The sequence below is a fragment of the Dama dama genome, chromosome 1, assembly GCF_033118175.1.
Source record: "Dama dama isolate Ldn47 chromosome 1, ASM3311817v1, whole genome shotgun sequence".
Lineage (NCBI taxonomy): Eukaryota > Metazoa > Chordata > Mammalia > Artiodactyla > Cervidae > Dama > Dama dama.
Genome location: NC_083681.1, coordinates 84,054,245 through 84,175,000, shown reverse-complemented (window position 1 = coordinate 84,175,000; position 120,756 = coordinate 84,054,245). Strand labels below are relative to the sequence as shown.

The 120,756-nt window shown below is 60.3% G+C and overlaps 3 protein-coding genes across 3 annotated transcripts; 2 read left to right on the top strand and 1 right to left on the bottom strand.

The window, feature by feature from the left end:
* The first annotated feature begins 52,242 nt into the window (after positions 1-52,242).
* Positions 52,243-76,616, top strand: B3GAT1 (beta-1,3-glucuronyltransferase 1). Its single transcript, XM_061142723.1, has 7 exons — positions 52,243-52,300; positions 68,072-68,164; positions 68,274-68,420; positions 71,845-72,353; positions 72,754-73,050; positions 73,928-74,027; positions 74,978-76,616. The coding sequence occupies exons 2-6, from the start codon at positions 68,161-68,163 to the stop codon at positions 74,012-74,014; spliced, it is 1,044 nt and encodes a 347-aa protein (XP_060998706.1). The 5' UTR covers positions 52,243-52,300; positions 68,072-68,160; the 3' UTR covers positions 74,015-74,027; positions 74,978-76,616.
* Positions 64,092-68,095, top strand: LOC133041619 (basic salivary proline-rich protein 1-like). Its single transcript, XM_061122505.1, has 5 exons — positions 64,092-64,333; positions 64,840-64,980; positions 66,696-67,322; positions 67,604-67,838; positions 68,072-68,095. The coding sequence occupies exons 1-5, from the start codon at positions 64,092-64,094 to the stop codon at positions 68,093-68,095; spliced, it is 1,269 nt and encodes a 422-aa protein (XP_060978488.1).
* A 2,017-nt stretch (positions 76,617-78,633) lies between the features above and the next one.
* Positions 78,634-120,292, bottom strand: GLB1L2 (galactosidase beta 1 like 2). The gene is made up of 27 exons (XM_061122370.1): positions 120,190-120,292; positions 119,876-120,081; positions 115,828-115,830; positions 114,973-115,134; positions 109,868-110,009; positions 107,653-107,720; positions 107,512-107,570; positions 107,064-107,127; positions 106,777-106,901; positions 106,468-106,665; positions 102,587-102,655; positions 102,034-102,129; positions 99,333-99,441; positions 92,446-92,538; positions 91,007-91,088; positions 87,266-87,336; positions 85,296-85,380; positions 83,470-83,607; positions 82,954-83,034; positions 82,129-82,235; positions 81,343-81,483; positions 81,137-81,208; positions 80,879-80,957; positions 79,733-79,820; positions 79,461-79,572; positions 79,107-79,223; positions 78,634-78,983 (listed from the first exon to the last, which is right to left on the bottom strand). The coding sequence occupies exons 1-27, from the start codon at positions 120,290-120,292 to the stop codon at positions 78,897-78,899; spliced, it is 2,757 nt and encodes a 918-aa protein (XP_060978353.1). The 3' UTR covers positions 78,634-78,896.
* Between the last annotated feature and the right edge of the window lie 464 nt (positions 120,293-120,756).

Sequence of the window (120,756 nt, the reverse complement as noted above, 5' to 3'; positions counted from 1 at the left end):
CCCCAGCCCTGCCTTCCCACGGTTTCTCCGAGACCGAAACTGCCCGCTGCCTCCCTCGGGTCCCGTCAGAGCTGCAGGCCCCTGGCCGAGGGGGACGCTGTTCCGACAGGGTCAGAGTGACAGAAGCGTCCTGTTATTCTGGGTCTCAAGGATGACTATGCTGAGAAATGGACGGTGTGCCTCTCAGGATGCCCACCCGACCCCCCGCCCAGGTCCTCCCCCAGAAGGCCCTGGGAAGCCACTGGCAGGTGTCAGCAGGCCTGGCCCCGAGATGGCTGGATGGCCTCAGGCAGATCCACCGACTCTCTCCTCCCCTGGGGACCCTGAGGTGCCTCGTGTGTCTGTCTGCAGCTTGCGCTTGGCCTGTGTGTGTGGGCCTCGCACCCCGGGGGCTTGGGCCACAGGCTTCAGGGTCAAGCCCTGTGGCCCCGTACAGAGGGTCCCCCTCCCCTGCTCTGCCCGGTCGGGGCCCCCTGGAGGCAGTAGCTTCTCCGGCCGCCCCTCCTCCCTCCAGCAAACGTTAATTATACATGAAGCTGCTTCCAGCAGAAGGGTTATAATTAATTTATGTCGGGACCTTAATAGATTCCAACACAAACAGCTCCACTGCACCCAGCTGATCTCTGCGGCTGCAGGATCCCGAAATTCACCGTGCAGGCTGCCTCCCCCTGCCCGCCCTCCCGGAGCCAGGAGGACAGGGCACCCTCTCCCCAGCCAGGCTTCCCTCTATGGGCCTCAGCTCCCTCGCTTGTAAAGATGGAGCCGTGGGTGTTCACAGCATCTGTGAGGACTGAGTCAGGCAGACTTCGGTAGAACAGTCAGCTCAGCATCAGAACCTGCTGGGGACTTAAGGAACAAGCCCCAGCAGCCGCTCAGCCCCGATGCTCCTTTCCGTGTGCAGGGGCCTTGCCGGGGCCTCCTACCCACTGGACACCCTGTGGGTCAGGCCCCTGAGTCGCGGCAGAGTTGTCCTGCCAGTGGGCCCCTCTTCATCCTGTGGGTGGGCATGGAGGGCACATCCAGATGCTGCCGCACTGAGCCCCTCGGGGAGCAGGGGGAGGCCGCTCCCTCCAGGGTGGGGGCTTGCTGTCCCCCGAGGCCGCCAGGATCTGAGGAGGAAGGAACTCAAGATGAGGGAGAGACGCCCAGACCCCTCCCTGAGGCCCTCTCCCCCGATCTGCGCTTCCCCTCCCCGCTCCCCTCCTCCTGCTCCCCTTCCCTCCCCCATCTGCACTTCCCCTCCCCCCTGCTCCCCCTCCACTGTCTCCAGCTGAGTGATTCATTGGCCCCTGAGTCTCAGGAGGGTGCTGTCCTGCCGGGGGCCCAGGCTCTGAGATGGATGCTGCCCTGTCCTGACGCGCAGATAATGGACGTGCAAGGCCGCCTAGGGAAGCTGCCCTTATCTCACCTGCAGAGGTGCCCTCTTCATCATCTTGAAGAATGGGAGCTGTGACCACTCTTCGGAGCCTTCACTGGGCTGATGGATGGATCTCTGCTCTCGGCAAAGAGACTTTGCAGCAAGGGCCTCTCCGCTGGGCTCTGCCGACTCCCTGCGAGGAAGCGCGGGCCGTGGAGGCTGGAAGGAGGCTTGAAGGAGGCTTCTGCCCTTGAGGATAGGGCCATGGGCAGGTCGGGGCGGGGCGGGAGGCAGTCACAGAGCTCCAGGGCCAGACGGATGTGCGAGTCTACTGCTGCAAGCCTCCCTCCCAGGGAAGTACGAGCCAGGCCTCCGGCAGAGACTGGATGTCGGGCAGCAGCGCTCTGTAGGCCGGCAGCCTAGGGTGGGACCCTGGGCACAGAGCTGGTTCTAGACGGCACCCCCGCCAGGCCCCGCCCCGTCTCCCCCATGTGACCGTGCACGGGCCTGTGGCTCGGGGGAAACCAGGACCTGGAGGCCTGCTGTGCGGAGGGCAGGCTGCCAGGGACAGAGACCTGGGCGAGCCCAGGGCAGCCCTTCTCTGCTGGACTCAGGCAGTGCGGCCGGGGCCTGCCCTCGGGGAGCAGGGCCTGAGGCCGCCGCATGGACGGCGGACCGGGCCTGGCTGGTGACCTGGGGGTGGGAGGGCCCTGGGCAGCGTCTGAGGGCGCCCCTAGCCCGTGTGAAGTGAGGGAGGAGAGGGAGGCCCACCGGGCTGTCCCCCAGGGCCCGGGGGAGGGCTCACTGTCCTGAATCCCTGGGGACCCCCGACCCCGCCTCTGAAGCACCGGCTTGGATCCCTCCCAGCACAGACACGCCTCTTGCTGATGGTCACCCCGCTCCTGCAGCTTCACCCCGTTCCCTGAGAGGAGGGCAGGGCCTCCCCAGGGAGGCAGGCCCCCGAGCCCACACATGGGCTCCAGGTCCTCCCCCCGGAGCCAGTCTCTCCACTTCCAGCCTCCCAGCCCACAGACAAGCCTAGTGCAGTCATCCCTATGTCAGTCACAGAGAAATCGAGTCCTTTGGTTTTTTTTCCTGACTCGAGATAGAAGAGTGCACAGGTCACAAGAGCCCCAGGGCAGGGGGCCTAGCCTGCTCCCCGGAGGCCAGCACAGCCCCGCAGGGACCCCGGGGCCCAGCCTCCAGCCTGGGGGGGGGGGGGGCGGGGGGAGCAGGACCGCTGCTGTGGAGACGCTTCCCAGCAGTGCTGGGCGTCAGCCAGAGGTAACCTTGAAGGATTTCACGGGAGGGAGAATCCGAAAACAGGTGCAGGGACAGATCAGGATGCGAAGCCTGATCTTCACCCAGGTGGCAGGAGAGGATGGGAGGCCAGAAAAGATGCCGGCCCCCGGGGGAGGGGCATGGAGAGGGGAGGGACAGGGGTGGGGGAGGAGATGGAGGGGGAGGGGAGGGAGAGGGGGAGGACGAGGGGAGGGGCGGGGGGATGATGAAAGAGCAGGACGGGGGAGGGGGTGGGGGGAGGGGTGGGGGAGGGATTGGAGGGGGAGGGGCCGGGGGAGGGGCGGGGGAGTGAGGGGAGGGGCAAGGGCAGCAGTCCTGAGAGCGGCTGTCTGCCCTGCCCTGGATGGGGGAGGACTCTGAGGTCGGGTCACCCGTGGACACATCTGAAGTCTGAGATGGGAAAAGGATGCAGATGCAGTTGGAACGCACAGCTTTTTTGACTCCAGAATCCTCAACCCTTCTCCTACTCTCTGGTCCTGCTGAATCAGCCCAGAGATCCAGCTCCCAGTTGTGGGGGAGCCGGGCAAACAGGCAACCGTCTCCCACGCGGCTCACCTGGCCCTGGGTTCCCCGGGGTCTGTCCCCTCCAGCCCTCCAGGACAGAGCCTCTCACTCAGGACCAGAGATCTCTGGAACTCCAGTTTCAAGGGCCAGAAGCTTCAGCAGCAGGGTGGCCCTAAATTCTGGAAGCACAGGTCACAGACAGTTTTCTGCCATTTCATTAAACATATGATCTAGGTGAGGACTCAAATCGATGATATGGTAAGTGAAGGAGGCATAATCAGTTAAGCAGAAATAGATGTTTTCCTGGAATTCTCTTGCTTTTTTGATGATCCTACAGATGATGGCAATTTGATTTCTGGTTCCTCTGGCTTTCTAAATCCAGCTTGAACATCTGGAAGTTCTTGGTTCATGTACTGTTAATGCCTGTCTTGGAGAATTTTGAGCAATACTTTGTTAGTGTGAAAGATGAGTACAATTGTGTGGTAGTTTGAACATTCTTTGGCATTGCCTTTCTTTGGGATTAGAATGAAAACTGACCTTTTCCAGTCCTGTGGTCACTACTGACTTTTCCAAATTTGCTGACATATTGAGTGCAGCACTTTCACAGCATCATCTTTTAGGATTTGAGATAGCTCAATTGGAATTCCATCACTTCCACTAGCTTTATTAGTGATGCTTCCTAAGGCCCACTGTATTTCGCATTCCAGGATGTCTGGCTCTAGGTGAGTGATCACACCATCGTGATTATCTGGGTCGTGAAGATCTTTTTTTTACAGTTCTGTGTATTCTTGCCTCCTCTTCTTAATCTCTTCTGCTTCTGTTAGGTCCGTACCATTTCTGTCCTTTATTGTGCCCATCTTTGCATGAAATGTTCCTTTGGTATCTCCAATTTTATTGAAGAGATCTGTAGTCTTTCCCATTCTATTTTTTTCCTCTATTTTTTTTTAAATTGATCGCTGAGGAAGGTTTTCTTATGTCTCCCTGCTATTCTTTGGAACTCTGCATTCAAATGGGTATATCTTTCCTTTTCTCCTTTGCTTTTAGCTTCTCTTCTTCCCTTAGCTATTCGTAAGTCCTCCTCAGGCAACTATTTTGCCTTTTTGCATTTCTTTTTCTTGGAGATGGTCTTGATGACTGCCTCCTATGTCATCACAATGATGACATTGTGATGTCACTAACCTCTGTTCATAGTTCTTCAGGCACTCAGTCTATCAGATCTAATCCCTTGAATCTATTTCTCATTTCCACTGTATAATCATAAGGGATTTGATTTAGGTCATACCTGAATGGTGTAGTGGTTTTTGCTACTTTCTTCAATTTAAGCCTGAATTTGGCAATAAGGAGTTCATGATCTGAGCCACAGTCAGCTGCCAGTCTTGTTTTGGCTGTCTGTAATCACAATCACAGAAAACTAACCAAACTGATTACATGGACCACAGCCTTGTCCAACTCAATGAAACTAAGCCATGTCGTGTGGGGCCACCCAAGACGGACGGGTCATGGTGGAGAGTTCTGACAAAACGTGGTCCACTGGAGAAGGGAATGGCAAACCACTTCAGTATTCTTGCCTTGAGAACCCCATGAACAGTATGAAAAGGCAAAAAGATACGACACCAAAAGATGAACTCCGCAGGTAGTGGGTGCCCAATATGCTACTAGAGATCAGTGGAGAAATAGCTCCAGAAAGAACAGAGATGGAGCCAAAGCGAAAACAACACCCAGTTGTGAATGTGACTGGTGATGAGAACTGGGGGGCTCCCTGGGTCCAGCTCCCCAAGAGGGGGCTCCCTAAACCCAGCTCACTGAGGGCAGCTCCCTGCGTCCAGCTCACCAAGAGGGGGCTCCCTGAATCCAGCTCCCCAAGAGGGGGCTCCCTAAACCCAGCTCACTGAGGGCAGCTCCCTGCGTCCAGCTCACCAAGAGGGGGCTCCCTGAATCCAGCTCCCCAAGAGGGGGCTCCCTAAACCCAGCTCACTGAGGGCAGCTCCCTGCGTCCAGCTCACCAAGAGGGGGCTCCCTGAATCCAGCTCACTGAGGGCAGCTCCCTGCGTCCAGCTCACCAAGAGCGGGGCTCCCTGAGGGCAGCTCCCTGCGGGGGGCTCCCTGCGTCCAGCTCACTGGAGAAGAGGCGGACCCCAGCTCTGGGGCCCCCATCAGGCCTCAGGCACCTCCTTGTGGTCCCAGGGCTGAACCAAGTGCTGAGTCGAGGACGGGATCCGCTGCTGAGTGTCGGCCTGCGCTCAAGTGTCTGCAATAATTACCCTCCGAGTGCCAGGCTATTTCTGTCTCCGGCCAGAGGACGGTTGGGGGCAGAGTCCAGAAATAGCAGAAGCAGTTAGCAGCGAGCTTCTCAGGGCACAGTGGCTCTGTGAGGACCGGGGCCTGACCAGGCCGTCCTCAGCCCCGTCTCTGGGTCGGGGAGGCAGGGAGTCCCCTCCTGGACCTCACCTGGCTTTGCAGGGCCACCAGCTCTGGGGGGCCTCCTCCCTGAGTCCTCTAGGACCCAGCAGCCCCCGGTGGGCTGGGGGGCTCTCGCAGGGCACAGAAGCCATGACTCCGGGTGGGCTGGGGGTCTGGGGCCTGGAGGGCATGTCACGCCCTCACCTGCAGCCCCGCGGCTCCAGCAGCACAGCCCAGGGGCAAGGCCTGGAAAGCAGGTCTGCAGATGGGGTTAAGCCTGGCAGTTCACCCCGAAGCTCCGTGAGCTGGGCTGAGTCACAGCCCCTCTGAGAGTCCTTCTCCTCTGCTGTGCAGTCAGCGGCCTGAACGTCAGCATGAGTGGGCGGCCCTGCGGGAAAGGCCCAGACTGGCACAGCGGCCCGCGGGCTTGGAGCGGGTCCCCTGGCTGTGGCATCTGCAGGGACCTCAGATAGCAGGAGAGCCGCCCTGGAGACACGTCCGCCCACGAGGTTGTGCTCATGAGGGCCGGCCAGGTCTCCACCAGCAGAGACCTCCTCTGGCCCCTGCCCTTGTCCCGAGCCCGGGGCCTGTTGGCTGTTCCTGTAGGTTTGGGGCTAGCAGGCCCGAGGCGGAAGTCCACCATCAGCCCTCAGGCAGCAGCTCGGGCCGGGCAGAGGCAGGGAAGGAGACCACCAGAACCTTACCCTCTCTGCCCCCTCCCTGCCTACTCTGGCCTCGAAGAGCCTCCAGAGAAAGTCGGGATCAGTGCAGTGAGCCCATAGGAGCCCCAGGGGACTAAGTGATGGGGGGGTGAACTGGGGGGCTTCCTGGAGGCAGCGTGAGCCCACAGGAGCCAGAATGGACCCAGCAATGTGGGGGGGCGGGCTGTGAACCAGGGGGCTTCCTGCGGCAGGTGCTGCCAGCCAGCCAGCCCAGGGCCCCAGCTCCCACCACACTGTGTCCAATGCCCCTTGCTCCAAACCTAGCCCCCTTCTTGCTTCTGAGCCTGGAGGGTAAGTGTGTGCCAGCCTGCTCTGCCCCTGGTTCCCAGCTTTACCCACTCTTCCCTCCCCCAGGGGTGGAGTTCAGGGGCAGCAGTCAGGGGGGCTCTGCCAGGCACAGCTGTGGGCTCAGCCCAACCCCTGGTCTGTCCAAGCTCCGGTCTCCGTACAGAGGCGGGGTCCCCGGCTGTCACAGCCCCGGTCCATCTGATCTGGGGCTCCCGGGGCGCCTGGTCCCTCTTCCTAGCCCGTGCTGTGCTTTCCTCTCCGGTTTAGGGGAGGGGTGGGGGGCAAGGTGGGGATTAAAGGGGGTGCCGGGGGGCTGGCTGGCAGTTCGGAGCTGCAGAGGCTATGTGGGGACCACAGGGTTCCGGCCTGGGCCCCTCCCCACCCAGGCCCGGGGCGGGGGGCCCTCGGGCTCCCTCTGAAGGGAGAGACTGCCCCTGTCTGACCCTGAGCCTCCGGTCCCCGCGCCTCTGGGCACCAGGCTCCTGGGACGGAAGGGGAGCTGGCAGCCGTGACGGCAGGGCCGGGCCGCCTCCTTCAGCCGCGAGGCTGGTTCGCAGCCAGAAGCCAGGGGAGGTGCTGTGTGCTGGGCTGGCTTCTCCCCACGAGTGACAGCACAGGCTGGCTTCTCAGAGGCCCGAGCTCTGCCCCTCAGTCAGAGGGCAAGCGGCTGAGACCTTGACACGGAGGCTGGGGGCCGACACCTGCCCGCCCCTCCCCGAGGACCAGGCCAGGCGGGGGCTGCTGAGATCACCCGCGGGCACCGGCCGCTCTAGGCAGCCGGGCCCCAGAGCGCCAAGCCCGGGCGGGGGGCAGGTGCCCGAGACAGTCCTCTCGGCCCCCAGCGGGGAGCAGGCTTTCCTGGGAGCCCCCAGGAGACAGAACCGGAGCCAGCTCTCGGAGACTCAGGGAGACAGATACTGAGGCTTTGCGTTGAGTCAGTTGCTTGGTTGCTCAGCCGTGTCCGACTCTGCGATGCTATGGACTGCAGCTGCCAGGCTCCTCTGTGCATAGGATTCTCCAGGCAAAGATACTGGGGTGGGTAGCCATTCCCATCTTCCCCACCCAGGGACCGAACCCAGGTCTCCCGTGTTCCAGGCAGACTCTACCGTCTGAGCCAGCAGGAAGCTGTGCTCGCAGGAAGCAGTTCTCATGGAGGCCTTGAGAGGAGGCCTGTTCCCAGAATCTGCTCCCAAAGGAATGTGCGAGGCTCCTGCCACTCAGGAGTGCCCAGGCCCGAGGACCACAGACAGGTGGGTGCAAGGCCATGCTCACCCCTCCTCACACTCTCACACACGCACACAAGTGTGTTAAAGTGCTGACTTGCCCGCCTCTTCCCTACGAAGAGGGGAGGGGTCTCAACCCTTGAAATTCGACCAGATCCACACCACAAGCCTGGGTTTAGGACCATAGGTATTTCCAAGGACAGACGCTGAGGGAAGAAGGCTTCGCTCGTGGGAGAGGGAAAGGACTGGATGCCCGCAGAGTGGGGTGAGGCTGCGTGTTCTCAGCGGATCCCTTGGTGGTGTCCAGCAGACGCTGGAGAGTGAGCAGGGGGGCCCTGACTGCCGGGGGTCCCAGAGGAGGGGACCCAGGGACCACGGAGGTGTGGGCTGGGCTTCCAGGCCTGCGGGTCCCAGAGTCACAGCCAGGCCCCGGAGGCGGGGAGGCCGAGGCCCGCTGGGGCCCCCAGGAAGGCGTGGGCCCCTCCCTGGTCCTTCACGTGCTCGTTCACCGGTTCGTTTACAGGTGGGCACTCAGGCCCAGGCGCAGGTCGGGGGGTCTGCACAAAGCCGCAGGAGGCCGGGGTTTGCCCTGGGACACGGTCCTGCCTCCTGACTGCCCGCCCCAAGCTGGTGGGGGCCTGGCCCTGCCATGGGGGCTGAAGCCCCCTCCCTACGATAAGGACGTGGAGACCGTGAGCAGACCCCCGGGCCGCTCCAACAGCAGAGGAGCCCCAGGCCTCCCCCACCCCAGCAGGGCCCCCCCAGGGCGCCCAGGACCCCCGCCGAGGCCCCTCTGTTGGCCCTGCTGCAGCCCCCGGGGTCTCCCTCCAGGAAGGAGGTGCCCTGGGCAGTGGTGGGGGGCGTGGACAGCAGGTGTCCAAACTCCCCCCTTCATTTAATGCTCTGAATAAAACATTATTCACAGATTAACTGAGCAGTTTCAAGTGAACAACCATTTTCTTGTGCTTTAATGTTTCATGGGTACTTTTCTGAAGAGCAAGTGCATCGTTAATAATTGAGGGGAAGGAGACCTTGCTAATCTCACCGTGTTTCCATAAGGTCCTACACGCTCCTGCCCTTTTTGTCTAAAGCAACTTCAGTCTTCCCCAAAGTTGCTTCCTTTGAGGTGAGTCCTGGTGGGGCGGGCGGTGGGGACAGGGACCTCCTTGTCCAGGAAGAAGTCTGGGAGCTGGTCTTGGGGTTCAAGAACAGCTGGACGGTCGCGGGTCAGCCCCAGGGTTGGGGAGGTGCCTGGGGCAGCCAGAGCCAGTCCCAGACCCCGGGGCTGGCAGAGCTGTGGCTCGGGGACCAGCAGAGGATGGAGCCCTGTCCGAGGGGTGCGGAGGGCGGGGGCACTGTTCCCTGAGGGGCCCCCTCCCTGACCCCGGCTGACACACGTCCCCAGAGCGTCCCGTGCCAGCCCTCAGCCGAGGAGGGCAGTTAGCGCTCAGTTCGCCCTGAGGGTGCTAACAGGCCCCCTGCACATGGTCAGCCTCAGAGCCAATCACAGCCGCTTCTGCCATCAGCAGCGCGGCCAGGACCGCGCGGGCTCCGCTTGGCTTCGACACCTCGTCTCTGCTCCTGGGTCTGGACTCCCCGGACCTGCCGCTTTCCTCCCCGGCTCCAGGTGGGCTACAGAGGGTCTGCAGGGAGCCGAGCGCCAGCCGTGTTCTTGACCCGTGAATCGGGGCAGCAGCACTAGTGCTGCGGCCTGGGGGAGCCCAGCCTCACCGGCGGGGCCCTGGGGTGGAGCTGCTCGGGGCCCCAGGCCTGGAGGCTCGCTCCCGGGTGGCGTCCGGGGCTCTGAGCACAGGCCCAGGCAGTGGTGTGGGCCCGCCCCCGGAATCCGCCCTGCCGGCCGTGCCCTGCGTGAGGGTCTGCAATCAGGTCCCCCCAGGCCAGGCCGGCTTCCCCAGCGCGCTCAGCCATGGAGGCGGGTCCCCATGCGGCTGGGAGGGTGGCCTGCGGCCTTGTGCCTGCCCTAGACGCTGGCCCGCAATGCTGTGAACACAGCCCAGGTGACCGAGCCGCTCCCCAACCAAAGGGAGAGGGCGGGCGTGGCGCCTTCTTGGCCTTTTCCTCCTTGGCTGAGCCCACGTGTCCAGCAGACAGAGCTCCTGGATGCCGGTCCTGGGCCCTGGTTGAGGCTCTGCCCATACAGAGGGGGTGGCCAACCACGAATGGTGCTCACGGACGCGGCCTCCGAGCCGGACACGGGCAGCCCCACCACCTCGTCCTGCCCGCCCCTCCTGGGTGCCCCTGCCCTGCCCCGGCCACGGGTCGGAGCCTGGTCCCCCCTCGGCCTCTGCCCGCCCAGGCCATCTGCTGGGCGGCCTCACACATTCTTCCTCTTTCTCTTCCCAAAGCATCCACAAATAGCCGCGGATGACTTTCATGGGGTTAAATGACTGGAATCCTGATTTCCTCGTGGTGGAGTTGAGCCACTCCCCACGTTTCCTGTGCAAAGTAACACAGGCCACGGAAACCCCGGCCAGGGTTGCAGCTGCCGAACTCGGAGGTGCTCCCAGCGTCACCACGCCTGTGCCTGAGTGGCCCCCAGAGCCCACGGTCGGCCCCGGAAAGGCAGTGAGTCAATCCTGTGGGATCGTGTGGGCGGGAAGCAGGCCAGCCGGGCGGCTCCTGACATTTCAGGGGGCTCTCGACACTGGGGCGGGGGACACTCAGGCTTGTTAATCCCCAAGAAGCATGACTCGACGGGCAGCTGGTGGCCGTCTCGCCCAGCTCTCTGCATCTCCAGCTCATTGCCATTGACAGGGCTACAAGGTGCACGGTCCGCCAAGGCCAGGGGGCTCACAAATGGCCACGTGAACCTGAGGAGGGCACGGGGTCTCTCGGGAGGGCGCGGCACGCGGGCTTCTCTAGGTCTGCGTGACAGGCATGTGTACCTCGAGCCCTAGATACAGGCTCTGGAACGGGGCCTCTCTCTCAGATGTCTGGGAGTGCTTGGAATTTGGAGCCAGAAGACCCAGGTTCTACCCCAGGCTCTGATGCCCACCAGCTCTGTGACCTCACAAAACCCTCTCAACACCAGGGCTCAGTTCCCTCATCCGTGAAATGGGAACAATACCCTTCACAGGATTGTCTCAAGGGTCAAATGAGATGGTCTGTGTCATTAGCTAACTGATGGCTGGGGGCAAATTCCGTCTCATGCGTGACAGGCTCATGCTCGTGCTGACCAGCCCTTGTCCTGGGTGTCCCGAGGCTCAGGCCGGAGCTCCGAGGACGGAGGTGCGGCTGTCGCCAGTATCTCCCCGGCCCGGGTCAGATGCCGTCCACCTGCTGTTCCCGCGCCTTCCGCCCTGTCTCTGCCGGAATCCCTCCTCTCAGTTCTGAATCCTGGGAGCTGCCAGAACCCCGTAGCCCGTGTCCTGCTGGTTACAGGGCAGGCGTGGGGCAGGTGGACGCTCCTCATGAAGTGGCCACAAGCCAGCCGTGTCCTGGCTGCTGCTGGGCCCCGGTGCAGTCAGAGCATCAGAGTGACCATGTGGTCAGCCAGGCAGCCAGAGGCAGAGGAGGCCGGACCAGGTCACCTGCTCACACCCGGGCAACGGGCACACTTACCAGCAGGAGGTGGGGGTGGGGGGCTGGCTGAGTCTCGAAATAAAGTGCACGGCCCTCCGGAGACACAGGGTGGCCAGCCTGCAGCTGGAGACAGCCCTGCTGTCTGCATCCTGGGAGGGAGGCGTCAGTGTGGGACTGATTCCTCAGAGCCTGGCTGTCTGCTGACAGACAGCATGGTGAAGCAAGAGATAAATCATCACCCTTTGCGACCAAAGATGCTGTCGCCCTGCAGTTGCCCTCTGGCTGCAGGAAGAGGACCGGGATAGAGTCCCCTGAGTGTGAGGGGACCTGGTCAGCAGGCTCCAGTCCGGCTGGCTGAATCAGGGAAGCCAGCTGCACACCCACCAGCGCTTTACTGGGCTGGGGCGGGGTCAGTGTGGAGGGGGCCTGGGCTCACCTCTGTGCTCCCAGGCTGTGTGGCCGCGGGCAAGGTGCTGAGCCACTCTGAGCATCGAGCTCTTCGCCAGCGAATGAGCATAACAGTAACACCTGCTTCGTAAGAGTGTCGGCTCAAGAAATGACGTTCACGTCTGAATGCAAACTCCACCACATGAGCACCAGGCCCCAGCAGCTGCGATGACCAGGGCCCCAGCAAGCTCTTTGAGAGATCACACTTGCCTCATAAAAGCAGACTTACTAACCACCAAGCAAAATGTTACAGGATCTTTTTTGGATTTATGTTCTTTACTCCAAAACCGAATCCAGGCAGTTAACTAAATGCAGTTACTAGAAAATGACATTAATGCCAGATTTATAATTTAAAGAATTATTTAAAAGAGCATAAACATTTAAGAACATTTAGATACAAATCATACCAACTTTCATCCTCTGCCCCTTGGGGTGTTCTTCAGTCACTCAGTCGTGTCCAGCTCTTTGCGACCCCATGGACTGCAGCACGCCAGGCCTCCCTGTCCATCACCAACTCCTGGAGTTTACTCAAACTCATGTCCATCGAGTCAGTGATGCCATCCGACCAGCTCATCCTCTGCCTCCCTCTTCTCCTCCTTCCCTTCAGGGTGAGCTAATCAATTTCCTATTTGCAGGACCTGGCCCTCCTTCCGAGCCCATCTGGGGTCTCACACCTCCCCTTGAGTCCTGGCTGCAGGTGGGGCTCTGAACAGCAGCGCCATTGCTTCCTCAAAATGTGGCTCGTTTCCTCTGGTCAGATGGTGGCGGTTCCCCGTCCCTTCCTCTAGTTAGTCAGACGCTGTGGTGGTTCCCCGTCCCATCCTCTGGTCAGATGATGTGATGGTTCCCCGTCCCTTCATCTAGTTAGTCAGACGCTGTGATGGTTCCCCGTCCCATCCTCTGGTCAGATGATGTGATGGTTCCCCGTCCCTTCCTCTAGTTAGTCAGACGCTGTGGTGGCTCCCCGTCCCATCCTCTGGTCAGATGATGTGATGGTTCCCCGTCCCTTCCTCTAGTTAGTCAGACGCTGTGGTGGTTCCCCGTCCCATCCTCTGGTCAGATGATGTGATGGTTCCCCGTCCTTTCCTCTAGTTAGTCAGACGCTGTGGTGGTTCCCTGTCCCATGCTCTGGTCAGATGATGTGATGGTTCCCCGTCCCTTCCTCTAGTTAGTCAGACGCTGTGGTGATTCCCCGTCCCATCCTCTGGTCAGATGATGTGATGGTTCCGCGTCCCTTCCTCTAGTTAGTCAGACGCTGTGGTGGCTCCCCGTCCCATCCTCTGGTCAGATGATGTGATGGTTCCCCGTCCCTTCCTCTAGTTAGTCAGACGCTGTGGTGGTTCCCCGTCCCATCCTCTGGTCAGATGATGTGATGGTTCCTCGTCCCTTCCTCTAGTTAGTCAGACGCTGTGATGGTTCCCTGTCCCATGCTCTGGTCAGATGATGTGATGGTTCCCCGTCCCTTCCTCTAGTTAGTCAGACGCTGTGATGGTTCCCCGTCCCATCCTCTGGTCAGATGATGTGATGGTTCCGCGTCCCTTCCTCTAGTTAGTCAGACGCTGTGGTGGTTCCCCGTCCCATCCTCTCGTCAGATGATGTGATGGTTCCCCGTCCCTTCCTCTAGTTAGTCAGACGCTGTGGTGGTTCCCTGTCCCATGCTCTGGTCAGATGATGTTATGGTTCCCCGTCCCTTCCTCTAGTTAGTCAGACGCTGTGGTGGTTCCCCGTCCCATCCTCTGGTCAGATGATGTGATGGTTCCCCGTCCTTTCCTCTAGTTAGTCAGACACTGTGGTGGTTCCCCGTCCCTTCCTGTGGTCAGATGATGTGATGGTTCCCCATCCCTTCCTCTAGTTAGTCAGACACTGTGGTGGTTCCCTGTCCCATCCTCTCGTCAGATGATGTGATGGTTCCTCGTCCCTTCCTCTAGTTAGTCAGACGCTGTGGTGGTTCCCCGTCCCTTCCTGTGGTCAGATGATGTGATGGTTCCCCGTCCCTTCCTCTAGTTAGTCAGACGCTGTGGTGGTTCCCCGTCCCTTCCTGTGGTCAGATGATGTGATGGTTCCCCGTCCCTTCCTCTAGTTAGTCAGACACTGTGGTGGTTCCCCGTCCCATCCTCTGGTCAGATGATGTGATGGTTCCCCGTCCCTTCCTCTAGTTAGTCAGACGCTGTGATGGTTCCCCGTCCCATCCTCTGGTCAGATGATGTGATGGTTCCCCATCCCTTCCTCTAGTTAGTCAGACGCTGTGGTGGTTCCCCGTCCCATCCTCTGGTCAGATGACATGATGGTTCCCCGTCCCTTCCTCTAGTTAGTCAGACGCTGTGGTGGTTCCCCGTCCCATCCTCTGGTCAGATGATGTGATGGTTCCCCGTCCCTTCCTCTAGTTAGTCAGACACTGTGATGGTTCCCCGTCCCATCCTCTGGTCAGATGATGTGATGGTTCCCCGTCCCATCCTCTGGTCAGATGATGTGATGGTTCCCCGTCCCATCCTCTGGTCAGATGATGTGATGGTTCCGCGTCCCTTCCTCTAGTTAGTCAGACGCTGTGGTGGTTCCCCGTCCCATCCTGTGGTCAGATGATGTGATGGTTCCCCGTCCCTTCCTCTAGTTAGTCAGACGCTGTGGTGGTTCCCCGTCCCTTCCTGTGGTCAGATGATGTGATGGTTCCCCGTCCCATCCTCTGGTCAGACACTGTGGTGATTCCCCGTCCCATCCTGTGGTCAGATGATGTGATGGTTCCCCATCCTTTCCTCTAGTTAGTCAGACGCTGTGGTGGTTCCCCGTCCCTTCCTGTGGTCAGATGATGTGATGGTTCCCCGTCCCTTCCTCTAGTTAGTCAGACACTGTGGTGGTTCCCCGTCCCTTCCTGTGGTCAGATGATGTGATGGTTCCCCGTCCCTTCCTCTAGTTAGTCAGACGCTGTGGTGGTTCCCCGTCCCTTCCTGTGGTCAGATGATGTGATGGTTCCTCGTCCCTTCCTCTAGTTAGTCAGACGCTGTGGTGGTTCCCCGTCCCATCCTCTGGTCAGATGATGTGATGGTTCCCCGTCCCTTCCTCTAGTTAGTCAGACGCTGTGGTGATTCCCCGTCCCATCCTCTGGTCAGATGATGTGATGGTTCCCCGTCCCTTCCTCTAGTTAGTCAGACGCTGTGGTGGTTCCCCGTCCCATCCTGTGGTCAGATGATGTGATGGTTCCCCGTCCCTTCCTCTAGTTAGTCAGACGCTGTGGTGGTTCCCCGTCCCATCCTGTGGTCAGATGATGTGATGGTTCCCCGTCCCTTCCTCTAGTTAGTCAGACGCTGTGGTGGTTCCCCGTCCCATCCTCTGGTCAGATGATGTGATGGTTCCCCGTCCCTTCCTCTAGTTAGTCAGACGCTGTGGTGGTTCCCCGTCCCATCCTGTGGTCAGATGATGTGATGGTTCCCCATCCTTTCCTCTAGTTAGTCAGACGCTGTGGTGGTTCCCCGTCCCTTCTGTGGTCAGATGATGTGATGGTTCCCCGTCCCTTCCTCTAGTTAGTCAGACGCTGTGGTGGTTCCCCGTCCCATCCTCTGGTCAGATGATATGATGGTTCCTCGTCCCTTCCTCTAGTTAGTCAGACGCTGTGATGGTTCCCCGTCCCTTCCTGTGGTCAGATGATGTGATGGTTCCCCGTCCCTTCCTCTAGTTAGTCAGACGCTGTGGTGGTTCCCCGTCCCATCCTCTGGTCAGATGATGTGATGGTTCCCCGTCCCATCCTCTGGTCAGATGATGTGATGGTTCCCCATCCCTTCCTCTAGTTAGTCAGACACTGTGGTGGTTCCCCGTCCCATCCTCTGGTCAGATGATGTGATGGTTCCTCGTCCCTTCCTCTAGTTAGTCAGACGCTGTGGTGGTTCCCCGTCCCATCCTCTGGTCAGATGATGTGATGGTTCCCCATCCCTTCCTCTAGTTAGTCAGACGCTGTGGTGGTTCCCCGTCCCATCCTGTGGTCAGATGATGTGATGGTTCCCCATCCTTTCCTCTAGTTAGTCAGACGCTGTGGTGGTTCCCCGTCCCTTCTGTGGTCAGATGATGTGATGGTTCCCCGTCCCTTCCTCTAGTTAGTCAGACGCTGTGGTGGTTCCCCGTCCCATCCTCTGGTCAGATGATATGATGGTTCCTCGTCCCTTCCTCTAGTTAGTCAGACGCTGTGATGGTTCCCCGTCCCTTCCTGTGGTCAGATGATGTGATGGTTCCCCGTCCCTTCCTGTGGTCAGATGATGTGATGGTTCCCCGTCCCTTCCTCTAGTTAGTCAGACGCTGTGGTGGTTCCCCGTCCCATCCTCTGGTCAGATGATGTGATGGTTCCCCGTCCCATCCTCTGGTCAGATGATGTGATGGTTCCCCATCCCTTCCTCTAGTTAGTCAGACACTGTGGTGGTTCCCCGTCCCATCCTCTGGTCAGATGATGTGATGGTTCCTCGTCCCTTCCTCTAGTTAGTCAGACGCTGTGGTGGTTCCCCGTCCCATCCTCTGGTCAGATGATGTGATGGTTCCCCGTCCCTTCCTCTAGTTAGTCAGACGCTGTGGTGGTTCCCCGTCCCATCCTGTGGTCAGATGATGTGATGGTTCCCCGTCCCATCCTCTGGTCAGATGATGTGATGGTTCCCCATCCCTTCCTCTAGTTAGTCAGACACTGTGGTGGTTCCCCGTCCCATCCTCTGGTCAGATGATGTGATGGTTCCTCGTCCCTTCCTCTAGTTAGTCAGACGCTGTGGTGGTTCCCCGTCCCATCCTCTGGTCAGATGATGTGATGGTTCCCCGTCCCTTCCTCTAGTTAGTCAGACGCTGTGGTGGTTCCCCGTCCCATCCTCTGGTCAGATGATGTGATGGTTCCCCGTCCCTTCCTCTAGTTAGTCAGACGCTGTGGTGGTTCCCCATCCCATCCTCTGGTCAGATGATGTGATGGTTCCCCATCCCTTCCTCTAGTTAGTCAGATGCTGTGGTGGTTCCCCATCCCTTCCTCTGGTCAGATGGTGGCGGTTCCCTGTCCCTTCCTCTAGTTAGTCAGACGCTGTGTTGGTTCCCCGTCCCATCCTCTAGTTAGTCAGATACTGTGAAGGTTCCCCGTCCCTTTCTCTGGTCAGATGGTGATGGTTCCCCATCCCTTCCTGTGGTGAGATGGCGATGGTTCCCGTTCCCTTCCTCTGGTCAGATGGTGATGGTTCCCCATCCCTTCCTGTGGTCAGATGGTGGTGGTTCCCGGTCCCTTCCTCTGGTTAGTTAGATGCTGCAGTGCCTCCCAGCCCCTTCTCTCATCACTTGGAGCTTGCTTGCTCCTGGGTTCCCCTCTCAGGTGAGAGCAGTCTTCTCTCAGCCCTGTTCTGTCAGCCCTGGAATCTGAAACGGGGCCAGAATCTGCCAGTGAAAACACTCGCTCTGAAGCTCTGCCATCAGCTCCCTTCAGCTCTCAGGGGGTCCTTGTGGGCGCCCCCACTCAGGACTGTGCAGTCCAGACACGCAGGCTCAGCCCGTGATGGGAGTGGGTGCAGGGCCCCGTCTACAGTGGGCGGCGGTGGCCGGGGGGGCTGGGACCCCGTTGCTGGGCCTGCCCAGGTGTGGCTCTGGCTGCTCCCCAGGCAGGCGTGGGCCCCAGAGACGGGGCACAGGCAGGCCCCCCGGACCTCCGGGATGCGGGAGCCCCTCCCAGGGGCACCGCACCCCCCACCCACACACTGGGCCAGCACCTGAGCTCGTCTGGAGGAGACGGGAGACTGTGGGACACCCCCACAGCTGTGCCCCCCACGTCCACTCCTGGTGTGGGCAGACATGCCCAGAGCCCATCTTCTTGTACCTGTAGGTCAGAGTTTATGAACCTGCTTAATTCAGCTTTTAATTCTGTACACGTTCAAATGACTAGCAATTGATTTTCAAAATGGATGCTTCCTTCTTATTCAGAGAGAAGGAAACAGCTCAGGTCCCCAGAGCAGCGTGGGGGAAAGGAAGGGGCACCTTATGTCTCAGCCAGAGATCGGACATGTCCCCAAACTGGGGACTTCGGAGTCACTAGTCACCAGTTTGTGGCCAGTCACCAGTCCTGCAGCCTGTACTGTTTTCGGTCCATTTTAGCTCAACCTTCCTCCTCCCTTGGGGACCATCAGGGACCCCTCCCCAATAAAATGCACCCATGGGAGTCACTTCTTGACACTTGGGAAGGTCTCACGGAGGACAACCTAAATCTGTCTCACTCTGAAAGGTTATTATTCTTGCATTTCATCCCAATGGAGCGGGCCCAAACTGTTATTTGATACTGAAGACTGGAAAGTGTGGGCTAAACACTTATGTGAAGCCCCAGCAGTAAATTACAAAAGGAAAGAATTCCAGTGGCCATCAGTGCTGTGAGAGGCCTTTGTCTTAACTGAAGAACCTTTCTCAGAGCCCATCTGCCACCCCACCACCTCCCTCGGTTTCTAGGTGGGCGGGGAATAAGGAGAGCTTTGTGCAGAAAGGAAACTCGGGCGCAGAAACAACCTCGCGTGTTCTGCTACGGGGGATGTTAACAAAACTGCTCTTAGCGCAAAGCCCTCCTCTTAGACCAGCTTAAGGCTGCAAGAAGGAGCCTCACAAGTGTGAGGAGAAGCAGGCTTGTTTACGAGGGGTACGGAATGAGAAAAGTCAAGTCTAAACTAGGGAGCAGAAACCCCAGTAGTTAAGCTTTAAGCGAAGATGATGCTGGCCTGGGAGCTTAGGTGACAAAGACTTCTTGGAACGGGAGCTCCAAGGAGGTGTCCATAGAGGGGGGATGGAGGGGCCTGACTACCCAGAGGAGGACGGGGTGGACAGTGCAGGCTGGAGTCCCGGGAGAGTGGACCGCAGCGTGGCAAGGGCACCCCTTGTGCAGCCTTCATCCTGGGGCCTCGTAGTGCCCACCAGACAGAAGTGACCCAACACATGGGGGTAGTCCCGGGAGGCGACGGGCAGGTGCAGCCCTTCGCCCACAGCTCCCGGGGGCTCAGGCTCCCGGACCTCGGGCCCCTGGTTGGCGGTGGGGATGCCGCCTCCTGAGAAGGGGGCAGGGCCCTCTCAGGAACACCTGCTCCACCAGGGCCTCATCCCTTCCGCCCCCCCTCCCCCCACTCCCCCTCCTCCCTCCCTCCCCTCCCCCCACTCCCCTCCCACTCCCCCTCCTCCCTCCCTCCCCTCCCCCCACTCCCCCTCCTCCCTCCCTCCCCTCCCCCCACTCCCCCTCCTCCCTCCCTCCCTCCCCTCCCCCCACTCCCCTCCCACTCCCCCTCCTCCCTCCCTCCCCTCCCCCCCACTCCCCTCCCCCCTGCGCTCAGCTTTCTCCCCCAGACCGGATTCCAGGCCCAGGCTGGGAGCAGAGCCAGCGAGCACGTGGGCGGCATCAGCTGTCTTCCGGCATCTGCCTTCTCCCCCCTCCTCCTCTTCACTGCGTTCTTTCTCTTTCCTTCCCTGAGGTCCCCTCCTCAGTGCCCCCTCCCCCACCTCACAAAGCTTGCAGACCCCCTTCTGCAGCGCGCCTCTGGCTGAAACTCCACCGAGGTGGCACCAAACTGTGTCCCTGCGTGACCCAAGCCCACTCCAGTCTGCACCCCTCCGGGGAAGCGCTCACAGCACAGCTCCCCTCCAACTTCTGAACCCCGGCACTAGGACCAGCGGAGGTCACAGTGCCAGCCCCAAACTCCCTCCCGGCTCTGACCTCCTCGGGGACCATCAGGGTTCCACGGGCCCCCTCCCCACCTCCACACAGCCCCTGCCATGAGGACTGAGTTCCCTGGAGTGACGCCCGGCCTGGTTTTCAGGAGCTTCCTCTGCTGGACAGTTCCCGCCCCTCCTGCCCTTTTGTCACCTTAGGGACTTCCCGGTGGCTCAGCGGGGCCTGCAATGCCCCGCACGAGGTGCAGGCTTGATCCCTGGGTTAGAAGATTCCCTGGAGGAGGGCATGGTTCCCCACTCCAGTGTTCTGACCTGGAGATCCTGTGGACAGATGAGCCTGGCGGGCTACAGCCTGTGGGGTTGCCCAGTCGGACAGGACTGAGCACACAGCCCCTTAGACGTGCCGGGTCCCTGCACTTTTCTCTGAAAGGACAGGTCCGCAGTCGCCTGAAAAGCACGTCTCCCGGGTCCCTGGGGTCACAGGGGCCAGGTTACCTGACTCCCCCTGCAGTCTCTCACCTCCATCACTTATCACCTCTGGCCTCCTCACCAGGGAAGAACAAAGACCAAAAACGTGAATCCTGGAGATCTCTCCTCCCTGAAGTCTTCAAGGACGCAGGGTGTCGGGAGTGGGGAAACCCTGAGAAATCAACTAGTGCACAACCGACAGCTCACAGCCAAGGAGCTGAGGCCCAGACGGACCTGAGAACCCGGAGACCACCCGACATTGGCCAGAGCCAAGGACACGGCCCCCAGGCCACCCGGTGTGGGCCAGAGCCGAGCATACGGCCCCCAAGACCACCCGGCGTGGGCCAGAGCCGAGCACGCGGACCCCGAGACCACCCGGCGTGGGCCAGAGCCGAGCACACGGACCCCGAGACCACCCGGCGTGGGCCAGAGCCGAGCACACGGACCCCGAGACCACCCGGCGTGGGCCAGAGCCGAGGACATGGCGGGGCGTGGCTCCAGGACCCTCTCTGCACCGCCCGCCCCGGGGGCTGCCTGCCCCCTCCTCGCCGCCCAGGCAGGGCAGCTGAGAACCACAGAGTGTCTTCAGCCTCAGCGAGCAGAGCCGGTTCTGATGTGGGCAGGCTCGGGCTGGCCGTGACTCCAGTGTCCAGCCCTGGGCAGCTGTCCTGCTGGACGGCCCGTCCCAGCCCCACCTGATCCCGGCACTGACTGGGTGCCTGGGGTGGTACTGTGTGACGGTTCCGGGCCCCCGCCTCCTCCTCCATGAACCGACCTGGAGACTGGCCGTCACCCCCTACCCTGAAGCTGGGGTACCGCAGGCTCCCGGGAAGAAGGTCTCTTACAAAGAAAGAGCCTCAGCTCTACGTACTCAGAGCCACCCTGGACAGTGGGGACCGCTCTCCACCCTTGCCCCCAGCCCCTCCCATCAGGAAGGCCAGGCCCCTCCAGAGGGAGGCCCACTGTCCCCCACATGCGGCCCAGGGGCCAGCCTGCTGCTGCTGCCCTTTCTTTTTCTGGACGCCCTTCTCTGCCAGCACCGTGCTGACCGCCCAGGGCCCCAGAGCTGCCACTGGAGGAACCTCCCAGAGGGCAGGGGGACACACACCCTGACTCGTCTCCACCCTCCTGCTGCATGTGTTTCTGGGCCAAACGATAGCAAAGACGGCGGTCCCATCACCCCCTCCTCCAACCCCGCAGGCTTTACGCCAAGTCCAAAGCCAGTCAGGGACCTGGCTGGCTGGGGACAGACGCGCGCCCGGCCGCGTGCAGTGCAGGGTGCAGAGGGCAGGATCCAAGGTCAGTGGCTGAGCCAGGCCTGCAGGGGACTGGGCGCTGACCAGAGACGGTGAGAAGCCTGGTCCAAGGTGTCCCTCCCGGGAGGCTCAGAGCCAGCCCAAGGCCCCAGAGGCCCCTCTGAGAACACAGTCTCTGTCTCTGGGCAGTGGGGTGGTTGTGATGGTCGCTGCAGGGACAGCCTGGATCAGAGCTGGTTTTAGCCGAGTTAACTTCGGCAGCAGAGGCCTGAGACTGGGACGCCGGAATCCTGGCTTGCAGCTCACATCCCAGCCTCAGTCCCTGAAGCTGGGGTACTGTGGGGAGCCCCGGGCCAGATGAGGGGAAGGCCAGCGCCCACCCCCCAGGATTGCCTGGGGAGCAGAGCCTGTGGGGGGGAGCAGAGCCCACAGGGCGCTCCCCCAAGGCCCACACGACTCCCAGGTCCTCCTGTCCCACATCCAGGACCACAGCCTTCCATGCCCTCGGTGGGGAGACCCAGCCGACCCCAGTGCACGACTGGGGTTCCCAGTCGCCAGCTGCCTGCCGGCGTCCAGAGCTCAGCCCCTGCCCTGCCCTGTAAGACCCCAGAATTTCTCGGGCGCTTTACTCCGGCTTCCGTGAGAAGACCTCCCGGTCCCTGCAGCACGGGCATGGCCCCTCCTGACCTCCTGGCTCACCAGGCCACTTCAGCGTCAGTGCGTGGAGGCGCAGAGCTGAGGACAGCATCTGGGTGAGGGAGGGATACAGGGAGGAGGGGATGGGTAGGGTGATAGGGAAGAGGCCAGGCTGTCCTCTGTGACCTGTGACATGTAATCTTGTCCTGTGACCTATGACCTTGTCCTGTGAACTGTGACCTGTGACCTTGTGACCCGTGACCTTATTCCATAACCTTGTCTGGTGACCTGTGACCAGCCAGCCTGAAATTTCCTGATGTCATCGCTCCTTCAGGTCTGACCTTGAAAGTTCCCCTTAGACACAAATCAGTTTCCCAGAGGAGAAAACAGTAATGGCCCAGAGACCCTCCCACCAGACGTTGCTTTGTCCTCGAGCAGCCCCTCGAGGTGGGAGAACTTGCTGTCTCTTTCGCAGGAGAGCGCCTGCTGCTGGTGACGGGGACGAGGCCTGGGCCGCAGGGCCTTGGGGGGTGGTGGCTGACCCTGCTTCTTAACCTCGAAAGGGATATCCGCACGGTCCTCAGACCCTCACGGGCTTCACCCGGCTGCAGCCAGGCCCTGGCAAGAGCCAGCGGCTGACTGTAGCACGCGCCGCAGTTAGACGTGGGCTGGAGGCACAGAGCCCCGTCCGGGATGGGCCGCAGCTGGGGGCCTGGGCGGAGCGATGGGCATGAAGCCGGGGATGAAGACAAGGCCCCTCTCCCGGTGCTGTCTCCATGGTCCTGCAGGAGCGCTGGGCTGCAGCAAAGCCGGCCGGTGCCTGCCAACTGGGGGGAGGGGGGCGGTGTGCTGCCCCTGCACAGAAGCTAGATGGGCATTTCACAGAGCTGAGACCCCAGGAGCAGGGCCACCCCCAACACTGAGATTACAGATGGGGCTGTGCGGCAGCTCAGGCGGAAGAGACACCACGACCCAGCCTTCATCAGCCCTGTGGTGATAAGTCCTGGCAACGGTGCAGTCTGGGCCTCGCTGAGGTCAGATGGGGGCTTATCACCACGCTCACCACTAATTTACAAGCTTTCCTCAGATGGTAAAGCATCTGCCTGCAATGAGGGAGACGGGGTTCAATCCCTGGGTTGTAAAGATCCCCTGGAGAAGGAAATGGCAACCCACTCCAGTACTCTTGCCTGGAAAATCCCATGGACAGAGGAGGCTGGTGGGTTACAGTCCATGGGGTTGCAAAGAGTTGGACATGACTGAGCGACTTCACACACACAAACACACACACACACACACACACACACACACACACACACACTAATTATGAGCTAAAGTGATGGGTCAAGCTTCAGGGGCCAGTAAGTAAGACACACAAATATTCTGACTTAAATGCTATGCCCAGATGTGAAGGACATTGCTGCGGCAATTTTCTCACCAGAACGCTCAGGAGCAAAGACACCAGACGCCAGTCAGGGTGGAGGGAACCGAGTCTGCAGAGTTCAGCCTCCACCGGCCTGAGGCTGGGAAGCCCGGTTCTGGGCCCCACTGCCCACGTGCAGGGTCAGAGCCCTGCACCCAGCGGGACGCCTCTCCAGGGCCAGGTCCACGAGGCCAGGACCCTCCCAGGCTGCAGCCAAAGACGCAGAGTGGGGCCCAGGGAGCTTCCCGGAGGCCGGGGAGCAGCTTCCGCCATCCCTGCCCAGCAGAGTGGCCGCGTCGGCGGAGTGGTCATCGGCTCCTCCGCCCCTTTCCCAGATGGCGAGGGGATTGTTTTCCCTGTGGTTTTGTCTCCTTGTCTGTGCGGTGGAGCCTGAGGCGGCTGCAGTGACGAACAGGCTTCCTGTCCGTGGTTCTCCGGGCCCTTGGGAAGGGCTGGGCGGTGCTGGTCACACAGCGCTGACGGCCGGGTGGCAGAGATCGGGCGGGACCTGGGGGTTGAAGTGGCAGACACGGCAGCCGGCGTCGTGGGCATCCGGGTGCTCAGAGGCAGGGCCCTGCTGGGCTCGGATTACGGCCTGCCGGGGACACCGCGGCCAGCCCTGGGCAGCAGTCACGGCCCCGGAGGCCAGCAGGTTTCATGTGAAGCTTGTGTGGAGACGCCGGTCTTCTTCCGCTTGCCCCTGGGGCGGAGGGCAGTGTGAGCAAGTGTGCCCTCCCCAGCGTGAGCCGCAGAGCGAGTGTGAGCGAGGCCCGCCCCATGCAGGCCCTGGGCTCTATCCCGAGGGGCACATCTGCAGGTCGTCTGAGCTGCGGGTTACGCCAGCGAATCCTAACTGCTTCAACACATCGCTTGTTCTCTCAGTCTTCTCAGCATCTGTAAGGTGGGGACAAAAAGGAGACACAAAGGGGAGTTTTTCTGAGACTTTAAATGGGACCAGCTGAGCATCTTTTCATGTGTTTGTTAGCCATCTGTATGTCTTCTATATGACCCAGCAATCCCACTTCTGGGCATACACACTGAGGAAACCAGATCTGAAAGAGACACGTGCACCCCAATGTTCATTGCAGCACTGTTTATAATAGCCAGGACATGGAAGCAACCTAGATGCCCATCAGCAGATGAATGGGTATGGAAGCTGTGGTACATATACACCATGGAATATTACTCAGCCATTAAAAAGAATTCATTTGAATCAGTCCTAATGAGATGGATGAAACTGGAGCCCATTATACAGAGTGAAGTAAGCCAGAAAGATAAAGAACATTACAGCATACTAACACATATATATGGAATTTAGAGAGATGGTAACAATAACCCTATATGCAAAACAGAAAAAGAGACACAGAAATACAGAACAGACTGTTGGACTCTGTGGGAGAAGGTGAGGGTGGGATGTTTCGAAAGAACAGCATGCATATTATCTATGGTGAAACAGATCGCCAGCCCAGGTTGGCTGCATGAGACAAGTGCTCGGGCCTGGTGCACTGGGAAGACCCAGAGGAATCGGGTGGAGAGGGAGGTGGGAGGGGGGATCGGGATGGGGAATACGTGTAAATCCATGGCTGATTCATGTCAATGTATGACAAAACCCACTGAAATGTTGTGAAGTAATTAGCCTCCAACTAATAAAAAAAAAAGAAATAAAAATAAATAAATAAATAAATAAATGGGACCAGCTGTTTAAAAGGTGCAGCCCGATACTCAGCAGACGCCAGTTGCTGAGGTGACAGAAAGGGTCCCTGCGTCTCCGAGACGCCCACATCATTATCGTCCTGCGGTGTCGGTGACCGGCCGGAGCCACATTCCCACACGGCTGCTGAGCCGCCCGGCCCCCGAGTGCGTCTTACTCTCACTTACATTCTTAGCTCCTGGTATCGGCTAGAGAGACTCGAGGTCACAGCAGAGGATGGGACAAGAACCAGGCAGGTCTGCTGCTGCAGCAGGAGGAGCTTGGGGCAGGGCGGCCCTCCTGCAGAGGGTGGAGAGCCGGTGAGGGGCCCCGAGGCTGCAGCCCCAGCTCCGGGCTGGGCAGCTCAGGCGCAGCCCCAGGTTGAGCCAAACTCTCTTCCAATAAAGTCTCATTCAGGCAACAGGCTGGATCTGGCTGGGGGGCCACGGTTTTCTGGCCGCCGGCCTGGGGTGTGAGGAGCCATGGGGAGAGACGCACGATAGACCTCAGGTTCTTGCATCTTAAAATCCTCATCTTGAAAAGACATTCTTTGCAGACCAAATGTCCCACCAGCCTCCACTCACCACAGGCCTTCACTTCCTGCCCCAGGCCGCTGTCACTCTGCACAGGGGCTGGAGGACCATATCATGGTCAGATGGCGTTCCTGGGAGACGGAGCTTTGGGCTGCAGGTTGGCCAATATGGGGGGCAGGTGGGAGGGGGTAGGGGGAGGGAGCATCCCCCGGGGTCCCAGGGCAGGACAGGCGGGCTGGGGTCAGTCCTGAGCCCTCCAGGAGCCGGCGTCTCCAGCAGGCTTTTAACCTTGGCATGAAAAACGTGACTTGATGAGCACCAGAAACTGGCTCAACTCATTAGGTTTATTCCTAATAGAAAACTCAAGCTGGGTGCTCCAGCCGGCTGCAGAGAGGGCCCCGGTTCCAGATGTGAAAGAAAAGGCAGGGCTGTGTCCTGACGCTGATGGTTGTTTTCTTCTTCACTACCTCACAGCAGAAGTGAGTTTTAATCGTCTTCTCTTTTGTGGGGAAAACGTAGCTCTCCAGCCCCAAGAGTCTCATTCTTCTCTGGAGGAGGAAGCTGTTGTTCAGACGCTCAGTCGTGTCCGACTCTTGCGGCCCCACGGACTGCAGCACGCCCGACCTCCCTGTCCATCACCAACCCCCAGAGCTTGCTCAAACTCATGTCCATTAGTCGGTGATGCCATCCAACCATCTCATCCTCTCTCGTCCCCTTCTCCTCCTGCCCTCAATCTTTCCCAGCATCAGGGTCTTTTCAAATGAGTCAGCTTTTTGCATCAGGTGGCCAAACTATTGGAGCTTCAGCTTCAGCATCACCCTTCCAATGAACACCCAGGACTGATCTCCTTTAGGATGGACTGGTTGGATCTCCTTGCAGTCCAAGGGACTCTCAAGAGTCTTCTGCAACACCACAGTTCAGAAGCATCCATTCTTCGGTGCTCAGCCTGGGAACAGCACACTCGTAAGACTTTATCATCAGTAAGAACTGCATTGCAGGAGTGAGCAGGGCCGCTCACCACGTACACACGCATGACGGCTACAGGCTCGGCTCCTTTAAGAGGTCGCGCCAACGCTCCTTGGAGAGTTCCTTGCGGTCGGTGGAGTTTGGAGAGGCCGATCTTGTGAGACACAGCAGGTGAGCAAAGGGTAAACATCGCATCTGACCATACAGTCTGAGCAAACTTGTACAAGCCCACTTTTCGGAAGATGTATTTGTCCAGTAGCCCATTTAAGATCAATAAGGATGCTAGGGTGTTTATCGAAGGAGTAAAGCATTAATGATTTTGTGTTGGTTGAGGCGTTGGTTCTCTTTCTTGCCTACTGACATCAAGAACTCCCTCGTAAGGGAAGGGGCTGACCTCCTCATCAGAGACCTCCCCTCCCATCTCCAGAGAAGGAAAAGCAGAGAAGCAATCTTTGAAATCAGCTTACACATTTCCACAGGGCTTGTTCTGGTCGGGAGAGTGGGCCCTCCTGGGGGGCAGGGGCGATGATGGGACTCTGCCGGGAAACAGCAGTATGAGGTGGGACCCCCGCCCCCAGTGTGGGCCCTCCTGGGGGAAAAGGGCAGTGACGTGGGCTCTGCTGGGAAACAGCAGTATAGGGTGGGACCCCCGCCCCTGGGTTACACTGAGCTAAGGACAGGGCTGCGGCCCCCCGCCCCGGGCCTTCCGCTGGGCGTTACCACCCCGGCTCCTCGCCACACAGGCCCAGAGGCCCAGGGCTCCAGCCTCCAGACCTGCGTGTGGCCTGACCTAGCCAGGCACCCAGAGGACCATGCAGGCGGGCTTCCTGACCCAAGGGAACCAACCAGCATGGGGGCAGAGGACCAGGTGTGTGTGCTGACCTTCCCAAAGCAGGAGCCAGGGTTGGTCAGCTCTGCGTGATTGCAGACCCGCCTTGGGGTCCCAGGCCTCTGGTCCTGATCATTTCCTCTAGAGGGGTTCCGTCAGCCGAGCTTGTGACGATGCAGATGGCGCCCTGCAGAAAACCTGAACACCCTGGCCCTGAACTGGGAGAGGTGGGGTCAAAAGGGAACTTTTGAGACCATTTAGCCAAAGCACCAAATTGATAGCTTCCTTTTTGCAAATGTGACAGAGCAATATGATCAAAAATCATTGCACCCAAAGCTGGTCCTCTGAGACAACCTGGAGGGGTGGGATGGAAAGGGAGGCAGAAGGGGTTCAGGCTGGAAGGGACACAAGTGTGCCTATGGCTGATTCACATCGAGGCATGTCAAAACCATCGTGATATTGTAAAGTAATATCCAACTGCTGCTGCTGCTGCTAAGTCACTTCAGTCGTGTCCGACTCTGTGCGACCCCATAGACGGCAGCCCACCAGGCTCCGCTGTCCCTGGGATTCTCCAGGCAAGAACACTGGAGTGGGCTGCCATTGCCTTCTCCAGATCTCCAACTATAATACATGAATTAATTTCTTTTTAAATTGCCAAAATAAACCTCTCTCTCTGTGACCCCAGGCAAGAATATTGGAGTGGGCTGCCATTCCCTTCTCCAGGGGATTTTACCAACCCAGGGGTGGAACCTGGGTCTCCGGCATAGCAGGCACACACTTTACCATTTGAGCCACCAGCCTAAGCAGCTCTTAGAATAAAAATTATGGCATAAGAATGCATATTGGCAGACTTTTCTTTTTTAATACACACTACATAAAATAAGAATATAATGCAACCTTTAGTGTCTTAGATTCAGTGAAATATGCGTTAGGTGGGTGAACAGGATCTGGTCCCTTTAGGGAATTCCCACAGGACACAGTTGCACAAAGGTGTTTTCCCGCCTCTGATTGAGTTTGGGTTGGTTCCCCAATGTTTTCTTTGTGATGATTAATCTTTGTGTCAACTGTGGTGTTCATCGGTCAGTCAGATGCTAGTCTAGACACCGGGGGTGCTGTTGGGAAGATGTGATCAATGTTTACCATCAGTGGACCACAGAGAAGCAAGAGGTTACCGTCTGTGACGCGGGAGGGGCTGACCTAGTGAGCCGAGGCCTTCACAGAGGAAGGGTTGGGCTCTTGTCTGGGTTCCAACCTGACCTGCGGACTTGGGACTTACAGGCCCTGCAATCCCGCGAGCCGGTCCCTTAAAAGAAATCTCTCCCTCTTGGTTCTTCTTCCCTGGAGCGGGCAGATGAACTCAATCTTCTAACACGTGGTGGACAGACCTGAGCAGTGTGACCCCATGAAACAGGGGCGCATTAGAGGGCGGTGTGGAGGGACCATTTCTGCACCCACAGGCTCAGCGGCTTGTGCTGCAAACTCCGTGCCTCCCCCTGGGGCCCTAGGTTAGGCAGCCCCACAGCAGACCTGTGTCTCCCCGAGTCACCCCATTTCCATGCGTCTGGCCTGGGCTTCAGGCGGCAGACACCCACCCGGCTCACAGTGAGGGCCCAGTCACCCCCGGTCTGTGGCGCATGTGACCCGGGAGGCTGAGTCCCTGTCCTGGGAGGCAGGTGGGGCTTCCTCGGGCAGCCGGCCATCCCAGGGCACTCAGCGTCACCAGCGCCAGCGACCCGGCTATGCAGGGGCAGAGAGAATGCATATGTGAGCAGGATGATCCGTCACCGTCAACCATGTCTTATTGCCTTAATGACCAGCTGACGGTTCATTAGAATCCACGAGGTGGGCACCGGACACGGTGTGTCGAATGACAACCGCCGGAGAGCCGGGGGCAGCACCCGTGGGCTCCCATCCTCGACACCTGCCTGCTCACCCGCAGTGCATCCCCTGTTCAGCACTTCAGACGCCTCCGTCACGTCGAGGGCCCGGCCTCCGTGGCCACGTGCAGGACCCTGAGGGCCGAGGGAGGGGACACTGTCGGCTGGAGGCTGGAAGCCTGCCTCTCCCGGGGCCTCCGTGATGGAGGCGGAGGCAGAAAGACTTGACCTTCTGAGCCCAGCGGGGGCGGCTGCAGTGATGGGGTCAGGAAGCGGGAGATGCCCTCCGAGGACGCGGCTCCACACATTCCCTGCTCATCCCCGGGGCCCTGCGTCTGGCCAGGGAGGCGGCTGGTCCCCCACCCGGGTGCCCAGCGCCTGAGGGCTGAGGCTGCGGCCCCGCAGGCCTCCACCCCGGCCTTGCTCAGCAGCGCGGCTGAGCCCTGGGTGGTTTGGGGCCGAGCTGCAGCCCAGAGTCTCCTAGACCTGCCGCCTTCCGCTCTGCGTCCCCGAGTCCCGTGAGTAGCTCACAGGCGGGCATGGACACGGCCCCACCTTCTCAGATGTCTCTCCACGTCCAGTCGCGGCTCACACTGGTCACAGGCAAGGAGAGTCCAGGAGAGTCTGAGGACCCACCGCCCGGGCCCCGCGGGGCCTGGTCCCTCCCGTCCGCACGGGGCAGAGCACCTGGGAACTCGGTCCTCCTCTGCTCCCGACAGCGAGAGGCGGGGGCCCGGCCTCTCAGGCTCCTAGCCAGCTGGGTCTCCAGGGTTCCGTGCCCACCCCGGACCTCCCCAGTCCTCTAGACCAGCAACCTGCAAGGCGGGAGACAACGCACTCCAGGAACTCACGTGGAGCGGCCTCGCCTCAGCCTCACGAATCAGTCAGGCACTCAGGAGGAGGCCAGGATCGCGACGGATGTCCCCGAAGACAATAAACAGAGGCTCCCCAGCCACCAACACGTGCCTCTTGATCCACCTGCAGCACAGACAGGCTGGGCCCCGCCAGGCCCTGGGTCACAAGCCTGGGGGAGAAGGGTCTCCAGCTCTCTCTGGAGCGGGGAGACGGCCCTCGGGGCCGAGGGTGGCCCCTCGCTCTGCAGAGACCGCAGCGTGGCTGCACCACATGCCTTACCTGAGCTGGAGGGAAGGGGCGGAGGCCTTCTGTTCGCTCGGGGTCTCTGAGGCTGGTTGAAGAGGCAGCCATGGGGAAGCCAAAGTGCCGGGTGAGTCAGGGACGTGGTCCAGCCAGGCCGGGGGCTGCGGGTGAGCTTTGCTATGAGAGCAGAATAGCCCTCCGACCCATGCCCAGGGGGTCACTGAAGGCGGAAGCGCTTGTCTGCATGGGGCTCCCAGGAATATGCGGGGCTCTCGTGAGTCAGTGACGGTACAGGCCACCAGGTGCACGCCCAGCCTGGACAGTCACGTCCTGGAAACAGCACCCCTGTTCTTCAAGCTTCGGCCTGAAGGTTGCAGGCACATGAGGACCTAGGGCGTCTCCCACAGCAGATCAGAGAGCAGCTGCCACCTTGTGCAGAGCTGGGTCAGCCCACCCGAGGCCCCCGGCCGTTGCACGAATCTCGTCCCAGAAGCCAGCAGAGGAGAGCCCCAGTGGGCAGGCTGGCCCCACCAGAGGACAGGTGTTCAGCATCCATGCCCGGACCATGCCCTGCAGTGCCCCTGCCCACAGCCCCATTCCCTGCACCCCTCCTCATGTCCCCGCTCGTGGCGCCAAAACACCTCTCAGGCCCTGAGTCACTCCTTCAAATCAACAACGCTGACTTACACCCACTTTACAGATGAAGAAACTGAGGCCCGGAGGGGGTAAGTGTCTTGGTTGAGGTCACACAACGAGTAAGGGTCAGAGCTGGGCTCTAAACTCACGGAGGCCGACTCCAGAGCCCACCAAATTGTTTTTATTTCCCAGGGCCTGCATTCCTCTGGAAGGGCTGGCTCTTCCATTATCACCATGTGTGATAAAGCCCAGCATCAGCAGGGCTTTGACAGAAAGCAAGCCCTTGTAGCCCAGCCCAGCAAGTCAGAGCTGGTCCCGGCTGCGTCTCCGCTCAGCCCATCGCTGAGGGGTGTGTGTGCTTCCCCACCAGTTGGTTAATGCCTGCCACTGAAGCCTGTGCACCCCGCCCACCCCAGCACCTCCCTGGGACCCCCGGGTCCCCCACCCAGCAGCTGACAGGAGACTCACACCCCACGGCCTGCATTGCTAACCTGGCATGTGAGGCCTCTTGCGGAGGGTGGTGTCCAGGGGGAGTAGCTGCTTGTCCCTCCTGAGTGAACGGGCCGGACTCTGCGTGGGCCCAGAAGTGGCCTGAGGCGGGTCTGGCCCACGGCCTGCGGTTCAGCCATGGGAGAGGACGTGGCCCAGGGAGCTGGCTCCGCCTCGAGTCCCCGCTGTCCCCGGGAAGTCTCTCCCGTGGACGCTGCAAACGTGGGACCTTCAGGGCCGGTGACAACTTTGATGGGCTGCACTAAAAATTCTGTAAAGATGCTTAAGATTTAACAAGGCTGACTGCCTAACTGCTTCTTTTTATGTGTCTATAAAAGTGATATCATCAAAGCAGAGCCTCGGACGATCAATCTGCCTGTGGTCAGCGGGGAACCCAGGGCGGGACCACTGCCCGGCGGAGGTGTCGCCAGAGGGCTGGAGCCAAAGCTGGCCCATTGGAAGGATACGAGGCTGGGGGGGTGGGTGGGGGCCTGGGGTCACAGGTGACTCTGGGGGTTGAGCAGGGGAACAGAGTCCATGGGACCACAGGAGGGTTGCGAGGTGATGAGCTCGGTGTTGGACACCAAGCGCTGAGTGTGCAGGTGGCCTGGAGCCTCGGGAGAGAGGAGAGTGACCTCTGTCCTTGGTGGTCAGGGCCCGCATGGCTCCCGGGTACCCTAGAGCCTAAAACCGCAGGGGACGAGCCCCCTGTAGGAACGTGGGGAACAGACGTCACCGGGCAGGCCCCCCAAGACAAACAGGGAAGGAGCTTCAAGCTCCTGCCCCAGGCCCCCCAGGACGGCACTGCCCCCCAGAGCACTGCGGGGCCTCCACAGACTCCGCAGAGTGTTGGATGGCGAAGGCAGAGCGACCCTCGGGAGGTAGATCCAGCCTCCCTGAGTCCCTGTGCCGGGGCGGCAAGACCCGCCTGGGGGTGGGCGCAGGGCTGGCCCCATCCTGGGTGGGCAGCTTCCTCCCGGCCTGCAGGCCCTGGGTTCTGACCTTAAGGCCGGGCAGGGGTCCGCCTGTGAAGGGCTCTCTGCCTCTGTTTCTTTCCCACCCTTTCCTTACACCCACCGAGAGTCAGCACCCCTCCACTCACCACCGGGGGAGCAGGAGGGGTCCCCACAGCAAGACATGAAGCGGGGGTCACACACGGGGGCCCCTCTGCCCTGGGACAGCGGCGCAAAGCTCTCCCCGAGGGCCCGCTGCACTGGATCGTGAAGCTTGGGCGGGAGTGTGAGGACTCGGCAGGAAGGACACAGGTGTCGGGATCGCCCAGGAAACAGTGACTTTCTCGGGTGGAGCAGAGAGGCGGGCACACACCCAGCCCTCCCATCTTCCAGACGCTTCCCATCCGCCCATCAGCCACGACCCCCCAGAGCATGGCCTCCAGGGGCCGACCGTGGAGTCAGACGGTTCACGGTGGCGTGTCAGCTCACCAGTGTGTGCAAACGGCAACACAAGCCTCGAAGAAAGTGCAGACAGAGACTCGATCCCATTCATCTCTGGACGACCTGAGGGGCCACTGGAACCCCAAGGGCTGGCTCAGGCCAAGACGTTGGGCTCCTGGGGCTGCAGGGTCTGGACCTCCCAGCCCACATGCTTGGGGAAGCCCACCCCCAGCCGGCCCCCGACCCCCTGCCCCGGGCTCACAGCACAGGCGTGGGCCTGCCACCGAGGGCAGGCTGCGGTTTTCCATGCTTGCTGGGATCACAGGGGTGGCTCAGAATGGCGGGGTAGAATGGTCCCCACGCTGCCTCGCTTCCCCGGAACCTGGTCCAAGGCCGCCCAGCAGGGCAGCAGGGCCCGGACGTCACTGCATGCCTCCCAGCAGGACGGCCCCACCGGAGAGGGACGGTGGGGGCTCCACCACGCTGAAGGGACCCTTGGGGAAGTAGACGCCAGGAGCTCATGTGGGCTTTCCAGGCAGCCTCGCGCGGCCCCGAACCCAATGGAGGGGCCGGAACGAGCAGGGAGCTGGCCTGAGGGACCCAGAGATTGGCCTGGAACCCAGTGGAGGGGCCAGAATGAAGCAGGGGCTGGCCCAAGGGACCCAGAGATTTTGCACGGCCTTGGAAGAGGGGGAGGCCATGGAGCTCAGTCCCCCCGAGACAGCCTGCCCAGCCGGGTCCCTCCTGGGTCAAGGGCACAGAAACTCCCGAAACCTGGCTCGGAGTCAGCCTGGCCTGAGAAGGAGCAGGGCCAGCTCCACCGGGAGTCCCGGACTCCCCCGAGACACACGCGGATGTGGTCAGACCACATCCCTCCCGGCGGCAGTGTGGGAGAAGGAGCCGTGTGCCTCGCGGAGCCCACCCTGCCCTGTCCCCCCCCAAGGCAGCTCACCTCCTGGACAGATTGGGCCTCCCCTCCATCCCACTGCTGAATGCGCCCCCCCCCCCAGCCTGAGCCCTGCCCCAGGACCTTAAATAGCTGTCCCCCAGCAAGGCTCTCTGCCAGGACAGGGGGACCCAGGCCGTCACCTGAGCGCTTTCCCGAGAGCCAGGGCTGGCGGTCAGCAGCAGCCGGGGCCAGGACCGCCCTCAGCCAGGGCTGGCGGGCTCAGCGGCGATGGGCCCGGGGCCACCCTCACCTTTGCCCGCGACCAGGCCCACAGCCAAGGGCCCAGGACGCAGGCTAGGGGCCGTCTCCACAAACAGCATTTCCTTGGCTGTGACGCCTCAGGGACTTTAAAAATAAGTTGTCTGTGTCTCTCTTCTCTCTGAGAATCTTGGGATCAAAAGGACAGCTTCATTCTGGAGAAAAGACATGTGACGGGACCGTCAGGACAACCATAGTCTTGGCACACGGCCCTGAGTCTGGGAGCTCGTTTTGCTTTCCTTCTCTCCCCAAGATGTCTGGTGGAAGGGCTGCGAGCACAGCCTGCTCCACGCGCCGAGATGTTCGCAGGGTGGGACACCCGAGCCCCCAGCCCCGAGAGTGTCACACAAGCCGCCAGGGGGACCAGGCACAGAGCCCAGATGGTCTTCACAGGCAGCTCAGGTGTGTTCCACACTCCTGAGAAGATTCCCCGCTCCCGAGAACGGTTCCAGCCCCGGGAGCTCCTAGACTCTCGTCTCCACGGCAGAACACACACCTGGGCGAGCGGGAAGAAAACGGAAACACACCCAGGCTCGGCTCCCCCCAAAGGCCCCAGGCGTGACACATGACAGGAGCTGATGTCCCGCAGGGAGCTCATGAAAACACCCGTCCACGGAGGCGCTGGACGCCAGCCAGAGCCCTGACTCCCCAACACGGCCGGGCCCGCACCCGCCCCGTGCACAGGGGGCAGCCCCAGTGGGTCCTCCCGGCCAGACGAGACGTGGGCCAGGCCCCGCCTCTCCCCGACGGCTCTGTGTCCCTCGAACAGAGTGCTAGTGCTGGTGCCGTCCACACAGACGGCCGCTGGCTGTTTTCTGCTCCGTCAGCACCTGTTTCGGGTGCAGTGCTTCCTACTCAGCGCGGGGAGGCACTGCATGCAGCTAACCTACAACCTCAGGCGCATCGAACAGTCCTCAGACGTTCCCGGGCTGACTCAGCACTCATCACACCATCGCTCAGCTGGGCACCCGCGGAAATGCAGAGCTAAGTCAGACACACTTGCCGGCCTTGCTGGGGGTTCGTTCTGGTGAATGAGCATGCACTGTGACTCACGAAAAGCCAGAGCGGAAGCCCAGGGCAGGGGGCTGGTGAGCCGGGCCGGGGAGCGCCGCTGGGGCCCGGGGAGGGCACAGCAGCGACAGATACCAGGAAGAAGGACAGAAGGTGGCGGAGGCCAAACGCATGTTCCGACAGCAGATGCCACACAGGGCGGAGAAAAACGCCTGCTTGAGTCGGGGTGGTCAGGAAAGACCACTCGGCCTCACAGAGAAGAGAGGCTTCTCACAGGACCCTCGAAACAAGCTGGCTTCCCGGTGCGGCTGGAGAAAGGGGAGGGCACTCCCGCCAGAGGACAAGCCAGAGGCCGCGTGCTGGGACAGCTGGACGCAGAACAAGGCCACTCGGGCAACGGGCCGCTGTGGACACCAGGCCCTAGGGAGCGGCTGCCAGAGGAGACCCCCATCAGAGGGGCCTGGGCTGCAGGGCGCTGGGGGGCGTGACACGCGACCCCCGCCTCCCGCCAGGCCCCCACCCTGCTCCTGGCTTCCACCGAGTCTCACGCCTTGTGCGGACCCTCCTGCTCTTTATTCTGAGACAGGCCTTTCTGTCAAAAACAGCAGGGGAAAAAAAAAAAAAAGCAGGAAATACCTAGGTCTTCTGTGCACGGCTCGTCTGAAAACGAGAATCCCGAGCTTCCCTCGGGCTGGGGATGGGTCCCTCTGCTTTGCTGGAGGCTCTGGGCACTTTTGAACAGGCACACGCTTGGGAGCCCAGGAGTCCACCTCCAGCTGGGGGCCATTTGCTCATCTGGGAGGTGAAAACAATATCTCCTTTCCGTTCACTTGCATCTGATTTCCAGGCACAATTCACATATTTGATACAGCACCTTCTCAGTCATTAGTATTTCAAACTGCCCCTTGATGATCTTTGCCTCTTCTCCTATTGGGGTTTTAGTCACTTTTTAACCGGTGTTGGCATAATTCCTCTTTGGTTTTGGAAGCTGTGACTTTTCTGTTACTTTTGCCTTTTCATCATAGAATCCTTTTGAGGTACAGGATTTCCTAAGAATGTAATCAAATCCATAGTTATTTATTCCACACGCACTTCTATACCGAGGGTACCATTTTTCATTTAGAGGTAAACGCTGACTTAAAGTTTCTTCTCATATCAATATGGTCTGATATTTCCCATTAACATACATCATTTTTGGTCTGTGGTAAAAACTGAGATTCTAAACTACCTATTTTTCCCAGCAGTGCTTACTCCATTGCCCATGCCCTTCCACACGGAGGTCCCAAACCTCTGATATTAAAGAGGCCCCTCATCCGGGTGATCCCCCAGTCACTGACCCAGGCGAGAACGGCTCCTCGGGACCCAGCAGGAGGTGGAGACAGTCCTGGCGTGTCTGTGTGAGGATCAGACCAGCGGTGGGGTGAGGCCAGCTCGCGGGGAAGAAATGAGAGTGGGAGATGAGACTCACAGGAGCGTCTCCGGTCCCTCCAAGGCCAGTGTTGTTGGATCCTGCGTCCCAAGAGATCACAGGAAGGGTCTGCGAACATGGGGTGTCCAGTCACCCCCACTGTCTCCACGTGCTCTCCATCTGCTCCCCTCGCCCCCAGCTCAGCCAGCTGAGCCCACGGCCACAAATCCCAGCACACGCCATGGGGTCCCACACTCCCTCAGGCTGGGGCGTGAGGACAGGTTGGGGGGCCGCACGCTCCCCTCGGCTTCCTCCCTGCGGGGTCCAGGCTGCCCTCTGGGAGGTGGGACTCCCGTGACCTCAGACTCCTTGGAGGAGCTCTGACCCCTCCCAGTCCCAGCCCGCACCCAAGGGCAGGTGGATCTTATCCAGCCGGGCGGCAGGATGGCAGAGTCTGAGGCCTGCCCCATGGGAGCTCCCAGCCCCTCTGCAGCCCGCTCGGAGACGGGGACAGCGACCCAGCCAGAGGAGAAGGAGGCGAAGCTCAGCACAACGGTTGCAGACACGACAACAAATGAACAGCTGCTTTGAGCCACAACAAGGAGACCGATGTGACCTCTGAAAAAAGAAAAGTGCCATCTTGTGAGTGTGTGTGCATGTGTGTGTACGTGTGTATGTCAGCAGGGTGGTGCCTTCAGGCAGCTGCAGGTGTGACCACAGCACTGACCGTGTCCCAGGAACAACTTGCTGGAGGAGGACCACACCAGGCACACGCGCGCACACACACAGACACACACGTGCACACAGACACACAGACACACACAGAGACACACACACACAGACACACAGAGACACACACACGCATGCGCACACACACAGAGACACACACAAAGACACACAGAGACACACGCACAGAGACACACACAGACACACAGACACACACAGAGACACACAGAGACACACACATGCATGCACGCACACACACAGACACACACACACAGAGACACACAGACACACAGAGATACACACACACAGACACACACAGACACACACACGCGCACACACACAGAGACACAGACACACACAGAGACACAGACACACACAGAGACACACACATGTGCACACACATGCAGAGACACACACCCGTGCGTCCACACAGACAGACAGACACAGACACACACAGAGACACAGAGACACAGAGACACACAGACACACACACGCACACACACACACACAGAGACACACACACACAGAGACACACACCCGCGCGTTCACACAGACACAGACACACACAGAGACACAGAGACACACACACACACAGACACACACAGACACACGCGCGCGCACACACACACAGACACACACAGACACAGACACACACAGAGACACACACATGTGCACACACACAGAGACACACACAGACACACACAGACACACAGAGATACACACACACAGACACACACAGACACACACACGCGCACACACACACAGACACAGACACACACAGAAACACACACATGTGCACACACATGCAGAGACACATACCCGTGCGTCCACACAGACACACACACAGACACACAGACACAGACACACACAGAGACACACAGACACACAGACACACACACGCGCACACACACACACAGAGACACACACACGCAGAGACACACACCCGCGCGTTCACACAGACACAGACACACACAGAGACACAGAGACACACACACACAGACACACACAGACACACGTGCGCACACACACACACAGACACAGACACACACAGAGACACACACATGTGCACACACACAGAGACACACACAGACACACACAGAGACACACACACACAGAGATGCAGAAACACACAGAGACACACACACACAGAGACACAGAGACACACACACGCACACACACAGACACACACAGAGACACACAGACACACACAGACACACACACAGAGCCACACAGACGCACACAGACACACAGAGACACACATATTTGCGCACACACAGACACACAGACACACAGACACAGACACACACAGAGACACACAGACACACACAGACACACACACAGACACACAAAGACACACACGCGTGCACACAGACACACAGACACAGACACACACAGAGACACACACATGTGCACACACAGAGAGACACACACCTGCGCGTGCACACAGACACACAGAGACACAGACACACACGCGCGCGCACACACACAGACACACACACAGATACACACACACAGACATACATGCGTGCACATACACACACAGACACACAGACACACACAGAGACACACACATGGGCACACACACAGAGACACACACCTGCGCGTGCACACAGACACACACACAGAGACACAGAGACACACACATGCACGCACACACACACAGACACACACACACGCACACATACACACACACACAGACACACACACACGCACACATACACACACACACAGACACACACACACAGACACATAGAGACACACAGATACACGTGCGCACGTGCACACTCACAGACACACAGACACAGACAGACACACACACACAGAGACACACACAGAAACACACACGCACGCATGCACACACACACAGAGACACACCCACATGCACATGCACACACACAAACACACACACAGACAGACACACACATGCACACAGACACACATGCGCGCGTGTGCACACACACACACTCAGACACACAGATACACACACATGCACGCGTGCGTGCACACACACACAGACACAGACACACGTTCGCATGCACACACACAGACAAACACACACACACACACACACACACTCTACTGGTCCCGGGCTGCAGAGGAGATACGTGGACTCTGAGAGGCAAAGCCCTTGGTCAGAAACGTGTCCCTGAGTGTGTAGCAGGCAGACACCGGGCTGGGCAGCAGGAAGCAGCGATCCACAGTGAAGCTCCTGGGCCCTCCCAAGACCAGACTCACCGCGGGGAGTCCCGCACACAGACGTGGAGGAGGAACCCAGGGACGCCGGCTCTCAGAGCCTCCGTCAGCTGCTGCTGCACCCTCTGTGCAGAAACCCCCGGGTGAGAACCTCAGACGCTCGTCTTGCAGGTCAGCTGTGTGCGGGCCGGGCCCACTCTGCACAGGGGGCCTCTGCAGCCCTGGCCAAGGTGCAGGGGCCGCTCAGGCCCGCCTCGGAGGAGCCCGCCACCCCACCCGCCCCATCCCCATGCCCAGAGCAGAGAATGGGGCCCCACCAGGCTCGGGGGACTGGGTCCCAGACACAGGCTGGGGCGGACAGGCCAGCAGGGAGCAGAGCTCGTCCCCTCCACCCAGCGGAGGCCTCCGCCCGTGGTGGTCCTGAGTGCATCCACAATCACCCCACGCCCCAGGTGAGTGTCCCAGCGATGAGGACGTGATGTGGTGGCATTTCCAGGCCATGTGAGGTGTGCTTCCATCCGCTGACAGGACTGTTTCTCCTGGGTGGAGTCCAGGAGGCCTGGACTGAGGTGGGCCTGATGACCACTTCCTGGGGCCCGGGGGCCCACTCTCAGCACAGGGACAGCAGGGCTGTGTCCCCCTGGCTACCCAGCCCCAGGCGCTGGGACCCCAGACCCACCCCTGGAGTACCCAGCTCTGCCTCTGGGCTGCAGACGGCGGGTCCAGGCTGGTCAGCCATCCTTGTGTGTGTGCGTGCCGAGCTCTGCACGTCCTGTTCCGTCAGTGTCTCCGCGCATTTGGGAGGTGTCCATATCCTTGAGGTTTCCATGCACGCCCTGACGACGGGAACTGTCGGACAGAGCGAGGTGCCCAGGTTCTTTCCAGGCCGGCGTGGAGGGCGTCTCCATCTCCGGGCAAAGCCCGTTCTCTCTCCAGCCTGAGGGATGTGGGATGCGGTGGAGAGAAGACAAGCTCCCGCCCCCAGCATTACCCAGCCAGCGGGGAGGGGAGGGAAGTGTCGCCCGGGCCACCTAGGACTCAGCCAGCTTTCCCAAGCTCCAGATTCAAGCTTTCCGGCAAACCAAGGAAGCTTCCTGCTCCTTCTCGGTGTAGAGTGTCTCCGTCTGCTTTCTCCTCCTGGAGCTCCTCCTGTATACACACGAAGGCTCCAGGCTCTAGCCCCTGCACATCCTTCTTCCTTTCCCTCCTGATGCGGTCCTTCTGTGTTGTTTCTTCCCCGTTCAGGGGCCCTGATGTCTTCCTCGGGAGCTGCCGCCTGCCCTGAATCTTGCAACGTGGGACACGGGGCTTCTCTTCCGGAGGCCCCCGTGTTCCCTGCCTGCTCGGGCACCTAGCTATTCCCCCTTGGAGTTTCCACTTCCCCAAACCTACCTTGCGGGGCCTTTCAAGCTGTTGAGGTCCCTTGAGGGGCAGCAAACTCCCACAAGCCTGGGGGCGTGCCACTGGCCCCCTTGGCCAAAAGGCAGCCCCCACCCTGCCCCAGGGCCGTGAGCCCTCAGCTGCAGGCAGCCCCCTGCCCTTGCCCCGGGGCCATGAGCCCTCAGCAGAAAGGCAGCCCCCTCCCCTGCCCCGGGGCCAGGAGCCCTCAGCCACAGGCCTGGGCTGGGCGACCCCAGCCACCTCTGGAGCACCTCTGGGCCCAGGGAAACCGGCTGTAGCTAGCAGCCTCTTCAGATCCTTCGTGGAAAGTCTAACATTCACCTCAAACTTCATGACCAAAAGAGAACGCGTGGTTTTCCTGAGAAACCTGGTTCTCCCTGTCTTCTCCTGTCTCTCTGACCCACAGGCCTCCTTCCGCTCAGATCTCACACAGACCCTCTCCGCCCTTCCTGGTCAAGGGCTAGGAGGACTGGGCTTACCTGCTGTGAAGCTAATTCTCGTTCTAATTAGTCCATCTCCCAGATAGAATTAGAAACTGGGTGACGATTTAAAAAATACAATCTATTTAGTCCAACCACCATGTGCCAGCTCCACCTGATAATGGAGAATTCGCCCCTCAGGCTCTGAGCTGACAGGAGCCATTATCCACACCAAGGTTAGTCTGACAGGATGCGGGAGCTGGTGGGCAGGGGGCTGCCTTCAGCCCCGGAGGCACCCAGGCAGGGCTGGGAGGCAGGAAGGGCAGGGAGGCCAGGGCCCAGCATCTGCCCAGGGAGGAGTGCCTGGCCACAGCAGGACACTCGTCCCTGGGAGGTCAGACCACGAGACAGGGCCAGGTCAGGACTCCACTCCCCCGGGCCTCCAGTTCCTCATGCACAATTGGGGGCTGGCGAGACCAGCTCCTGGGGTTCACCTAGGAATAAACACACCCTAACATAAACCTCATTCATTCATTCACTTTTAATAAACATTTACAATATCTGATATTTGTCAGGCATGTATCATGTACCAAACATTGTGCCAGGTAAAAGAGATGATTTAATGAACAAGACACAGTATTCTCCTGTGGAATTCATGTGAAATTATACACCACTGGCCAAATGAATAGCAGAAGTGGTAATGATGATGGTGATGGTGGAGATGGTGGAGATGGTGGTGATGGTGGAGATGGTGGAGATGGTGGTGATGGTGGAGATGGTGGAGATGGTGGTGATGGTGGAGATGGTGGTGATGGTGGTGATGGTGGAGATGGTGGTGATGGTGGTGATGGTGGTGATTGTGGTGATGGTGGAGATGGTGGAGATGGTGGTGATGGTGGAGATGGTGGAGATGGTGGTGATGGTGGAGATGGTGGTGATGGTGGAGATGGTGGTGATGGTGGAGATGATGGAAATGGTGGTGATGGTGGAGATGGTGGAGATGGTGGTGATGGTGGAGATGGTGGTGATGGTGGAGATGGTGGTGATGGTGGTGATGGTGGTGATGGTGGAGATGGTGGAGATGGTGGTGATCGTGGAGATGGTGGAGATGGTGGTGATGGTGGTGATGGTGGAGATGGTGGAGATGGTGGTGATGGTGATGATGGTGGAGATGGTGGAGATGGTGGTGATGGTGGAGATGGTGGAGATGGTGGAGATGGTGGTGATGGTGGAGATGGTGGAGATGGTGCAGATGGTGGAGATGGTGGAGATGGTGAAGATGGTGGTGATGGTGGTGATGGTGGAGATGGTGGAGATGGTGGTGATGGTGGAGATGGTGGTGATCGTGGAGATGATGGTGATCGTGGTGATGGTGGAGATGGTGGTGATGGTGGTGATGGTGGAGATGGTGGAGATGGTGGAGATGGTGGTGATGGTGGAGATGGTGGTGATGGTGGAGATGGTGGTGATCGTGGAGATGGTGGTGATGGTGGAGATGGTGGTGATCGTGGAGATGGTGGTGATGGTGGAGATGGTGGAGATGGTGAAGATGGTGGTGATGGTGGTGATGGTGGAGATGGTGGTGATGGTGGAGATGGTGGTGATCGTGGAGATGGTAGAGATGGTGGTGATGGTGGTGATGGTGGAGATGGTGGAGATGGTGGAGATGGTGATGATGGTGGAGATGGTGGTGATGGTGGAGATGGTGGAGATGGTGGAGATGGTGGTGATGGTGGAGATGGTGGAGATGGTGGTGATGGTGGAGATGGTGGAGATGGTGGTGATGGTGGAGATGGTGGTGATGGTGGAGATGGTGGAGATGGTGGTGATGGTGGAGATGGTGGAGATGGTGGTGATGGTGGTGATCGTGGTGATGGTGGAGATGGTGGTGATGGTGGAGATGGTGCAGATGGTGGTGATGGTGGAGATGGTGGTGATGGTGGAGATGGTGGTGATGGTGGAGATGGTGGAGATGGTGCAGATGGTGGTGATGGTGGAGATGGTGGTGATGGTGGAGATGGTGGAGATGGTGGTGATGGTGGAGATGGTGGAGATGGTGGAGATGGTGGAGATGGTGGTGATGGTGGAGATGCTGGAGATGGTGGTGATGGTGGAGATGGTGGAGATGGTGGTGATGGTGGTGATGGTGGAGATGGTGGTGATGGTGGAGATGGTGGTGATGGTGGTGATGGTGGAGATGGTGGAGATGGTGGAGATGGTGGTGATGGTGGAGATGGTGGAGATGGTGGTGATGGTGGAGATGGTGGAGATGGTGGTGATGGTGGTGATGGTGGAGATGGTGGTGATGGTGGAGATGGTGGAGATGGTGGTGATGGTGGTGATGGTGGAGATGGTGGAGATGGTGGTGACGGTGTTGATGATGGAAATGGTGGAGATGGTGGAGATGGTGGTGATGGTGGAGATGAGGACAATGCAGATGGAGCAGGCAGTCACCCTGGAAGATGCTGCTGTCCAGTGCCTTTTCGATGTGCAATGAAAGATTGATCCTTGCATTGCTCATCTTGCCTACAAGCTAAGAGAGATTAAAATGCTTTAGTAGGAAACAAACAATATACATGTTTTATGAAATACATTTCTCTGCCTGTTAATTGTGGGATCTTCAATAGATGCAGAAAGATTCACTGCTAACCACTGGCATGAATGAATAGGGTTTCAGCCTTCTGTCTCAGGAGGCCTCCTGACCTCTGGCTCCTGGGGCCTGCTGCAGGGAGACCAGTGGTTATGCGATGTGGTCTTGGCAGCTTTCTTTCCTCTGTGCACCTCTGTGGGCCCAGGCGTAAAAGTAAAATGTCCACCTTTTACTGCTGAAGGCTTCTGAAGCCTGGTTTATCACAGGTGAGACTGATGAAATCCACAAGATGATAGCGGCTCACCAGGAAATAAGGAGAAATGTCCTGAGGAATGGTCATCCCAGCATCTCTAGTGGTCCTCCCAGAAGCCCTCTCATTGCCAGGACACATCCATCCTTCCCCTGAACTCTTAATCCACAGTGTAGGCATCCCAGTCCCTCTCAGAAAGTGCTGCTGCTGCTAAGCCGCATCAGTCGTGTCCGACTCTGTGACCCCATAGATGGCAGCCCACCAGGCTCCCCTACCCCTGGGATTCTCAAGGCAAGAACACTGGAGTGGGTTGCCATTTCCTTCTCCAATGCATGAAAGTGAAAAGTGAAGTCACTCAGTCATGTCCGACTCCTAGCAACCCCATGGACTGTAGCCTACGAGGCTCCTCCATCCATGGGATTTTCCAGGCAAGAGTACTGGAGTGGGGTGCCATTGCCTTCTCCGCAAAAAGTGCTACGAGCTCTTAAGGTGGTTTCATGTTGGGACCTGCTGGGCTTCACACACAGCAGTCATGGCGTTCTGCCAGGTGGTGTGTGGGTGACCACAGGTGGCCAGGCAGACAGTCAACATCGATAGGCAAAAGCTAGTTCACAAGGTAGGTTTCCAGCAGCCTGATGGCCCACTGGGGACCTCTTTCCTGGCTCCTGGAGCTGAGCCATGGGCCAGGAGGGCACCGACGTGCAGAAGGGGCTGGAATCTGACAAGAACCACTTCCCACCTCTGGCAGCGTGCCACCCACTTCACAGAAGTGCCCTTGTCCTGTTTTGAGTCTCTTTAATGGCTCCCTTCCCCGCTGGACCGTAAGCTCATGGAGGGCAAGTCAGCAAGCTGCCTGGAGACCAGCGGACGCCCCGTAAATGGCAGCGGGATGAACAAATGAGGGTGATTTTTTCAAAGGGAAGAAGGGAAAGGAGAGAATGCATGAGCCACCGATCTTTGGAGCACTCTAATCCTGGGAGCTCAAGGACTCGAGTTCTCGCCCAGTTGGCAGAAGTGGCCACTCTCCTCCCTCCGTTCACAGCAAATGCCAGCAGAGTCCCGAGGCACGCACTCTGCTCAGCCCACTCAGCTTGGACTCCACACCGCATCCTGGCTGACAGGTCGCCCTGAGCCCCCTCCACCTCAGCAGGAATGTGGGGCCCAGCCCTCCCCTGGGGCTTCCCCGGTGCCTCAGCTGGTAAAGAATGCGCCTGCAATGCAGGAGACCCCAGCTCATTCCTGGGTCGGGAAGCTCCCCTGGGGAAGGGAAAGGCTACCCACTCCAGAGTTCTGGCCTGGAGAATTCATGGAGTATAGACCATGGGGTCATAAAGAGTCGGACACTTTCACTCTCAGCCCTCCCCTAACCACCTACCTGAAGCCTCATCTGCCTGTCACTTTAAGGAAAGTCCTGCCCTTTTAAGCAAACAGCCCTGGGGCCTGGAAAGGGCATCGGTGGATGTGAGCCCGCCCCTTGATGTGCGGCCCCCCTGCCAAGCCCGAGGGGCTTCCGGACTCCAGACACACATCCAGATGCCAGCACAGATGCCACTGTGGGCGGCCCTGGCCTCGGTGCTGAGGGCACACACGCACACATGAGGCTGCACTGCGGGGGTGAGAGGGCTTGCTCTGCTGAATGAGGGATCGGAGGCCAGGAAGTCTAGAATGACCCTCCATTTGCAGACAGTGGGACTGGAGAACTAGGACTGTCAGACCTGTGCTGGGACCCCTCAGAGTGACCCCCAAGGACCCCTCAGAGTGCCCCCCGAGAACCCCCTCAGAGCACCCCCGAGAACCCCCTCAGAGTGCCCCCCGAGTACCCCCTCAGAGTGCCCCCCAAGAACCCCCTCAGAGTGCCCCCCAAGGACCCCTCAGAGTGCCCCCTGAAGCGCTTGGGCCCCAAGGACCCCCTGGGTGCCTCCGGAGGGCCCCGAGTGTCCCCCGACTCCTGTCCTCCATCTTTCACCACTGTTCCAGGACAGGCCACCCGAGCCCCTGCCGAGACCCCGTGTGCACACAGACAGAAGCCGCATGGGGTGGAGGCCTAGGTGCGGCCATCCCGAGGCCCTGGGGAGCAGCCCCATCTGGGCAGGGCTCGGGGTGGCCTCACGGGCTCTCACTGAAGGGCTGCTGCCAGGCTGTGTTCAGGCTTCCGGCGGCCTGGGCCCGTTACTTTTCCCCAACGTCGAGGAAAAGCTTGGTCCTCAATGTTCACAGCCCTTCCACGCACCCTTCCCTGCTGCTTCCTTCTTGCTTCCCAGAAATCCTGACACCTGGTTGCCTCACCGGGCCCAGACCCTTCATCTTCTCAAGACCAAAGAGGCTTCGGGGAGGCCCCAGTATGAGCTCTCCTAGTCCCCGAAAGTAAAGAAGGCCACTTGCAGGGTGACAAAGAGCAGCAGACCACGAATTCTGAGCATCCCCAATCCTGTGCGTCCCCATCCTTTCTCTTGGCTCCAGGGAAAGAGAGGAGGGGAGGGGAAAAGGAATTCACAGGCCCGAGGAATCCCGAGGGAGGAGAGAGCCTGCTTCTGACAGACCAAGCACAAAAACCTCTCAAGCCTTTTAACACAAACGTTCTCTTTGAGAATGTGCCTGGTCAAAAAACCTCCGAGTCTGAAATGTACCTGCAGCTCTTCAGTCTCCCGCTCCTCCTCTCCCCCGCAAGCCGCCATCACACCCCGCGTCGTGAGCGAGGCAGACGCGGAGCCCTTGCCCAGGCTCAGAGTGCCGCCGCAGCCACCATCCCTCGGGGGTTCTGCAGGGCTGCTCTTTCCTCCCAAAGAACCCAGGGATTCACGGTGGGAAGAGCAGGGTGGGGAGAGCCACCGGTGGGAAGCCGGGCCTTCGGCGTCCTTGCAGTGTGAGTGGAGCCAGCAGGTGAAGGGGTGAAATCCAGGCTCCCCCAGGGAGACCCGGGGCCTCTTCACCTGCGCTGTGCGTCCCTGCCCTGAGGGTGGGCGTCGGCCCGGGGGGTGCCTCCCCGGGGGGCTGGGCCTCAGACTCAGGACCACCCAGCACGTCTCCTGGCAGACTAGTGCAGACAGGAGTGTGGGCCGGTCAGGCTCACTTGCCTCAAACCTCGCCTCCTGCCACACTGACCGAATTTGCTCAGTCTTCTTTCTCAGACACACGGGGTGCCCCAAGCCCAGCTCCATCAGCTTCCGTCCCCTCACTGCTGCGGGTCCGGGTTGCCGTGACCCCACTGCAGGTCTGGGGGGCTGTGACCCTGTGTGGGCCCAGGGGTCCGTGATCCCTCACCTGACCCGCTCACCACTGTGGGTCCAGGGGGCTGTGTCCCCACGTGGGTCTGGGGAGCCATGACCCCACACAGGTCTGGAGGTCCATGACCCCATGCAGGCCTTGGGAGCCGTGACCCCACTGTGGGTCTGGGGGGCTGTGACCTCATGCGGGCCTAGGGGGCCATGACCCCGTGTGGGCCCAGGGGTCCATGACCCCTTGCCTGACCTGCTCACCACTGTGGGTCCAGGGGGCCGTGACTCCACGTAGGTCTGGGGAGCCATGACCCCACACAGGTCTGGGGGGCCATGACCCCATGCAGGCCTAGAGGGCCATGACTCCATGCGGGCCTGGGGGGCTGTGACCCTGTGTGGGCCCAGGGGTCCGTGATCCCTCACCTGACCGGCTCACCACTGTGGGTCCAGGGGGCCATGACCCCACGCGGGTCTGGGGAGCCATGACCCCACACAGGTCTGGGGGGCCATGACCCCATGCAGGCCTGGGGGGCAGTAACCCTGCTGCAGGCCTGGGGGGCTGTGACCCTGCTGTGGGTCTGGGGGGGCCTGTGACCCCGCTGTGGGTCTGGGGTTCCGTGACCTCATGGGGGTCTGGGGGGCCGTGACCCCATGCGGGTCCCCTCTGGCCCCGGGATGCAAGGAGCCCCCCCTGGGTCCCCCTCAGCTCTTCGCCTGCTGATTCTGCTGAGTCCTGCGATGAGTCTGCGGCATCAAACACCAGCTTTGTCACTTTCTGCACACGTGGCCCTGATGGAATCCCCCGAACACCACACCCCAGATTCCTGACCTAAAGAGGCATTTCTAATAGAGCCTCAGCATACCCAGCGCCTCATAAATGACACCTCACATCATGGAACCAATTCCTGCTGGTGAGGCTGCGGGACAGAGCCCAGGGTACGCAAACAGCCAGGTCCCAGTCAGCTTTCCCGCCAGATCCCCATCACCCTGCGCCCAGCACCCAGAGCAGCAGCGGATGAGCCGCAGGGCCCGTGGGGGCAGCAGGGTCAGTGCACGCCCACGGGCGTGCAGAGCAGAGCCTCCTGTCAGCCCAGAAGACCCGTGGGCGGTGGGAGGTCGCTGCCTCCCAGGCCTGGAGCCGGATGGGCTGCAGCGGCCGGGGGCTCGCTGGTGACTGACCGCAGCTAGGCGAGGGGGCTCCGGAGGGCCTGGGGTCACGTGCTCTGGGGCAGTCAGGGCCTGCGGGCGGGTCCAGGGGCAACTTGCTGTCTCTCCCTGCGCCCGCCCAGCAGGCTGGCCCTCCAAGTCCAGGGTCCTCCGGGGTCTCCTGCACCTCCCTCAGCTGCGGAAAAACAAGGTAAGACCAAAATTCCATCACTGAAACCCTGGGCAGCCCCTTGTGCAGATGCAGAGATTCACTGCAGCTCAAGAAGAACACTGGCCCCTGGATGGGGCAGGGAGCAGGTGGCTGAGGGCCTGGACACCGGAGGACATTCCCAGTCATCAAGGGAGATGAGGACGGCCCAGAGCTCGGACCCGAACCCGGCAGAGGGGAAGTGTTGGAAGGCCACCTCCTCGAGCTCCCTGCACCAGAGCTCAGCCAGCCTCGGCCACCACGGACAGCCAGCCAGCCCATGGCATGCATGCCCATCAGACACCGCGCGGCACGGCCGGGCAGGGGCTCACCCTGGCTGGGGGGCAGCTGCACCTCGGGGAGGCCTGCACACCCACAGCGTGTGACCTTCAGTCACGTCGGCCAACCCCCTGCTGTTAGATCCCAGGGGCCGGTGGACGGCTTCCTAGAAACGGGGGTCTCAGCAATGAGACAGCTGAGGGGGGTCCCCCCGGCCAGCAGTGGCTCAGCTGCCTCCCAGCACCGCAGGGTGCAGCACGGTGGGGTGGTGAGCTGAGAGGGAAGGGCTGTGTTCAGAAATCAGGGACTCCTGCACAGAGGGAAGCCGGGCAGAAGGAGCCCTTAGCTGGTAAAAGCACAACAGCTGTTGTTCATACTAAATCGGGGCCCAGGTGACTGGGAGAAAACCCACAGACTCTCCCAGGGGCCTGCCGGGTCTGCACTGCAGACGGAGGCTTTACGGGACCCTCGGGGGCCGGCTGCAGGAGCCAGGCAGGGCTCCCGTCGGGCCAAACTGCACAATGAACACTTACTGGCTTGTCCCTGAGGACAGACCGGCCTTGCATACCAAACACGTGCTGTGGCTCTGGGGGCCTCTGAGCAGAAGGGCTTGGTCCGGAGACCCAGGGGCTGCCGCAGGCGTTCAGAGCAAGGCTCTAAATGCAGAGCGGGAGGGGGGCATCCCCACAGACCATCGGGCCGGCGCGAGAGACGCGCGACCACCCGGTGGGGCTGGTGTGCGCACACGTGTCTGCAGCGTGTGGTCGGGTGCCCCGAGACAGGGAGGGCGTGGGCGTGTGTGCGCACGCGTGTGTACCCGCCTTTGTGTGCATGCTTTGTGTCCGCAGAGCTGTACGTGTCCATGCACTCGGGGTGTCACCCAAACTTCCCGCGGAAACCAACGGCAGGTGTTCTGTCCTCAGGGAGCCTTAGCATGCTAATTTTAATCCCATGTTATTGTGTTAAGCTGCTTCTAAAAATTAAAATGTAGAAATTCCATAAACAGAGCCCAGGGCTACACCGCAAGACGGGCCCTGGGAAAAGGGTCTCTTGTCACCGTTGCTCTTCCAAGAACGGTGAGCCCGGCCAGTCTGGCCATGCTCCTGTCAGACAAGGGAGGGCCCAGCGGGCCACAGCGGCGAGGACACGACGGGTGGCAACCGGTTGGTCCAGCCCCTCCGCTTACTGTTCCTGGGAGACCGCCAGCCGGGAGGGGTCTCAGGCAGGGCCTTCAGAGTCGTCCTGAAGGCCTGGCTTCTGCACGAACTCCCCCTAGCTCAGCACCTGGGGGACGTGATGGACGGGGTGACCCCTTCAAGCCATCACACACACTCCTCACACAGAGGGTGACACCTCTCTGTTTGTAAGATGAGGGGGAGACCTACAGGGCTCCAGGGGGCCCTGGCCTGGCCTTTGCACACCTCGACTCCCCGGGAAGGAGAGAAGGCCAAGCCCTCCTCTGGGCTGCTCCGCTCCGTGCTCCCCACGCCCCTCCCCCCGCAGGAGCACCAAGGAGGAAGGTGCATTGAGGGAGCAGGGTTGCTCCAGCTGGGGAAGAGAAAGCAGAGCAGGGCCCTGCCATTCTCGTCTCATCACAAGACCAAGGAGACCCTGCATGCAGCAGGTGGCACTTGGGCTAGATTTGCCACGGCCTCCTTGACAGCAGAGCAGGCTGTGAAACACGCAGATGGGAGAGGGGGTGGGGGAGGGCGGCTGGCCCTGGAGGCAGTCACTCACCCTGTTTTCAAATGTCCCTGAGGCAGCCTGCATGGGGACTCCTCCTCACCTCAAGATCTCAACCGAAGCAGTTGACCGCGAAGCCCCTCCTCCCACCTGCCCCCACCGCTCTGTAGTGACCAGGCCAGAGAGGGGCCAGGGGAGGACCCCATGGTCCCCCTCCAATGCAGCAATGCCCGACACAGGGTCGGGAGAGGGTCACCGAGGGAGGGGAGGAGGCCCCTGACATCCTCAGTCCCCTGGGGCCAGTGGGTCCCCCACTACTGGAGCTGCCCCCTGGGGTCCCCTGGGGCTGGCACGTCCCCCACTACTGGAGCTGCCCCCTGGGGTCCCCTGGGGCCGGCAGGTCCCCCACTACTGGAGCTGGCCCCTGGGGTCCCCTGGGGCCGGCAGGTCCCCCACTACTGGAGCTGGCCCCTGGGGTCCCCCACTACTGGAGCCGGCCCCCTGGAGCTGTAGGAGAGACACAGGGTGGCCCTGACTGCACGTGTCCAGGAGGACGGCCCCCTGGGCTACAAACCCTTAAAACATGTTCAAGGAAGGCCTCTCCGTCTCTGGGAACTTGACCAAAGAGAATCTGGAAGGCTCTCCACGGAGGGCTGCAGCCCACACCCTCATGCACACACGTGCACATACAGGGCTAACACTCCTAGATCATGCAGAACACACAAGCAAGGAACAAGCAGGCACTTCCTGGCCCAAAGAGCCCTTGAAGCTCTGGGAGCCTGGGCCTCTCTGCTCCTGTGACCCCTCCCGCCCCCGACACCGCCTGGCCCGTGGCCTTCTCTGGGGAAGTCCAGGCTCCTCTGACGGAGAAGGTGGGGGGCTGGCCTCCGACCAGGCAGCAGCGCCCCGACGGGGGGCCCCCTACGGGCCAGACCCCCGAGGAACCCCATCTCCACGCACCAGGCACCCCTGCGTCCCGGCAGGCGCCACCTGCCCCCACCGGCCATCTCCCTCTCTGCCCTCGCGCTCAGCCTCCCAGGCCCGGAGAACCGCCCCCCAACTGCCCGGCCCGGAAACAATCACCCTTTGAGAAAGGCTGCCAAACTGGGCGCCAGGAACGGCCGGGATGGAGGCGGGGTTGGAGGCGGGGGGCTTTAACTCCGAGGAGCGAGACCTGGCGGTGTCGCCCCCTCCCGCAGCCCCGCTTCAGAGCGCAGAGCCGGGCCTCCTGCTCCTGAGAGGGCGCGGGGCGCGGGGCGCGGGGCGATACCCACCCGGGGGTCCGCGCCTCCTGGCGCCTCCGCCCCCACCCGCGGGGTTGGTACCGGCGGTCCGCGGCGCTGGTCCAGCCGGCAGCTCGCGCGCGGGCGGGGCGCGGGGCGGGGCTAGCGGTGGGCACCAACCCCGCGGGCGGGCCGGGGGCGGGCCGGGGGCGGGGCTGGCGGCGCTGTCACAGCCGCGGCGGCCCGGGCGCGTCCGCCGCCGAGGGGACTGCGCGCCGGCCCGGTCTGCTGGCCCCGGTCGCGCGCCCCGGCCCCGCGCCTCCGCCCCGCGCCCGGCCGGCTCTCCCCGCTCTACCGCGCCCCCGACCTCCCTGCCTGGCTCCCCGCCCCGCGCACCCCGCGCGCTCGCGGGCTCGGCCGCCGCCTCGCCGAGCGCAGAAGGGCCGGGCCGGGGCGGCGCTGACCCCGCGGCAATGAAGGGGCCTCGGGGGACCCGCAGCCCGCGAGCCCCCGGGGCCGGAGGCGCGCGTGGCCGGGTCCAGCAGCCGGGGGGCGCGGGGACCGGCGCCTAGGGGCCGCCGCCGAAATGGAGCGCGCCGGGGACGATCCGGACTCGCCGCCGCAGGTCAGTGGCCCCACCGCCGCGTACAGAGCCCCTTTATGCGTCCGCATCGGCACCCGCGCCAAGTCCTCTGGGCGCCTGTGCGCGCGCCCGTGTGTGTATGTGTGTGTGTGTGTGTGTGTGTGTGTGTGTGTGTGTGTATGTGTCTGTATGTGTGTGTGTGTGCCTGTATGTGTGTGTGTGCGCGCGCGCGCGCGCATGGTGCTGCTCGCAGCGGGGCGGCTGGAGAGCTGGCCAGCATCCGGCCGGGGCCAGGAGGCGCCGCAGTCGAGGGGCTGCTGCGAGACAAGACCTGGGTGGTGCTGGCCGGGGCGTCAAGAAGCGGAAGCTGGCTCTCAGCAGCTGCCAGCCGCAAGCCGGGCTCTTAGCTCGCCTTTTGGGGCCCTTCCTCCCACCTCAGCAGGTGGTTCCTGGCGGCCTGGAGTCGGGGGTCAGCACCGCTGCGCCAGGTCCCCCAGGCTCGTCCCCAAGCCCAGAGGCTTCAGCCACCGGCAAGTTACGTGTCTGCAACTCTCCCGTGAGGCCGGGGGCTGAGCGGTAGTGAGGGGGCCGAGCGTCAGGATGGGCGTGCAGGGGCGGAAGGAGTCCATCACCAGCCCAACACCTGGGCTCAGACCTGGGGCCCCAGTACCCCCCCCAACCAGAGCCCACAGCTTAGGGGAACAGACAGATGTGAGGCAGCAGAGGATGGAAGGGAGGCCAGGAACAAGGTGACGGCCTGGGGCTGGAGCTGAGGTTGAGAGAACCCGCCCCCCACCGCGCACGCACAGGCAGAAACAGCACCCTCCCCAGCCCTATGCCTGTCCTGCCCTGGCCAGGCCTAGTTCCAGCCCCACGCTGCTTGCGTGGATTCTTGTAGAAGCTGGGGCAGCGGGACTCTGGGGATCTCTCTGCCTGGATGCTGAGGCCGGCCTTGCAGACGGCTGGTCGCCCCAGGCTGGTGGGGGCAGCTCCGCGTGGGTACTGGGTGGGTGGGTGGGGAACTCTGGGTGGGTGGGAAACCCACTGGGGGCTTGACGTGCACTGCTGCCCAGGACTGGGTGGGGATGTCCCCGGGGCAGCCGGTGACATCTTGTGTGTGGCTGCGTCAGGATGGGGCTCATGGCTCCCTGAGTTACGGGGCTGTGGGCGTGTGACTTTACTGGACAGTGGCTCCCACTTCCCCAGATCCACCTTCTGTCCCCCAGGGCTCCCTACCTCCAGCACAGAGACCGAGGCGTCCCCTCCAAAGCTGCTGAGCTGGGGGCTGTTAGTGGCCTCACTGGACCTGGCGTTGAGTCCCCTTCCTTTGTTTAGAACAAAGACCCTTCCCCTGTGAGACCCTCAGAGAGACTGCACTTCACCTAGTCCATGCCCAGCACCCTCAAAGCTTCTGGGGCTGCACACATCCCCCTCTCCCCATCTTGGGGGGCGCAGAAGGTTTGCCCCGGTGGTGGAGCAGGGAGGCTTGATGGATCCGTGCCCCCTTTGGCGCCAGGCAGCTGTTGTGCCCGTTTCATGCCTGCCTGTGGGTGAGCCCCTCCTCGTTGGGGTGTGTTGGCAGCTCATGGGCGCTGGACTGAACGCACACACAGAGGTTCCGGATGAGCAGCAGCAACGGGCCCATCTGAAGGGGGGCTGGTGGAGACCGGGGGCTCCAGAGGAGGAAGCGGGGGGCCAGCCCTGCCCCCGGCCGCTGTCTCTGGACACACCTGGGTTCCCCCCTATGGTTTTGAGGGGCGAGGGGACCCGGGTGGCTTGCCTTCCCTGGTTGTGAGCACTGGGTGATGAGGAGGGCGGAAGCTTCACAAGTGTGGCGGGTCCAGCGGTGAGCTGACCCTGAACCAGGCTCTAGGGTCAGGGAAGCGTATTGGTCCAGCTTGGCCAGAGGAGGGGCTGAGCGCTCCCCTCTGCTGAGCGCTGGACGGGAGGAGAGGCCGGGCTCGGGAAGAGAGAATCTGAGAGTCCGAGGCAGGCAGAGCAGCAGCGGGAGAAAGCAGACAAAGACACAGAAGCGTGGGCGCCGGGGGCCCAGCAGCGCGGGGGCAGCCTCGGGCCTCCTTCCAAGATGCCCGCGTCGGCAGCCAGTGGCCAGGGCAGGGGGCTGGCCCCCCAAGGATGGTCTTCCCGAGACACAGGGGAGCGCGGGGTTCAGGGGGAGCCCTGGGCAAAAGGGACCCTCTTGCATGTGCCCACCCCCACGCCTTCTGGGGAGAAGGAGAAGGGAAGCCTTCCTGCAGCCCAGGCCTGCAGGCCAGAAGTCCTCTGCGGGGCCTGCTGAACATGTGGGGTGGGCACGTAGAGGTGATGCCATGTGGGGCACAGGCTGGCCAGGCCGAGGCTGCCTTGGTCCCTGTGATCGGCCGGGAGGGCTTCAGGGAAAGCGGAGGCCTCTAGGCCCTGATTCCTGAAGGCCCGGAGGCCCAGGAGCCTGTCCTGCCAGGCTGTCCGTAGGTGAAGTGCTTGAGAGGCGTCACCATAATGTCTGCGTCTGCTCCATCCCCGTGAGCCCCTGGCATCCGGAAGGCTCTGAATGGTGTAGCCGTTCTCAGGCCCACCCTGGGGCCGCCTCACCAGCCTTGCTGCCCACTCTCCATTCAGACCGCCACCTCCAGGCCCAAGGCCTGGTCCTGCCCCTGCCGTTCAGCTGGGGGAGACACACTCAGGGTCCCCCTGAGTTGGCAGCAGCACGCTTCCGTGTGGAATCTGCGGTCGGTGCGGCCCTTGCACGTCTCAGCCAGTGTCCCCCCAAAATCCATGCAGCTGACAGGAACCCCAGGCTGGTGGCCACTGGTGTGGGTGCTGCCAGCTGGCCAGGTGGGCGGGGGCGCTCCAAGCCCGTTCCACACTCGCTCACTGAGCACCTTCTGTGCCCCGGGCCCCGGGCCAGGCCAGGGAGGGAAAGCGTCAAGCGGGCCCCAGTCAGATCAGGTTTTCTGTTTAGCTTAGCTTTGGAAGGAAGGACTGTGTGGGTTGCCTTTTTTTTTTTCCTGCAGCTACAGCAAATTTACTTTCCTAATGAGGTTTAGCTCAAGCCAGTATTAAAATGAATCTGCTCCCTGAGTGCAGCAGCTGACAGCAGGGCAGTGGCCTCCCCGCCAGGCTCCTGGCAGGGCTTGGGGCTTTGCCGCCCAGAAGCTCGATGGCGGGGAGTCTCAGGGTGGACCTCCAAGAGCTGGCTGGACTGGGGATGTCTTCCCCGAGATCAGAGCCCTGAGCAGGGGGTCTCCTGCCCCACAGCCAGGGGACAGGGGCCCTGGTCCTTGTTCATGAAGGAGGGGGAGGGCCCGGGGCTATGGGGATCAGAGGGCAGGTGTCAGGAGGGACCCAGCCTGAGGTCCTCGTGGACCCTGCACAAGGCTGAGCACGTGCCATCGCCTCCTCCTCCCCCCGCCCTGTTTCGCTTCCTTCCGTGGGGAGTGGTGAGCGCTCGTCTGTTCACTTACCCAGCGCTGGGAGCCGCAGAGCCCAGCTGGACGTGGCACGGCTGTCCCCTCCCCCGGCGGGCATCCCCCAGTCACGCCAGCGCTTTCTGTGAGCTCAGGCGTGCACAGGGCTTGTGGCTGCCCCGCAGAACAGCACGGACGCGTCCAGGATGAGCCCAGCGTCCCTGAGTGCCCCTGGCGAGCGCTGCCCTAGGCTCAGCCCTGCGCCTGCAGGTGTGGAGAGCGTGGGCTGTGGGACGCACACCCTCTGCATCCACGCTGTGTGCCCCGGGGCCGCCCCTGACTGCCTGTGCTCCCGTGTGTCTCGTCTCTGAGCGGGATGATAACGGGATGCTTGTGAGGTGGGAAGGAGAATCACAGTGAATCATGTTACTCACTTGGAACACGAGCAGTAGGTCCTTTGCTCAGCAGGTATTTTTGCCTCTTTTTTTTTAATTTGGCTGCTCCAGGCCTTAGTTGCCGCACACTGGATCTTCAGCTGTAGACTCTTAGTTCCCGCATGTGGGATCCAGTTTCCTGAGGGATGGAACCCGGGCCCCTGCACTGGGAGCGTGGAGTCTTCACCACTGGATCGCCAGGGAACTCCCAGCGATTTTTAAAATTATTCATTCAGTTAACGTTTCATCCAACAGACACTTGGACGACACGCAGTGTGCCTGGCGTGCGGAGGGGCCCAGGTGTGGCCTTGCCTCCATCGCCCATGGCCCTGAGCCCATCCCCTCCCTGTGGTGGGGCCACGGCCGGACGGTGAGCCCAGCACCATCTCGGTCGTGTCCGCCTTTGCGAGTGAGTGCAGCTCCCCAAGCTGCCCCCAAAGGGCCCTGCTTAGCACACAAGGTTCCGGCCTCCAGGGTGTCTGGGCAAGCGGGGGCGGCGGGGACCTGGGGTCTCTGCCTGGCTCCCAGCCCTGGTCCTGAGGGAGAGGAGCCCCCGGCCAGGCAGGCCCCGTGACCAGCTGCTGTCTGCCTCCAGGCCCAGCTGTGTCGGCCGCTCACTGCGGACTCAATCCTGGGGCCTCGTCTCCTCATCTAAAACGACAGCCGCGTGAGGCGTGTGGCCGTGTCCTGCCCCAACCGCAACCTGCCCTCAGTCAGCCCCCTGATCGACACCCCAGGAGCAGGGTGGGGGCGTCCACATCCGCCAAGAGGGCAGGGGGCAGAGCGAGCAGGTCTGGGAGCTGGTGGTGGCCCGGAAGACCATCCGGCCAGAGTTAGGGTTCTGCATCTGAAGATGTGTCCTTCTTTCTAGGGACCAGGAAGCTGCCCAGGGCTGTTCTGCTCCTATTTCGGGTCACACAGCACCCTGGTGCCTGGTCCCGGATGTGGCCGAGTCTAACTCCCGCACTCCCGTCTCAGGCCCCCTGTGCTCTTTAGGATGGAGATAGGCCGCCCAGGCGGAGGGCGAGAGGCCCACCATGGGACCGGGCACCCCTCCCCCACCAGCCAGCCAGGCCTCCGCTGTCCTCCCGGGACAGCTGGCAGGAGGATGCACCTACGTTGTCCTGCCAGGGCCCCAGGGAAGGTCAGCTGGTTCGGGCCACAGGCGGCGCATTGAAAATACACAGGAAACTTTAATTAGACCAGTGAATCGCAGCCTGCATGGTGTGTGCACACTCTGACCACATGGTGTGCACACACAGTCTGACCACATGGTGTGCACACACAGTCTGACCACATGGTGTGCACACACACTCTGACCACATGGTGTGCACACACTCTGACCACACGGTGTGCACACACAGTCTGACCACATGGTGTGCACACACAGTCTGACCACATGGTGTGCACACACACAGTCTGACCACACGGTGTGTGCACACACTGACCACACGGTGTGCACACACACTCTGACCACACGGTGTGCACACAGTCTGACCATATGGTGTGCACACACACAATCTGACCACACGGTGTGTGCACAGTTTGACCACATGGTGTGCACACACACACTCTGACCACACGGTGTGCACACATTCTGACCACACGGTGTGCACACACACTCTGACCACATGGTGTGCACACACACTGACCACACGGTGTGTGCACACAGTCTGACCACATGGTGTGCACACACTGACCACACGGTGTGTGCACACAGTCTGACCACACGGTGTGCACACACACTCTGACCACATGGTGTGCACACACATAGTCTGACCACACAGTGTGCACACAGTCTGACCACATGGTGTGCACACACACAGTCTGACCACACGGTGTGCACACACACACTCTGACCACACGGTGTGCACACATTCTGACCACACGGTGTGCACACACACTCTGACCACATGGTGTGCACACACACTGACCACACGGTGTGTGCACACAGTCTGACCACACGGTGTGCACACACTGACCACACGGTGTGTGCACACAGTCTGACCACATGGTGTGCACACACACTCTGACCACATGGTGTGCACACACATAGTCTGACCACACAGTGTGCACACAGTCTGACCACATGGTGTGCACACACACAGTCTGACCACACGGTGTGCACACACTCTGACCACATGGTGTGCACACACACACTCTGACCACACGGTGTGTACACAGTCTGACCACACAGTGTGCAAACACACTCTGACCACACGGTGTACACACACACACTCTGACCACACGGTGTGCACACACACTCTGACCACAGAGTGTGCACACACAGTCTGACCACATGGTGTGCACACACACAGTCTGACCACACAGTGTGTGCACACACACACTCTGACCACACGGTATGCACACACTCTGACCACACGGTGTGCACACACACACTCTGACCACACGGTGCGCACACAGTCTGACCACACGGTGTGCACACACAGTCTGACCACATGATGTGCACACAGTCTGACCACACGGTGTGCACACACAGTCTGACCACACAGTGTGCACACACAGTCTGACCACACGGTGTGCACACAGTCTGACCACACAGTGTGCACACAGTCTGACCACATGGTGTGCACACAGTCTGACCACATGGTGTGCACACACACAGTCTGACCACACGGTGTGCACGCATACAGTCTGACCACATGGTGTGCACACAGTCTGACCACACGGTGTGACACACAGTCTGACCACACGGTGTGACACACAGTCTGACCACACGGTGTGCACACACTCTGACCACACGGTGTGCGCACACTCTGACTACACGGTGTGCACACACACTCTGACCACACAGTGTGTGCACAGACACTCTGACCACACAGTGTGTGCACAGACACTCTGACCACACGGTGTGCACACATTCTGACCACACGGTGTGCACACACACTCTGACCACAGAGTGTGCACACACACTCTGACCACACGGTGTGCACAAAGTCTGACCACATGGTGTGCACACACACTCTGTCCACAGAGTGTGCACACAGTCTGACCACATGGTGTGCACACACAGTCTGACCACACGGTGTGCACACACACACTCTGACCACACGGTGTGCACACACACTCTGACCACACAGTGTGCACACACTCTGACCACACGGTGTGTGCACACAGTCTGACCACACGGTGTGCGCACACACTCTGACCACACGGTGTGCACACAGTCTGACCACATGGTGTGCACACACACACTCTGACCACACGGTGTGCACACATTCTGACCACACGGTGTGCACACACACTCTGACCACACGGTGTGTACACAGTCTGACCACACAGTGTGCAAACACACTCTGACCACACGGTGTACACACACACACACTCTGACCACACGGTGTGCACACACACTCTGACCACAGAGTGTGCACACACACAGTCTGACCACACAGTGTGTGCACACACACAGTCTGACCACACAGTGTGTGCACACACACTCTGACCACACTGTGTGCACACACTCTGACCACACGGTGTGCACACACACTCTGACCACAGAGTGTGCACACACACTCTGACCACACGGTGTGCACACACTCTGACCACACGGTGTGACACACAGTCTGACCACACGGTGTGCACACACTCTGACCACATGGTGTGCACACACTCTGACCACACGGTGTGCACACACTCTGACCACACGGTGTGCACACACACTCTGACCACACAGTGTGTGCACAGACACTCTGACCACATGGTGTGCACACATTCTGACCACACGGTGTGCACACACACTCTGACCACAGAGTGTGCACACACACTCTGACCACATGGTGTGCACACAGTCTGACCACATGGTGTGCACACACACTCTGACCACACGGTGTGCACACACACTCTGTCCACAGAGTGTGCACACAGTCTGACCTCACGGTGTGCACACACAGTCTGACCACATGGTGTGCACACACTCTGACCACATGGTGTACACACACAATCTGACCACACAGTGTGCACACACTCTGACCACACGGTGTGCACACACAGTCTGACCACACGGTGTGCACACACACTCTGACCACGCTCTGATCACATGGTGTGCACACCCTCTGCTCCCAGGCCTCTGTGCTCTGGTTGCTCTCTGGCCTCTGAGCAGGTTGTTCTATTTTCTTTCATCCTCTGAGCCTCTAAGGTGAATTGAAGTGTTGCTTGCCTAACTCACCCTGTGCCGACATGGACTTTCTCCTGTTCCCGTAAGCCTCCCTCTGGGAGCCAGCATCCATGCCTCCGCCCCTCCCCACACCCCCAGCTGGAAACCCAGCCGTCTGCACTGTGTGCATGTGTGCATGCACGTCCGTGTGTGCATGCCATCCTCTCACCATGTCCTGCGCACTCCTGGGGCCTTACCTGGAACCCGTGGGGCGCGTCCCCTGGATGTGCCCGCTGTGTGTTTCTTCATGGAGACACCCCCATGCCAGCCGGAAGGAAGGTCTGGCACTGGGACCATGCAGGTGCCACCCAGCCCAGTCCCGTGTGTCACTGCTGACCCGTCCAAGCACAGCTGTTGGATGTTAGGTTCTTTTCTGTGGCAGAAATTCACAGAATGCACAATTAGGATGTACCACCATAACGACTCCTAAGTGTTCCAGGTGCCAAGGACGTCCCAGTGCACGCCTGTCCAGCTCCAGGACTTCCCCATCCTTCACGCTGGAAGCTGTGTGCTTCCCCAGCCCCCACCCAAGCTCGGGCCCCCAGCCTCTGCCCTGCGCTCGAGTCCCACAACCTTGTGCCTCTGTGAGCAGGTCAGGGGCTTGGTCCGGCTGTGCCGTGCCTCCCGAGCCCAGCGTCCTCCAGGTCTCCGTGTCAGAGCAGCGTCAGCACTGGTCCCTGCTGGGCTGGGTCACTCCATGTGGATGCATCTTGCCAGCCCAGTCCTCAGACGGGCAGGCCGTTTACTGCCAGACCATGGGGTGGAGGCGGTCCACGGTAGTGTATTCCCACTGCCCTTCCTGCCCGGGGCTGCAGACACCTCTGTGCTCTGAGAGCCAGGCGCCTGGGGAGCAGGGAGGATGGAGCCCTGCCTTCCCAGACCGTCCAGTGCCAACCAGGGCCAGTGTGCTCGACAGCCCTGGGAGAGGGGGAGGCAAGAGCATGGCCACAGCTACAGGCGGGACCAGTGAAGGGACAGCCCCGCCAGGACCCAGGACCCCAGGCGAGGAGCCGGCCCCTTGCAGAACCCGTGCATGGGGTGGCCCTCTGCCCACACCTCGTGAGGCTCAGCCTGTCTAGACCACCACTGTGTCCCATGCACCTGGGGGACAGAACCACCCTCTGGGGCTGAGGCTGGGGACCCTGGGTCCATCACCCCCTCAGGGTGGGGTTTGGGCTGAAACTGGGACCCTGGGTCCATCACCCCCCCGGGGTGGGGTCTGGGCTGAGACTGGGACCCTGGGTCCATCACCCCCCCCCCCCCGGAGTGGGTTCTAGGCTGAGACTGGGACCCTGGGTCCATCACCCCTCCCCCTGGGGTGGGGTCTGGGCTGAGACTGGGGACCCTGGGTCCATCACCCCCCCGGGGTGGGGTCTGGGCTGAGACTGGGACCCTGGGTCCATCACCCACCCCCCGGGGTGGGGTCTAGGCTGAGACTGGGACCCTGGGTCCATCACCCTTCCCCCTGGGGTGGGGTCTGGGCTGAGACTGGGACCCTGGGTCCATCACCCCTCCCCCTGGGGTGGGGTCTGGGCTGAGACTGGAACCCTGGGTCCATCACCCCCCCGGGGTGGGGTCTAGGCTGAGACTGGGACCCTGGGTCCATCACCCCACCCCCCGCCAGATCACTGCCTGCTCGGAGCCGCACCTTCTGCTCAGTTCTCCCGGTGTCTCTCACGACGCGGGCGCAGCTGACCCCAGGGACCCTGACCCCGATGGGGCGGCAGGAGAGACAGGCGGCCCTGTGTCCATGGCCCCCACCTCCAAGCTCAGCCCCAAGCCCGAAGGAGGAGCCTCAGCTCGCTTGCCCTGGAGATGGAGGGAGACGGGGCACCCCTGCCCTCACCAAGTGCTGGGCATGCCCTGGCCGCGCCCGGCATCGGGGTAGGGACAGGGCTAGAGTTGGGGTGCAGGGGGTGCCCCAAGGCCATGGCAGGCCACCCAGGCAGCCACCCACGCCAGGAGCCCGGAGGTCGGGGTAGAGAAGGCTAGCCCTGGTACACACCCCGCTCCTCACCCCTCCCCAGAGCCCATGTTGCGGGCACTGCCTGCAGGTACAGCCTCGTCTGAGGGCGGGAGGAACCTGCTGTGAGAGCCACCCAAGGCTGGCTGGGCCAGGAGGAGCCAGGGACCCCGCGTCCCGTCTCTGCCAGACGCGTGCGCTCAGCTGGAGTCATGAGCGGGCTGCTGCTGTCCCTGCTGTGATATTTCACATCTCACAGCCTTCGTGGCGCTCTCTGCGGGCCAGGCCCTGTGCCGAGGTTCTCCACGGACCCCTCAGCGGATCCCAAAGTGCCCGATGAGCGTTGCAAAAGAGACTCAGTGCCAGAGACACAGTACAGCCCCCACGGTGTGCGGGGACTGTTGGGGTCTGGAGGAGCCCTGGCCTGGGGGCTGCAGACGGACGCGGAACCAGCAAGACCAGCAGGTTCACGCAGGGTGTGGGCTGGCCGCAGAATGCGTGGGGCCGGGCAAGCTTCGGGGGTGAGGCCAAGGGCTCAGAGCGCCAGGTGGTCTCCCCTGGAAACCGCGGGGTGGGTGGGACCCCCGCCCCAAACCCCCCGCCCCAAACCCCCCACCCCAAACCCCCCACCCCAAACCGCAGGCCACCAGCTCCAAGGGAAACAGGCAGAGAGAAGCAGGATGGCCAGACAGCAGGGGCAGGGTGGGGGGGACAGACGGCCATGCGCTGACACCCCAGCCCGAATGAGCGCAGCCTCGCCCATGGCCTGCAGGCTCTGCATGCTGTCCTGGGCCACCACGGCCCCGGACACCCAGGCCCAGGCCCCCGGCCCCCGGCCTCTGCCCTCTTTTCCTATCAGAGCCCTGACTCCCTCCCCTGTGCACCCAGGATGGTGCCCAGGGCCCCATGCGCTGCGTGTCAGCGTGTCCTGAGCGTGTCCTGAGCTGCCCCACGCCTCCAGGGCCTGGGGCTGAGCACTGAGCGCGTGTTCCAGGGTGTTTTCTGCGGCCACACTGGACTCGGGCGGGGCCGTGTTCCGGGGCCAGGGTGACTGCCTGCTGCGTCCACACAGCCTCTCCTGGGGGATGTTCCTCAGAGGCCTCTGCGTCCTGAGACCACGCATGTGCCCAGGAACACTCATGTGCCCACAGACACACATGCACTCACTCAGAGGCGGTGCTGGCCGCAAGCTCACATGTGCACACGTGTGTGACGTCACCCAGGGCGGTGGCTCCGAGGAGCTCGCAGAATGGACCTAGCCCCGCTGCCTCCCGAGTGAAACTACAGACTGCGTTGGGGGCAGGGGGCTGGTGCTTCGGCCACTGTGGGGCTGAATTACAATCGGACGGTGCTGAGGTGGGGTGCAGTGCCCAGCTGGTGCCCAGGCTTCCTGCAAGGTGGCCAGCGGGCTCGGGGATACTCAGACCCCTGATCAGGGCCATGACAGGGCTTGTGGAGGGGACAGCCACCCGAGGCCCTCCAGCGGCGGCTCTCCACGGGGGCGCACGCCCTGGCCGGCCACTATTGGGTGGCCCACTTTCCCTGTGGTCTGTGTCCCCACCTTGAGTCATGCTGCAGGGCATGCGTGTGCTTCGGGCCCAGCCCAGGGCACCCAGGATGCACCCCGGGTGACACCCACCTGCTAGGGGGCTGTGGGGTGTGTGGACGACCTTCTGCCCGAAGACGGAGACGTCAGTCAAGCCACTGGGGCTGCTGGTTTGTGCCATTCAGATTCCTGCAGTGCAGGGGACCACACACACCAGACCCTGTCTCCACTCTACTGAGTCAGAATCCAAACCCGATCCCAAGGCTATTTCTGAATAACTGGAAGAAAAACCAAGGAGCTGCTTCAAACATGACCGACGGACTGTTGTTTCCTGACTCCTGCGTGGAAGAAGCCCGAAGCCGTCAGCCCAGCCTGAGCCGAGCGGGCATCCTTCCGCCCCGGCCGGGGGCTGGGGTCTCAGCCAGAGCGGAGGAAGATGGCACCAGGCCTGGGGTCCCTCCAGCCCCCACCGTGAGGGCCGGTGGAGAGCCCCTCCTGGCTGAACCCGGTCCTTGGCGCTGCCCGAGGGGCCAGGCCTGCCGGCAGGAACAGTGTGCATATAGCGGGTGTGCGCGCTCTGAGACTGACCTGGGCCCTCCAGGCCTGTTTCCTAGCCTGTGAAATGGGGCTGAGACTGCCCTGCCTGCCTCAGAGGCCGCTGTGGCTTGCAGAGAAGGAAGCCCGCCTGCCCAGGGCAGGGCTGCAGCCCCAGGGGCTGTCCGAGCCCTCCTGGGGTGGAAGGCCCCCTCTCCCACACGCTCCAGGGGTGAGGGCCGAGCCGGGGGACAGCGGCCACCATGCGCTGCCCCTTCCCCACGGAGCCAAGGGGACGAGGAGGCCGGGGAGGAGGCTGGGGCCAGCTGATGCATGTGGACCCTCGGGGTGGGAGCCGGCTAGCTGTGGCTTCGGGCTTGTCCTGTGCAGGGGCCGCGGGGTCGATGCTGAGTCCTGTTAGGGCTCCTACGGGTCTCGGGGACCATCTGAGGCCGAGGGTGAGCCAGCCCTTCCCAGCATCCTGCCCACTGACCTCTGCTGACCTCCGCTGACCTCCGCCCAGCTTCTCCAAACCAGCCCCTCCTCCCGCGCAGCCCCAACGTCTGCGCAGCCCCGGGCACTCAGCTCCCAGGGACGGGGGCGGCTGCTGTCCTCATGGCCCAGCCAAGTCCCCTCCACCCACTCAGGACCAACACCCTGGCCTGTCAGCATTGCAGGCAGGCGGGGGGCCCTCTGGGTCAGGGAGCTGCGGCCTCCCCAGAGTCTGTAAGGTTGCTCCTCATCCATCTGCAACGGCCCTGCATGCTCTCGTCATCTCTGTACACGCTGAATCTGTCCGACTCTGCAACCCCACAGACTGCAGCCCACCAGGCTCCTCTGCCCATGGGATTCTTCAGGCAAGAAGACTGCAGTGGGATGCCAAGCCCTCCTCCAGGGGATCTTCCCGACCCAGGGATTGAACCCGGGTCTCCTGCATCTCCTGTATTGTAGGCAGATTCTTTACTGCCGAGCCACCAGGGAAGCCCCTTAGCAACACAGAATATGGCAGAAAAAAGAAATTCAAGCCGGAAAGGAAGAAAGAAAGCCCTTGTTTCTATGAGAATTAAGTTGAATGCTCTCCAAAGGTTCCACGAGGAGAGTCTGGGAAAACGTTCTCCAGGCGAGATGAAGACCGTGGGAAACATCATACAAATGCTGAAGGACGCCGTGCAGGTTGCTCACTGAGTGTCCCCCAGTCGTGGACCACTTCAGGGAAGTCACTATCAAGGCCGCGGGCACGGTGCCCTGGGGGGTGACTCCCCGCGGACCGTGAGCTCCCGAGACATCCTTGGCCTCGCAGGCAGAGCAGCGCTGGCTGGTGACAGGCACTTGATCGGGGAAAGGACCACGGGCTGGGTGGTGGGCAGGACACGCATGGCTTGTACACATCCCGGTAACTGACCTCCACCACACATGTGCACACACACATGTACACACATGCACACGCACACACAGTGCGCGTGCAGGCACATGTGCACGCGTGTACACGCAGGTACACATGTGCACACGCATACACACATGTGCACACGCCAGCTCTGCAGTTCCCTCCCTGAGTGGCAGGACAGAGCTGTGTGGAGCCTTCCTCCCTGCGGGCCGGGTGCTGATGGCCACCTGCCCGTCCCCACCCCACCCCCTGCCGCCGCCACCACACGGCCCCTGAATCCAGCAGGGCCCTGTCCACCGCCAGTGGGACTAAACCAGCTCCTCCCCGGGTGTGGGGTGCGGGTGAGCTTTCTGCCCGAATCCCTGCAGTCTCAGGAGGCAGGCTGCTGTGAGCCTCGAAGCCAAGCTCACCCAGCTTCTTCCAGGCGGCCTGCTCGAGGCTGGACCCCAGGCCGGCTGCCCACCACCTCTCCAGGGCCATGGCCCCTGTTCATCCTTGCAGCCCCCTCTCAGACTCAGGCCTCTGGGTCTGGGGTGCTCCACCTGCCCTACCCCACGCCCCCACCCAAGGCCCCCAGACCCGCGGTCTTAGCCACCCAGCCCCAGGCCCGCCCCCCACAGGCCCCCTGCTGGCCAACTGGCTCCCTCGGAGGCTGGGGGCTCCCCGCTCCGCTTCATAACCACCTGGTAATTAGCTCCACAACTTCGCTGCCGTGCTTATAATAGCCTCCATTAAAGTTATGGGGTTTTCAAGCTGCAATGGCTTCCAAAGTAATTAATGCACAACTGGGTTTATGGCTAAGTTTATTTTTAGAGCTTTCCTGCCTCTCCCTCCTTCCCGTCATAGATGTTTTGACCAGATAGACTGGACAGGATCAAAGCGTCCCCCTCAGGCCGTTGCCTCTGTCCCCCTCCTGCTCTCTGGGAGGGACAGGACCTTCAGGGGGCTGCCCCTAAAGGGGGTCTGGGGCCTGACGCTCCTTCCCATGCTCCCAGAGGGTCTGGGTTCAGGTCTGGCCCCAGCACGAGCCATCACTTGTGGCCTCGGCGAGCACCGGGTGGAAGGGAATGCGGGAGGACTCAGGGAGCGGAGAGTGCTCCCCAGGGGCAGCCACAGTGGGGGCGGGTGCCCGAGTGCCCAGACCAGGCCAGCCCCCACGGCCAGACGCTGGAAAAGCCCTGGGGGACCCACACCCCTAGGAGGCCTCCCTGTGCGGCCCACGGCAGCCAGCCAGACCGAGGCCCCGACCCGGCGCTCGGCGTCCTACCCGTGGGCTCAGCGTGGGTGGGGCTGGCCGGGGAGGCACCCCGACACCCGGATGGGCAGGCAATGTGGCCTCTGGCCTCCTCCCGCAGAGCCGCGGCCGGGAGCATGGAGGCAGCTCAGGGTCCAGGAACCTGCCCCGAGCCCGCACCATCTGACCCCCGGGCCTGTCTGCTGTCTGCTCCAAGCAGGCCACGCAGATGGGCCGAGGCGGCCACCAGGAGCACCTGCCTGCTGGGAGGGCTGCAGGCGAGAGGACCAGGCAGGGAGGAGAGACGCAGCACCTCCAAGAGTCCTGCTCAGCCTGGCTCCCAGTCCCGCGGGAGACGGATGTCTGCCTGCCTGCGGCTGGGTGGATGGTGGGCTCGGGGGCTCGGCCTGCCAGACCAGGCCAGCTGTGGCTGTCCTCCCCCCGGGCCGCCCCTGTGGGCCCAGAGGCGTCTTGCAGGGCTCTCAGCACAGAAGTTGGGGGTGGACGAGGGGTGACAGTCCCCAGGCTGCCAGGAGGCAGGGCGCCAGTCCCTCGTCACGAGCTCAGCTGGCCTGGAGGGGAGCTGTCGGCACGCGAGCCCCTTGGCTGACCCCCGAGCACCTTGGCTGACCCCCGAGCCCCTCGGCTGACCCCCGGCCGCGGCCACAGTCCAGGCCCTGTCCTGCCCAAACTAGCTGAGGATGCACCCTCCCAGAACCCACCTCCAAACACCACTGGCCGGTCCTCTGAGGACTCAGTTGGAGCAGATGCCTTCATCCAGACTGTGAAACGAGGTCCGAGCACAAGGCTGTGGCCATCACAGCCACAAGGCCGTCACCCTGAGCGCTCGCTGCGTCCACCCGGCAGCAGGCTGCGAGGCTCACAGGCGTTAAAGCCTTGGAAAGTAGGTGCCCTCTTCATAAACGAGCAAACAGGCCCAGGACTGAGCCAGGGGAACCGAGGCAGGGGTGTCTGAGCCCTGAGTGTGCACTGCCCACTTCATAAAAGAGCAAACAGGCCCGGGGGTGAGCCGGGGGAACCCGCCAGGGGTGTCTGGACCAAGGGGGCACCACCTGTCCTTGGCCCTGTGGGGTGGCCCCCCAGACCTCCGGCCAGCCTCTCTGTCCCCTCTTGCAGGTGTCCACCCCGCAGGGCTCCTGACCCACCGCGGACGGCACCCCTTCCCAGACTCCGGTCGGGCCGGACTCCACAGAGCTGCGTCGGCAATGGGTGGGTTGAGTGGTCAGGCCCGTGGGCTGGCGTGCGGCTCCCCGCGGCCCCGTGCCCGGGCTGCCTGGCCCACTCATGTGCTTTCCTCCCCCCCACGGCCACCGCCCAGCTCACGAGGAGCTGTGGGCCCAGCCAGCCTTGGAGATGCCGAAGCGACGGGACGTCCTCGCCATTGTGCTCATCGTGCTCCCCTGGACGCTGCTCGTCACCGTGTGGCACCAGAGCACCATCGCGCCCCTGCTCACCGCGCGCAAGGGTGAGTCCCACCCTGCCGGGCTTCGCGGACGGGGCGACCGCAGCCTGCAGGCCTGAGTCTCCTGACGGGGTGACCCCAGCCTGGAGGCCTGAGTCTCCCCTGCTCAGCCAGAGTGGAACTGGGGACGACCTGGCTGACGACCGCACCCTTGGTGGCTGAACTGGGACTTGGATGGTGCCATGCACACAGGCTCAGAGCCTCACAGGCTCTCCTCTGCACCCACACCCAGGACCTGCAGCACAGGAGGGCGTGGGGGTGGGGGGCGTGCCCCACAGGAGGGCTGGGGGGTGCACCATGGAGGACTTTTAGGGTTGTCACCGCAGCACCTCGCGAGGTTTGTCATGTGGGATGCAACACCACGTGCTTCCGGTCTCGGCAGCGCTTCGGGCTGAGGGGCCCCGGGCTGCCGTGCTCAGCAAGCCGGTCATGCCTAGAGACGGGACAGGGCAGCTGCGATGCTGGACAGAGGCAGCAGCAGAGGGCAATGGGGGCCCTGAGGACGCGGAGGCGGCGGCAGCCCTGACCCAGCCCCTCTCGGGCTCGCAGACGGTCCAGGGCTCAGAGCCGCCTGCGGGGGCGTGACTGAAGGGCAGACAGGGGAGGGCGGGGGTCAGTGACGCGCAATGTCCTCCCCGAGCCTCGAGCCTCGGTTTCCAAAGCTCTGCTCACAGCAGGATACACTAATCCTTATTTATGTCCTGGTCTGCAACTGCTCTCTGCAAGCTAGTTTTCTTTTCCCAGTTTGACCCAAAACTCCTGCAGAAAGTCCCCTTGGCTGCCTGTTCCGGTCTCCCCACCCTGCACCCACAGCCCGGGGGCAGGCTCCCGCCTGGGCTGTGTGTCCCCAGTGGGGGTCATTAGCCCATGGGAACTCTCTCAGAGCCGGGGACGCATCTGTCACTCTGGAGCCCCGTGCCCAGCCCCAGGCCAGCGCCTGCACCCACACCCGCGTGCTAACGAGAGCCGAAGGAAGCCCGGCCTCCCGGGGCCCTCTTCACTCCCCGCAGGGGGATTGCTCCCACCGCCCTTTCCATAGTTGCAAGAAGCCACGAGGAACAGAGCATCTTACCGTCCCCCTCTGCACAGGGGAGATGTTGTGAGCCCGGGCTGTGTTCCAAGCCCCTGAACCCACACGGAACCTGGATAAAGGAGACGCAGTTATCAGCTCTCCTTAGCAGCTGCCAGCAGTGACCAGAGGCCAGGCGCCTGGCTCAGGGTCGTGCAGTTAGTGCAGAGCCAGGCGGGGTCTGAGCCTCGGAGCTCGGATCCCGAGATCTGGCCTCCGACCGTCCCACCTCCCGCTGAGATGGCCCCGGAGCAACGAGCGCCCAAGTCCTTCACGCGGCCGGACAGGCCTCGGGGGCAGGGGGGCACTTTCAGAACGGGAGGGGTTGCGGGCTGTCCCCCCGTGAGAGGCTGCTGGCTCCCCACGGGGACGCAGATGTAGGAGAAAGCCTGACCATCAGAGCCACCCTGGCGGGAGCAGGGCACCTCCAAGAGCTCCCATGCCTGCGTGTCATGGGGGCGGGCCTCTGCCCGGCTCCACACACGCCCCTCCTGGGTGCATGGCTTGGTGGGGCACAGGCAAGGCCCCAGGGGCTGAGAGCGCATGACGGGAACATGCGGTGTGAGGAGACACACAGGCCGGGAGTAGCCGAGGCGGGTCTCCACCCCACCCTCTGGCCCAAACACGGGACATCGGTGGTCAGAAGGGACGGGCTCAGGATCCAGAAGCATCTTGCCCACCAGGGGCAGACCCCCGGGACAGAGTGCCATGGTGAAGCCCCACACTCTGCAGCGAGGTTCGGGAGCTAGATTCTGGGTCAGACCCCAGAGCGCCTTTGGGGCAGCCCCCTGCAGGCCCCTTCCCCCCGGGGGAGCAGGAGGGGGACGGGGAGGGGAGGACGGAGGCGACAGCCTGAGAGGGAGGCTCTGATCCCGTCCAGCCTATCTGGAACCCAGGCAAGGTGCTCCTGGACTCTGGGGCCACAAGGCGCGTAGCAACGAAGCACTAAAGCTGCCCCGGGCACGAGTGCTGGTGCCCGGGCTCCTCGGCCAGCTCTGGGAGGGGAGGAGGGCATGGGCCGCAAGGCAGGCGCTTCGTCATACAAAGCCCGGCACAGACAGGAGCCCAGGGTGCGACGCTGCAGTTTGGCCAGCTGCCCTTAAACAGCTCCAAGCTGTCGAAAGCCAGGTGTAGGGAGAGGTTATCTCTGTGTCATTTGGGAGTCAGAAAGAGGAGGACCCGGGGGAGGGTGTCAGGCAGCCAGCCTCGACCATCAGCCTCAGCCCCCAGGACCCCGGACAGGCATGCACTGACTCTCCCACAGGAGGAGCAGGGGAGAGCCAGGCAGGCTGGTACCTGTGCCCAGTACAGCTGTACCTAGTACCTGTACCCCCAGTACTCCTGCACCCAGTACCCCTGTTCCCAGTGTTAATACCCAGTACCCCATACCTAGTATCTGTACCCAGTATCTCTGTACCCAGTACCTGTACCTGGTACAGCTGTACCTAGTACCTGTACCCCCAGTACTCCTGTACCCAGCATCTCTGTATCCAGTACCCCTGTACCCAGTGCTCATACCCAGTACCCCTATACCTGATATCTGTACCCAGTACCTGTACCCCCAGTACCCCAGTACCCAGTATCTCTGTATCCAGTACCCCTGCACCCAGTGCTCATACCCAGTACCCCTATACCCAGTACCCTGTACCCAGTGTTAATACCCAGTACCCCATACCTAGTATCTGTACCCAGTACCTGTATCTCCAGCACCCCATACCCAGCATCTCTGTATCCAGTACCCCTGTACCCAGTGCTCATACCCAGTACCCCTATACCTGGTATCTGTACCCAGTACCTGCACCCCCAGTACCCCAGTACCCAGTATTTCTGTATCCAGCACTCCTATACCCAGTACCCTGTATCCAGTGCTTATACCCAGTATCTGTACCCAGTACCTATACCCCCAGTACCCCGTACCCAGTATTTCTGTATCCAGTACTCCTATACCCAGTACCCTGTACCCAGTGCTAATACCCAGTACCCCATACCTAGTATCTGTACCCAGTACCTGTATCCCCAGCACCCCAAACCCAGCATCTCTGTATCCAGTACTCCTGGACCCAGTGCTCATACCCAGTACCCCTATACCCAGTATCTGTACCCACTACCTGTACCCCAGTACCCCAGTACCCAGTATCTCTGTATCCAGCACTCCTATACCCAGTACCCTGTAGCCAGTGCTTATACCCAGTATCTGTACCCAGTACTTCTGTACCCTTTACCTGTACACCCACTACCCCCGAACCCAGTATCTCTGGATCCAGCACTCTTGTACCCCTGTAGCCAATACCTGTACCCCCAGTACCCCAGTACTGTCCCCACACCCTCCAGCACCACACCCCCTCCTCTAATCTGCAGATGATAGTGGTGACCCCCGGCGCGAGGCGCCACCTGGCACGGACCCCAGGGAGTACTGCATGTCTGACCGGGACATCGTGGAGGTGGTGCGCACAGAGTACGTGTACACGCGGCCCCCGCCCTGGTCTGACACGCTGCCCACCATCCACGTGGTGACGCCCACCTACAGCCGCCCGGTGCAGAAGGCAGAGCTCACTCGCTTGGCCAACACACTGCTGCACGTGCCCAACCTGCACTGGCTGGTGGTGGAGGACGCGCCGCGCCGCACCCCGCTGACGGCACGCCTGCTGCGCGACACCGGCCTCAACTACACGCACCTGCACGTGGAGACGCCCCGCAACTACAAGCTGCGGGGGGATGCGCGTGACCCGCGCATCCCTCGGGGCACCATGCAGCGCAACCTGGCGCTGCGCTGGCTGCGGGAGACCTTCCCGCGCAACTCCAGCCAGCCAGGCGTCGTGTACTTCGCGGATGACGACAACACCTACAGCTTGGAGCTCTTCGAGGAGGTGCGGGCTGCAGATGCACGCAGACCAGGGAGGGCGGGGAACCTGGCGAAGGGGGTGGAGGCCTGCATGGGGCTCCCAGACGGACCAACCCACTGCAGCCCGGGCTTCAGGGCACTGTCTGGCAGAGGGCTTCCAGTGGGGGAGGGGAGGCGGGTTCCCCGTCCACCCTCAGTGTCCCCCCACTCCCCGAGTTTGGGAATCAGGACACTGGGGTAGCGGAGGGAGTCCTTTCAGACTCTAAATCGGGGAGACAGAGCTTTTGCAGCAAAGGACAAAGCACAGGTCACGTGACAAGGGAAGCACCAGCTGCTTGCAGGGTGGCCTTGCTCACAGCCAAGGCCAGTCCTCCGCAGATGCCCGCCCTGGGCGGCCCAGGTGTCCTTACTCTTCTCCCCTCTAGATGCGCAGCACCAGGAGGGTGTCTGTGTGGCCCGTCGCCTTCGTCGGGGGCCTTCGGTACGAGGCCCCGAGGGTCAACGGGGCAGGGAAGGTGGTCGGCTGGAAGACGGTGTTCGACCCCCACCGGCCATTTGCCATAGACATGGCGGGATTTGCGGTCAACCTGCGGCTCATCCTGCAGCGGAGCCAGGCCTACTTCAAGCTGCGCGGCGTGAAGGGCGGCTACCAGGAGAGCAGCCTGCTGCGCGAGCTTGTCACCCTCAGTGACCTGGAGCCCAAGGCAGCCAACTGCACCAAGGTGGGCCCCCGCCGAGCCTGCAGCGCAGTGCGGGCCAGCTCCTGCCTGCGAGGCTCCTGCTAATCAGGGACCTGCACCGCCAGTGGACAACCAGCCTCCCTCCCAAGTGGGTGGTCTACGGCCCTTCAGGCAGCCACACTAAAGGTGGGCGGGGGGACAAGAAGGGGGCCCCCAGGCAGGCAGAGCCGAGGAGTGAATCCCTCCCTCACCACACATCAGCTGGGCTCCACACTTCCATGCCAGACACACCTACATGTGTGCACACACATGCACACATGGGCACATGCGTACACATGAATATACACACATGCATATGCACACGCACCACCATGCACAGACACACAGGTACATGTGTTTGCATGCACACTTGCACATGTCCAGTCTGCACAGGTACAGACACGGGCACACATGTATGCATGTATGTGCACACATGCACATGCACACACAAGCACAAATGTATGCACACATGTGCACATATGCATATGCACAGTACACATGCACACACAGGCATGAACACACATGCACAGATACATCTTGCTTCCAGTTTGGGCTTCTCCGGTTGGGGACCAGGCTGGCGCTTAGCTGAGCTGGAGGCCCTAGAACTGTCTCCCTCAAGACCTATCAAAAAGCACAGGGAAGGATGAGAAGCAAGAGGAAAACTTGGGACCATTCTGTCTCTTTTTTGTAGCTGCAGATTTTCTGTTTCCAATAGATATTGTGAAGGCAGCCTATGTACAAAGAGCAAGAATGAGGGGGTAGGTAGAAATACAGAACAATGGAGAAAGTCTTGCTGGAACAAGAGCTGGAGGGGAGGGGCAAGGGTAGGAGGGCGAGGTCGGGGCTGGCCCCACGTGGTCTCCTGTCTCTGGACACACAGATCCTGGTCTGGCACACGCGGACTGAGAAACCGGTGTTGGTGAATGAGGGGAAGAAAGGTTTCACTGACCTCACGGTGGAGATCTGAGCCCCGGACACAGGTAGGGGGACGTGAGCCAGTGATGCCCTGGGTTCAGTTCAGTTCAGTAGCCCACCCAAGCTTGGGTGTAGAGTAAATCTGCCAAGGTGTTTCCTCCTGGTCTTTAATCATGACAGTCATGGCAAAGGCCCCACGTAGTGGAGGAGGCAGGACTGAAGTCAGCAGGTGGCAAGCTCCCCGCACACCTGGGCCCCCACACACCTGGGCCCCCGCACACCTGGGCTCCTGCACACCTGGGCCCCCGCACACCTGGGTCCCTGCACACCTGGCCCCTTCCTTGCTGCTTGGAGGCCTTCACCTCCCAGCACCGCCTCGTGGTGGCCCATTCTGGCCACAAGCCTGTCCCCATATGAGGCCCTGCTGTGTGGACTCACTCGGGCTCTGTCTGCATGGTTTCCTCCTCGGTTGTGGTGGAAGCCTGGACTCCAGAGCCTGGCCCAGCTGCCAGGCTCCCATTTCCCTCATTTTCTTCATTTGCAAAAGGGGTTGTTGGGGCACCAGAAACAGTCTCTGGCACTGCCCAACTGCTGCTGCTTTTATTTGGTCCTTTAAAATCCTGCACTGAAGTAGTTCACAGGCTCCATCTATGCTTTAGAGGCACAGGAAGGAGACAGGAAAGCTGAGTGGATTGTGCCAGTGACCGGCTCAGCCAGGCCCTTCCTGGGGGCCTCCCGTGACGTCAGCAGAGCTGGAGGCTTGCTGTGAGTGGGGCTCTCTTGGTCTTAGGGCCTCCGAGTCAGGCTGCAGCTTTTGTGCCTCGCGGGCAATAGCCCCACCGCAGGAGACCGCGGGGTCGTGACCCCGAGCCTGGCAGATCACCTGGCCAAGATGAGACCACACTGGGTCAGACAGAGCACGCTCCTGGCTGCTCGGGGGTCGGGGGTGGGGGTGCTCCGTGGACCCCAGCTCCCAGCGGCCCCCTCACGCCGCCCCCTCGCCCTCTCCCCCCAGGAGCGCCTTCTGAGACCTGCTCCTGGCCGCCTTCTCTCCCCACGCCGTGTCCCTCCGAGGCGCACTCCTGTGGACTCGCTGCCCCCCTCCCTTCCCTGTGGGGCCTTCAGAGAGCCCGGCCCGAGGCCGGGACGAAGGACGGAGACCCTGAAGCACAGAACCCCCAGACGTGTTGTGCTCCACCCGCCCGGCAGTCCTGCGGAGTTGACGCCATGGGCCCCGAACCAGGGGACTGCCCGGCTGGGACGGAGGTGAGAGCCCCGCAGAGCGGCCCTGGCCCCACGGGGCCCCACGGTCACGGGACGGCGGCCCCCAGCCCCTGGCGTCCGGACCGAGCTGCTCCAGGGAGAGGAGGCCGGCCACACCCAGCGTGCTTTCCTCACTCCCGCCTGCAGAGCCTGGGGCCGTCTGAGCGCCCGGCAGGCCGGTCCGTACCTCACCTCGCGGAGGGAGCAGAGCCCCTCCAGGCCCTGGCCCCAACACCCGGCCCCGCCCAGCGCGGAAGGAGCCTCCCGCCCACCGCCACGCCTGGACCGGGACTGGGGAGGCAGACGCCCCCCACCAGAGCGGCCGGCGGGGATCAAGGGGCAGGTGGGCCAGGAGCAGAGAGAGGAAGGGCCGGGCGGTGTCCTTCCCGCCCCCCGGCCAGGGGTCTTTGGCCTAGCGGAGGGGTCGACAGAAGGGCACGGAGGTGACTTGAACCCGGAAGGCGGGAGACGGAGCCCAGACTGCTGGCAGATCGTGACAGAGAGTGGGAAACAAAACCTCGCTTCTCCCTAATGGGGCGCGCAGTCAGCTGGCTGCCAGTCCCACCCCATCCCCCCCAACCACGCAGCCCCCCGCCAGGAGGGAGGCGCTGGTCCCCCTGCCTTTCCCGCGGGCCAGCCCTCTGCCAGCCCCCACTCACGCTCCTGACCGCCGGAAGCACAATTTTCCTCCCCTGAGTGGCAGAGGAACGGCCCGCGCCCCCTGAACAGGTGTTTACTTTTAACGCTAACAGCCCCCACCCCCCTGAACCTCGCCGGAAGGGTCCGAGGGCTGCCGAGAGCCTGCTCCTGGGTTTCGGGGGCGGTGGCCTCCGCGCAGCGACCCAGAGTGCCAAACAGCATCGCGGCCTGTGCTGAAAGGGGTTTACCTCCTCACCGTGGCCACAGGAGCATTCCACGGCCCCCTACCCAGAGCCCTGAGCTGCTTTGCGGGGCACACGGGTGCCTGGGAACCACGGGGGTGACAGCGACCAGCTGAGTGGGTGAATTTGCGCCGGGCATCGCGGCCTCGCTCGCCTGGACCAACCCTGGACGCTGGGTCAGCTGGCCTGGCTGGGCCACTGTCTTGGCCAGAAAGACAGGGCTGGTTTTCAGGAAATTGGTGATGAACCACAAAACGGGATCGTCTCTTTTTTTTTTTTCTTTTTGGCAGATACTAGTTCAGTTGTCTTCACCTAACACCCTCTCTTAGCTGCATGTGTATTTATTTACAGTTATAACCCTGGTGGACTGCAGCTTCCGTCTTCGTTGGGAATGAGTTCGTTATGAGCCAGGATTGGGTCCATGACCACAGCTTATTTGCTCCCCCGTCGGGAGTGGGGGGTGCGGAGCCCCGAGGACACAGCGGGGTGGGCGGCCCCCACAGCTGCACCGTCGGTCTGTTTTAATTTAACTGTATTTAATTTGTTTCAAAATTAAAAGTCAACTATGGTTTTTAACCGTCTTAACCCTCCTCCGCCATGCCTGCTTTCTCGTTACTTAAGCGTCCAGCCTGTACTGTGACGTGCCCCCTGGACGCTCCTTGCTCCAGGCGCGGCGTGGGCCCCGAAAGCCTTGGGGTCACCTCCAGAGAGGACGCGAACGCACAAAGCTGGGGTGCTCCAGACGCCATCTGCACCAGGAGGCGGTCGAGGGGCGCAGGGCGGGCACGGGCGCTGTCAGCACAGCCTCCGGGCAGATGCACAGAGACCGGGATCCAGGCAGCGGGTTCTGTCAGCGGGAGGCGCTTGGCAGACAGGCCCTGAGGGCAGCTGACAGGGTCAGGCGTCAGACACGCGAGTGGGGGACCCCGGACAGGCGGCCTGGGGACCAGGGTGAGTTCAGTGGCCTGGGAGTGGGAGGAGGGGCTGCCAGAGGTTCAGAGCAGAGAGTGGACTTGGTCCAGCTGGACTTCTAGAAGAATCGCTTGCCTCCTGTGCTCCACACGAACAGGACGCAGGCGGGCAGCCGGAGACCACGGTGGGTCAGGCGAGGTGCGGCCGGAGACGAGGGCAGTGGTCAGGTCTGGGCATGCAGCAGGGCGAGCTGCTGGGCCAGGTGCGGGGTTTGAGCGGAGCCGAGGAGAGCCAGACAGAGCGGAGAGCTGCGTCCACCAATGCGGGCAGACTGCAGGGGTCCACACGGCGAGGACAGTGTCGGGTTGTGTGGCTGCCGCACATGCACAGTGGAGGTGAGCGGCCAGCAGCTGGGGCCCCTGGAGTTCAGACGGGGATGCAGCGTTGCAGAGAACAAGAATGAATGCTGCTGACAAGCCCCGTGCGCACGGCCTCCGCAGCAAGTGTGGACAGAGGGGGAGGAGGCCTGGGAGGGCCTGAAGCGCCCAGCACTCAGAGGCTGGGTGAGCAGGAGGGCGCGTCCCGCCTAGGTGCTTGAACGGACAAGCTGGGGTCACCGGGCAGGGAAGTCAGGAAGACAGGTGGACCCAGGGACCTCGACCAGGAAGGGCTGTGTGTCAGGTGGCACAGAGCAATGCCAGGGCGTGCTCACCTGCAGACCCCAGGGGCACCCAGGTGGACGCACACCCATGGGCTTCGTGGGGCCCAGCCAGGGGCCTCAGCTCCTGGCACTCAGCTTTGAGCTTCCCACGGAACATGGGGCAGGAAGGGCTGGTGAGTTTTGACGAGATCAAGATATGCTCTGGATACCTCCCTGCCGCCCAGCCACGGTCCACACGTTTGCTTCAGTGAGCTCCACTGTTTGCCTCCAGCAGGACCACAGGGTCCAGCCCACTGTAACCTTCTGCCGGTCACTTGACCCGGTTCTTGGGCCCGGGGGCGGCACACCAGTGCCCCCAGCAGACCTGAGCCATGTCCCACTCCCGGGAGGAACCCACCCTGGGGCTGTTACAGAAGAGGCTCCGTTAGCAGCAGGGGAATCCAGGTTCGTGGGGATGCGCGCCCACAGGCACAGCCACCCCCTGCCCACCAGACAGTCTGCATCCCCCACCAGCTGGGCTGACTGTGCGCCCAGCCCCACAAGCCCGCGTCTCAGCTCCCCGCACACAGACCAGGTCAGAGAGACACCAACACGCAAGCCTGGACTCAACTCTGTGGCTTTATTGCAACTCAGGGCAGTGAACCGGAGCCCAGCAGAGGACTCACCCCTGAGCACACCCCAGAGTCTGGATGGACACTCGGGAGGAGGCTGCCTGCCCCGCCCTGCCCCCCAGAGCAGTGGCCTTTCCTCAGCGGATGCTGCCTCACACCGAGCGAGGAGGGAACATGTGGATGCGGGAGGTAAGGCCCGACTCTTAGACGCGACCCCACGGGGCGCAGGCCCTGCACCGCACTGGCGTCCTCCCAGGACGGCAGAGAGGCCTGGGCAAGTCGTGAACAGACAGCAGGCTCCCCCCACCCTCCACGGACAGCGACACACCCCCCAGCTCAGAGCCGGGGCCACAGGGACGAGGGCACGGCCGGGCTGGGGGCAGAGAAGCAAGCACTCAGGAGCCAGGCCCCACCGGCCCCCACGGTGAACAGTCCCCGGGCCTCCGTCTGGCCCAGGGGAGCCGGGCGGCTCTCCCGGGAGGGCCCCTCGCCCCCTCCTCGCGCCTCCCAGCCTACAGGGCGAGGCTCAACTGCAGCCGCAGGCGGGCTCCCGAGGGCGGACGGAGCAGGTACAAGCCGGTCAGCGGGGTCGCGGGCCTGGGCGGCTCAGTGCAGGTACTCGTGCTGGCCCAGGCTGGGCGTGTCCACGAACTGGATTATCTGTTGCGCCCTTTTCTCCTCAAAGACCATGATCTGGGGGAGACGGCCAGCCTGTCTCGGCCGGAACGTCCGTCCTCTCCTGCCCACCCAGGCCCGCCCCCACCCCGCCACGGGAGACTCCGCAGGGCTGAGGGGTCCTGAGGGACGATCCCCCACCTTATTTAAGCCTGCGTCCAGCCAGGCGCCGGGGAGGTAGAGGGTCTCCTGGGGCCCGATGTTCCAGTAACGGCCGAGGTTCTGGCCGTTGATGAACACGACCCCCTTCTCCCAGCCCTAGGAGAAGCAGGGGGATGCATCAGTCAGCTGAACTCAGAGTGACGGCGGCTCTCAACTTCAGAGGGACCAGCCAGCACTGCCCCCAGCCCACAGCTGCCCCCGCAGGGCGCCCGGCACAAACTGGATCCCCGAGCCTGGCCCTGAGAAGCGTGCCCGGAGGTCTCCACTAGGGAGGCCACGATGGGGAGCCTGTGGGCACACGCGGTGTGCACGCCCCTGGCAGGGGTTACACACCTCCAGCTTCATGAAGGTGTCGTAGGGGGGGTCCGAGACATACAGTGCCCCCAGGAAGAAAGCAGGGAACATGGGCTGTTCCGTGACAGGCTTCCACATGTCTCCAGTGAACCTGCAGGCAGACGGACAGGGAAGGGCCCTATGTCCAGAGTCACCGCCCGCCCTGTGGCCCGCGACAATGGTTGGGGAGGGGGTCCCAGGGACCCCGGGGCGGGGCGGGGGCAAGGCCCGGCAGCCTCTTCTGCCCTCAGGCAGCATAGGGCAGGACACACCTCCGCAGGAAGCTCCTGTCCATCTCCAGGTTGTAGATTTTGAATTTTTTCAAGGGAGAATCGTTCAGATAGACATTTCCAATGATACCTGTGGGAAGAGGAGGTGAGCGAGGAGGGCGGACAGGGGCCCTGTGGGCCCGGCAGAAAGTTCCAGAAAAGACTCCCCGGAGAGGCCAGCTCCCCCAGGGGGCTCTTCACATTCGAATTCCTCCCCTGCCATCCCAAAGCCCCGTGAGCCAGCAGGCAGAGTCTGCCAGCCCCAAGCCTCTGAGCCTTCTGGGGTGGCGCCCAGGACGCCGGCTGTCTCTGGGCCTTCTGGGGGGGTTGTGCCCGGGGTGGAGTCTGCCTCTGGGCCTTCTGGGGGGCGCCCGGGGTGGAGTCTGCCTCTGGGCCTTCTGGGGGGGGGGGGCACCTGGGGTGGCGGCTGTCTCTGGGCCTTCTTAGGAGGCACCCGGGGTGGCGTCTGCCTCTGGGCCTTCTGAGGGGGGTCCGGGGTGGCGTCTGCCTCTGGGCCTTCTGGGGGGCATTCCCTTTGGGGCTGAGGCTTTCAACAGGAAAGGAGATCCAAAGGACAGGTTTGACTGGGATGTCTCAGCCTGCAGCTACTGAGGTCAGTGTGCTGGGGCCCAGATGGAGCAGACCAGTGACCCAGCCAAGGACCCCAGGAGGATGGGGAGCAGGGGCGGCCATGGCTGCAAGCCCCTCAGGGAGGCCCCAGGGGTCTGGGCAGGGAAGGGTCGTGCTAGGACCCGGGTGCCCCGGTCTGACCACATCGCTTCCTCAAGGTGACAGAGGCGACCCTGCCTGGGGAGGGTTCTCGTCCAGCTCCTATCTCAGACTGCATGAAATCCCCCCGGGTTTGATAGATAAGGAAGAGAGAGAAGATTCAGAAAGCCCCCAGGACTCACCCCCTTCAGGGGCTCCCAGGACTCACCCCACCAGGGGGACCCAGGACTCACCCCTCCAGGGACTCCAGGACTCACCCCCTCCAGGGGGACCCCAGGACTCACCCCCTCCAGGAGGACCCAGGACTCACCCCCTCCAGGGCCTCCAGGAACCCCCGTCCACCCGGGAGCCCCCCCTGGCGCAGCGCCGTGCCCGCGGTGCCCCTGTAGGGACGGCCGGGCGGGAGGCGCCAGGACCCACCTTTGCGTTGCTGGTCGATGCTGTCCCCGTAGTTGACCCTCCCGCAGTTCTCCACCAGGATCCTCAGCGTCGTGAACCCCTGTGGGCAGCACGGGGCGCCCTGAGGAAGCCCCAGCCGCCCCTCGGGGTTTCTCGTCGGCGCCCCAGCTCTCCCTAAAGGCTGAGCCCGAGACTGGGTCCCAGACCACGGAGCCACTCCCACCGCAGCTCTGCGGCCACGCCCAGTCCCGCCCCCTCCGGCCCCGCCCCTGGGCGAACCTGGACCATGGGGATGATGATCGTCGCCGTCTTGTAGTCGAGGATCCCCAGGAAGAACGTGTTCAGGAACACCTGCCGAGGAGCAGACACGGCCCACAGCGTCGGCGGGGGCCTGGGGGTGCCGGCGCGGGGGCGGGGAGGATATGGAGCCGCGGCGCGGGGACATCTCCACACGTGGGAGCATCTGGGTGCGGGGTCGCCCCTACCTGTCCCCGGTCACGCACAACGGCGCTGAGGACGCCGGACGAGGTGATGGTGGTCTCATAGAGCGTGTACCCGAAGGACTGCCCGCTGCCCCCGTTGATCGGGAGGTTCTCCATGTTGACCGGGTGCTCCGAGGTGACCGGCTGCACGGATAGGAGACGGGGGCGAGGCTGACTGACAGACGCCACCTCGCCTCGGGCGACCCCATGGGGTCAGCACGCGGGGCGCGGTGAGGATGACCACTTTATATTTGCTATCACATGGGCAAGCACCACAGTCCTGCCCGATTCTTCGTCAGGGTCAGGGGACAGGGACAGGAGGAATCTGAGCACTGGGGCCTGGGGCTCGGGGTGGACCCAGCCTCGGCCCCCTCGCTCCTCCGTGCTCCTCCTCTGGCTCCCTGCCTCCCTCCTGCCTCCTCCCCCTGTCTGCCTGTCCTCTGAGCTCTTAGGCTGGGGTGGAGCCCGCCTCGGCCTCCTCCCTCCTCCGTGCTCCTCCTCTGGCTCCCTGCATCCCTCCTCCGTGGCTCCTCCTCTGGCTCCCTGCATCCCTCCCCGCTCCTCCGTGCTCCTCCTCTGGCTGCCTGCATCCCTCCATCCTCCTCCTCCCCCTGTCTGCCTGTCCTCTGCACTCTGAGCTGAGGCCGGGGTGGAGCCCCGGGGAGACTGGTTCTCTCCGTCCTCCAGCTCAGCAGCTCCAGGAAGCTCAGGGCGCCTGTGGGCCCAGCTGCAGCCCGCAGTCCGTGGCGGGGGACGAGGCCCTGAGCCCAGGGCCCGGCTCGCACTCACCAGCTCCAGGAGGTTCAGGGCGTCCCACAGGGACACGTAGAAAGCTGGTGTCACCGGGTCATACGCCGTCTTGGGAAGAAGGGCAGGCGGGACGGGGAGAGGGGCCCCTGCACCACAAGCAGACAGCGGGGCGTCCCCAAAGGACCCCGACAGTCACTGCCCCCAGCCACCGCCAGCCCCGGCTCCTGCCCACACCCAGCAGAACACACCACTGCCAGCCACACAGAGAACCCTCCAGGAAGATGGGGGGTTGGACAGGGGCTTGCTTCTCACACCCTTCGAAATAAGACACCTGTGAGGAGGTGAAGCTGGCAACACCCCTACTTGGATGAGAACAGTCGCTCAGACTTCCCTATCCTTTCTAGGAAGTTCCTGCACAGGGAGGTGGGGGTGGGGAGGGGGGGGATGGGGAGGGTGGAGGAATGTGGGGTGTGGGAGGATGGTGGGAGGAGGGGGAGGAGGGGGAGGGAGGTGGGGGATGGGGAAGATGGTGGGGGAGGGAGGAGGACGGGGAAGAGGGGGAGGATGGTGGGAAGATGGGGGAGGAGGGGGAGGACGATGGAGGAGGGGGAGGACAGAGGGAGGAGGGGAGGACAATGGGGGGAGGATAGGTAGGAGCGGAGGATGATAGGGAGGGGGAGGACAGGGAGGATGATGGGGGAGGGGGGAGGACAGGGAGAAGGGGAGGACGATGGGCGAGAGGGAGGATGATGGGGAGGGGGAGAACAGGGGGAGGATGGTGCGGGGGAGGGAGGTGTGAGAGGATGGGGAAGGGGAGGAAGCCCATTTTCTGAGGTCTCAGAGCAGCGGCCAGCGTGCAGGTACCTGACATGGAGCCAAAGAATTCCCGGAGCCTTGTGTACTTGGCCGTGTAGTCCCCGGCCTCTGTCAGCACAGCGTCGTAGTCTGCAAGATACCAGACAGGCCACGGGCGTCAGGCCCCAGGACAACGTCCCGGGAGGAGGCGGGCTCAGCAGTGGGCTCCTCACCCCAGCAACACCGCAGGCAAGGCACTTGACGTGAGCCGGCCGTCAGTCAGAATGCCACACACACTGAACACGTGAACGGCCCCAAAGTGTCCAGACCCCACTTGGCAGGCGGGGGTCCAGGGTCACCCCATCTCTAGGCCCTAAGGAGGGAGAGGGGCTACCCCCCCAAGGGCCACCCCTCCTGGCCTGGGCCCCACTTCCTTCTGTAGCCAACTGATCTCCTACACCCTGGAAGCTTCGATGATGGTCTGGACGAAACCTCACCTTCACGTGGGAGGTGCCAGCCGCTGTCCCTGAGGGATGCCCCTGAAGTGCCCGGGAGTGGTGTGGGTGCCCTGTCGGGGATACGAACCGTAGCTGGTGACATCGGGCTTGTAGTCCTGGAAGTGCATGGCTCCTCCGATGAAGCCGAAGTTGGTGCCCCCATGGAACATGTACAGGTTGATGGATGAGCCGGCTTCGACGATGGCCGACACTGTGTTCAAGACCTCTGCGGGGAGGGGCATCTCATGGCCAAGTGGTCATGAGCCCTGAGCCCCCGGGAGGCCCCTCACCGCTCTGGCCCGTGGCTTCCCTGAACCCAGCCGCAGTCCGTGGCCAGAGGCCCCGAGTCCAAAGCCCGGCTTTCAGCGGCTTTCAGTTCCCAGAGGAGTCTGCCTGCGGCAAGGCTGCGGCTGGGGCCGCGCCTCCCGCCCCCACTCCCCCCCAGGGGACTTCACCTGGTGCTCACTGAGGGGACCTGATTAGAAGCACGGTCTGACTGCCCCCTGGCCCACCCAGGCTGGAGAACGAGCCCGCCACACGCACAGAATCAGTGGAGGAGTAACGTGCACGGTTAATGAACATCACATACAGTTTTAAACCCCTGCTCTGGCTGAAGGAAAAGAGCTGAACAAGGCGCTGCTGTTGTTTAATCGCTGAGTCACGTCTGCCTCTTTGCGACCCATGAACTACAGCCCACCAGGCTCCTCTGTCCCTGGGATTCTCCAGGCAAGAGCACCGGAGAGGGTCGCCATTTCCTCCCTCCAGGGGATTTTCTGGATACAGCGATTGAACTCGAGTCTCCTGCACTGCAGGCAGATTCTTTACCACTGAGCCACAGGGGAGACCCTATCAGCAAATGTTACCATTATTGATAAATAACAGTGGCCGTTGATGAATCTGGGGGGAATGGACATCTTTGACAGTCCTCTTCCTGGAGAAGCTCACGCCCAGGTGAAGAAAGCAGTGCTAGCTGGGGATTCACCCCAGGGAAATGCCAGGTGCGCCCGGCTGATGTGCAGGGAGGCTGGCTGCAACTCGGTCTGTGAGCACACACCCTGGACCTCCTGTGTTCCTGGCAGGCTCTTTGCTGAGACACCAGCGAAGCCCAGAAGCACCCAGGTCTTCAAAACGAGAGGTCATGGAGGAGGGGGGTGTCTCTGCATCCTCAAGAGCAGTGGGGGTGTCCACATCGCACAGTGCAGGAAGCATGGCTTCTGGGCCTCTCACATCTGCCCACACCCACCCACACCTCCACCTGCCCACACTCGCCCAAACCTGCCTACACCTCACACCCGCCCACACCCACACCCGCCCACACCTCCACCTGCCCACATTCGCCCACACCTGCCTACACCTCACACCTGCCCACACCTCCACCTGCCCACATCCACTCACACCTGCCTACACCTCACACCCGCCCACACTCACATCTGCCCACACCTCCACCTGCCCACACTCGCCCACACCTGCCTACACCTCACACCCGCCCACACCTGCCCACACCCGCCCACACCTGCCCACACCCGCCCACACCTGCCCACATTCGCCCACACCTCCACCTGCATGTGCACTCAGTGCAGACAGAGAATGCCTGCACTACACACACGGAAGCGTCTGCTCTGGACTCCGGGTTTTTACCTCCTCTTTACACACGTCCTGTGTTGGCTGGATGGCAGCGACAGGCATGCGTCACTACCCCAGAGCCATTAGAAAGACCGCAGAGGAGCGTCTGACCGCTCCTTGCCCTGTTGAGACAGAGGACTCTGGACCCTCTCAGGAGCTGCCTGTGCGCACAGACGCCCAGAGCGCCGCACTGCAGCCAGTTCACACCATTGGCAGCTCCTCTGGAGCTCAGTCCTGCGTCGGAGGCCAGGACTTAGACAAGGCCTGCATGGGGTCCCGCCGAGCACCAACCTGAGGAGTCCAGAATGTAGTGGGGGCCGCCCCACGAGTCAAACCAGCCCGTCCAGTACTCCATCACCATCTTGGGCCGGCTGCCCTGTGCGCCAAAGGGAGGAGTTAGCTGGCGCCTCCGCCCGCCCAGTCCTTCCCCCGCCACAGGCTGGCCTTCGAGGGAGCTGCCCCAGCTCCCGGCCCCCCGCACCCTTCTCCCTCCCGCAGGGGGCGCTCCTGCGGCTGCCCGCCTGGCGGTCAGGGTCCACCAACACCGCCCCAGCTCCCGACCCCCCCCCCCCCGCGCCTTCCTCCCTCCCGCAGGGGCGCTCCTGCGGCTTCCAGCCTGGCGGTCAGCGTCCCCTGCACACAGAGCATCCCGTCCCATCAGGGGACAGCAGAGTCACGGTCCATTGAGAAGGTCCCGACCGCGCCACGGGAAAGGCCATGGGCTCGGTTTCCTCCGGGCTGCCCACCTCCGGAGGGGACACTCGTACCACGTCTGGGTCACTAACGAGGGTCGCTAGTCACACAGGTCAGCAGTCTCCCCTGCGGGGAGGGGCCCCAGGCTGAGGGCCAGGGCTGGACTGTCCGCCGACAGCCCAGGTCACCGTGGCTCAGGGCTGGCTCAGCACCAACTGTCCTGCGTGCCCTGACCTGACTGCCGGGGCCCTCTGTCCTGGAATCTGTGTCCTGAACTGGAGAACAGACGAACACAGCTACTGGGACAGTCACACCAGACGAGGCAGCTGGCGCCGTCAGCACACACGGCCCAGCCCTGGGAGGCGCCCGCAGATGCCCGCATCCACCCTCCGGTCACAGGGCAGGGACCGGGGCCGGTGGGGCTCGCGTGAAACCCCTGAGCACCAGACGGGGCCTCTGATCTGAACCGGGCTGGGTCCACGGCCCCTTTCTGGAGGAAAACACGTGGCTGTGCAGTGCGTGAGAGGCCGGTGGCGGCGGGCGCGGCGGGCAGGCTGGCCGGCCGCGGGCCACTTCTCCAAGCGTGAGTCCACAGGAGCCCGTGGGGAGCAAGCCTGTCCTGGGTGCTCCCCAAACATCACCCACTTGACCCTCAAACAGCCCTACGAGTCGGTTCCAGCACAACCTCCGCTTCCCAGAAGAGGGAGGGGAAGCTGAGGGTCACAGAACCGTCTTTGTCCTGGACGACCTTGAGGGCACTGCGTACCTCCCAGGACTCTCCCCAAGTGGGTCTCAGTGTCCCTGAGTGCAGAGGCCCGGTGGCCTCCGACCCCGGCCAGCAGGCGTGGCACAGGCTGCGGGAGGGCGGGCGGGCCGGGCTCGCGCCCCGCTCCGCACTTCCCTCCCCCCGCCCCCATCCTGCCTCCTCCCTGCCCCTCCCTCCAAACAGAAGCGCGGGGCGGGGCCGGCCCTGGGGACTTCCCACTGCCCCGAGCCTCCAGCGGCTGAGCCTCTGGACCCCACCCCTGCCTTTCGATAGCAGCGGCTGGGATGCGGGTGCCCCAGCACCCCACGGCGTCTTCTCTGGGCCGGGGGCGAGCACCCCAGCAGCCCCGCCTCTCAGAGAGGACACCCGCCGGCCCGCACGTAAGGCAGGCGAGGGCGGCCTTGAAGCTTCATCGCCCGTGAGGCTCACTCCGCGCTGGCCTGACGGGCCGTGCCCCCCGCCGGGTGAAGACAGCAGACAACAGCCTTTCTGGGCCCTGAGAGTCCCGGCGGGTCAAGGCCAGACCCAGGCAGGGAAGCATCTTCCCCACACGGAGCACACTGGGGGCTCGCTGAGTCCACGGAGCTCTCAAGTTCCAGGACTTCAGAAAGGCCCCGTTTCTCGTGGAGAGGCAGGAACCCACCTCCACACACCTGCCTGCACCCGGCTCCCCTCCCCAGGGGCAGGCAGCACGGGGCGGGGTGGGCCGTGCATGGGAAAGGGCGAAGAGCTGAAGGCCGAGCCCCGTGGTCCCCCGCCCACTGAAGCCCCTGACACTGACCCAGGCTGAGCGCGCACGCACCTGTGTGCCCAGCAGAATGGCGGTGAGCTGCCGCAGCTCCGACTGTGACTGGAGGTTGATGGTGGCCAGCACTGTGGGCAGGAAGGAGACAGGGGACAGAGATCACCCCCTCGCCTGGAGGACTGAACGCCCCTGATGTCTCAGCTCACCAGCAGGTAGACAAATCCTGACACCGTCTCCCATCGCCAACCAAGAGTTTAGTTCCTCTGTCGCCAGGAGACTTTCCTGGTTCATCCCGGGAAACTCCACGACTCAGCACGGGCCTTACAGAGATCCACTCTCAAAGCAGCTGTGTTTGATTTACATAATTTTCACAACCTGAGCGTGCGTTTCCATTAATTCCTCCTTCACAGGAGCCCGCAGTCTGACATTCACTTTGCATCTCCAGCCTCCAGCACTGGGTGACCGTCTAAGAAGACTCCCCTTTTACACCTTAGACGAGGGTTAGTATTCTGATCCATCCCCAGCAATAGGCCCTGTGGCTTTCCACTAGGGAAAAGCATGCCTGAGAAAAATGTGCTATGTTTGGCCCACAGGCATAGACGCAGAATTTGGCTCCGAGGCTCTTGCCTGCTTCCTGTCCCTGGACAGAGGAGCTCTCGTGCCCTGGCCTGAGCTCTGCTGTGCCCAGGAAGGTGGATGCTCACTGGGTGGTCTCCTGTGGAACATGAGCCGTGATCATGGGACTTCCCTGGAGGTCTGGTGGGTAAGACTGCGTGTCCCCTGCAGAGGCACAGTTTCCATCCCTGGTTGGGGCAGGAAGGTCCCGGGGGCCACGTGGTGAGTAAACAAAAACCAAAACAGAGATCTTGACAACACTGGAGAGCAACTGAACTCTAATAAAAAATTAATTAAGTTTTTAAAAAGCAAACATCAGCTGGGACCCCGGGAGGCCCACTTGGTATGGAGAAGACCCCACATCTGGACTCTCCTCACCTAAAGTGAAGAGCCAGGCCGACAGGGGGCCAGTCTGAACCGGCCCAGAAACCTTGGAGCCACAGGTCAAACCAGCCGAGGGAGCCCTGCACCTTCTCCATCCCCACCCCCCACCCCCCTCCGGAGCCCAGAGAATAGCATGGAGGGTGAGGAGGGGCACAGTTCAGGGAAACCTGAGGAACCTGGAAAGGGGCCGGGGGCGGGGGGTGTTGTAACCATCCTGTGACGGCAGAGGTGATGACCCACCGGGGCCCGGGGCCCCTCCAGCCACCTCTCCCCCCACCCCGTGCCTGGCCCCCTAGGAAAGCCGAGCCCCAGCGGTCTGGGCACTTGCAGAAGAGGAAGCCCGGAAGATGGCTCCTGCACCTTCCTGCCCCCAGATTCTCATCGTGTTGGCCCAAAGAGTTCTCTCCAGAGTCACTTAATCCTGTGAAAGTCAACCCCAACACCACACCTGGTTCCCCTGATTGGAACAGCCGCCTCAGTCGGGTCACCCCACAGGGAGGGGCACTGGTCACAGCCACTGGCAAGCAGGCCATCAGAAAAGAAACACATTCAAGGAAAACAGTGCAGGAAATACAAGGTTGGGGAGAAGGTGGCTGAGGAAACTGCCCAGAAAGCAGAAGGAAAAGGAGAAGACAGACAGCTGGAGAGCCACATGGCACAGAGGGTGAACACCTGCCTTGGACCCACAGAGGACGGAACCAGAGAAGAGGTGGCACGGCACAGCAGGGAGCAGCCGCCTCCAGGACTGCTCTGTCCAGCTGACAGCGCGCCGAGGAGGGCGGGCTCTGCAGAGACACAGGGCCCAAGTCACAGCAGCACGTGGAGAAAATGACGGACAACACTTCAAAGTCCCCGGACCCAGTCTCCAGGGGACCTGGGCCACCATCGGGATGGGGACACAGTGAGGGGCCAGCGCCATCGGACTGGATCAGATTCCGACAGGCACAGGCGTCTTAAAACACCCTGACGGGGTTTGGAAGCTGCTGTCAAGTGTTTAAGAGAGACAGGGAAGAGAAAGGACAGAAAAAAATTTGAAAGAAAAGGAAAACCAATGGGTTACATTGGAAGCTAGCTGGCCACAAGCACCGTCCAGAACGCCAATGGGCTGCCCGGCCGGCATGAGGACCTTTACTCGGGCCCCAAACATTGTGCCCATCAAGACAGAGCTGGGGGCACAGCTGCACCCAGGAAAGCCACGGGGCCAGGGTGGCAGGAGAGGGGGCTTGACATCCACACTACAGGGCTCTCTGTGCAGGTTATTTAGAATCACGGAGGCAGACTCAAAAGGAAAGGTAAACAGCTCCAAGTGGGCACCTCAGGGCAAGGGCCACGGAGGCTGCACCACGTGTTTCTTTCATTGTTGTTTTGTTTTTGAGTTTTTGTTCGGGGATAACCGCTCCACAATGTTGCTGGTGTCTGCTGCACAACAGCGTGGATCAGCTGTGGGTATACACATGCCCCTCCCTCCGGGCCTCCCGCCGCCGCCCACCCACCCCTGGGTCATCACCGAGCACCCAGAAGAGCTCTGTGCTGCATGGAGGTTCCCGCTCACTGCCTATTCACACGCGCTTCTGTATAAACGTCAAGGATAGCCTCTCAGTTCACAAGCATTTCCAAGATTTCTTTCACACCTGGTGAAAGTCTAAATCATGTTTGCTGCTGCTGCTGCTCCTGCTAAGTCGCTTCAGTCGTGTCCGACTCTGTGCGACTCCATAGACGACTGCCCACCAGGCTCCCCCATCCCTGGGATTCACCAGGCAAGAACACTGGAGTGGGTTGCCATCTCCTTCTCCAATGCATGAAAGTGAAAAGTGAAAGTGAAGTCAGAGTCGAGTCCGACTCTTCGCGACCCCGTGGACTGCAGCCTACCAGGCTCCTCCGCCCAAGGTATTTTCCAGGCAAGAGTACTAGAGTGGGGTGCCAATCACGTTTAACTAACTGAAAAAAATCATTCCGGGTAGCAGGGGCGGGCCAGGGAGGGGACTGGCCCGCGGTGGAGGGGCGGGCCCGGGGCGGGGTCCGTGGTGGAGGGGCGGGACCCGCGGTGGAGGGGCGGGGCCACCAGCGGCCCCAGAGAGCCCGCACCCGCCGCTCGAGGCTCCTCTGCTGTCCCCGCGGCTGAAGCGCGCTCCAGGGCCGGACGCCGCAGCCCACAGCCCGGGTCCTGCCCCCACCCGACGGGACACAGCGCCACCGTGTGGGCCCCTCGGGAGGCGCGTCGGGAGGGGCGGACCGAGAGGAGCTGCCCAGTGCCCGCCCGGACGCCAGTGAGAGAAGAGGCCCACTGTACCGGGTCGGAGGCTGCGGGCACCGCACGTGTCACGAGGGGCCACTGCGGCCTTGCAAAGGGCATTGTCGGGGAGAGAGGACCACGGCCCTCGGGCGAGCAGAGGCGCTGGGAGCCGTGAGCGTGGACTCGAGGAGCGCGGCGCCAGCAGAGACGGCCGCCCAGGGGGGACAGGCCAGGCACCCAGGAGGGCGCGGCGCAGGGAGACGGGGCGAAACCCTCTGCTCCAGTGGGAGCGGCTGGCGGGGACCCAGCACCACGAGAAGGGGGTGCCCACTGGGCCTGAAGACCAAGCTGTGAGCCAGCTGTCCCTGCCGGACACCAGCCGGTGGTCTGCCTGGCCTCTCTGTGGACCCTGCTGGACACCCACCTTGCTGTCCCATGTCCTGCCATCCACGGGGCCCTGGGTGTCCCCGGTGCTCCACCAGTTGGCCCCTCCAGCCCGGAGCACACAAGAGCTCAGGCCAGGGCGACACCGCCCCCCCACCTCCCCACGGCCTCCTGGCAGGTACCTCCGTCCACAATGCCATTCTTCAGGCCGTCCTGGTTGTCTGAGGTCAGGAGCAGCTCCACGATCCCCCGGTCCTGCAGGGCCTGCGAGGGGGTCAGACAACAGGCTGTCCTTCCTCACACCTCCCACCATGTCACACTCTGACGTCTGCCTAGAGCAGGCCCTGGGGCCCAGAGAAGTGAGCGTCCCAGGAGCCCAGCCTCCCCTGGGCTTCAGGACCAGGCAAGCATCCCTTTATGCACCCTGTCCCAGACACCAGGGTCACCACCAGACAGGAGGGACAGCAGGGCAGCTTCCTTCCCTGCAGCCCGGGGACGGGGGAAGCCTGGCCCGGCCTCACCGGCACAGAACAGGCATCATGGCTCTGGCCCAGGGGGTTTCAAGGAGTCGCTGTGGCAGAAGACACCCTGCTGGCCTAAGCCTGCCCCAGACAAGGACTGAGCTCTCATCTGGCTTCAAGAACACCACCCTCCCCGAGGCAGCCTGGCCTCTCTGCGGAGGAGGGGACACTGGGTGAGACCCTCCAAGCGTCTGCAGGGACTGGAGGAGTCCCCAGATGGACACGACTCTGCCTGTGGCAGCAGGGGTGTCGCCCAGGACACCGGGGGCCGGAGCAGCTCTCGTCAGATCAGCTGGAGGCACTGAGGCTTTCTCGACGCACACGGGGGCCGACCCTCCCAAGTACAAAGCGCTGGTGCCTGTGATGTCATCAGTGTCCTGTGTGCTGACTGTTCACTGGATGCTGGAGCAACACTGAGCCTGAGACTTGGCTGCACATACAGTTCGGACAGGCAAACCCTCTCATCGATCCCAACTCACAGAAGAGAGAGTAGGGGCTTAGAAAAATGGGTGCATCTGCTCCAGGTCTCAGCTGCCGAGTGAGAGGAGCCAGTTCTGAGCAGCTGTTGTCAGTCACTCGTCGCAGCCGAGGCTTTGCAACCCCGTGGGCTGCAGCACACCTGTTCTTTTCAGTGTCGCTCTGGCCCTGCCCCTGCCTGCTCTGCCGCACACTTGGCCAGGGGCTCCAGCCACCTGCTCGCTGGAATCGGATGTCTGAGCTCCACCCCAGAGGCCCTTGGTTAACGGATGGCATATGGCCTGGGCACAGTGAGTTTAAACAATCCCCAGAGGGAGCCAACATGCGGCCAGAGGAGGGGCCACTGCTTTGAGTGCTGGAGTCAGATCAGCAGCCGCCACCACCAGGAAGGCCTCCAGCCACGCCCTCAGTCAAGGCAGTTCTGTTGCTCTCAGCCCCCGCAGCACCATATGTACTGAAATCCCTGTTAAACTCAGTCAACGGAGGGCACAAGTGAAGACCTTGTTGCAATCAAGGTCTGAGAAAGGATTTACCGCTTAGTAAATGGTGCTGGGTGACAGGCCCATACGTCGCAGCAGAGCCCATAGAGGGAAGGCGCAGAGGTGAGCTGAGCTGACTCTTACCTTCTTGATGTAAGGCATGTAGGCGGGGTCTTTGTTGTAGGACCCATACTCATTCTCCACCTGCACAGCAATGATGGGTCCCCCATGCTTGTACTGAGAAAACAAGAGAGCAGTGAGAAGCTGAGGCTGTGGTGGGGACCGCGCCAGCTAATGTCACCACACTTAGCGCCAGTGAACGTCCGTTCAGAAGCTCAAGTCTCAAAGGGTCTGATGCACAATTGAGTGACATCAGTGAGACAGGGAGAAGGGAGCTCCAGGCCTTTGTCCCCCTGGGGAAACAACAGGAAAACAACTGTACCACTGACTAAAGGAACTTTATAGGGTCTCTGGAAACAAGCCAAATGTTTAAGCAAACAAGGGAACATCCAATCAAGAAAAGACATTCAAAACGGTGGCACATTCCATGATTTTGCTCACCTGGTGTCCCACCCACTCCCTGGAGTAGCAAGGTGAAGTCAGAAGGACACAGCCTGAGTTCCAGCCCGTCCGTTAGGACAGAAGGGCTATTTGTGGGCTCCCCAGAGAACTAGTTTCTGTCTCATCTGACTTAGAGATCAGACAAAAAACGTTGGTATGGTTTGGACCTCAGGCTGGAAGCTGCAAAAGGCAGCGATGGGTCACAGCCTGTAAACATTTCAGGGGGACTACAGACCCATGGATGCCCAGGAGCAAGGGATTACAGGCAGAGGAATATGATAGAATATCTAAGACCATAAGAAGAATCCAGGGTGAGACTCTTGGAGAAATCAACATGTAAAAGCAGCTAGGGGAATTTTTTTTTTTTTTAAAAAAAGCACACACACAAACCAGACAGGATACATACCAAGAAAATACCTGAGAAGATCTCAGACCTGCATCCCAGGCTGATCTCAAGGCTCGGGAGCCCACTAAATACTAAAGGTCTTTCCAGAAGACTGCAAACACTGGGAGAGGGGACTGTCTTTATAAATGCCTAACTTTAACCCTCCAAAATAAGGCATACAAAGAAACAGGAAAATGTAACTCATTCAAAGAACAAAATAAATCTCTAGAAACAGTGTCTAAAGGAACTAGAAATGGCCTCTAAAAAAACACACACACTGAACTTAGAAGACAAAGAATTTTAAAACAACTGTCATAAATATGATCAAAGAGCTAAAGAAAAACATGGACAGAAATCAAGGAAAGGACATATGGACAAAGTGAGAATATTAATAAAGAGACAGAAATGATTTCAAAAAGAACCAAACAGAAATTCTGGAGCTGAAAAGTACATTATCTAAATAGAAAAATTCACCATAGGAGTTCAACCGCATATTCAAACAGGCAGAAGAAAGAGTGTGCAAACTTGATGACAGGTCATTTGGAATTATTGAGTCTGAGAAGCAAAAAGAAAAAAGAATAAAGACAAGTGAACAGATCCTAAGAGACTTTATGCAAATCAGTAAACAGACAAATACACTCACTATAGGAAGTCGAAAAGGAGAAGAAAGGGGCAGAGATCCAAGCTTCAGTGAAATCCAAGTAACATTAAACCAGAGACCCACACCAATACATATTATCAAACTGTCAGAAGACAGAGATTCTTGAAAGGATCAAAAGAAACACAACTTGACATGTACAAAGGATTCCCAACCTTGCAGAACATTTGGTCCAAAACATCCACAAGACATTCAGTCCATAAGATATTTGGTTCATATGACATTCAGTTCATGCCAAAAGGGCCTTGAAATTTAGTTTTACCCAAAATGTCCATGAGCCTATTTGCCCCACACTAAATAGCTTGGATAAGACCAAACATCCAAGACCTTTTAGTGTGGAGTGAATGTCTGCTAACCATCCCCAGTGAGATTACCAGTGGATATCTCATCAGAAATTTTGCAGGACAAAGGCAGTAGGATACTATATTCAAAGTACTGAAGGAAAAAAACTAGCAAGTGAGATTTCTCTATCTGGCAAAACTGTCCTTCAAAAATAATGGAGAAATTAAGACATTGTCAGACAAATAAAAGCTGAAAGAATATATTACCACTAGACTTGTCTTATAGGAAATGCTACACAGAGTCCCTCAAGTTGAAATGAAAGGATGCTAGATGAAAACTCAAAGCCAGCTGACAATATAAACTTCCCTGGGAAAGGTAAATATGTGAAAAAATGTAAAAAACAGTATTATTATAATTTTAGTTTGTAACTCCATTACTTATTCTTTACAGGATTTAAAAGACAAGTATATAAAAATAATTATGTGTTTATATTAATTGGTACACAATATATAAAAATACAATTTGTGATAGCAATAATATAAAAGGGATGGAGCTGTAAAAAAGTAGGAGTTTTTGTATGTGATTGAAGTTAAGATGGTATCAATATAAAATAGAATGTCATAACTTTAGGACAGTGTATGTAATCTCCATGATAACCAAAATATCTGTAGAATATACACAAAAGGAAATAAAAAGAATCAAAACTTGTCACTTAAAAAATTCAACTAGTAAAATCTGCTGCAAAAAAAAAAAATCAACTAAATACAAAGGAAGGCTGTAATGAAGGAAATAAGGGAGAAAAAAGCTATAAGACATACAGTAAACAGATAACAAAACAACAAAAGTAAGTGCATCCCTATCAGTAATTACTTTAAATATAAATGGATTAAACTCCCCAACCAAAAGACAGATTTTCAGAATGCATAAAAAAGCAATACCTAACTATAGGCTGTCTACAAGACACTCATGTTAGATCTATGGACCTACATGGGTTGAAAGAGAAAGTATGGAAAAAGATACTCTGTGTGAACAGTAACCAAAAGAGACCAGGGGGTGACTACAGTAGCAAACAAAATGGACTTTAAGTCATAAATTGTTAGAAGGGGGAAAGAAAGACATTATTTAATGTACACAGGTGTATAGATATTCATATTTGCACAACAATAAAAGGGGCAATTTAGAAGATACAATATAAACATATGTGCACCAACACCAGAGCGCCAAAGTAAATATTGGCAGAATTAAAGGGAGAAATGCAACTCTATAAAAACAGTAGAAGACTTCAATACTCCATTTTCAATAGGATAACCAGACAGAAGACCAGGAAGGACACAGAAGACTTGAACAACACTACAGACAAGTTAGGCCTGACAAGTGTATACAGAACACTCCACCCAACAACAGCACAACACACATTTTTCTCAAACGCACATGGATCACTCTCCAGGATAAACCATATGTGAGGCCATAAAGCAAGTTTTAATAAAATGTAAGGTTGAAATCATATAAAGTATCATTTCCAATTACAGAAAAGATGAAAGTAGAACCCAACAACAAAAAGGAAACTGGAAAATTCACAAGACTGTGAATAAACAATCAGTGACTCGAAGAAATCTCAGGAAACCTAGAGAATATGTTGAGACAAAATAAAAACACAACATACAAACTTGTGGGATACAATGAAAGCACTATAAACACTTAAAAAAAGAAGAAAGACCTCAAGTCAACAACCCACCTTTTCACCTTAAGCAACTGGAAAAGAAGAAACTAAACTCAAAGGTAACAGAGGGAAGGAAATAAGAAATATGAAAGCAGGGGAAATAGAAGATTAGAAAAACAATAGGGAAAAATCAACCAATCTTTTCTTGAGTCTCTGAAAAGATTAACAAAACTGACAAACCTCTAGTTAGAGTAAGAAAAGACTCAACTAGAAACACACAACATGCCAAGGCTGAATTGTGAAAAAAGAAACATCTGAATAGATTTATAACTAGTGAGGAAAGTGACACCAATCTTTCTCAAATTCTAAACATTTTGAAAAAAGGGAACACTTCCAAATTTACTCTATGAGGCCAGTATTACCAAAGCCAGAAAAAGAGTTAACAGGTAAAGAGAACTACAGACCAATATCCCTCATGAATATTGATGCAAAAATCTTAAGCATAATACTAAAAAAAACAAATTCAGCAGCGTACTAAAAAGATTATACACCATGAAAATGTGGGGTTTATTCCTGAATATAAGGATGGTTCAATAAAATCAATGTTATACACCACATTAATGAAATGAAGGTTAAAAAAACATGATTATCTCAAACGATGTTGTAAAAAAGCATTTCAAAAATTCAGCATGATTTCATAATAAAAATACTCAACAAATTACTAATATAAGGAAACTATCTCACCTTTAAAAAGGCTATATGTGAATAGCCCACAGCCAGCCTCATACTCACTGAAAGCTTTTCCTTTGAGATTAAGACTGAGACAAGATTCCTGCTTTTACCACTTCTATTCAACAAGGTATAGAGAGTGTTAGCTAGAGTAATTAGGAAAAAAAGAGTGAAATAAGTCATCCAAGTTGGAAAGGAAGATGCAAAATTATCTCTTGTTTGCAGACAATATGATCTTATGATTAGAAAACCATGAAGATTATATACACAAACAAACCTGTTAGTTCTAATAAACAAATACAGCAAATCCGCAGAATACAAAAACCAATGCACAAAGAATTCAATGGTTTCTATACACTATCAGTGAAAAATTCTACATACAATAGCATCATAAAGATTTAAATATTTAGGAATAAATTTAATCAAGGAGGCCCTTATACATTGAAACCTACAAAATGTTGCCAAAAGAAAGAAGATACCAATAAATGGAAAGGTATCCTGTGTTCATAGACTGAAAGGTTTAATATTATTAAGATGTCATTACTACTCAAAGCAATCTACAAAGTCAATGTAATCCTTGACAAAACACCAGTGTTTTTAAACAAGCAGAAAAAGGCGTCGTAAAATCCACATGGAATCCCAAGAGACTCTGAATATCCAAAACAATGCTGGAAAAAAAGAACAAAATTAGAGGTCTCACACTTTCTCACTTCAAAACTTACCACACAGCTACGGTAATCAAAATAGTGCAGTCCTGGCCTCAAGACAAATATATAGAACGATGGAATAGAATAGAGAGCCAAGAAATAAACTCACACATATGGTCAAAAGGATTTTCTCCAAGGGAGGCAAAACCATTCAATGGGGAAAGGTCACTCATTTTTTTAAACAAATGATGGCAAGAAAACTGGATATGCACATGCACAAAACAAAGCTGTGCCCTTACGTTACACATACCATCTGAAAAACGTAACTCAAAGGAGATCATAGACCAGAATGTAAGAGCAACATTATGAAACTCTCAGAAGACGACACAGGGGAGAAGTGTCACGAAACTGGATTTGGCAATGATTTACCTAAAGCATGGGCACCAAAGGAGAAAACAAGATGCACTGGACTTACCAGTAAACACCCTCAGAGCGAGAGAAGATATTTACAAGTCATACATTTGATAAGATACTGATAGATACTGAAGAAAGAACTCCTACAACCACAAAAACACACAGACCAGTTAAAAAATGGGCAAAGAATTGGAATAAATATTTCTCCAAGGAATACATATAAATGGCCAGTAAGGACATGAAAAAATACTCCACATCACTAATTATTAAGTAATTCAAATCAAAACCACAGTGAGATACCACTTTATATCCATTAGGATGGCTTTTATGAAACAGACAGAAAACAGCAACTGTGGGCCAGGGTGTCAAGAAATTGGAATTCTGTGTATTGTTCATGAGAATGTAAAACAGTGTGTTGTGGAACACTTAACGTTTCCTCAAAATCTTAAACACAGAAAAGCCATGTGACCCAGCAATACCACTTCTGGGTATATATCCAACAGAAATGAAAATGGACTCAAACAGATATCTGTAACCCCCTGGAGAAGGGCATGGCAACCCACTCCAGTACTCTTGCCTAGAGAATCCCCATGGACAGAGGAGCCTGGCGGGCAACTGTCCATGGTGTCGCATGGAGTCCGACACGACTGAGCGCCTAAGCACAGCACCCAGAAAAAACTGTCCTGGATTAGGTGTGACCTTTCTGTGCCTAAGAAGGATTCTGGGTCACATCCCTAGCACAGCCACCCCCAGGGCCCTCAGCCCCACCCCACCTCCGCCACCCAGCCTAGGACAGCTTACTGAATCGTCTTGGCAAGCCCATCTTCCTTGCAAAAATCTAGACTAAGAATTTTCCTAGCTTCTTGCCTCTTTCATGACTGAGGCTGCCAGATTTAGTAAGTGAAAATACAAGACATCCAGTTATACTGCTTGAATTTACAACAAATAATTTTTAAATAAGAAATGAATTTTTTAATGTACCTGTCCCATGCAATATTTAGGACATATGTATACTTAAGAAATGTATTCCTTGTTTATCTGAAGTTCACATGTAATGGGGGTATCCTGTGTGTTATTTGCCCACCCTACAAAGGACCAACAGTTCCTTTGATCTGTGTGCTGTGAATATCCCAAACCACTGACTCTCAGCCGCTTTTATCAATGAACTAATTTTTTAACTGTACTAATTTCTCAGTGTCGCAGTTCTTTTACAGAAGCAATTGGGTTTATTTGCATTCCTGCTTTTTCATTGCTTCCAGTTGTTAGATGCCACGTTAGGACACTTTCTCCCCCAGCTTCATCTGAAGACGTATGTTTTGAACGATAAACCTGCATCCTTTGGGGAACCAGAGGACGGACTCCGGACGTCATCAGTGGAGACTATAAGGAGAAGGCCCCCTCCTCACAGGCGAGGGGCTGTCCCAGGGGCGTCTCTCCAGCGCAACTGGACCCCGCGCTGCGAGTCCGGACCGACAGGCCAGGCGAGCCGCCACCCCGCGCCCGGCGCCGCGTCCCTGCGCCCGACGCACCACGCCGGCCTTCGGAGCTTCCCGCCCACGGCAAGCGCAGCACCAGCAGGCCTCCGCGGAGGAGGGCGGCGGCCGCGGAAGCGCCCGTGAGGCCAGCCGGCTGAGAGCCTGACCGGCTGCGGCACCGGTGCGGGGCGCGGAGGGCAGGCCCAATCTGCTCTTTTACCTGGAGCGGCACCACCATGAGCATCAGGTGGTCAAAATAAAGGTCCACTGCTTCCGTGAAGCCCTTGTAAGTTGTTCTCAGCCTCATGTCAGGGTCTCGGAGTAACCAGCTTGAATGAAAAGGGGAGGGTGATTAGTTTCACCGTCTGGGGGTTTGCTCTGAGCAGGTGATGGCTGAAAAGGAGCAGCTTAAGGGAGCCCAGGGTGATCCTGGAGGCCAGTCAGGACGGAGGGCAGACGCTGGCACGGGCCAGAACCTGCTTTCCCCGAGACCCAGCACTCTGGCCATTCTAGTTCTGAGTCAGGGCCAGCGGTCTGGCTGCCAGTCAGAGGACCAAAGCTTTTCATTGAATGCCAAGGCCCATGTCTCAAGACTTTACACAACATCTTATCAGAGAGGGGTGAAGACAAAGGGGTCGAGGATCCCTGAGACTGGAGGACACAGGCATCCGCCTTCTGCTGCCAGCAGAAAAGGCAGCCTGGGGCCGAGAGAAGGGGTCTGGCCTCCCCTTTCTAATCCGGCTGGTCCCCATCTGCACGGGGTCCTCAGCATCCAGAGCTCGGCCTGGGGTGTGGGGGGAGGAGGAGGGGGGAGAGGAGAGGGGAGGGGGAGCTAGAGACAAAGGAAGGTTAACCCTGGGCTGGCCTGCAGGGGGAGGGGTGGGGGAGAGGGAGAGGAGGGTGTGGGAGAGTGCGGGAGGGGAGGATGGGGAGGGGAGAGGGAGGGGGAGCTAGAGACTAAGAAGGTTAACCCTGGGCTGGCCTGCAGGGGGAGGGGTGGGGGAGGGGGAGAGGGAGAGGAGGGTGTGGGAGAGTGGGGGAGGGGAGGATGGGAGGGGGAGGGGAGAGGGAGGGGGAGCTGGAGACAAAGAAGGTTAACCCTGCCCTGGCCTGCAGCGGGAGGGGTGTGGGAGAGTGGGGGAGAGGAGGGTGTGGAAGAGTGGGGGAGGGGAGGATGGGAGGGGGGAGGGGAGAGGGAGGGGGAGCTGGAGACAAAGAAGGTTAACCCTGCCCTGGCCTGCAGCGGGAGGGGTGTGGGAGAGTGGGGGAGAGGAGGGTGTGGGAGAGTGGGGAGGGGAGGATGGGGAGGGGGGAGGGGAGAGGGAGGGGAGCTGGAGACTAAGAAGGTTAACCCTGCCCTGGCCTGCAGCGGAGGGGTGTGGGAGAGTGGGGGAGAGGAGGGTGTGGGAGAGTGGGGGAGGGGAGGATGGGGAGGGGGTAGGGGAGAGGGAGGGGGAGCTGGAGACTAAGAAGGTTAACCCTGCCCTGGCCTGCAGGGGGAGGGGTGGGGGAGGGGAGAGGGAGAGGAGGGTGTGGGAGAGTGGGGGAGGGGAGGATGGGGAGAGGGAAGGGGAGAGGGAGGGGGAGCTGGAGACAAAGGTTAACCCTGCCCTGGGCCTGCAGCGGGAGGGGTGTGGGAGAGTGGGGGAGAGGAGGGTGTGGGAGAGTGGGGGAGGGGAGGATGGGGAGGGGGGAGGGAGAGAGGGAGGGGGAGCTGGAGACAAAGAAGGTTAACCCTGCCCTGGCCTGCCTGTGGTGTTCACCCACAGGTAAGCATGGAGCACCACTTCCAGACCTGCAGCCAAGGTGTTTTCCTTATACAGATTCTGAGGAACATTCATGTTTTCCTGCAAAAGGCCCCAGTGCTCCTCGCATCCTGGTCCAGAAGTATAGGCTGAGAAAGCCATGATTGCGTCAGGTCCCTGGGTGACCGTGGAGAGACAGCCCCCTGGGGCCGACGCCTGAGTCCTTCACAGGGAAGCTCTAGTCTCTGGTCCCCGCTGGGACTCCGTTCGCAGCATGCCCAGCTCCGCCCCCTGGGAATGCCCGCCCAGGACCTGAGCCCAGGGTGCAGGGAGGCCTGAAGGCTTCAGAGCTCAGACTTAATGGAGGCGCTGCTGACACAGGGTTTCTGACCCGCAGGGAGGAGGGGCGAGGCTGCCCTGGCTGCCACAGCCAGCGACCGAGGGTCTGGGCAGTGGGGCAGGCCCTATCGCCCAAGGATGAGAGTGAGGCCTTCACAGAGCAGAAGGCGTCACACAGGACCAGCCTGCCCCCCCCACCGCAGACTGGGGAGAGGGAGCTCACAGCTAGAACCGGGAGCATGGGACCCCGTCAACAGGAAACCCTTCTGCTGGAATATTACTAGTGGTAATAACACCTGGGACCAGGGCTGGCCCTGGCGCTAGGTAATCCTGCCCGACTCCTGAGCCAACCACAGGCAGGGTTCTGACTCCTGTGGAGACCCCATCCCAAGATAGCTCATCGGGGCCTGAGATCTGAAGGCAAAAGATAAAACTAAAACAGCCTGTTTCTCCTCTATCAAAATGCTCGCCCCTAAAAAAAAAATGCTTTGTAGCACATCTAAGGAACAGGAGGGTTGGTTTGACTTCTCCCATTTTTCAGAAAGCAAGGCCCGTCTGGAGCGGGCGAGACCAGACCGAGGCCGAGCCCTGCAGCAGGGCCTGGCGCCTGAGACCAGCCTCCCGGCCCTGCGGCGCGGAGCCACATGGGCTCTGACTGGGACAGTAACTGTGACGTCACTGACGAGGCTGCCCTTTAGGGGCCACTTATTCTGAAAAAGAACCTCTGCACAGGGTGAAACGTACACGTAGACAGCAACATCAGGCCCACGGGGTGCTCAGCGCTCACACAAGCACACAGGGCACCCCCAGCCACCGCCGAGGCACGGCCCCGCTCACCTGGGCAGGCCCCCGAGGTCCATCTCGCTGCAGATGTAGGGGCCTGGACGCAGGATCACCCACAGTCCCACCTCCGCCGCCAGCAGGATGAAGGCCCTGGGGGTCGGGGTCACCGACTCTCAGGGCTCGGAGCCCAGCGCCCCCTCCCCTCGCCCGCCTGGCCCTCCCCGGGGGGCTGGGGACGCTGAGGGCAGGACACCACCGCCCCCCCCCCCAGGGTCAACGCCAAGGCCCCAGCCTGGGACATCGGTGCGGCCACTCTGGGGCACGAGGAGAAGAAAGAGCCTCGCCCGGGGCATGGAGTCCTGACTGAGGGCCTGACCTGAGGCCCCCAGCCCAGCCGGGACCACCCTGCAGAGCCAGGCACCTGGGGAGGGGCCTCAGGGCTGGGCTCGGGGGCGGGGGGGGCAGGCCCAGCCCAGGGGTGGCGGGGTCACGACGGAGGGCGTGGGGCCCGGCACAGGCTCCCCCTGTGGTCCTCTCTGCCCAGGATGCCCCATGGGTCCCCGTCCCTCAGGCCCCCGGCCCCACCTGGCCGGGTCACAGAACCTACTCCAGGTCCAGGTTCCCAGAGAAGTCGAATGTGCCTCTCTGTGGCTCGTGGAGGTTCCACGGGACGTAGCTGTGGCAGGGAAGAGGGTGACAGGTGTGAGGCCTCCAGTGGTTCTCCACTCTGTCTCCCAGACCGGCATCTCCGTCCCTAAAACCCTCATGAGGCTGAAGACGTGTTTCTCACGTGCAGGGCTGGAATGGAGAAAAACTGGAGAGACCGGTGAGCTCACAGAAGCAGGGCAAGCCCCCCACCCCTGCCGGGAGAAGGGCAGGGGGCCAAGAGATCTGGGGATATCCCTCCCTCCCCATTCTCCATCATCCTCTCTCTTCACCAGAGAAAGAAGTAACTTTATGGGCAAAGCAATTAAAAGTGAGGCAGGCTAGGACCTGGAACCCTTGCCGCATTGCCTGCACCTGGACAAACACCTCCAGCAACAAAATACAGAGAAGCTATGAGACTAAACATAACCGCATGCACGCGGGGCAAAGGACAGCCAAGACACAGAAAGACCCAGAACCCAGCTGCCATTTCCGAGGTGCTGGGGGCGAAAGCAGGGTTCGTGCAGGACCCCTTCCACGCAGCACCACCAAGTGGGGGGACCACCTAATCCCCACACCAGCCCCTCCAGACCCGTCCCCACCCCTGGGAGGAGCCCCAGTTACTGCTTTTGCTTCCCTCGGGTACACCCTCTCCTGCGACCCTCCTCTGGCCTCTGGTCAGTGCCTGTTGATCAGAGTCCTAGAACCCTGGTCGGCAACAAAAGTAGGGGAAAAAGGAGCCCTACTCCTCAGCACTGCTCCTAACGCAATACTCAGAATCCCAACCCTGCCACAGACTGAGGTTCTTACCCAAAGAGAAGATCAGGAAATGTAAGCTCCTTAAGTGGCTGCCTGAGTCCCGGATGCCCCTCTCCTGGACGCCACCCACGCCAGCCTCTGGGGGAAGGTCTCTGATTGCAAAGGTGAACAGGTGGCTTCCTGCTTCCACTTCAGACTCAAGAGCTCATACAGACTCTCCTGATCTTATAAGGCAAAATGCTCAGCCCCTGTCAGGAGCCCTGTAACACGAGCATGTGCCCCCCCAGGACCAGAAATAAATGGATCCCACTAGGTAACCTTCCTGGAAAATCACATACTTTGTTCAACTGATGCTGTCATGGCTCAGAACACCCCGTAACTGTTCTTAGAACTGTCTTCAAAATCGGTTCATAAACTAACAAGAAAACCCACGTCCTTGACTTATAATCGCACATTTTTGCCTGAAGTTTTAATAATCCAGCCTGATCACGCACTTGATTTCATAGACTTGGATCTAAACATCTGTTGGAAATGCTGAAAAAGACATCCACAAAATGATCAAGATTTTTTTCCCAACCGAGCCCATGTGGTAACTGATTCCCCGATCAGCACAGAGGCGGGTGGCCACCACCGGCTGACCCTGCGCTTGTTCCAGGAGGGAAGCCACAGCTTCTGAAGACGACTCCAGAAAGCGATATGGAGACAGATGTGCTGGGAAAGTCCACACACACCTCGGCAGTGGGGGGGGGGGGGGTGCTCCTCCCTTAGACCCACGCGGGGGCCGGGCTCCTCCGCCTCAGACCCACGGGGGGCCGGGCTCCTCCCCCTCAGACCCACGCGGGGGCCGGGCTCCTCCCCCTTACACCCACGGGGGGCCGGGCTCCTCCGCCTCAGACCCACGGGGGGCCGGGCTCCTCCCCCTCAGACCCACGGGGGGCCGGGCTCCTCCCCCTTACACCCACGCGGGGGCCGGGCTCCTCCGCCTCAGACCCACGGGGGGCCGGGCTCCTCCGCCTCAGACCCACGGGGGGCCGGGCTCCTCCCCCTCAGACCCACCGGGGGCCAGGCTCCTCCGCCTCAGACCCACGGGGGGCCGGGCTCCTCCGCCTCAGACCCACGGGGGGCCGGGCTCCTCCCCCTCAGACCCACCGGGGGCCGGGCTCCTCCGCCTCAGACCCACGGGGGGCCGGGCTCCTCCCCCTCAGACCCACCGGGGGCCGGGCTCCTCCGCCTCAGACCCACGCGGGGGCCGGGTTCCTCCCCCTCAGACCCACGCGGGGGCCGGGCTCCTCCGCCTCAGACCCACGGGGGGCCGGGCTCCTCCGCCTTACACCCACGGGGGGCCGGGCTCCTCCCCCTCAGACCCACGCGGGGGCCGGGCTCCTCCGCCTCAGACCCACGGGGGGCCGGGCTCCTCCCCCTTACACCCACGGGGGGCCGGGTTCCTCCGCCTCAGACCCACGCGGGGGCCGGGCTGCTCCCCCTCAGACCCACGCGGGGGCCGGGCTGCTCCCCCTTACACCCACGGGGGGCCGGGCTGCTCCCCCTTACACCCACGGGGGGCCGGGCTCCTCCCCCTCAGACCCACCGGGGGCCGGGCTCCTCCCCCTCAGACCCACGCGGGGGCCGGGCTCCTCCGCCTCAGACCCACGCGGGGGCCGGGCTCCTCCCCCTCAGACCCACGCGGGGGCCGGGCTCCTCCCCCTTACACCCACGGGGGGCCGGGCTCCTCCCCCTCAGACCCACGCGGGGGCCGGGCTGCTCCCCCTTACACCCACGGGGGGCCGGGCTCCTCCCCCTCAGACCCACGCGGGGGCCGGGCTCCTCCGCCTCAGACCCACGCGGGGGCCGGGCTCCTCCCCCTCAGACCCACGCGGGGGCCGGGCTCCTCCCCCTCAGACCCACGCGGGGGCCGGGCTGCTCCCCCTTACACCCACGGGGGGCCGGGCTGCTCCCCCTTACACCCACGGGGGGCCGGGCTCCTCCGCCTCAGACCCACCGGGGGCCGGGCTCCTCCGCCTCAGACCCACGGGGGGCCGGGCTCCTCCCCCTCAGACCCACCGGGGGCCGGGCTCCTCCCCCTCAGACCCACGGGGGGCCGGGCTCCTCCGCCTCAGACCCACGGGGGGCCGGGCTCCTCCCCCTCAGACCCACGGGGGGCCGGGCTCCTCCCCCTCAGACCCACCGGGGGCCGGGCTCCTCCCCCTCAGACCCACCGGGGGCCGGGCTCCTCGGCCTCAGACCCACGGGGGGCCGGGCTCCTCCCCCTCAGACCCACGGGGGGCCGGGCTCCTCCCCCTCAGACCCACGCGGGGGCCGGGCTCCTCCCCCTCAGACCCACGCGGGGGCCGGGCTCCTCCCCCTCAGACCCACGCGGGGGCCGGGCTCCTCCGCCTCAGACCCACGCGGGGGCCGGGCTCCTCCCCCTCAGACCCACGCGGGGGCCGGGCTCCTCCCCCTCAGACCCACGGGGGGCCGGGCTCCTCCCCCTCAGACCCACCGGGGGCCGGGCTCCTCCGCCTCAGACCCACGGGGGGCCGGGCTCCTCCCCCTCAGACCCACCGGGGGCCGGGCTCCTCCGCCTCAGACCCACGGGGGGCCGGGCTCCTCCCCCTCAGACCCACGGGGGGCCGGGCTCCTCCCCCTCAGACCCACCGGGGGCCGGGCTCCTCGGCCTCAGACCCACGCGGGGGCCGGGCTCCTCCCCCTCAGACCCACGCGGGGGCCGGGCTCCTCCCCCTCAGACCCACGCGGGGGCCGGGCTCCTCGGCCTCAGACCCACGGGGGGCCGGGCTCCTCCCCCTCAGACCCACGCGGGGGCCGGGCTCCTCCGCCTCAGACCCACGCGGGGGCCGGGCTCCTCCCCCTCAGACCCACGCGGGGGCCGGGCTCCTCCCCCTCAGACCTACCGGGGGGCCGGGCTCCTCCCCCTCAGACCCACCGGGGGCCGGGCTCCTCCCCCTCAGACCCACGCGGGGGCCGGGCTCCTCCCCCTCAGACCCACGCGGGGGCCGGGCTCCTCCGCCTTACACCCACGGGGGGGCCGGGCCAGGTGAGGGGCGCGGGGCGCGGGGCGGCGCTCACGTGGTCAGCGTGTTGAGGCCGCAGGCCCGCAGCTTCAGGAGACGGTCCCTCCAGTAGGCCCGGGGCACCCGGAAGTAGTGGATGGAGCCCCCGAAGATCCAGAAGGCCGAGTTCTCCAGCTTGAAGTTCTGGCCATCGGCCCGCAGCCCTAGGTGCCGGCGCCACAACAACGAGGCGCCGAGGCCGCTCCAGTTCAGCCTGCAGGAGACAGGGCCTCAGAGCCGGCCCGCCAGCCGGGCGCGGGGGCTGCGGGCAGCCGGGTCCCGCCTCCGCCTCCAGCCCCCAGACGGCCCCCGACGCCAGCCAGACTCGAGGCCGCCACGCAGCACACGCGCGTCAGCGGCGCTCACACCCAGCCAGCCAGGAACAGACAAGCCGGCTTTCAACACGGGGCCACACTCAGAAGGGAGGTCGGGGTGCACACGGGCAGAGGCCTAAGGGCGGAGAAGCTGCCTTTCGGTGCTGGGACCGAGAGGACTCGGGGCGGATGTGGCTTCCTACAGCGGCCACAGGACACACATCAAAGCAGCGGCTACTTGACATGGTACCTCGGAGTCACCTCAAGGTCACAGCCCCCAGGCTGGCGGAGCAGATACCTGGAGAGAGGGACCAGTTAGGAACAGCGTCTGCTCAGGGACCCTGCGTCCAAGGTTCATGTTCCTGAGGACGGGGTGTGGCCGAGGGGCGTCTGGACCGGGAGCACCCACCAGGGGGCTGCCAGGAAGGTGAGTCCACAGAATGTGCGCCCTGGAGTTGGAGGACTGGCGGCGGGGAGGGAGCCCTCACGCGACACACAACCCCCACCCCATCACCCTGCCAGCCCCTCTCTCAGAGGAAGCAGTGAGACAAGCTGGACGCTGAGGAGAGCTGGAGACGGGAGAGCAGGAATGGTCACTGCTGCCTTGGCCCTGCTTTGAAAAGGCCCCTACGCCTCTCTGGTGTTTCCATTTATCTTCAAACAGAAGCTAAACTCAAACACGGGTTGAAAGAGGCTCGTAAGAACCAGCCCTGGCTGAGACACAGTCTTGCCCGCCCAAGCCTCACCGGCCACGGGCGTGTGTGGAGGCCATCTCTCCCCCCGCCTCCACGCCACGGGCTCGGGTCTGACCGGCCATGTAACAGGCAGTGTGGACGGACTGCCCCAGCCTGTGCTCCTCAGCTGTGCAGACCCGGCTGGTCCCACACCTGGTCCTCGCTGAGACTGGGACAGAAACTGAGATGTCTCTCCCGCAATGACAGTGACTGCACGTCTGCTGAAGAGAGACATAAGAGGCAGCGACAGGGACAGCCACTGTGGAGAACAGTCTGGAGAGTCCTTCGAAATCTAAAAACAGAACTACCATATGATCTGGCAATCCCACTCCTGGGCGTATAGCTGTAGTACCATAATTCCTTACCAGCTGAGCCACAGGGAAGCCCGAGAACACTGGAGTGCGTAGCCTTTCCCTTTTCCAGGGCATCTTCCCGACCCAGGGATCGAACCGGGGTCTCCTGCACTGAGGCACATTCTTTACCAGCTGAGCTACCAGGGAAGCCCTATAATTCAGAAAGACACATGCACCCCAGCGTTCATTGCAGCACTATTTACAATAGCCAGGACATGGAAGCCACCTAGACGTCCATCGACAGATGAATGGATAAAGATGTGGTACAAAGGAATATTACTCAGCCACAAAAAGAACAAAATAACGCCACTTGCAGCAACACAGATGGACCTAGAGAGTTCATACTGAGTAAAGCAAATCAAAGGCAAATATATGATATTGCTTATAATGTAGACCCTAAAAAGAGTGGTACAAATGAACTTACAAAATAGAACTAAAATCACGAATGTAAAAGAACAAACACAAAGTTACGGTCACCAGTGGATGGGGGAGGAATACATTTGGAGACTGTTAAATGGTCATCTGTGGGTAACTGTAAACCTATCAGTGGCTTCCTTCTTCAAAAAGTTCCATGTTCCAAGTGACTTAAAATGAAATTTAAAAATACAGTTCTCCCAAGTGACCACCTGCACAGTGATGTGGAAACAAAAGCAGGATCTCTGAGAGGAGAGTCTGGACGTGAGCCCTGGCCCTCCCCTTGGTAGTGCCATCACTGGGGGCTGCAGACCCTGGCTCCCTGGCATGGCCGTGCCCCAGCAACTGCGGCCATCACCTGTCCTAAGTGCTCACAAGGGCTGCACGAGGGTCGGACACCAGGGAAGTACGATGAAAGAGCCTGTGGCAAGGCAGCCCTCACGAGCCACAAGGCATGCTGTCCACGGGACACGCAGGGAAGGGCTCAACAAGACTTGCTGTTAAAGATGTATCTTACAAGGCATGCTGTCCACGGGACACGCAGGGAAGGGCTTAACGAGACTTGCCGTTAAAGATGTATCTTACAAGGCATGCTGTCCACGGGACACGCAGGGAAGGGCTCAACGAGACTTGCTGTTAAAGATGTGTCTTACAAGGCATGCTGTCCACGGGACACGCAGGGAAGGGCTCAACGAGACTTGCCGTTAAAGATGTGTCTTACAAGGCATGCTGTCCACGGGACACACAGGGAAGGGCTCAACGAGACTTGCTGTTAAAGATGTATCTTACAAGCAACAAAAGCATCTTCTCACTGTTTGAAATTAATTCATTTTAACATGCTTTGCAAATAGAATAGCTTCAGTAGGTTTTTTGTGTCCCTGATATGAACAATCCCAATCTTTCCATTCTTTCCCATTTAATTCAGCTGCTGCTGCTAAGTCGCTTCAGTCATGTCCAACTCTGTGTGACCCCATAGACGGCAGCCTACCAGGCCCCCCCGTCCCTGGGATTCTGCAGGCAAAAACACTGGAGTGGGTTGCCATTTCCTTCTCCAATGCAGGAAAGTGAAAAGCGAAAGTGAAGTCACTCAGTTGTATCCAACTCTCAGCGACCCCGTGGACTACAGCCTACCAGACTCCTCCGTCCATGGGATTTTCCAGGCAAGAGTACTGGAGTGGGGTGCCATTGCCTTCTCCGTTTAATTCAGCATTTCACTATCTTTAACGTGCTGGTCGTTGTGCCAAGTCATCTTATTTCAGTTGTCAATTTCATGGTGAAAGCACTGTCCACTGGGCAGCTGCCTGAAGCCAAGGGTCTGCAGACGCCAGACTCCACACGCCCCCCCACCTTGTGCCTGCGTGCAGTCTGCCAGCTGAGAACAGTTTTCACATTTGTAAATGGTTGGAAAAAATCGAAAGAAGAATACTTAGGGACATAAAACAGTTGTATTGAACTTGACATTTCAACATCCATAATTTTACTGATAACCTGCCACTCGTCTACACAGTCTGTGCTGCTCGGGCTCAGTGACATGACGGCAGACAGCAGGGTCCTCAAACCTGGACACACTCACCACCTGGGCCTTGCAGGACCCTGCCCACCCGCCCTGGAGCGTGAGCCCCGGCATGGCACAAGGAGGCCTGTGAGCTCCGTGGCCACCGCCTGGCCGCCTCCCGCCCCCGCCTGCCTCCCGGGCCGCGCCTGGCTCTGCACCAGCTCCTGCTGCTCGTGGGAGGCCTCCAGCTCACCCGCAGCAGAGCACGGTCTCCCCGCTCTCTGAGCACATCTTCTCCAAAGAACACACTCTGCCTTCCTTCACGCATCGTGTTGCACGGGCTTCCGTGGCCTTCAGCCTCACCTAACCTCCCCGCGCTCACCCAGGCGAGGAGGGGCAGAGCTGCGTGCAGATTCTCTGCTTCACAACAGGCACACTGATCACTGACGGTCCAGCAGTGCATGCACACACACACACACACACTGATCACTGACCATCCAGCAGTGCACACACACACACACACACACTGATCACTGACCATCCAGCAGTGCACACACACACACACACACACACACACACACACTGATCACTGACCATCCAGCAGTGCACACACACACACACGCACACTGATCACTGACCATCCAGCAGTGCACACACACACATACACACACACTGATCACTGACCGTCCAACAGTGCATACACACACACACACACAAACACACACTGATCACTGACCATCCAGCAGTGCACACACACACACACACGCACACTGATCACTGACCATCCAGCAGTGCACACACACACACATACACACACACTGATCACTGACCGTCCAGCAGTGCATACACACACACACACACAAACACACACTGATCACTGACCATCCAGCAGTGCACACACATACATACACACACGCACACTGATCACTGACCATCCAGCAGTGCACACACATGCACACTGATCACTGACCATCCAGCAGTGCACACACACACACACACACACTGATCACTGACCATCCAGCAGTGCACACACACACACACACACAAACACACACTGATCACTGACCATCCAGCAGTGCACACACACACATACACACATGCACACTGATCACTGACCATCCAGCAGTGCACACACACACACACACACACACACTCTGATCACTGACCATCCAGCAGTGCACACACACACACACACTGATCACTGACCATCCAGCAGTGCGCACACACACACACACACACACACACACACACTGATCACTGACCGTCCAGCAGTGCACACACACACATACACACACGCACACTGATCACTGACTATCCAGCAGTGCACACACACACACACACACACACACACTGATCACTGACCATCCAGCAGTGCACACACACACACACACACACTGATCACTGACCATCCAGCAGTGCACACACACACACACACACACACACACACACACACTGATCACTGACCATCCAGCAGTGCACACACACACACACACACACTGATCACTGACCATCCAGCAGTGCACACACACACACACACACACACACACACACACACTGATCACTGACCATCCAGCAGTGCGCACACACACACACACACACACTGATCACTGACCATCCAGCAGTGCACACACACACACACACACACACACACACACACACTGATCACTGACCATCCAGCAGTGCGCACACACACACACACAAACACACACTGATCACTGACCATCCAGCAGTGCACACACACACACACACACACACACACACACTGATCACTGACCATCCAGCAGTGCACACACACACACACACACACTGATCACTGACCATCCAGCAGTGCACACACACACACACACACACACACACACACACACTGATCACTGACCATCCAGCAGTGCGCGCACACACACACACACACACATTGATCACTGACCGTCCAGCAGTGCACACACACACACACACAAACACACACTGATCACTGACCATCCAGCAGTGCACACACACACATACACACATGCACACTGATCACTGACCATCCAGCAGTGCGCACACACACACACACACACACACACACTGATCACTGACCATCCAGCAGTGCACACACACACACACAGGCACAAACACACACAGGGGCACACTGATCACGACCACCCAGCAGTGCACACACACACACACACACACGTGCGTGCGCGCACACTGATCACTGACCGTCCAGCAGTGCACACACACACATACACACACAGGGGCACACTGATCACTGACCATCCAGCAGTGCACACACACACATGCACACTGATCACGACTGCCCAGCAGCGCACACAGACATACACACACGGACACACTGACCACTGACCGTCCAGCAGTGCACACACACACATGCACACTGATCACGACTGCCCAGCAGTGCGCACACACACACACACACACACACACACACACACACACACACACACAGGGGCACACTGATCACTGACCGTCCAGCAGTGCACACACAGGGGCACACTGATCACTGACCAGCCAGCAGTAGACACACACTCACACTCACACACACACGCACACCGATCACTGACCATCCCAGCAGTGCACACACACACACACACGCACACTGATCACTGACCGTCCAGCAGTGCACACACACACACACACACACACACACACCCTGATCACTGACCGTCCAGCAGTGCGCACACACACTCACACACACACAGGGGCACACTGATCACTGACCGTCCAGCAGTTCACACACACTCACACACACCCTCACACACACACACACACACGGGCACACACACACACACACACTGATCACTGACCATCCAGCAGTGCACACACACACACACACAGGGGCACACTGATCACAACCGTCCAGCAGTTCACACACACTCACACACACACCCTCACACACACACACACACACACGAGCACACTGATCACTGACCATCCAGCAGTGCACACACACACATGCACACTGATCACTGTCCATCCAGCAGTGCACACACTCACACACACACACACACACACACACAGGGGCACACTGATCACGACCGTCTAGCAGTTCAGACACACTCACACACACACTCACACACACCCTCACACACACACGCACACTGATCACTGACCGTCCAGCAGTGCACACATACACACACACACACCCACACACACGGGCCTGCTGGTCACTGACTGTCCAGCAGTGCACACACACACACACACACGTGCACACTGATCACTGCCCGTCCAGCAGTGCGTGGGCACACACACACACTCACACACACACACACACATGGGCACACACACACACACACACTGATCACTGACCATCCAGCAGTGCACACACTCACACACACACACACAGGGGCACACTGATCACGACCGTCCAGCAGTGCACACACACTCACACACACCCTCACACACACACACACGGGCACACTGATCACTGACCATCCAGCAGTGCACACACACACACACGTGCACACTGATCACTGACCATCCAGCAGTGCACACACACACACACACGCACACACACACAGGCCTGCTGGTCACTGACTGTCCAGCAGTGCACACACACACACACACACACACACACGTGCACACTGATCACTGCCCATCCAGCAGTGCGCGGGCATACACACACACTCACACACACACACGGGCACACACACACACAGGCACACACACAGACACACACGGCACACTGATCACTGACCGTCCAGCGGTGAATGCACAAATACACATACAAACACACACACACACACACACCCCCCACTGAGCAATCATTCCACCAGGAAGCAGTCCCTGATCACTGGCCAGAACTTCAACAGAAAAGCTCCTGGGAGTTCCCCAAGTCACTGACATAACGTCTGTTCACAACCCCATCTCCCCAAAAGCTGTGAGGGCCTCCCCCACCTGGCAGGTGCAGGGGTGCAGGTGGGGTGGGAGATGGCTCTCTGTGACCCCTTGCCCCCGTGGATGACAAGTCATTGGGCTCTGTCTCCAGGTGTGCCCTTCCCCTGCCCGTGCCACGCCTGGAGCTCGTCAGAAACGCAGACACGCAGGCCCTACTGGGACCTACTGAGTCCAAGTCTGCACTGTGGCCGTTCCCCAGGGTAGACCTGGGATCAGCAGCCTTGCAGCTTGTCCTCTGAAACACATCTGCAGAGCCTCCTCCAGGGTGGGGCTTCTCCTTACCCGTCTCTCTAGATCCTATGATTTTCTAGATTAAAAAAATCTTCCTCTCGGTGTTCATTAAGAGGGGTAAAATTAACACTGAAAAGAGCAAAGCTGGAGTTGCTATCAAAGGCCAAACACTGGAGAACCAGCAGCTTTGAGGACTTTCTGGTAGGTAAATAATGAGTTCTCAATACACTAATAATAGGAATGGCTCCACCAGGAAAACCAGGGTGATAAACGCTGGGTCTCTCCAAGGAGGACTTTCTGGTAGGTAAGTAACAAGTCCTCAATACACTAATAATAGGGACGGCTGCACCGGGAAAACCAGGATAACAAATGCTGGGTTTCTCCAAGGAACACTGAGAGAACAAGGTGATACATGTCAGAGCCCCATAAACAACAACATAAACAGTCATTAATACAGACGATGATCATCAGTGCTGCTGCTCGTTACACTAATAACCACCTCCGGCTTCCCAAGCAGCTGACGAGCCACGGTTGAGAAAGGCACCAGGGCCTGTGGCAGGCTCAGGCGGGGGCCTCTCCTTCTGACGGAGGCCTGTGCGCTCGGAGCCCACCAACCCCAGGGAAGCCCTGCTTACTGCTGCTTTCCCGTGAGCAGTTCATTCCTGATGAAACTAAAAAGAAAACAAAAAACATTTATTTGGCTGCTCTGGGGCTTAACAGTGGCACATGGGATCTTCAGTTTTCAACGTGGCACGCAGAACATTCAGTTGCCACATGCGGGATCCAGTTCCCTGACCAGGGCTAGAAGCTGGGCCTCCTGCACGAGGGCACAGTCTCAGCCACCGGACCACCAGGGACGTGCCCTGATGACACTTTCTGAGGAGACCAGGGCCGCTGCCTTCCTTCCAGCAGGAGCTCCCATCTACACTCTCTTCTGAATTCCGGATGCCTCTCTGTCTCCACACATAACGCACACCGGTGCCCACTTGGTGAGGTTCCGCTGAGTCTGCGTCCAGGGCTTCGCTCTAAAGATGCTGACCGTGAAAACACACCGCCCATCCACGTGGCGGTGCCTGAGGCTCTCACCCAGAAGAACACGATGAAGACACCCTCACACTTGGGACTGAAATACACGCTTCTCATCACTCTGAAGACGGATGTGGCCACACGCTCCTGAGGCCCAGCTTCATCAGCCACCCGGTCTCCGGAACCGCCCACCTGGGGGCTTGGGGTCTCACTAGCCTTCAGCTGTGTGCAGTCAGCGGGGGCTGGGGGCCTGGGGAGGGATCCACCCCCTCCCCGTTCCTGGCCAGCGCCTCTGATACACCCCCTCCGGAAGAGTGCCGCCTGCATCAGCCCATGAGCCCCAAGATCTGCAGCTCTGCCCGGGTCTGCCCAGCCTCGTGGCCACACTCCTTGGCCGTGTGCACCAGGCCATGGCTCCTGCTTTGCTGGGAGAGGCGTTAACTGTTTCCAGAGGGCTGGCCTTCCATCCATCGGGCAGCATCCGCAGGCCTGTGCCCACCGCTCCTGGCACCCCTGCCCATCCCCGTGGGACCTGGTGAGCGGGGGAGTTCTGGCCCCGCAGGCCAGGCCAGCAGCCCTGTCTAAATCCCATAGGAGTTCATGTGTGAACAATATCTACTCGAGGAGACCCCAAGACCCCGTCGTGCAGTGACACCCCTCATTCGGATTCCACCACACACGAACAGCACAGAGTGACCGGACGTCAGGGGACCCCGTGCTCTCACTTTGGGGAACGTTCCCACTGGCAGCAGCGACAGAGGAAGTGCCCAGAAGGGAAAGCTCTGTGAGCAAACCTCCAGGCGCCCCCGTGACAAGACTCTGATCTCGAAGACTCGAGGAATCAGAAGAAAAGGATTGGACCGAACAAGTGCAACCTAAATAAATTGCTTTCAAAGTCCACCCCATGGAACTTACCTCCTGAGACAGACAGAGCTGGGTTAGCTCTTAGAGGACACAGACTGGACACACAGATCTAACCCTCAGACCACAGAGCTCAGGCTGACCCAACAGAAAGAGAATCTGCTGTTTACTTACTTAATGTAAATGTTGATCAAGACTTAAAATGAGCGCCTCATACAGTCAGAGATTCTAGTTCAGAAATCTCACCCACAGACGTTCACTGCAGCCTGGTTTGCAGCCATGGATGTCTTTTAGGAGGGAGCAGTTTGAATAACTGGACAGATAGAGTGCCGCCTACAGCCGTCTTCGTACGCACGGGACACCCCTGAGCATCTCCATGATGGGGGCCACCTCCGGGCGGGGAGATGGGAACCCAGGGACCTCATTTTCCCCTTTACTTTATTTGAAGGCTTCATCCTTCTTCCGACCTAGTCACGAAATAACCTTTGTAAGAACAACGCAAAGGTGCTCTTGAAAGGAACAGCCCCGCCAACCATCGTGGGAGGCGGGGGCGGGAGCGGGGGCAGTAACCAAGGGTCTCCTGTGCACCCCCGTTGAGACGCACCCGCTTTCTTACCACAAGCCTCTAAGAATCCACTGCCCTTTCGTCCAGGAGAGGCAGCACACGAGGGGGACTCTCAACACAGCCTTTGACAGCCAGACCAATCGATTTAAGCAAACATAAAAGTAAATGGTGAGCAGGCAGCAAGCCCCCGCTGCTGGATGCTGGACGGGGCCTGGTGCCCTCAGACCCCACGCGTCCTGAGAGGGTCTCTGAGCCCTGGCGTCTCCTGCCGCTTCACCAGAAGAGCATTCCAGGTGACACGAGAGGACTGGAGTCTCATCATGGAAATGAAGCATGTTTACTTCCCCGGCTCCTTCCAAGAGGAGAGGACTCCTTGGCCGGAGTCCTGATATTTGGGGGACTGAGGCTCCGGAGGCCTCAGGGCTGGTCTCTGGGGCACCCTGGTCACCTGATCACAGACGCTCAGCATCCATGCACTTGCTGAGACCCCGGTCACCCGATCACAGACCCTCAGCATCCACGCACTTGCTGAGACCCCAGGCCCCTGATCACAGACCCTCAGCATCCACGCACTTGCTGAGACCCCAGTCCCCTGATCACAGACCCTCAGCATCCATGCACTTGCTGAGACCCCAGTCCCCTGATCACAGATCCTCAGCATCCACGCACTTGCTGAGACCCCAGTCCCCTGATCACAGACCCTCAGCATCCACGCACTTGCTGAGACCCCAGTCCCCTGATCACAGATCCTCAGCATCCACGCACTTGCTGAGACCCCAGTCCCCTGATCACAGACCCTCAGCGTCCACGCATTTGCTGAGATCCCGGTCCCCCAGTCACAGACCCTCAGCACCCACCCTCTCCTCTGGCACAGGGTCTCAGACACCTGCCCCCCTTCCCCAGGTGTGTCAGGGGTGACACTCCCACGGGCTGAGAGCTTTGCTGCCAGAACGTGAGAGCTGGAGCGTTCCGGCAGCAATGACTTGGGCCCCACGGACAGCAGCGTACGGAACAGCCGAAGCCCATAAAACCCGTGACCTCACAGATGCCTGGAAGGACATGGTCCAGCACTCAACGCCCTCAGAGGAGGGGACCAAAGAGAGCGACCTGGTTCCGAGGCTGTGACCCATGTCCCCGGGTCGCCTGAGAGGTCCTTCTCCTCTCCCTCCCAGGGGAGGAGCGACCTTCTGAAACCCAGACCCTGGCAGGGCGGGAGCAGCAAAGACGACCTCCCTCGGGAGGCGATGCAGGCGGCCCGCCTCGGCTCTGGCCCTGCCGACTCTGCAGCTGACCTCTAGCTTAGAGAGACACAGAGCTCCCTGGGGGTTGCTCAGTGAGGCGCAGATACTGAGGGAAGGTCCTGAATGGGAACCACGCCCTTGTCACACCAGGCAGGCATTCTTGTGCTTGTGGAGAAGGAGAGGTTCGGAGCCGAGGTTCACCCAGCACACACACCCTGGACCCCAAGAAACACGCCAAGTGAAGAAAGTCAGCCAAGGCAGAGGGTTACACCTCTGTAAGCTTGAGAGGATGCCAGGTAGTGTCTGAGGCCAAACGCAGCATATGAGTGTTCTTGGGGAGATGCGAGCATGGGACCCAGGGGCGCCAGTGAGCTTCCGGGGCTGGTGGACACCCACTCTGTCGCAGCTGCGGTGGTCGCTCCACGGATGGTGCATGTGTTAGAACCCAGCAGACACACCGCTACATGTGCGACTGATTACACAACGGTTATACTGCCATCAAGGTGATTTTTTTAAGACCAATGTTCAAGCTAAAAAACCAAAGGCTGAAATCTTCCTCAAAAGTCTTCTCTTGGATATGATGTCAGCAAACAGCAGTGATTGACCACGAACCAATCCAGGTAAAAGTTCACGAAGAAAAAAAAAGGCTGCAGCCAAGCAGCCCCTCCCCCACCCACACACCCACCCCTGACCTGGAGCTCCGGGCTCTGCGGCCCATCCCCACGTGACCTCTACTTTGGGGACCGCGTCCACGTTCCCAACAGCTGGGAGAGGCCCCAGTCGGCGGATGACCTGGCCATCAAGGCATCAGGCAGGGGAGGGAGCTGGCTCTGGCCTCCAGACTCAGGTCTCGGTGTCCAGCCCAAGTGGGACAGAGGGACCTGGGCGGAAGGCACCCGCGAGACGCAGCCCGAAAGACGCAAGGAGACAAGTATTCCGGAGGACCTCAGAGGCAGCCCTGACCCAGCCCGAGCTTCTCTGGCCTCTGGCTCGCCTGCCGAGAAAGAAGGCGCAGCAGGAACGCCGTGTCCTTCCTAAACGCTGAACGTGCTCCACTGCTGCCAGGGCAGGAGCCGCTGCCCTTCGTCTAGGCTGCTCCACGGACCCAACTCTTCCTGCCGCCAGATGGACACACGTTCCCTCGCCTGCCAGGGCCCAGTTTCTTTACCTCCTCTCCCTCCAGACCCCAACAAGCACCCGCCCCCTTCTTGAGCCTCCTCCTGGAGACTGTCAGGGTACCTGCCTGGCCCATCCTGAGCCTGTCTCAGCCACCATCCCCCTCCCCATGACCTGTCTGGGTTCCCCAAGGGCTGCTGCCTCTCTGACCTCCAGCATCCAAGCACGTGCCCCTCCTGCGCAGCGGGCCTTTCTCCCTGGGGTGTGGTCTCCTGGATACATGGGGCTCCTGCCACCTCTGCCTGGAGGGATCACTCTGAGGTTTGCGTCAGCCCTGTGTCTCTAAGGGCTAGGACCAGTTCTCAAAGAGGAAGGGGAGAGATCACAGACAGGATGGAAAAGTCTTGGGAGCAGCTGGGGAAACGGGATGCCCTGAAGTTTTCCGAGCCCCAGAAAAGCATTTCCTTCTCCCAAACAATGCTGACACCCTCGTCACCTCCAAAACAAAGGTGACACCCCAGACTTGGAAAGGTGCAAAGGGAAAGAGTTCGCTCCCTCCCAAACATCGCAGTCTCCCAGAGGAGTGACAAGGACACAGAAAGAAGCAACAGATAGAGCTGAGGGCAGTGTGCCTGCAGCAGGTCCACTGGCTCAGCCTTCAGCTTCAACACCAGCATCCCTGCCTGACTTCCCGAAACACTGGACATTTTGAATATGGGAAGTTCCAGGCATTGACCTGAGAGATAGGGTCACAGCTGTAAAATCCTATAAACAGAGTCGGTAGGAAAAGTGTAGGCTCAGGCACAGGCATAGGTGGTGGGTAAAGCATTCTATCCCCAAACGCACCCCCAGATAACATGTTATAAGGGAATGGGGAGTGGGAAGGGGTGAGCTGGTGAGCTGGTGGTGGGCAAGGGGAAGACGCATCCTGAGAACGGGGCAACCACACCCAGACTAAGAAGCTTGGAGGACCCGCGGGACAGAGACCTGGGGACCGCGCTGGGCCGGGCAAGTGGACCCTACGGAGCTGGAGCTCTGACCTCAGCCGAACAGAGAAACCTCGCAGCAGGCTTGGCAGAAAATGTGGGGACCTCGGAGAAAAGCAGTGGGCCTGGGGCTCGGCAGGAGAATTCGGGGCGCGCACGCTTGGCCCCTGTCTGATGGCCAGTTCTGCGCGTACCCCCTGCGCAGGAGGGTGGGGAGCCCCGGCTGGGTGCAGACGCCGGGGCCGGGCGTGCAGCGCCTGGGCTCCGGGGGCACAGAGCGACCGGGCGCCGGCGCTCCGGTCGGACGGGGCCGGGGGGTCGCCCCGTGGGGACTGCCCTCGGGGGCTCTGGGCCGGCTCCGGGCGCGGGCGCAGGTGCGCGGGACGCGGCGTCAGCTCACCTGCGGAGCACCGGGAGGCACACGATCAGCAGAAGCGCGCCGAGCAGGAGGCCGGGCCTCCGCCGCGCGCCCCACTTGGGCATCGTGCGTCCACTGCGCCGGACCCACTGGCGCTGGAGTCCGAACCCGACCGGGAGGCTCGGCGGGGGCGGGGCCGCGCGCCGGTCGCCGAGGCAACAAGCCGCCGCGCTCCTGGCCCGCCGGTGCTCATTGGCTGCAGACCGAGGGCCCGGCCCGAGGCCGCGCGGAGGGGCGGGGCGGGGCCGCGGGGCGGGGCGGGGCGGGGGCGGGGCCTCGAGGAGAGTGGCGGGGGCGCCCGGCCGTTTCCGGTCCTCAGCCCCGTCACCGCGCGCCAGATCCCCTCCCGGGGGCCTGTCCCTGAGAGTCTCTCTGAATGGCAGAGACACTGCAGCTGGAGATGTGCAAACAGAAGCTGACCTCCTGGGCGCGCGCTGCTCAGCCCTTGCACACTTGAACACGCGGGTAGAGTCACCCCCGGCGCGCTGAATTGGAGATAGGTGAGAAAGGTTTCCAAAGCCAACGCAGTGTTTTAAAGCAGTTCAAATGCTGAAGAGAAAAGTTTTTTAAATAGTGACTTATCATGTGAAAGTGAAAGTCGGTCAGTCGTGTCCGACTCTTTGTGACCGCGTGGACTATACAGTCCATGGAATTCTC

What these genes read in the sequence shown, in the direction of transcription:
- GLB1L2 (XM_061122370.1), bottom strand. Translation starts at nt 120,292, where the DNA reads ATGAGCACCGGCGGGCCAGGAGCGCGGCGGCTTGTTGCCTCGGCGACC. An exon ending in GGGTTCGGACTCCAGCGCCA is followed by an intron (nt 120,082 to 120,189) that starts GTGGGTCCGGCG and finishes GGTGCTCCGCAG; the next exon opens with GTGAGCTGACGCCGCGTCCC. An exon ending in GACAGGAGCTTCCTGCGGAG is followed by an intron (nt 79,573 to 79,732) that starts GTGTGTCCTGCC and finishes GTCTGCCTGCAG; the next exon opens with GTTCACTGGAGACATGTGGA.
- LOC133041619 (XM_061122505.1), top strand. Translation starts at nt 64,092, where the DNA reads ATGACCGACGGACTGTTGTTTCCTGACTCCTGCGTGGAAGAAGCCCGA. An exon ending in CAGGCCTGCCGGCAGGAACA is followed by an intron (nt 64,334 to 64,839) that starts GTGTGCATATAG and finishes ACCTCCGCCCAG; the next exon opens with CTTCTCCAAACCAGCCCCTC. An exon ending in TGCCTGCGGCTGGGTGGATG is followed by an intron (nt 67,323 to 67,603) that starts GTGGGCTCGGGG and finishes CCGCGGCCACAG; the next exon opens with TCCAGGCCCTGTCCTGCCCA.
- B3GAT1 (XM_061142723.1), top strand. An exon ending in CCTGCTCACCGCGCGCAAGG is followed by an intron (nt 68,421 to 71,844) that starts GTGAGTCCCACC and finishes TCTAATCTGCAG; the next exon opens with ATGATAGTGGTGACCCCCGG. An exon ending in GCTTGGAGCTCTTCGAGGAG is followed by an intron (nt 72,354 to 72,753) that starts GTGCGGGCTGCA and finishes TCTCCCCTCTAG; the next exon opens with ATGCGCAGCACCAGGAGGGT.